This window comes from Bubalus bubalis, chromosome 8 (assembly GCF_019923935.1).
Source record: "Bubalus bubalis isolate 160015118507 breed Murrah chromosome 8, NDDB_SH_1, whole genome shotgun sequence".
Taxonomy (NCBI): Eukaryota; Metazoa; Chordata; class Mammalia; order Artiodactyla; family Bovidae; genus Bubalus; species Bubalus bubalis.
In genome coordinates, this window is record NC_059164.1 from 80,705,609 (window position 1) to 80,849,787 (window position 144,179).

Consider the following 144,179-nt stretch of genomic DNA (forward strand, 5'->3'; position numbering starts at 1 on the left):
AGCATTTATTATTTGTAGAATTTTAATGATACCAAGGCTTTTAAAAAACTCTGGCAACAGATAAATCATTCCATGGGAGAAAGTGTTCCAATTTTGGACAACTGTAATTCTATCTTAAGTTTTTATCCTGAAATAGTTATAGGCTTGTAGAAAACTGTAAAACTAATCCAACAAGCTTCCTATACCTCTCACCTATTTCCCCCAGGTAGTGACATCATATGGGTGTAGTACAGTGTCAAAGCCAGGAAATTGGTACATTACTGTTCTAGACTACAGGCCTTATTCAGTTTTAACCACTTGGAAAAAAAAAAAAGAAACACTGTATTCATTTGTGTGTATATATATCCACGCAGCTTGATCGCCTCTGGAAATTTCTGTCATCACCACCACAATCAAGATACAGAACTGCTCCATTGCTGAGAAAGAACTCCCTCCTGCTGCCTTTTTGTATTTATACCCACCCCTCCCCCTCCTCTTCCTGGAAACCACTAATCAGTTCTCCATCTCTAGATGGAGAATGTTATATAAATGGAATCATACAGTATGCAATCTTTATTTGAAAGATATCAGCTTTATTGACATATAATTCCCATACCATGCGTTTCATCCATTTAAAGTGTTCGGTTCGATAGTTTTTTTCACATATTAACATTTGCACAACCATCACCACAGTCAATTTAGAACCTTTTCATCACCCTCCAAAGAAACCTTATCAGTCACTCCCTGTTTTTCCCAAACCCCCAGTCCTAGGCATGCGCTCATCTACTTTCTACCTCTATAGATTCACTTATTTTGGACATTTCATATAAATAGAATCATATAATATGTGTTTTTTTGGTGACTGACTTCTTTTACTTAGCACAAAGTTTTCAAGTTTCATCCACGTTGTTGCAACTGTAGGAAGAGCTGAAACAAGTCGTACTCTGTCAATAATAAGATACTGAGCTGTTTTTCAAAGACAACAGAGCAAAACCATAAATTATGCACAGAAGAGAAAGTTTTGACCTTTAATAACACTCGGAACTAAAGTTCCCCCCAACCCCCTTGTGTTGGGTGAGGCCCTAGGCATGGGAAATTATAAAGACAGTGTGATGCCCCCCAAACCCCGGAACTAAACTATGGAGACATGACTGGAACTTGAATGCTAGAACCCTTTCAGAACCCAGAAGATCCACTGCCGAAGCCTCCTCCCATATCTTCCCATAAATGCCAAGTTCCAAAGCCCTCCTTTTGAAACCTGTCCCACCAGCATATCTGCATACTAATCCATTCTCCCCCAACTCATAAAAGTTTGCCTGAATCCCAGATTTGGGAAACAGATTTGAGCTAGGCCTCCTGTCTCCTTACAGGTTCATGTTGCAATAAAGCTTGTTCTTTCCTCAAAAGCCAGTGCCGCAGTATTGGTTTCTATGCACATGGGGCAGCAAGCCTTTGGCTCAGTATCACTATAGCATGTACTTCATTCCTTTTTATTGCCAGGAATATTCCCTGTGTGGATAAACCACTTTGTTTATCTAGCCATCAATTGATGAACATTGAGTCATTTCCACTTTTTGGCTGTGATGAATAATGCTGCTGTGAACATTTATGTACAAGTTTTTGCATGGACATATGTTTCCAATACTCTTAGGTATACCTGAATGAAATTATTGAATCATATGATCACTCTGTTTAATCTTCTCAAGAATAGCCAAACTGTTTTACAAAGCAGTTATACTATTTTACATTCTCACCAGCAGTGTATGAAGATTCTGATATCTCCACAACATCACCAATACTATCTTTTTGATTACAGCCATTCTTTTCTAGTGAAGGTGAAGTAGGATCTCATTGTGGTTTTGATTTGAATTTCCCTAATGTGTAAAGACATTGAACATCTTTTTGTTTCACTTTAAAAAAAAAATAGGCAAATTTATTGTAGGACACTTGGACAGTGAAGATAAATGGAATGGAAATACCTATGTATCATTTTGGAAATCAGCCATGATTTGAATTTTAAAATTGTTACAAGCAAAATTTAATCTCATCATGATGCTTTCTTTTGTTTCTTCTTTTCATTTTCTTCTTTTTTTTTTTCCCAATCTCAGCAATGTACTTCTCAATTTCTTCAGGATTTAAAATCTTGAGGGGTTGATCTCGCCTCACAACAGCAAGCTCTATGTTTTTGCCACCTGACTGAACCATTTCCAGAAGGACCCTGATAGCCAGCTTAATAGTCAGTTCGTTTCAATGGCTTCCTCAGTATAATTCTTCTCTAGGAATTCACGCACTGACTTGGCAACCCGGCCTATGGCATTGGCTTTCCAGGCATGGTATGTGCCAGGAGGTCAGTCTGATAGAGTCAGGGGGTGCCATGAAAGTCAAAACCCACAAGGAGGGCAGAGATGCGAAACCCCCGGCACCCCTTGCTCTGTGTGTAGCGCTGCTTCAGACTGGCGATATAACGGGTAATGTACTCCATGGTGACTAGGTCCTCCACAGTCAGCCGGGGGCTCTGGCATTCCACCCGGGCCCTGTTGGTGACTATCCTTGCGTTAGCAGTGAGCCGGCAAATGCCATGCAGACATTATCATCCGGAGCACAGACCTTCCGCACTGTCCTTTCATCCTGCAGTTTGGCCACTGACTTCTTCTCCACACCAGGAACAACAATGTCTTTTCCTCGAACACTGATCATGGTCCAGCCCTTCTTCATGGCCTCCTGCAAGTACTCCACTTGGAAGAGGTGGCCGTTGGGAGAGAAGACGGTGATGGAGTGGTTATAGCTCATGCCTGTGGAACGTCGCTGTTGGGCTGAGAAAAGCACCCACTCACTGCCACGGAGCCAGCGATTCACAACGTTGCTGCGCCAGCCCGCCCCCCCCGCCTTTGTTTTGCTTTTATCAAGACTTTATTTCCATCAGTAGTGTATCAGACTTCTAGTTTCCATATAACTTTGCCAAGCCTGCATAGTATATATGTGTATATATTATATATCCAGTATAGTTGATTTACAATGTGTTATTTTTTGGTGTACAGCAAAGTGATCCAGATATATATATATATATACACACACATATATATATATATACACACATATATATTCTCATATTTGCTTTCATTATGGTTTATTACAGGATACTGAATATAGTGCCCTGTGCTATATAATAGGACTTTGTTATTCATTCATACTATATAATCCTGAATGCCCAATCCTTCCTTTCCTTTGCCCTTGGCAACCACAAGTCTGTTCTCTAGGTCTGTGAGTCTGCTTCTGTTTCATAGATAAATTCATTTGTGTCATATTTTAGATTCCACATATAAGTGATATCATATGGTATTTGTCTTTCTCTTTCTGACTTCACTTAGTATGATAAGCTCTAGATCCAAACATGTTGCTGCAAATGACATTATTTCATTCTTTCTTATGGCCGAGTAGTATTCCATTTATATATTCATACCTACACACACACACACACATACACACACACACACATTACATATTCTTTATCCATCATCTATCAAGGGACATTTATGTTGTTTCCATGTCTTGACTATTGTAAATAGTACTGCAATGAACATTGGGGTACATTTTGTTATTTCAAGAGAATTCTCTTGATTTTTAAAAATTTATTTTTGACTGTGCTGGGTCTTTGTCGCTGCCCATGGGCTTTCTCTAGTTGCAGAGAGCTGGGGCTCCTCTCTAGTTGTGGTGCAAGGGCTTCTCATTGTGGTGGTTTCTCTCGTTGTGGAGCATGGGCTCTAGAGAGCACAGGCTTCAGTAACTGTGGCTCCCAGACACTAGGGCCACAGGCTCAATAGTTGTGGCACATGGGCTCAGTTGTTCTGCAGCATGTGGGATCTTCCTGGATCAGCCTGCATTGGCAGGTGGATTCTTTACCATCAGGAAGCCCTTCTTTTTATTTTTTTAAGGTTTTTTTTTTTTTTTTTTTTTTTTGGTGTGGATTATTTTAAAAGTCTTTATTGAATTTGTACAATATTACTTCTGTTTTATGTTTTAGTTTTTTGGCTGCAAAGCACATGGGATCTTATTTCCCTGACCAGGGATCAAACAAACCTATACCCCCTACATTGAAAGGTGAAGTCCTAACCTCTGGACCACCAGGCAAGTCCCAACAATGAGATTTCAGTGGCCGTGTCAAGCCCACTGTGAGCCAAGAGCAAGGCTCCAGCCCCTTCCAGCTGTCTCCGTGCAGCCCATCCCAGTCTTCTCCCCATGTTTGTCTGCTGAAGCCAGAGTTTCAGCATCCAGCATCCAGTGTCCACATGCACTAGCCGATGTGCGTCTCAGTCTGGAGAGTGCGGGGAGGTGGCACAGACCACCTATGCAGGTCTTGCTCTGTTCTGTGTGCTGCGAACTGCCTGTTTCACTGAGCCTCTGAAACTCCTTTTCTGTCCTGACTGATCACCCCACTGGTGAAAGGCCTTCCCTGGCTGCGGGAACCTTTCGCCTTTCACAGCCCCCTCCCAGGGGCATAGGTTCTGTCCTGATTCCTTTCTCTCCCCTCCTTTCATCCTACCTGGTTATATGGAGATCTTTTTTGCAGTGTTGGGTGTCTGAGTTAGGCCAGCATTGAGTAGGTATTAGATGTATTTTGATGCATTTGTGGGAGGAAGTGACTTCCACATCCTATTGCACCATCTTGATTCTACCTCTGAGCATCTTTTCATGTGCTTATTGGCGATTTGCGTATTTTCTTGGGGGAAAAAATGTTTACTTGGAACTTTTGTGCATTTTTAAATTGGGTTGTATTTTAATTGTTGAGTTGTAGGTTTATTAATAGTCTAGATGCAAATTCCTTATCAGATATAAGATTTGCAAATATTTTATTTTGGGGGTTGTCTTTATGCTTTCTTGATGGCATTCTGTGAAGCAAAAAAGTTTTAAATTTTGATGAAGTTCAATTAATTTTTTTGTTCTTTGTGTGTTATAGCTTAGTAGGCTTTGTTGAATCTAAGGTTAGAAAGATTTACTTCTCTTTTCTTCTAAGAGTTTTGTAGTTTTGTCCTCATATTTTAGGTCAGGGATCCATTTTGAGTTAATTTTGTATATGGTATGAAGAAAGAATACAATTTCATTCTTTTGTTTGTGGATATCCAGTCTCAGCACGATTTTGTTGAAAAACTACTCTTTTTCATTGAACTGTCTTGGCACCTTGGTCCAAAACAGATTGACTCTAAATGTGAAGATTTGTTTTGGGACTCTAAATTCTGTTCCATTGATCTATTTGTCTATTCTTATGCCAATACCACAGTTTTTTTTTTGTTTTTTTTTTTAACAGTTACTAAGACCTGCAGGAGGTCTTAGTTGCAGTCCGTGGGCTTACTTGCTTTGAACCACGTGAGATCTTAGTTCTCCCACCAGGGATGGAACCCATGTCCCCTGCATCGCAAGGAGGATTCTTAAACAATGGACCACAAGAGAAGTACCAAAACTTTATTTATAGTTTTGGAAGAAACCACCAAGCTGTCTTCCAAAGGGTCTATACCATTTTGCATTCCCACCAGCAATGAATGAGAATATGTACTGCTCCACTTCCTCACCAGCACGTGGCGTTGTGATTCCAATAGGTGTGTGGTACTATCTCCTTCTTGCTTTAGTTTGCATCTCCTTGATGACCCATGATGTGGAATGTTTTTTCATGTACTTGTTTGTTTTCTGAATATCTTCTTTGGTGCGGTGTCTCTTAGGGTCTTTGGCCTATTTAAAAAAAAATTGGGTTATTTTCTTAATGTTAAGATTGAAGAATTCATTGCATATTTTGTACCACAGTCCTTTAACAGATGTGTCTTTTGAAAATATTTTCTCTCAGTCTGTGACTTGTCATCTAACTCTTTTGACAGTGTCTTAAATTTGCATTTCCCTAATGGCTAATGATGACGAACATTTTTTCATGTTTATTTGCCACTTAGTGAAATGTTTCTTTTGTCCATTTTCTAATTGCTTTTTCTTTAATGTTGAGTTTTGAGCGTTCTCTATATATTCTAGGTATGAGGACTTTGGCTACATGTAATCATATATTTAAGAAAATTAATTTCAATTATGTGGGTAATGCATGAATGCATCCTTCATTTAAAAATGACAGGATAGGACTTCCCTGGTGGCTCAGTGGTAAAGAATCTACCTGCCAATGCAGGAAACACAGGTGTGATCCCTGATCTGAGAAGATCTCACATGCTGAGGAGCAACCAAGCCCGTGCACCACAGCTATTGAGCCTGTGCCCTGAGCCCGGGAACTGCAACTGCTGAAGCCTGCACGCTCTAGAGCCTGTGCTCCACAACAAGAGAAGCCTGTGCGCCACGACTAGAGAGTAGCCCCTGCTCACTGCAATTAGAGAAAAGTCCATGTAGCACAAAGACCCAGCACAGCCAAAAATAAATAATTTTTTTAAAAAAGCAGTCAACCTGACAATCCCCCAGGTTGACTTAAAATTTTTTTTTTTAAGGATAAAGTTTAAACCCTCAAATCTGTTCCCTTTTCATCATTCTCTCATGAGTAACCATAAATTATGTGTTTCAGGTATATTCCTCTAGATTAAAAAAAAATAGCTTTCTCAAGATAAACAAACTCGTACAATGTGTATGGTGTTGTTTGTATATGGGTTTTACAAAAAAGTTATAATGTTTGTACCATGGTCAAAGATGTATTTTTTAATTTAAAAATTAAGAAAGCTTTTGGCAGCATTGTGTGACATATGGGATCTTAGTTTCCTGACTAGGGATTGAACTCATGCCCCCTGCATTGGAAGCACAGAGTCTTAACCACTGGACTGCCAGGGAAGTCCCAAAGATGCATTTTTAACCCAAGAATATTGTAAAGACTTCTCTATACTGATAAATATCTCTAGTCTGTTCCTTCAAACTGTTGTATAGTATGGATTGTCTATGTTTCTTCAGCCATTCCTGAGTTTCTAGACATTTAGGTAGTTCTCAGTGTTCTTCTAGTAAGCAGTGCTACAGTGAACCACCGTGGGCATGACTCTGGGCACATGTGCAGTTATTTCTTTAGAGAGATATAGGAAAAGGGAATTTTATGAATGTTAAGGTATGTGGTTTTCATATTTGAAGACTCTGCCATACTGCCCCCTCCCCTACCTGGATGTGTTTACCCACATCTTGGACAACAATCACTTATCTTTTGACTACAAAGTCCACCCACTATTTTATATCCCAACTATCTACTAAGTGCTGCACTCAATATGCCAGCAAATTTGGAAAACTCAGCAGTGGCCACAGGACTGGAAATGGTCAGTTTTCATTCCAATCCCAAAGAAAGGCAATGCCAAAGAATGCTCAAACTACCGCACAATTGCACTCATCTCACACACTAGTAAAGTAATGCTCAAAATTCTCCAAGCCAGGCTTCAGCAATACGTGAACCGTGAACTTCCAGATGTTCAAGCTGGTTTTAGCAAAGGCAGAGGAACCAGAGATCAAATTGCCAACATCTGTTGGATCACTGAAAAAGCAAAAGAGTTCCAGAAAAACCTCTATTTCTGCTTTATTGACTAAGCCAAAGACTTTGACTGTGTGGATCACAATAAACTGTGGAAAATTCTGAAAGAGATGGGAATACCAGACCACCTGACCTGCCTCTTGAGAAACCTATATGCAAGTCAGGAAGCAACAGTTAGAACTGGACATGGAACAACAGACTGGTTCCAAATAGGAAAAGGAGTATGTCAAGGCTGCATACTGTCACCCTGCTTATTTAAATTATATGCAGAGTACATCATGAGAAACGCTGGGCTGGAAGAAGCACGAGCTGGAATCAAGATTGCTGGAGAAATATCAATAACCTCAGATATGCAGATGACACCACCCTTATGGCAGAAAGTGAAGAGGAACTAAAAAGCCTCTTGATGAAAGTGAAGGAGGAGTGAAAAAGTTGGCTTAAAGCTCAACATTCAGAAAACTAAGATCATGGCATCTGGTCCCATCACTTCATAGGAAATTGATGGGGAAACAGTGGAAAAGTGGAAACAGTGGAAAAGTGGAAACAGTGTCAGACTTTATTTTTCTGGGCTCCAAAATCACTGCAGATGGTGATTGCAGCCATGAAATTAAAAGATGCTTACTCCTTGGAAGGAAAGTTATGACCAACCTAGATAGTTATATTGAAAAGCAGAGAGAAATTACTTTGCCAACAAAGGTCCATCTAGTCAAGGCTATGGTTTTTCCTGTGGTCACGTATGGATGTGAAAGTTGGACTGTGAAGAAAGCTGAGTGCCGAATAATTGATGCTTTTGAACTATGGTGTTGGAGAAGACTCTTGAGAGTCCCTTGGACTGCAAGGAGATCCAACCAGTCCATCCTAAAGGAGATCCATCCTGGGTGTTCATTGGAAGGAATGATGCTGAAGCTGAAACTCCAATACTTTGGCCACCTCATGCGAAGAGTTGACTCATTGGAAAAGACCCTGATGCTGGGAGGGATTGGGGGCAGGAGGAGAAGGGGACGACAGAGGATGAGATGGCTGGATGGCATCACTGACTCGATGGACTTGAGTTTGGGTAAACTCTGGGAGTTGGTGATGGACAGGGAGGCCTGGTGTGCTGCGATTCATGGGGTTGCAGAGTCGGACATGACTGAGCAACTGAACTGAACTGAACCAGAGACTAAGGAGACCTGAAGACTAAGTTCAAAGTGAATTCCAAGCTCCTTCTAAGCCAACTTCCAGGTGTCCAGGAAAATCATCCAAATACCTTTTCACCAAATTGGCACCTTTTGCCAAGATCAGTCTGTAAACAAGAGTTGGTATCAGTTCAGTTCAGTCGCTCAGTTGTGTCCGACTCTGTGACCCCATGTACTGCAGCATGCCAGGCTTCCCTGTCCATCACCGGCTCCCAGAACTTAACCAAACTCATGTCCATTGAGTTGGTGATGCCATCCAACCATCTCCTCCTCTGTCATCCCCTTCTCCTACTGCCTTCAACTTTTCCAATGAGTCAGTTTTTTGCATCAGGTGGCCAAAGTATTGGAATTTCAGCTTCAGCATCAGTCCTTCCAATGAATATTCAGGACTGATTTTCTTTAGGGTGGACTGGTTGGATCTCCTTGCTGTCCAAGGGACTCTCAGGAGTCTTTTCCACCACCACAGTTCAAAAGCATCAATTTTTTGGCACTCAGCTTTCTTCACAATCCAACTCTCACATCCATACAGGACTACTGGAAAAACTATAGCTTTGACTAGATGGACCTTTGCTGGCAAAGTAATGCCTCTGCTTTTTAATATGCTGTCTAGGTTGGTCATAAACAATAGAGTGGCATGTAATGGTGCAATGCTGAGGGCGCCAGCATACAATTCCTCGGCAAAGGCCCAGAAGTTAGCTCTTATACCTGCTCCTTTCCCTTCTAATTCAGCAAGTCTTGACTCTTCCTTTTGGGTTGTTTCACTTTGCCCTTAGGAGAACTTTCTAGCTGCTAGGAGCTTGGAAGCAGCTGTTTTCGAGAAACTTCAGCTGTTCTCTTTCCTTAGGGCTTTTGATAAAAGTGATCTTGTTCTTCTATCAGATTAGCTGTGTAAGTTATCACAGTTCTCACGGCTTTTTTTTTTTTTTTTTCCCCTTGGCTGCACTGCATGGTTTGGAGGATCTTAGTTCCTTGACTGAGGACTGAACTTGGCCCCAGCAGTGAAAGCTCCGAGTCCTAACCACTGGACCGTCATGGCCTTTCTTAAACAGATGTTAAATGCTCTCTGGGCCCCTCACTCTCCCCAGAAATGGTGCTTCTGTAAGGACCGAGAGTACTCAGATGGCTGAACGTCCCTCCCCACCTACCTTCATGCGTCTCCAGGCAGCTGTCCACAACAGCTGCAGGCAGTGCTGCTGGAGCAAATGACTAGGAAATTTTTTGCAGTTAAAGAAATGTAGGATACAGGCTTCTTGCCTGCCAAAGAATGCTGCCTCTAGACTGATGTTATGGAAAAAGCACTGTAAGGCTGACTCCACAGCTGAGCTCTGCACAAGGTTTCCCCTCCACACTTGATTTCTCTCTTAGCAACCAGGCTGCATGCCCAGGAGGCCTCTTGGTTCACAGCAACCTCTGCAAGCTCTCTGAAGGAAATCAGCCTGGGGAAAATCCTGGCTGTTTCCCCCTGTAGTACAGGCCCCTGTATCATTAACTCTATCCTCTACTCCTTCACTGTGCAGGGATTCAGAGCACGGACTCGGGACCGGACTACTTTGTTTCCTATCTGCTAATAATTTTGCCATTTTTTTTGGCTCTGGGCAAGTTATTCAACTTAGTTTTTCCATCTGGAAGATAAGGGCTAATGATAGCAAGTACCTCAAAGAGTTAATATTAAAAAACTACAGTATCTTGCATATAGAATGCACTGTTTGCTATTACTGTATGAGTTTACAATCATAAGAAACAGGGTGTCTGGCCCAGGATAAGGAGACCTAGACTTAACCTCTATTTAAAACTTGCTTTCCGTGTAACACAGAGGTACTTTCCTGTGTGAATCTCTATACTTGTCCTGAACGCATCATGTCTGTCCTTCCACCTGTTATATTCGCAGCAGTGCCCACAGTAGAAGGTCCACAAAAACCTATCACAAACTAAGGGCATGAATGAAGGCCTCCATTGGTCTGTCCACTCTTGACTTTCAAAGCAATTTGCTAAAGGGGACTTCTAATGATGGATTTTTTTTTAAAAGGATTAGTTTGAAAACTGTTCAATTCTGGTAAATGCTTTGATAGTTTTAAATTTTACGTTCTGTTATAAAATTTTGAAAATGACATTCTGATTCACTTTGAGACAACTTAGTCTAACCTTTGTTTAGTATATAATGTTCAACATCATGCCCCCGATTGGTGTTAAGAATGGGTCCATACAGCGAGATTAAAATTATGCCAATTATAAATGTGCTCACTGCTTAGGAATTAAGAAATTAAAGTGAACTGGATCTTGAAGGGTTGTGTTCAATGTTGGGGCAAGATCATTTCCAGCCCAGGGGCTGTGTGACAGCTAGTAGCCCACTGCTTTCCAGACATCAAATGTGAGTGAATGCCTGAAGTATGATGAGACGGCAGGGGGTGGGGGGATTCCTCCTGCTACAGTTTGGAAATGGAATTGTCTCTGGGGATCAGTCTAATTTACAAAACGAAGATAAAGCTACCACCTGCCCACTCAGGAGTCGAGTAGTATTCGAAAAGTAACGTACAAGGGAGGACTCTCGTGACAGCAGAAGAGTGCCTTCCGTGCAACTGCGCATGTCGGGGCTCTGCCATTTCTGAGCCTTGTTTAAACCTGAGTAATGATGGCCCTGTGACCGAGGACATCTGGCTCAGGACTCTTCTCACACAGAAGTCCCTAAACTGATAGCTCAAAAGACTGAGGTGTTTTCAAGTCTCTGGTAAGGATACCCAGGTTGAATTTTACATGTTCTATTGTAAACATCAAGTAACACCACAAACATTTAAAAAAAGAAAGTTTATTGGTCTTTAAATGGCTCAAATTGCAAATAAACCAGTCGGGTAGTGGCATCAGCCTAAGACATGTGATGCATCTTTGTCATTTGGCTTCATAGCACCTCAGTACCCAGGAGAGGAAAGGTCTCAAAGCAAAGTCACGACATTAGTGGTCAGGACCCCTGGTTAAATGAGACTGCAACAAGTACACGTGGAGACTGCTGGGCCCGTGGGGCGGCGCTTATATGGGGAACTTTAATTCTGCACACAGCACAGCCTATGAAAAATAGGAAATGAAAGATGTACATCTCAAACCCTTTAGGGACAAATATTTAACATGACAAGCTGGATGTAGTATCTAAAGAGTTCAGTTCCTAAATAGCCTATTTGTGTTAACTTTACGTACACATCTGTTATCTGGAATGCCTGAACACATCTTTGACTTGCTGAGATTAAGACTGAGCATAAAGAAAGCAAAACTTTATTGAAACAACTGCCCTAGTCCCATTCCAAAGAAAAGAAAAATCTGATAGTGGTATTTTTCCCATTGAAATTATGTCCCTTCAGTGGGCACGCCGTACAACAGGGACAGAGCCTACTGTTTGGTGGCAAACATGTTTTCTGCACTATCCTCAGGTTTGGCTGTTCGATGTTAACTTTAGGAAAATGTAACTACAGTGTTCTTCATTATGAACACAGACTACAAACACTCCTAGTAACTCCCGCACAGCCAAACTGCAACCTCAGGAATACAAATTTAGAAGTTAACAGATGGCAAGCACAACTATTTTCCCGAAGTGGTCTAGTGCAAAATGCATTAGCACCGTGGACACTTTTCCTATGCCCTGCTCCAAAGAGATCAAAATCTTAACACATATTCACCACTTGCATAAAAGGATTTCTAGGGATCAGCATCTTAAAGAATAAGGGTTCACTGAGACATACTGAATCCTCATAGTCTAAAATTATCTTACAAGTATATGCTGGTCCTTCATTTTTAAACTACCTTACAGTTAATTAAAAGCAATCAAGGAGCTCTGGAACTTCATTTTCAAGAACCAGAGTATGGCACACATTTTACATTTGGACAGACTCTAGCAGTTATTTCTTGAACATCTTCTATACAAAAGTTGTCCCCCATCCTGACATATATTCTCTCACCAGGACACGTGGGCAGTGGGCCCACCGCACCATGAGGATGCCAGATACAACCCAGAATGATGTAACCAGGTATCTTTCAGTTTCTAAATTAAGGCATATTAAAAAATTTCCATGTACAAGTTTACACCACTTTTCTAAGTTAATCACCAGGTAATTAATGCAGGTTCACAGATGAATTACTCTCAATTGAACTATATGCAACAATCATGCCAGTCACTTTTTCTTCTATATTTTGCATAACAATGGTTAAAAAAAAGTGGTACAGTTTAACTATCATGTTCACAATTGTCATTTCTTTTTCAAGGCAGTAGAAGACCAAGACATTTTAAAATGATTATAAAATTTAAGCTTTATAATAAACCAGAGGAAGTAGCCTTTCCTCCCATTGTCCACCCCCATTCTCACCTCTCGAACAGTTCAAGAAAGACTGCCGGCAAAACACAAGCACCCACGCTACATTCAGGACCGTGATAAATGTAGGCAATTATGAAATAAGTTGAACTTTGCTTCTTGGTGAAGCCACATTAATTTCTTTTTAAGTGAATTTGACTTTCAGTGCAGTTCCAATTCATGCTTTTAGAGATACATAACAATTTCCAAAATGTTAAAGTAATTTCAGTCAATTGAGCCTTCAATGGCAAAGCTTATAAATTATATTTATTAGTATGGTCAAGATAAGAAAGGAGTTTGGGCTCTGATTATAAAATGCAGCATCTTTCTCTGATTCTCTTGGCTAAACTTTTCCTCTTCTTTTTTCCATTCTTTTCTTTGCTGTCTTCCATCTTTCTGGCCCGAATTTCCCTCATTAAATCAAAAAATACCTACAAAAAAAACAGAATAAAGCAAGTGGATAATTTGTGCCTGGTACATCTCTGAATCACAGCAGTAAACATTGGGAGTACTATATGAATATTAAAGAGCTCTTATTTGGGGAGTACAGGGACAGGAAAGTATAGAACTAAAGTCTGCTTCTTCCAAGTATGTTAAAAAAATGGGAAAACAGGAAGATTTTCTGAATTACACTTTCGGGTAAAATCTGCTTACATAATATAACCTAATCTTTCATCTGAATTTTCAAGATAAAAATAAACATGCACTGCAAGTGATAGCTCCAAAGATGTAACCCAATGGATTACATTTGAGTAATTAATAATTAGCAAATATATTTTATCAATTACAATTTTAAACTAATTTAATAAAATTTTCACTTATTAACCTTTCTTCAGCCCCACTTTTAAAAACAGCTGTGGAAAATGACTGCTTCCTTTATTATTTTGATACCAGACACTAGAAAACAATTGCTTGTTGCACAGTATTTTAGGATTTATCAATTTTTGTCTGTCTAGAAATTGGCAAGTAATGGGAGATATTAGCATAATAATTTAAAAGCTATTAGTGTAATAATTAAAAAGTTCAATATCACTAACAAGTGTCTGTGCATGCATGCATGCTAAGCTGCTTCAGTTGTGTCCGACTCTGTGCAACCCTATGGACTGTAGCCCACCAGGCTCCTCTGTCCATGGGATTCTCCAGGCAAGTGTCTGAGTGCACACTGAGTAGGGCCTGAAGGATGTGGACTCATGCTGTGGCTGAAGAGTTGCTGCACGTTACTTTTCTGCAGCCACTGAGGTGCTTGTGAAAAATGCATCTACCTGGTGGCAGTCACAGGCACTAGATTCTTGCATATCCCCGATACACACAGATGTGTGCTTGTGTGCATGATGTGTTTCAAACACAGATGGCAGCAAACTACAGTTACTGCTACTGTTCTGTATTTCATTTCCTAATGCTGAAGATCAGCACATTTAGCTCTACCTTCATTTTTAAAAAAATACTTATTTTTGGCCTCCTGGGTCTTCACTGCTGCTCGAAGTTTTCTCTAGTTGTGGTGAGTGGGGACTACTCTTGGTTGCGGTGCACAGGCTTTTCTCACTGCAGTGCGTTCTCTTGTTGGCGAGCACAGGCTCCAGGTGCACGGGCTTCAGTAGCTGCAGCTCCCAGGCTCAGCAGTGGCAGCACACGGGCTTACTTGCTCCGCGGCACTGTGAGACCTTCATGGACCAGGGTTGGCCTGTGTCCCCTGCACTGGGAGGCAGTTTCTTATCAACTGTGCCACCAGGGAAGTTCTCTTCATTTCTTTTTAATGGTTGTACAGTATTTCATTATATGGATGCACCAGCCTTTAAAATAGTCTCTTATTGGACACTTTGATATTTCCAGTCTTTTGTTTCTACAGATAATGCTTCAGTGACTACTGCTACATGGATGTATGACTTTATATAAATTTTAGAACTTGAACTGATGGGGTCATAATTTTGATAATTACCAAACTGCCCTTCTACGAACTATGAGAGTTCCTTTCCCCTCCTCCCCATACTCCTGTCAACAGTATTATTATCAGTCTTGTTGCTTTATTCCCCAATGTAACAGGTAAGAAAAAAGTCCTATTTTTAAATTGTGCTTCCTATTATAAGTTAGACTAAGCCGCTTTTAAACTTTAAAAGCAATTTGTACTTCTCTTCTATGACAAGGGTGTCTATATTTTTTGACTGTTTTCCCATTGGGTTGCTGGTCTTTTTCTCACTGTCCTGTGATAACTCTGACAATGTGCATGACCGTACTTCCCCCGGGCCTCTGATGCCAGCAGGTGACACCACAGGACTGCTGCAAGCCTCAGAGCCGGACAGTTACTGTTCACCTCTCCTCCCCACTCCCCTTAGTTCAAATAGGTTTTAGTGTGTGTTCTACCATCTGCTCCAGATATTAAACAGGAGGAAACAAAGTATATATATGCTATGATACTGTTCTGTGGTGCCTTTCAAAACCCCATACACACTGAATCTTAAACTATATTTCATTAGTATTTTGAAAAACATTTGCTGTAACTAGCGGAAACTGGTTTACTGAGTAGAACTCTTGTAGCATGTTGTAAAGATATCCTGGACTTAAAGGAATCTGACTGTGTGACTGGAAAAAAAAAAGTGAGCTTAAAATGACAATGTCTTTAAACCTACAGTAAACAGGCAGAAAGAACCTCTAAACTTTTAACATCATGATTTCTGGACCAGGGTTATGGATCTACAGACACAGCAGACTAGTTCACAAATGCCGGCAGACACCTAGGGCAGTGTTACTTCAAGTGCGGCCCACCACCCCACCTGCACACCCAGGAGCTAACGAGATCTATAAATTCTTAGGACTGACCCCAGAGCAAATGAATCCAAGTCTCTGGAGAAGACCCAGGAACCTGTGTTTATCAGGCTTTATAGGCAATTCCTCTGCATGTTAGTTTTTCTGAGGCACCTGTAGGGCCGAGATAGTCGGGGACTGAAAAGGTCTCCCTGGAAGGGCTCCCACCCAGAGCTGCTCCAGCCCTACCAGCGGGCTTCCTGAACGCTGACAGTGGTGTCTGCGGGGCAGATGAATGGCACCTGGGAAGGCTCCAAGGTGTTCCTCCCCTGGTCTCCAGGAAGGGCCAATCTGCACAAAGTGCAAAGATGAGGGAAGAGGGCAGAGGAGTTCTCTTCCCCCTGGGTGGAGAGCGGGGTGAGGGGGTGGAGAAGAGAAGTGGAGGGTGGGGAGTGCAGCTGTGGTGACCGAGATTTCAAAACCCTCTCCCTCCGGGCTCCTTCATCTTGGGAGCCACCTTCCCTTGGGAGAACTTGAGTGGGGATGGGCAGGTGTCAGCGCAGAGATCCTCCAGCCAATCAGGAAAAGAAAAGCAAAGAAAAAAGAAAAGAAAAGATTCTCCAGCCAATCAGGAAAAGAAAAGGAAAGAAAAAAAAAAAAATATTCTCCAGCCACAGGAAAAGGAAAGGAAAAAAAAAAAGAAAAAAGAGGAGGGATTCAAGTCAGGAATCTGGCCAGTGCTTTGCTGTGGCTGTCTCATGTTTTTGCACCCTTTGGGAACCTAAGGACAAGGTGAAGTCAAGAAAGTCCTAACAGCGTCCTTGAGCATTCAGGGCTGATAAACATCAACGTGTATTAAATTTCTCTCTGAAAGTCTCAACAGAATCTCTAGACACAGATGGAGCAGAGTTAAGCAAATCAACCTGTTTTAACATGATGTTGTGGTGAGAAGGGTCCCCTTTTACCTTGTCAACATTGGCCCGCGTCTTGGCAGATGTTTCCACATAGTTAACGTTCCACTGATCGGCTCTGGTTTTCGCCTCTTCTACGGAAACCTGCCTTTTATCTTCCAAATCTGATTTGTTTCCAACGAGCAAAAATGGAACATTCTCATCTTCTTTTACTCTTAAAATCTGCTCCCTGGATAAGAGGAAATGAGCAGGAAATATCTCTATGTGTTAAAATAACCAATAACGCATGCAGGCATTTATTTATGCTTCTTAGCAATGAACTCATTTATTACACGGGAGGAAACAAGCAGCACGTCTTCCTTTAGCTACCCTCAATCATTTGAGCTTCACATTCACTTCATTAATGGAGGAAAAATACACCAAGGAAGAGTACAAATATGGCAGTAGAGGCATGAAGTGAAAGTATCAAATGCAACTTCATTCTAAATGCCTTGTTTTTAAAACCTTTTTTACGTTTTGAGAATCTCAGTTGGGATCTTAGTTCCCCAATCAGGGGCTGAACCCGCACCCCCTGCAGTGGAAGTACTGAGTCTTAACCACTGGACTGTCAGGGAAGTCCCTCTAAAGGCTTTTTCAAAACAAACTCTTTACATTAGAATGATTTCAGATTTACAGAGAAGGTGTGAAGAGAGGACAGAGTTCCTGCATGTCCCCACGCCCAGTTTCTCCATTGTCAACACACTTTATCACCATTTATGAAGTACTACTGATACAAATATATCTTGTTATACTGCAGTTACTTTACTGTGCTTTGCAGATACTGCTTTCTCTCTCTTTTTTTTTTTAACAGACTGAAGGTCTGTAGTCGCCCTGTGTCAAGCTAGTCTATCGGTGCCACTTTCCCAACAGCATTTGTTCACTTTGGGTCTCTCTGTCACATTTTGGTAATTCTCACAATATTTTAAACTTTCCCATTATCATTAAATTTGTTAGGGTGATCAGTGACCTTTGTGATGACTGTAATCATTACCGGCATTTTTGCTTAAAGTGATGCTCCCTTTGGAGTTTGAGAGACAATTATAGAATTTTAGAATAGAAAAGCACCTTTACAAACTGGTCAAGCTTCATTTTTATCTTGAGGAAAGTGAGAACCACAAAAAGCAACAGGGTTTTCTAACATTTCTATCGAAACCTTATAAACACTGTAAGTTATATGCTAGCAACTGTGCCAAATGTGGGTATCAGGGATACTGAAATGGGTAAGAAATGGGTTCTGCTCTCAAGTGTTTTTACCTTGTCAGGAAAAACACACAGCATACAGAAATCAATCTCAGTGTCAGAGTGTGGTGAGTGTGCTACTGGGGCTGTGCAGAGTACATCACAAACACTGATGAGGAAACAGTGGATTCTGCCTTTGTGACAGGAGGCCCAGGAAGGCTATATTTAGGAGCTGACAATTATTAGAGAAATGCAAATCAAAACTATACTGATGTACCACCTCACACCAGTCAGAATGGCCATTATTAAAAAGTCTACAAATAGCAAATGCTGGAGAGGGCATGGAGAAACAGGAGTCCTCCTCCACTGCTGGTGGGAACGTAAATTTGTGCAGTCATTGTGGAAAACAGTATGGAAGGTCCTCAGAAAACTAAGAATTACCATATGATCCAGCAACCCCACTCCCAGACATATATCCAGACAAAACTCTAATTCAAAAAGATACATGTGCCCCAGTGTTCTTAGCAGCACTAGTCGCAATAGCAAAGACAAAGAAACGGCCTAAGTGTCCATCAACAGATGAGTGAATGCATAAAGAAGATATGGTGCCTATAAAATGGAATACTACTCAGCCATAAGAAAGGATGAAATGATGCCATTTGCAGCAACGTGGATGCAACTAGAGATGATCATACTACGTGAAGCAAGTCAGAAAGAGAAATCCCATATGAAAGCACTTATGTATGGAATCTAAAATATGACATAAATGAACTTATCTATGAAAAAAGACTCACAGACATAGAAGAGAGGCTTAGGGTTGCCAAGAAGGAATGGGTTGGGGGAGTTTGGGATAAGCAGATGTAAACTATTACATGTAAAATGGATACACAACAAGGTCCCACTGGATAGCACAGAGAACTACACTCAAAGCCTATGATAAACCATAATGGAAAAGAATATAAAAAAATAATTAGGTATGTAAAACTGAATCACTTTGCTATATAGCTGAAATTAACATGTCATTGTAAATCAACCATACGTCAATAAAAATTTTTTTAAAATCAACTACAATAAAAAAAATTAAAAAGAGGAGCTGACATTGTGCTACACTTTGCAGGTCAGATCATGTGGAGTGCCTACTATTCTATTACCATTCAAACCACCTTAAAAATGGCTTTCCTACTGCTGGTCAGTTACCAGGAACATTTTTTATTTATGGGAAGGGCAACACATTGGAGGTAGGACAGAATGAATGATTCACTTATTTTTCTGTAATAGCAACAGCCCAAGACTTTTTCTCTTGGCATAAAAATACCTCATTCCCTTGAGAAACCACTTTGGCTTTGGTGACTATGGTGACAAAATATATTCTATTACTTAGAACAGAATCTGCTACAGAATAAGCACTCAAATATTTTTTGAAAGAATGAATAAGCACTGACACGAAACTTTCAATATGTCTCCCAGGGTTACAAGTTACCAGAATCTGCCACTCTTTGCACTTTATCACGTACAAAAAAACTTTTCCTTACAGAAACCAACAAACTTAATTTTACAAATAAATTTACATTTCCTAGGTTTCTCAGTGACATGCTCTTTTGCAAAGAAGGTTCTCTTACAATCTTTTGAGTTCTTGGGACTTTCATGTATACATGAAGAGGAATGCTTTGTGTAAGCCCTGGTTCAGTTTCCTGCCCAAACGCTAGGGATGACGTCTTTCGTCATCTTTGGAAATCCTTGTTGTCCTTCAAGGTTATCTAGCTCTTGAAGGCCTCCACCTCTCCTCTCTTGGATCCCCTGTAACAATTGCTGTCCATATCTTCTTTATCACTAACTGACACTGGGTTTCATGCCTTATTCAACTTGGCTGTGTGAACGTTGAAAACAGAGGATATATTATATGCTTCTTTCGTGCCTGCCCCCCCACACCAAAGCAGACCACGTGTACGTGGTAATAATAATAAAAATTATTTTATCTTTATGTGGTAATAAAATAAAAATACATAAAGAATATTTGTTTTTATTCATGCTGTATTTATGACACTACTCAAGAACTTATTTATGCTATATTTGTCTTATGTATAGAGAGAACATCTCTCCCCTTTTTCACTTTCCCAATCCCCTGCCCCAAATCAAGTGGAGGACAGATTTCGATTAAACAAACAGTAAATAAGATATTAAAAAGATTGTATAACAAGACAGTGTGTCAATCTATGGTGGTATTATTTCCACTAAAAGTTCAGTGTGTGTTATCAAAGTGTCTACACTGTGAGGAGGATGGCGACGTGCCTGCTGGGCACGACACAGGTTCCGAGACACCCGTGACTAACACAGAAAGACTCAAAATCTGGGTCAGAGATCGTTATGTGATCCAGGCATCTGCTTTTACGGCAGCAGCAGTACTGTACTGCAAAGGGAAACGCTTCAGTACACATAAGGAGACTGCGGATGTAGGCTGTCACACACTCAGGCTGCGCTGCAGCTGGCACTGGCAGAGCTGGCTGTGAGGTTAGGTACGGTGCACTGAATATGTGAGTACAAGCGCACGGAGGACAGAGTCATACTGATGTCAGAGAGGGACTAAACACAGTTAGAGGGAAAGACAACCAGGTTAAGAGCCTCTAGCTGTCCACTCGTTGCTGAGGAGGCAGTTGTTCTGCAGTGTCATGACACGACTCCCTGACATACCTGAAGTCGGCTGTGGCTGCAAAGGATTCCATTTCTGTAATGGAGAAGACACAGAGGAAGCCCTCGCCGCTGCGGAAGTAGTTATCTCTAATGGCAGCATAGTCTTCTTGCCCAGCTGTATCCAGGATGTCAATCTGCACTTCCTCCCCGTCCAGCACCACCTTCTTCCGATAGCTGTCGGCTTTGGTCGGCTCGTAGTCCTCCACAAACTGGGAATGAGGAAAAGCACTTCCATTTCTAAATCATCTTTACTTTTCAAAGGTTCTTATTTTGAAATACAGATTCACATGAAGGTGCCAAAATAGTACTGAGAAGCCACATGTAACCTTCATTAAGTTTTCCCTAGTGGTAAATGCTACATTCATTTAAATTTCCTTTGTAGACAATTCAGAGGTCTTTTCTTTTACAAAAAGTGGAGGTTGAACAGCTCTAGGTCATTGACAGGTTGAAAACTGTGACTCTTCCTTAAAACGCTATACCTGCAAACACTATTACATAGGTATTTTATCAAATGTTTAAGAATCCTTTTTTGTGACTCCAAATATAAATTTTCATGTCAGAATTGTAGAAAATGACTTCAAAGTAAGTCAATATTTAGGTAAGGATTGAAAGTATGGCTAAATCTTTTCCTTCTCCAAAATGAACCAAGTCAAAAAAGTGCCTTATACCACTCTGTAGAATGTCAAATCTTGAACTTTGAGATTTTCCCCCAGTCTTCCCATTTTTAAAAATAGCACAATTAAACAACTTTACAATTGTACTTCTAACTTTTACTCTCTAAATCTCACCTTGATATTTTTCATCAGTGTATCACTGTTGGTGTGTGTGTATATAGATTACACACATACTTTTGTGGGCTTTTAATTAGTTCCTATAAATATTTATCTGATATCTTATTTATTTGCTCAATGTCTAAATCCCCATACTAGAATTTAAGCCCTGTGGGCAGGGACCTTGACCAGTCTATTCATCAATGTCTCCTCAAAGCCTAGAAGAGTGTCTGGTACATGGAGACACTCAACAAATATTTACTGAAAAATCAAACACAGTGTATTTGTAACTGTAAAAGATATAGAACATTCTACCATAATTACATGCTATTATTTCACAAATATAAAATATTTATAAACATTTATGAATATTTAATGGATACATTCAGTTATTGTATCTGATAATATTATGACTATTAAATGAAAGCTTTACCATTTATCAAACATTAGACATATGAACATTCTTACTTTTGACTGCCTTACTGTCAAGAAGGGTACTGACTTAAGGATTAATTTAAAGAAAAGCAGCTATTCAGGTGACTAGTATGAAGAACAGAACTGAACAGATATTAGCAATTCCATTTAAAATACCATTTCAATTTTCCCCCTCCAAATTGTTTAAGCAGGACAACTGGAGGATTTAAGTGTTCTGTGTGAGAAGAAATTAATACAATATTGTAAATCAACAATAAAATTTTTTTTAAATTTCTGTGTGTATGAAAGAAATGCTGATGAGCAGGCAATGAAAAGAGACATTGGGTGATAAAAAATCTGCAGGATATTTTTCTCAGAAGACTAGGTTTAACACTGAGTTACTCATCAGAGGTCACTCTACATGGGCAGGTTGGGTAACTTCTGTTTTCTCATCTGTAAAATGAGGATACCACTACCTACCACACAAGACTGTTGTGAGGACCAGGTAAGAAAGAGTAATCATAAATCCTTACTTCTATTTGGGAGGCAGAAGAATTGAGGATAAATGCTAAAACTTAATTAGCATCTCAAATCATTTAGCCTTAATAACAAGGCTCTATGGAAAAAATACATTGCTGTATATAGACTGAGACCTTAACTTTGGGGCCATAAAGTCTAATACAAATACATGCACACAAATCTATAACCTGTTAAGTAATTTTATTTCAGAGACACAGCCTTCACCTGCTGAGTGGTGAGTGTAGTACCAGGCCAAATATACAATAAATTACTGATTTTTTTTCATTGAGTTATTAAAGGATACCTTATATATGTTGACCTCAAGTCTCAACTAGGTACTATATCTACCAGTTTTATTAATTCAAGGTGGGTCTCACTATTAAGACACTAAAAATTAAAAAAAGTCACATATTGCTCAGAGAAAGGTACTGTTTTCACTTTTGTTCTGTTTTTTAAAAGCATACGTTTTTAAGGACCTTGAATTCTCAACTTGGTAAATCAAGCTGCATACAAATGTTGGCTCTGAATTTAAAACCAGGAAAAAAATGATCAGTAGCTTTCAAAGACTCAAACACAACCAAAGCTAAGCTAGAGAAACACTCTCTGAAAGCCCAAACTTTGACATCCATGATACAATCAGCACTTACCTCATCATACATGAACTGCAGAGTCAGAGCAGACTTGCCCACACCACCGCTGCCCACCATGATGACTTTGTGTAAGGCCAAAGAATTCTGACCCTTGGGCTTATTTGCAGCCATCTTGTGTCACAGAGTTTTCACCAAAGGATTAAGAAGAATCTAAAAAGAATGAAAGAACAAGTAATGCTCAATACATTCTTTGTCAGAATTCCAGTGTATGAAAGAGATATGAAGTCCTTAGGCTTCAAGTTACTAGTTTCCATTCTGCTAGGATTTTAAACAGATGGCAAATGAAGTATGCTCATTTGTGGGAAGAACCACTTATCAGAAAACACCATGGCAATAAGACAAGTATATGACTCAAGGGCATTTCTTATAATAGTTTTCAGTCATGAGTTTGCTGACAGAAAGCAAAAACTTCCCAGGACGACCACATGCTGACAGTAATGGAGTATTAGCTGTACAAGAATATGGTCACGCAGAGTACAAAGCAGGCTGAACGATCACTTTGTTTCCACATTAATCTCTGTTGGCAATAATTATAGAGACGTTTCTCCTAACTTCAGAAAAGAAACCTCATCCTGACAACTTGGAAGTTGAAGTATAAGTAGAATCTAACACTGTGCACCCAATTCCCAAGGATCGTGTTGCTGGAACACCTGCACATACTGTGATGGGATGGGTAACCTAACTTAAATACATGAATCAGCGTGCCCTCACTTTCCTTAGAACATGCATTTGTTTACCACATTTATGTGCTCAGTGCAGAAAGACCAGGTTCCCCCAGAAGCTGGAGTGGTGATGCACACCAATGGTACCCAGTTACCTTTGGTCATGGTTACCAGTCCTTAGAAAAAAGAGGCGGTGAGGTCAGAGCAAACACTGAGTCTGTGTGGAGGCCCATGCAAAGAGACTTTTTGTTTTTAGAGGTTGGAGGGGGGTTCCTTCTTTAGAGGTACCTTCTCAGCATCTCTGACTTGTTTCAGTCACAGCACACCTTTCACAAGCTGCAACTCACAGGACCACCCCTCACGCTGCCCACTTCTCCATCTCATGCTCATTCATCTCGCCCAGGCTGGCTGCATCAGACCCACACTGGTCTCCCTTGATTCTTCATGTGCTCTTCTCTGCCTCCTGACCTTTATCATGCCATTTCCTACATTTGGCATATTCTTGGCTAACTCCTCTCAGTTTTGAGGTTTCGGCTTACCTGAAACTCTCAACCTAAACTAGGCTCTCCCCTGCTCTGTGCTCACATGATACATGATACCTTTCCTTCATGACCATTATCACGAGCTGGAACTGCTCAAGTGTGCTCTTCCTAATAGAGGTCTTCTTCCAAAAATACTGGAAGCAACTTGAGTATGGGCGCTATGTCTGCTGGTTTACTTGGCAACATCAGTACATGTGTGTCAAATGAACAAACAAATGTCGGAGTCTGACTTAACCTGGGGAGTGCTTTGGATGGTACTGGTATAAAGCAGTTACTGCTACTAGAGATTCCATCACAAGTTCAGGCGAGGACAGTCTGCTCTGGGTTTGTGCTTCACACACTGGTTGTGCAGGGCACCCAAGAGCTGGGTGCTGCTCAGGCCGCCCCAGAAATCATGCCCATATTCCTATCTGCCCAATATAGAAAAGTCTTAAGGAAAAAAAAACAACAACCCAAATCTTGTTATCCATATAACAACAGGAATAAGTTGAGACATATTTGAGAGAGTCACAGCATACCTTTCACAAGCTGCAACCTGTAAGCATAACTGAGATCACACTATATATGCAATTTTTGATCCTATTATTCTTATGTCATAAACATTTTTTAGTAGAGGCAACCTGAACTGTGACAGGTATGATAAGGAATCCACATTTGGAGGCTAATAGTTCAATTTAACTCAATAAACAAGGATCGAGTCCCTCTTTTTCCTGGACATCAAGGACAAAATCATTGGATTCTAAATGATTACCACTGCTCAGAAACAGTGAAAATTAATAGTGTACTTCAGATAAGTAGAAGTCTAAAAGACACCTCATCTAAGAAAGCGTATGGAGCATGCTGTTGCTGGCATTCCTAATGAAGGCAGGAAATGACTTCTCACTCTTATGATCTTCACTTGCTGGCAGCTGTAATCACTTCATGGCTACGTAACTACCATTTTATTTTTAAAACAGTTATACCACAAGAGCTGAGGGTGTTACTGTATCAATTAATATTCTAAGAGTTGAGTATGTATGCTTTTAAAGCAAAAAATTAGTTAGCAGTTAGACCAACTGGGTTAAAACACTTTCCCTTTCAGAAAAATTTACAATTCAGTCTGTGACTTAAAAAATGCAGAGATTCCCAAAGACATTTTCTCAAAGTGCAAACATTCCTCAGTAACTATGAGGTGCAGATCCCTTACTTTTAAAAGGCTATCCAGGAAAAGATCCCACCAAGGAGACACTCCTCAGCCCCAATGAAAAACACCTGGCTTTCCACAACTCAGGTCCCAATCCCTGGTCTAGATGTTGGAACCTAAGACAACACACACAGAAACAGACTCTTCCACTGGTGGTAAGTGCAACGGAGAGCACAGGGGCACTGGGATAGACAGTGAGGACGGGCTACTTTAACCAGGATGCCCAAGGGTGACTCCTGTGATGAGGCAGCATTTGAGCTGAGATCTGAATTTTATAAAGACACCAGCCAGCTCTGAGGGAAGAGCACTCTAGACACAGGAAAAGAGGTCCAAGACAGGAGAGGGTGTGCCACATTCTCGGGGCCAGAAGAAGGCCAGAGTAGATGGAGTCCATGAGTATCAGGGAGCATAAACAGGAGGTGAGACAGAGAGGGAGCAGAGACTAAATCATAAAAAGCCTTGAAGGCCATGGAAAAGTGTTTGAGTTTGATTATAACTGTAATGGGAAGCCACTGGAGAGGGTGTAAGCAAGACTGTGACATAATTTCATCCATTTTTAAAAATTACCATGGCTGGTGTGTGGAGAATGAATGGAAGAGGTGCAAGGGCTGAAAGCACAGGAATCTCTCCCACAGGCCATGACTAAGTTTGGCAGATGGAGGCTGCCAGTGACCTTGGGAAAAGTCATTTCATCAATGAGATAGAAACCACAGCTGAATGGGTTGGGTTGAGGAGAAAACAGAAGGTGCAGAAACAAACTCTGAAGACAAATGGAGAAACTGGGCCATAGATGAACACAGATTTTAGTGTAGGTTGCTTCTTAAATATTCTTAAGGGATATGACAACCATTTAGAAGAGGCAGAAATTAATGATGAAGAAGAGACAGTGCCTCTAGGAGCAAAGTGACCATTAGTTGCAGACCAGAGGAGTAGGGGCCCAGGGCACACAAGAGCAGGGACACTGCTTCCTTCGTACCAGGTGTGGTGGTAAAGCAAGACGTACAGGCTGCAGGTAGATCTGGCTATTTATTTAACTGCATCTGTATTTCCTCAATTAAATAGGACTCACAGAGCAATTTAGTGAGGGAGTTGGAATTCAAAAGTAAGCCTGTCTAGATAAGATCAATGGAACATTGATCAGGATATACAGAAATAGATCCAAGTACAGACTATAGTTTAGTGTGTAATAAAGGTGGCGTTTCGAGTGGGGGAAGGAAGCATGAAGGATAATTCACATGGTAATGGGACAACTGGTGAGCTCTGGGAAAAAAAAAAAAAAACTGTTAAGTGTATCAGAGGTTTAAATGACACAATGAAATCACGAAAGCACCAGAAAAAAAAAAAATCCCACAAAATTTCCGTTTTATAATCTTAGAATGGGAAAGGCATAAAGTACTATCTAAAACCCAAGTCATAAAATAACTTTGATAAGTTTTACTACTTAGAACAATTTATATGTGGCAAAAACGTCTATAAGCAGAATAAAAAGATAAACGGAGGCAAATATTTTGTGATCCATTTCAAACAGGTAATTTCTCGACATTAAAAAGTTACTACAAATAAAATCAACAATAAGACACAAATGGCTCTAGTAGGTTCAACCTTGCTTATAAAAGAAATACAAATAATAATCTTAATAATAATCTAATCAATGGAGACTCAATTGTTTTACCCATCAGATTGCTATTAATATGTTTGCAAGGACCAGTAAACTATCGCCTCCTTGGTCTACTTTTTATATGGTCTGTGGCTAAGAATGGCTTTACATTTTTAAAGGGTTGTAAACAAAAGAAAACTAAGAAGAATATGCAACAGAGAACGTGGACAGCAAGTCTAAATAATCTTTTCTTTCCTCTCATCTACAGAAAAATTTTGTTCCTTCCTGGCAGACAAACAGGCACATTCCTTCTCTGCAGTGGAAGGATAAACCGGAAACACGAACTAATTAGTAACCACAGGAAAAGTTTGTGTTGCTGTTGTTTAGTTGCTAAGTCGTGTCCAACTCTTCTGCGACCCCGTGGACTGCAGCTTGCCAGCTCCTCTGTCCATGGGATTTCCCAGGCAAGAGTACTGCAGTGGGCTGCCATTTCTTCCTCCAGGGGAACTTTCTGACCCAGGGATTGAACCTGTGTCTCCTGCATTGGCAGGCAAGCTGTTTACCGCTGAGTCACCAGGGAAGCCCACACAGAAAAACAGATGCTCTTTACCCACTGATATGGAGGGAGCCAAAATATACTGGTAAAGGGAAAAAATATAAGATGCAGAACAATACACCTTGTAAGCTATGAACTGCATAAAAAGATGAGAAAAAGGGGATTTAGAAGTTCACTTGTTTATCTACCTGAAAGAATATAAAAAATGGTAACCCAGGGTTGCCTGTGAGAATGGAAACTAAGTCACTGGTGAACAGACCTGGGATAACGGCATTTGGCTAACCACCATTTTGATTTTTGTATAATGTGAATGTACAACTTGTTTTTAAAATCAAAATTAGTCATACAATAAACTAATAACGTAAATCTGCTTATTTCCCACGTCCACTTGGTAAAAATATTATTAACTACTTTCCTGGCACATTAAACAAACTAGGAATTAGAGAACTGAACCTGAATTTTAACTTCTTGGAGAAGTTAGACTTCTCATGGAGAAATACGACTTCTCCATGTATGTGTATGCATTTGTGCTTTCCCTCTGCAAGTAAAGAGTTAGGGATCCCTGAACTTCAAATTGCTTGATTTGGTTCCTCAATTACTTTCTACCTCTTACTGTTTAAAAAAAATTATTTTTTAATTACACAACTGCCTCCTCCCTGTCACCTTTGGGGTAACATTTCATCCCCATGACTTACTTTTTTCCTGCAAGTGTGTACCTGTTAATCCCTTCACTGTTTGTTCCCTCACCCCCATCCTGGCAACCACCAGTCTGTTCTCTGTATCTATAAGCTTCATTTTGTTTTTTTCTAGATTCCACATGTAAGTGAAATCCTATAGTATTTATCTTTCTCTGACTTATTAGCATAATGCCCTCAGGGTCCATCCATGTCACAAATGGCAAGATTTCACTTTTTTTTAATGGCTGAGTAATAGATTACATTGTACATATATGCCACATTTTCTTCAACCATTAATACACTGATAAACGCTAAGGTTGCTTCCACGTCTTGGCTACTGTCAGTAATGCTGCAATGAACGAGGGGGTGCATATATCTTTTAAGTATTTTCATTTCGTTTGGAGAAATACCCAGAAGTGGAATTGCTGGATCATATGGCAGTTTGAGTTGGTCAGATGGCATCACCAGCTTGATTGACATGAGTTTGAGCAAGCTCTGGGAGCTGGTGATGGACAGGGAAGCCTGGCGTGCTGCAGTCCATGGGGTCACAAAGAGTCAGACACTACTGAACAACTGAACTGACAGCAGTTCTATTTTTAAAAAGTGATGTCCCAGAACAATACTGTAAAATCTATGGTTATGGGTGGCCTTCAAGTTTTCAACCTTACTGCATATCTCTGCTTCACCCAGAAGCTAGATACCTACACCATGCTCACAATGTTGATTTAAATGATAAATTACATGATTTTTTTCCTCCCTGTCTTCCTCCCATCCTCCATTAACAAATACACTCAGTGCTTGCCTTATTAAAATACATAAGGCACAGTTCTAGGGTCTGAGGATGTGAAGCTGAATTCCACAGGCCTAGGTCCCTGCCCTCCTGTGTTTAGTTAACAGGTACCCATATTGTCTTAAGGGACTTCCCAGGTAGCGTGGTGGTGAAGAATCCACCTGCCATTGAAGGAGACACAAGAGATGTGGGTTTGATCCCTGGGCCGGGAAGATCCCCTGGAGTAGGAGATGGCTACTAACTCTAGTATTCTTGCCTGGGAAATTCCATGGACAGAGGAGCCTGGTGGGCTACAGTCCATGGGGTTGCAAAGAGTTGGAAAGGATTGAGCAACTGAGCGCACACACATTTACCAAATTAAGTTTCCTGTCACTGTAACAAATACCACAAATTTGTAGGGGTTTTTTGGGGGGCTCCAAAACCACTGCAGATGATGACTACAGCCATGAAATTAAGACGCTTGCTCCTTGGAAGACAAGTTATGACCAACCGAGACAGCATATTAAAAAGCAGAGACATTACTTTGCCAACAAAGGTCTGTCTAGTCAGGGCTATGGTTTTTCCAGTAGTCATATGGATGTGAGAGTTGGACTATAAAGAAAGCTGAGTGCTGAAGAATTGATGCTTTTGAACTGTGGTGCTGGAGAAGACTCTTGAGAATCCCTCGGAGAGCAAGGAGACCCAACCAATCCATTCTAAAGGAAACTGGTCCTGAATATTCCTTGGGAGGACTGATGCTGAAGCTGAAACTCCAATACTTTGGCCACCTGATGTGAAGAACCGACTCACTGGAAGACCCTGATGCTGGGAAAGATTGAAGGCAGGAGGTGAAGGGGATGACAGAGGAAGAGATAGTTGGATGGCATCACCGACTCAATGGACATGAGTTTGAGTAAGCCCCAGGAGTTGGTGATGGACAGGGAAGTCTGGCACACTGCAGTCCAAGGGACTGCAAAGAGTCAGACATGACTAAACAACTGAACTGAAAACAACACAAAATATATCGTCTTAAGAGCTCCTGTTGTCAGAAGTCCGAAATGAAATTTCAGAGGCTAAATTCAAGGTGTCAGTAGGGCAGGTTCCTTCTGGAGCCTCCAGAGGCAAATCTGTTCCCTACCGCTTCCACTTCTAGGGACTGGCTTTCCTTGGCTCCTGGCTGTACCACCACCTCTGCTTCTGTGGTCATGCAGCCTTCTCCTTCACTGCACTCAAACCTTCCTCTGCCTCCCTCTTACAGGCAGACTCATGATGAGGAGACTTGTGATTACATTTAAGGCCCACAAGGATAATCCAGAAAATCATCCCCAGATCCTTAACTTCATTACACCTGTACCCTTTGCCACAGGAGTTAATAGTCAAAGGTTATGGGAACCATGGATATCTTGTAGTTGGGTCATGATTCACCTTGCCACACCAGTAGGAAGTTGGTCACAGTGCTTTAGACCATAGATCTCCAACCGAAACTCGAAGGTCTCTATTTTAAACTTTATGAAAATTTCTAAGTGATCAACCTAGTTCTCCAATAAGGAATACTCTACCAAGTAAAGTCTCAAACAATACTCCTTGTCCACTAAAAACAATAAACTCAATGATCTTTTTATTTCCAGAGTTCATTACTACCTTTTTTAGACTTTCAAAATAGAGACACTTATCATTAGACTTTAGTTTAGTAAAACCATTAGCTGGTAGAAATTCTTACTGAGAGATTCCTTGTTAAAAAGAGATTAAATGAGAAAGAAGAATGGAACTGGAGGAATCAACCTACCTGACTTCAGGCTCTACTACAAAGCCACAGTTATCAAGACAGTATGGTACTGGCACAAAGACAGAAATATAGATCAATGGAACAAAATAGAAAGCCCAGAGATAAATCCACGCACATATGGACACCCTATCTTCGACAAAGGAGGCAAGAATATACAATGGATTAAAGACAATCTCTTTAACAAGTGGTGCTGGGAACTCTGGTCAACCACTTGTAAAAGAATGAAACTAGAACACTTTCTAACACCATACACAAAAATAAACTCAAAATGGATTAAAGATCTAAACGTAAGACCAGAAACTATAAAACTCCTAGAGGAGAACATAGGCAAAACACTCTCTGACATACATCACAGCAGGATCCTCTATGACCCACCTCCCAGAATATTGGAAATAAAAGCAAAAATAAACAAATGGGACCTAATTAACCTTAAAAGCTTCTGCACATCAAAGGAAACTATTAGCAAGGTGAAAAGACAGCCTTCAGAATGGGAGAAGATAATAGCAAATGAAGCAACTGACAAACAACTAATCTCGAGAATATACAAGCAACTCCTACAGCTCAACTCCAGAAAAATAAATGACCCAATCAAAAAATGGGCCAAAGAACTAAATAGACATTTCTCCAAAGAAGACATACAGATGGCTAACAAACACATGAAAAGATGCTCAACATCACTCATTATCAGAGAAATGCAAATCAAAACCACTATGAGGTACCATTTCACACCAGTCAGAATGGCTGCGATCCAAAAGTCTACAAGTAATAAATGCTGGAGAGGGTGTGGAGAAAAGGGAACCCTCTTACACTGTTGGTGGGAATGCAAACTAGTACAGCCACTATGGAGAACAGTGTGGAGATTCCTTAAAAAACTGGAAATAGACCTGCCTTATGATCCAGCAATCCCACTGCTGGGCATACACACTGAGAAAACCAGAAGGGAAAGAGACACGAGTACCCCAATGTTCATCGCAGCACTGTTTGTAATAGCCAGGACATGGAAGCAACCTAGATGTCCATCAGCAGATGAATGGATAAGAAAGCTGTGGTACATATACACAATGGAGTATTATTCAGCCATTAAAAAGAATACATTTGAATCAGTTCTAATGAGGTGGATGAAACTGGAGCCTATTATACAGAGTGAAGTAAGCCAGAAAGAAAAACACCAATACAGTATACTAACGCATATATATGGAATTTAGAAAGATGGTAACAATAATCCTGTGTACGAGACAGCAAAAGAGACACTGATGTATAGAACAGTCTTATGGACTCTGTGGGAGAGGGAGAGGGTGGGAAGATTTGGGAGAATGGCATTGAAACATGTAAAATATCATGTATGAAATGAGAAAAAAAAAAAAAAAAGAGATTAAATGAAACATCTCTTTCCCCTCCAATCTGAACAGCCCATGAAAGGCTACGATCATGGAAGTTCAGTTCCGAGCGAATCATTACAAACCATTACTAAGCACCAGTAGGTAGAGGCCAAATTAGTGACTCATTCTCCAAGTGAAAACTGGTTCATACAGACAACTCCCAAATGACAATCCCTATCTGCATTAAGAATACCTGCTCAATAAAGAAATTTAGTAGAAAATAAACAATTGAGTTAAAATATACTTGATCAAGAAAGCAAGATACACAATTCTAATTTGAAAGCGATTTGAATCTATTCAGGTTTATTACCAGGCTCAGATACAGACAGTATCACTGGTGTATTTTTCCAACCATTTAAAGAACATGTCTTATTAATACAATTTAATATTTCTCAGCATACAGAAAGCCTCCAAATTCTTTTTTGAGAGCTAGTTAAACATTGATGTAAAGTTCCTAATAAAGAGAGACTAAAAGAAAAGCAGACTGGTGATCTATAATGTAAATATGATGCAAAAGTTCTAAATAAAAAATGTTAGAATTCAGCACATTAAAAGAATAAAAGTAACCAGGTGGGATTCAACCGGATTCAACCAGATACACAGGATATCTTTACATTTTAGAAAATCAATCTAATTCTTTACATTAATAGAAAAGTCACAGATTATACGATCTGGAATGATATCTGATAAAATTCAAAGTCCACTGCTTATACCAATGATGCTTTCACAGTGAGGCCAAAAGAATCAACTGAAAAATTACTACAAATGAGAGATTTCAAAGGTAAATGGTTATATAATCAAAACATTATGTGAAAAATAAATTTCTTTTCAAATAAGCAGTTAGAATATAAATGGAAGGCTCAATTTACAACAAGACTCACAAAAGAACACATAACTAAGAATAAAATGGACAGTAAGATATTCATGAAGACAATTTAATAACAATACTTAGGTAACAGAAAGGGGGACTAAATGAAAGTAGATCCTGTTCTTGGGATAAGATTGTATATTGGTAAAGGGATAAAACTCTAATAGGAAAGATGATTAATTTCTAATATATAAAAATTACTTCACAATGAAAAAAAATTTTGACCATTGAGTCGAGACACAAAGGACCTGACTTAGGAGTCATCTGAACTATTTCCTAGCTTTCTTCACCCTTAAATTTGTGAAGATAATTTCTGATGTTAAAAGCCAACTTTAACATTTTCTTTTAAGGCAAGCTGATTACATACAATAATATTGCCCTTTTTCTGAGCTTTGATAAATGTATACAGTCATGTACCACCACCACAATCTAAGCCACACAACAGTTCTATCACCCCAGAAGGTTTTCTCTTGCCTCTTTGCAGTCAGTTTCCTACGACCACTCCATCCCATGGCAGCCACTGTGGCAGCTACTGACCTTAGTTCCTATTTTCCAGAATGTTATATATAAATGGACCATATTGTGCATAGCCTTTTGTGCCTGTTTCTTTCACCCAGCTAAGGCTTTTGAGATATTCATATTGTTACACGTATCAGTAGGATGTGCCCTATTTTTTTTTTTTTTAAACTGTTGGACAGTATTCCATTGTCTGGAAGTAGCATAATTTATCTATTCACATTTATTCAGGGCGTTTCCATTTTTAAAATTTTATGAATAAAGAAGCTATAAACAGAGGTGTACAGGTCTTTGTATACCTATCTGCTTTCATTTCTCTCGGAGTACCTTGGAGTGGGAATGCTGAACTGCATGGTACGTAAATGAATGAGACTTCCAGTTGCTCCCCGTCCTGGTACAGTCACAGCCTCAGGCTTTTCATGTTAAGTGGTCTATTGGATGTGTAGTCGTAATTATATTGTGGTTTTTAATTTGCATTTTCCTAATGACTAATCATGTTCGGCATCTTTTAATGTGGTTACTTGCCATTTTATGTTCTTGGAATTAAAATCTTTGGCCCATTTTTTAAAATTGGTCTTTTTTTTTTTTTAAGTGATTCATAAGAGTTCGTTGGATATTCTGGAATCGAATCTTTTACCAGAAACATTATCTTGAAAGTATTTCTCCCAGCCTGTGGCTTATCTTTACATTTTCTTAATATGTTTTCTGGAGAGTAAGAAGCTTTTAATTTTGATGAAGTCCAATTTATCAATTTTCTGTGTTTCATATTTTGGGAGTCCTAATCTTTGATAATTTTTAAATGGCAAAGAAGCTACTATAATTTGAATATTTATAAACAAAATCTTATTACTTAGTTATTATTAAAAAGAGAAAATGGAAGCACATCCAAGTGAAACATAATATAAGTAGTAACTGACACCCTGAACTCTTAGAAGGTCCTTCTTTATTTTAAGGTATTTGATCAGCTCAAAAGAAGCAACAAAGTCAGCAAGTCCCTGAGGTGTAATAACTTAATATTTTCCAATAATCCAAACTGCAATGAATAAGGAGAACACAAAATTATAACAAAGACTGAACTAAAAAAAAAATTACATTCTGTTTTAAGGGTTAAGATGACTTAACAATTTGCCTTGTCTGCACAATAAAACTTATTTATCTGACTTGCCAGACATGTTGTCAGACATCAAAGCACAGACTCAAATTCAGGGAAGGCTCAAAATTACTTTATTTCCTTCGATCTCAGTTTGTTTGTAAAACTAAGGTTAAGATGAATGGCACCTGTAAGATGTCTAAATACACATCATTTAAGTATGGGTAATGTAAACATTCAGGCATCTTTTTAGAAGGCCCTACCTTTATATGCCAGGTATATTCAGTCCCCATCAGTATTAAGTTACTACCAGCAGCACAAAGGCAAAGCCCTCACCACAGTTAAGACTAACAAAAAATGTCTAGAGCTCAGGAGAAAGTCACGACTAAGTTGACATTTGAAAGACAAAGCATCAGCAGATGAGGTGAACTTTGGGGATGGTGGTGAGAGATGAAGCTGTAAGTAAAACTGACTAAAAACAGAAGTTTACATGCCAGGAATTTCGGTTTTTTCCTCAGTGATAAAGAATCTGCCTGCAATCCAGGGTTTGATCCCTGGATCGGGAAGATCCCCTGGAGAAGGAAATGGCAACCCACTCCAGTATTCTTGCCTGGAGAATCCCACAGACAGAGAAGCCTGGTGGGCTACAGTCCATATGGTCACAAAGAGTCCGACACGACTGAAGTGACTGAGCACGAACGCACTCAAAGAGAACCACCAGGAGTTTTTAAGTCTAAGAGTACGACTCAGAAGGCAGGAAGAACAGCTGCAAGGCTACAGGGCAACGGTGACTTGAGTGTGGACTAGGGAGAAGATGGTGATGGATTTAAGATGTTAAGATAAAAAACATCAATCAAATCTGGGGACAGACTAAATGCGAGGGGTGAAGGGACAATTCAATTCAGAGTACCCAACTTCCCTTTTAAGGCTAGAGTTGATTGGGGTAAGGAAAGGAAGAGAAACAAGCGGCCTTTTTAGGGGAGTGGGGGTGTGTGAAAAGAGTTGGTGCTAGGAAATGATGGAAATCGATACTGATCTTTTACTAGATCAAAATATTTTAAAAGAAGAATATAAGTATAGTATAGTATAGTATAAGCAGTTTAGTCTTATACTAAGTATAGTCTAAGTATAAGCAGTTTTCTCACTCCAGTCCCAGAGGTTTCGCTACCACGCTATGACTTGATTTCAGCAACGCTGAGAAATAAATAACAGGGTGGAACCTGAAAGGTGGAAGAGAAACACTGACCAACTACTATTTACAGCTATTTTAACATTTGTCTTTGAACCCCTAAATGTGTTTTAAAAATAGGATTATGTAGAAACATTTAATAATTATTAATTATAAGAATATATGTTTTGCTTCTGCATTCCTATGCTAACTATGGCAAGATACATAACAATAATCTTGAGTTCTGAACCAGGTGAGTATTTTACCTATTTGAAAATTCAATACCGAGTTAGAGGAGCAAGGTCGTGAGGCAAGGAGCGGTAGGTTTGCAGCCACCATTTCTTCCGCCTCCGGTCTCTGGATCTTTTGTAGAGCGTCCAACAGCGCTATGTTGGGACAGAGCATCCAGAGGTTCACAACCTCAGTGGTTCGTCGGAGCCACTGTGAGGAGGGTCCAGGGAAGAACCTACCATTTTCAGTGGAAAACAAGTGGAGATTACTAGCTATGATGACTTTGTTCTTTGGGTCTGGATTTGCTGCACCTTTCTTTATAGTAAGACACCAACTGCTTAAAAAGTAATCCATGAGACAGATAGGAAGAGGAGCATATTAAGAGGTGTAGTCTCTTAAAAGGATCAATCCCTTGAATTCAGCATCCTAGATATATTTGTGAATAAACTTATAGCATAAATCCTTAAAAAAAAATTCAATACATATTATTTACTGAACTTAACAACTACAAAATTAGATGAATAGTCAAAGCCTAAATAGAATAAAAAACTATGATTTATGTAATTTATACCTGCTTTATATTCTATTGCATCTGAGCTATAAATTGGGTGTATAACTACTGCTATTTTGAATTTCTCTGATATATTTATAAACCTGATATTGGCTATGAAAACTGATTAAAAAAGTGGAACCAGATAAAAATAACAGAATTATCCATGTCTTAAGGATCCAACTTAAAAACAGGGCATTTGATTAACTGAATGACATTAAAGTGTAAGTTGCTCAGTCATGTCCGACTCTTTGCAACCCCATGGATGTAGTCTGCCAGGCTGTTGTGTCCATGGAATTCTTCAGACTCGAATGCTGGAGTGGGTAGACATTCCCTTCTCCAGGGGATCTTTCCAACCCAGGGATCGAACTGAGGTCTCCTACATTGCAGGCAGATTCTTTACTGTCTGAGCCCCATATCAAACTACATACTAGAAGAAATACTGACAAAAAGTTTTAAATGTAAACAGCTGTTAGCAAACGAAATACTTTAGAAGAATCTAAGCATGGCCTCTGGTTTACATGAAGACATCTGTCAGTGCCCACTTTGCAATTCATGTTTCATTAAGTTATTAGCTCTCTCTTTGTATAGTGGCTTCCCTGATCTTTTGGTTTGCTTTTGGATTTTCTTTCTGTTTCTTCTTCTTATGCCCATTTTCTGAGTCAACATATATTTATTAAGGACCAGATACTGTGCTAGGCATTGGGAGGGGCTGGTGGGTGCGTATACAGATGAGCAAGTCAGAATCCCTGACTTCAAGATCTTACAATAAGTGACAGATGTGGGGGGAGGATGTTATTAAGTTGCAACACATAAGTTTGCCCTCTGCATCCCTTTCCACCTGCTTTTTCTATGTTCTTTTGGTTAACTTCATAGCTGCCATTTTTATTTTTGAATTTAATTTAATCCCATCATCCTATAGATATAGAAAGTCTACTTAAAAACTCTTATATAAGACATTATGGCTGTTTGAGTTCTTCTAAATGGATAACCATCTATTTCTACATTTAAAATACTTTCCATGAGGCATATTTTAAGGAACTGTAATGAGTTAATGGATTGTTTAAGGTTTATTAGATATACTGGCCAATGCTTTTCAAAAGTGCTATACAGTCATTCACAACATTCCTATTAGGAATGAAGATTCTTTTAAAAAAATCTGCTAATTATATAATGGGGGAATGATCTCACTGTTTCTAATTACACCTTTGATTACATGATGAGGGTGATCATTTTTTCCATGTTCTTATGAATTCTGTGAATCATATCCTTTACTCATCAGGCAATAGTATCTCATATTACACTTCTTATTCTTTCACGTCTCCCCTAGCTAGGCTTTCTTTCCTCTTGTTTCCCAGTTCACTGTAGCAGGTTTCTTCTGTAGCTGGGTACATCTGCTACCATGACAGATCAGCAGAGGTAACAGACTCTATTACCACTGGCATTTTAGTGGAAATGCCTTACTTCAGGGTTCATGGGCAAGGAACAGGTTGACAGGTAGGATCATTTTCCAGATATCAAAATAAGGAGGGTATTATCTGGGGCACTAGCTCGTGCATCAGAACTCCTAGTCCTCCTTAGGCTGAGAGTTTAAAAATAAGGTTTTTTGAAAGCAGATTTCCAAAATCAGCGTGGTAACCAATGTTGCACAATCTTTGCATGGATTGGATGAGTGGGCAGCATATCCAATTAGCTCTTAATATATCCTCTTTTACTTACTACCATGTCCTAGCATCTCTTCCACTCTCTGCTGCTACAGACTCAAGCTGGAAGTCTCTTCAGGAGTCTGTGGGGAAAGAGAGACTGCATTGGCAGCTTCCCTCATGGCTATGCTTCACTGGGGCTTTCTCCACTCTGGTTCATCCACCAGTACCATCTGTCTTCTGGAACCTGGAAAGTGTCTGCTTTGCTGATGGTCACTCCATCTGTTCCCACTCTCAGTTATGGATTTACAAATTTCTGCCTGTAAATTTTTCCCCTCTGTCATTTCACAGGGAGTTGGGGCTACAGAGGAGTAGCACACATTAGTTTAGTCTGTTGGCCTTCCCTGTAAATGACTTAAAACTCAGAGTTGACTTGACTTGGAATCCTCAAATATTCCAAATTTTAAAACTATGAAAAGCTGTATTAAAGACATCTAATTATAAGAATTATAAGAATGTTCATACTACCTTACAATTACGCTCATTTCACATACTAGCAAGCTGATGCTCAAGGTACTTCAAGCTAGGCTTCAAAAGTACATGAACCAAGAACTTTTAGATGTACTAGCTGGGTTTAGGAAAGGCAGAGGAATCAGAGATAAAATCGTCAATATCTGTTGGATCATAGAAAAAGGGAATTCCAGAAAAATACCTACTTTTGCTTCACTGACTTTGCTACAGCCTTTGCCTGTGTGTAGTCGTCACTCAGTCATGTCCAACTCTTTGCGACACCACAGACTGCAGCCCACCAGGCTCCTCTGTCCATGGGGATTCTCCTGCAAGAGTAATGGAGTGGGTTGCCATGCCCTCCTCCAGGGGATCTTCCCAACCCAGGGATTGAACCTGCATCTCCAGCCCTGTAGGTGGATTCTTTACTGACTGAACCACCAGGGAAACCCCAAAGATACAGGCTGCAGATTGGTGGTGGTGGTTTAGTCACTAAGTTGTGTCTGCCTCTTTTACCCCATGGACTGTAGCCTGCCAGGCACCTCTGTGCATGGGATTCTACAGGCAAGACTACTGGAGTGGGTTGCCATTTCCTTCTGCAGGGGAATCTTCCTGACCCAGGAATCGAACCCAGGTCTCCTGCACTGGAGGCAGATTCTTGACTATGTAGATCACAACAAACTATGGAAAATTCTTAAAGAGATGGGAATACCATGCCACCTTATCTGTCTCCTGAGAAACCTGTATGTAGGACAAGAAGTAACAGTTAAATCAGACATGGAACAACAGACTGGTTCAAAATTGGAAATGGAGTACATCAAAGCTCCACTATATTGTCACCCTGCTTATTTAACTTATATGCAGAGTACATAATGAGAAATGCCAGGCTGGATGACTCACAAGCTGGAATCAAGATTTCTGGGAGAAACAACAACCTCAGATATGCAGATGATACCACTCTAATGGCAGAAAGAAAAACTAAGATCATGGCATCTGGTCCCATCACTTCATGGCAAACAGAAGGGGAAAAAGTTGAAAGCGGCAGACCTTATTTCCTTGAGCTCCGAAATCACCGTGGATGGTAACTGTAGCCAGGAAGTTAAAAGATGCTTGATTCTCAGAAGAAAAGCTATAACAAACCTAGGCAGTGTATAAAAAAGCAGAGACATCACTTTGCTAACAAAAGTCCATATAGTCAAAACTATGATTTTTCCACTAGTCATGTATGGATGTGAGAGTTGGACCATAAAGAGATTGAGTGCCAAAGAACAGATGCTTTTGAGCTGTGGTGCTAGAAAAGATTCCTGAGAGTCCCCTGGACAGCAAGGAGATCAAACCAGTCACTAAAATGTTCACTGGAACTGTTGCTGAAGCTGAAGCTCCAATACTCTGGCCACCTAATGCGAAGAACCCACTCACTGGAAAAAACCCTGATGCTTGGAAAGATTGAGGGCAGGAGAAAAAGGGGGTGACAGACGATGAGATGGCTGGATGGCATCAATGGACAGGAGTTTGAATAAACTCCAGGTGATAGTGAAGGACAGGGAAGTCTGGCGTGCTGCAGTTCAGGGGTTGCAAAGAGTTGGACATGACTTAGCTACTGAAAAACAACAACAGCTCTTTCAGAGACCACCTGCTGAGTTTCTGTTTTTGTGGAATTGGGGCATCAGTCGGACACAACTGAAGCGACTTAGCAGCAGCAGCAGCTAATTCTTTCAAAGGAATAACACGGAGCTGCTGAAAAAACAGAAAGAAAGAAAGAAAGTATAAACTACTAACCTTTGAAATTCTGACCTGCTACGCATGGTACCACCCACCACTCCAGACACGTTAACATCTTGGTATGTTCTGTAAGATGCTCACTGTTAAGTATGGCCTAACAAATATACAGGAAATATCACTTTTTCAAATAAAAACCTCCTTTGACAATGAATATATTATCTGAACTCATTTAATGACAACCTGAATATTAAACTTGTTTACCACAGGTTCACTTCCAAGGGCTATCTATCCTGAATGCTGTTGAATACTCATCTTACCCTTAGTGTTGATCACCTTGCCACGCATGTATGAAGTACACAGGCATGGACGAATAGACTTAAGCTGCCTCATCAAGTTTTCACGATCATAAAAATAACATGTGGTCATCATATATAATGTGGAGAGAAAAGAGAAGAGGGGAAAGGTCACTTGTGTGCTCCTGTCATCCAGAGTTAGTATTTCTCAATTTTTATCTTACAGGTCTATCTTACAAAAAGCATTCAACCAGTCAAGAAACTAGGAGGAATATTCTAAGAACAGAAAAGAAGAAAAAAAAGGAGATTAAAAGACTCATAATACCTGGAAATGGTACAATAAACACTGGAGGAGAATGAATAGTTTCACTTAGTGAGACACTTTTTCAATTACCTGATTATCTCATGGAACTCTCAAAAGGCTTTATGATCTTTATTTCTGTGAGAAAATTCACAGAGTTTCAAACTAACCACACACACAGAGTTTCAAATTAACAAACCCCAAATCTCATTGCTGATATGGAGCCAGGATTTTTTAAAAAATCCAGATCCTAAGTGTTTACCATCTAAAGTTCACTACCACTATGGAAGAAAATGTAAGAATGATCTTTGTACAAGGTTTGGGGCACAGACAGGTTAAGATGCAATTTCTTTTAAACATAAAAAGATAATTTTCATGGGTGGCACAGAAAAGGTAGCCAAATCATTTTATTTGGGTAATAATAGTGGTAACAAAAGAGCAGTAACTGTACCCAAAAAAGCCATATCACAATATCACAATTGCATTTATGAACACAGAAATTTTATAAAACATGAACACCTGAATTTTATCTCTTAATAAAAGAGTAATTCAGTTGAGTCAAATGTGTTTTATCCTAGGAATACAATAATAGCTTGATACTAAGAAAGCTATAAAATAACAGTCACATGATTAGGCCCAATGAGAAAAGCCATATAATTACCCCCCCAAAAAAAAAAAAGAAAAGAAAAGAAAAAGGCATCAGAAAAATTCAGCAGGACTTGTTGATAAAATATTTATGAGTTCAACACCAGAGGTTACCCACTGTTGGTGCACATATGTATTTCTAATGAAATGCTTCATACACAGCTTTAAGAGCCATTTTTATACAGAATTCATTTTTATACAATATACTTCTCTTTTTTTTTTTTTAATATATAAAGTGTATTTGCCACTAGAGCAAGCTCATTTCATGTGCAGAGAACATGATACGGGGAGGTAGAAAAATGACTCGCAATTCTCTTTTCTGGGTTTTAATATGCTTGTCTACAGCCACCAAGGAACAAAGTAAAAAATTTTGTTCATCATTTTGGACTTACCTAGAGCCCACTTACCCAGATTTCAAAACGCTGGTCAATCATAAGAGTATAACACACAAATTACCATCCGTGAACAAAGACAGATACTTTCAAATGAAGCTGCTTCCCTTTTTGCTTGGTTACATTAAAATTATGAATCATGTAGGTATGCTACACTGTGAGTCACGTGAGTCAGGATAAGTTACTACTCAATTGTAGCCTGCTTAGTGCTGTTCATGCTCTTTTTCATGAAAAGGCAAAAGTGCATTTGAAAAGTACAAAATTCTAAGTTATATGAAAGATAATGTGGTGCTACAAACTAGGAGGAAAAAAAGATTTTGGAATTCCCTGAAAATCATGAAAATGTCTTGTAGTGCTTAGATTTTTCTTCCCAAGATTAAGTATTGATAAATCTTAACCTGAGGTTTGATCATATCTCAAAGTAAAAAAATGACCATAATTTGTAGAGCCATAAAATTAAAGTTTCAGTTAATGATCAGACAACTGACTATATAAAAAACATACAGGTCTGTATTAAAAAGAAACTTCTACATTAAAAGAAAACTCACCTGAAGGAAACATTCTCTCATAGGTGGTTTTAAGATGGAATATGAATTAGAATCATCTGGGGAGCTTCATAAAAATGTTATTTACCCAGGACCCATGCATGAAGCTTCTCATTCACTGGTCTAAGACGGGGACAGTGTATACATATTTTATAAAAAGCTGCCTAGGTTAATTCCAGTTGCATCCTAGTGATGGCTAAGAATCATTGCTCTCTATGTCTATCCATAAAGTTGAACTGCATGACACTGCCAACATAAGGTTTCCCTTTTTACATACAAAAATAGCAATTTCATATGATTCATCTGATAGAAAGTGGTCAAGTGGCCAAGGATTAAAAACAGCCAACACTGTATGACTTTGTACCAGGCACTAAGTTCTTTATCCTTGTTGCTGAAAGGTTGGTAACACCAGGCAACAGATGAGCAAAAATAAACCCAAACTTCACATGACAAGGTAAGAGGGACAGAGGGGCAGCTGAGAAAGAAGATGAACTGAGTTAGAGATGAGGCCACAGGGCAAATTACTGTTATGATTGGGATAAACAACACTGGGGTGGGAGTTCCCTGGTGGTCCAGTGGTTAGGCTCCTCTGTCCATGGGATTCCCTAGGCAAGAAAAGGCTTCAACTAACACAGAGGACAATGATCCAAGAGATAACATTTGGAAGGTCCATGCTCCAGAGAAAGTGAGATTTTTCCTGGAGATCTCATTCAATACAATATCTTTTGGTATAGTAATCTACTTTTTCCAATTTTACATGTGATATGATTTTTTTTTTTAATTTTATTTTTAAACTTTACATAATTGTATTAGTTTTGCCAAATATCAAAATGAATCCGCCACAGGTATACCTGTGTTCCCCATCCTGAACCCTCCTCCCTCCTCCCTCCCCATTCCATCCCTCTGGGTCGTCCCAGTGCACCAGCCCCAAGCATCCAGTATCGTGCATCGAACCTGGACTGGCAACTCGTTTCATACATGATATTTTACATGTTTCAATGCCATTCTCCCAATTTTAACAAGTTACTTTCATTTTTACCTAAAAGTTTTACCACAAGATATTTTTTAAAGTCAGGTAAATAAAATGTAACTGAACCACAGATGAATTCTTAAAATAATCCCCTCCTTTTTTCATATGAGGAAACAGGGCTTGCGAAGAGTAAAGTCACTTGCAAGAAACTCAGCAGAAACTTGCGACAGAGTTAAAAATGGCACTCACCCAGGATGGCATGATCCAGCAGATTCTATGTATCTGTGCCAGTGTAGTTAGATCAGATGTGAAATCACTGTGTTCTCCCAAATGACATTTGAAGCAAATATCCCTTATCCACTCTGATTCTTTTACTCTATCCCCAAATCTGGGGTTCAGTTCAGGGTGTGAGTTGAGCATGTTTGTTCCACTGAGTAACTGGTACCCACTTACAGGTCTCCACGTTCACCAATCCACCATACTGGAGGGTTGAGTTAAAACTAATGGAGAAATTTAACTCACCTGAGGGACTGGCTTCAAAGTAATATAGTGGTTTTATGCTATGCCAGGTGTTCAAAAACATGGTCTTGGTTACACAGTGACAGGTGTTGAATGATGACAAAGAGACTTACTACAATAGACTCTGTAACAACAAAGCGTTCTGGTTGCCAAAGTGGCTGCTGCTCATAAATTACCTTTTTTCCTTTTTGGGTTCTTGCTGTAGTTAAGAATCAGTAGTGGCCTCACAGAGAACCATAACTAACCAAATTACTGAACCTAACTCTAAAGGTTTGAAAGGAGAAACATTTTAAGGCTCTTACATGTTATTTTATAAGATTTCATATTGGGAACCAGCCAGCATGAACAGATGAGACCTGCATTTGTTCCAGTTCTAGCAGACTAAATTCTTAGGCCTAAATATAGTTGTCATTCTCATAAAATCAAGAAGTAGTCAGAAGCGAGAAAATTCAAATAGTTCTGAACTTTGAATTGCTAGTTATATTTCAGTTGACGGGCTACGACTGTAACGTACAAAGCACGGGAACAATTCATTTAAGATGTAAGAATAGGGTGATCCTGTCACCCCCAAAAGCTATATACATACTAAAATACCAAATGGACTGACACAAATACTCTTATTATTAATACTGTCTGCCTTTTATGTAAGCACCACCTACCACAATAAAAAGTAAAATTAGTTTGACATGGCTTACTTAAAATTTTCCAGATCCATGCTGCTTCTGGGTTAAAATTTAAATTTCTTAATACTGTTTTACCTATATTATCTGTCCCTTTTATACTCTTCTCCACTAAACCTCATATACCTGAATCCGGATGCATTTTTCAATTTCTACGAATGAAATATGTATGGACAATTTGGGGAAGTTTGAATTAAGTGATAACGAGTGAAGTGGATTTGTAGGTAGTTGAACAACATGGTACCGAGGAAGGTTAACAGATCCTACGGGGACTGGCATGACATGTTACTGTCTTGAATAAAGAAATACAACGCATGGTTGAAGTGAGTTTACAATCATCACAACATTTTCTGGATGTTATGTTCAGACTCACACATCTGTTTTTTAAACAGCAGTAATAATCTGGAGTTCCAGTATGAAGAAACGATTGAGGAATGGGGGTAGAAAAATTGTGGCTATCAAAACTTTATCCAACTACTGTGTTAGCCTGTATCATTTTAAGAAGTTTATTTTTAACAGCTTTGAGGTATAACATAATAAACTGTACATATTCAAAAATTTGCCTTATTATAATTCCCTCCTTCCCACTCCCCCACCAATACATCAATCTGCTTTCTGTAACTATAAATAAGTTAGCATTTTCTAGAATTTCTAGAATTATGTAATATGTACTTAATCTGGCTTCTTTCGCTCAGCGTAATTTTGAGACGCATCCCTGTTGTTGCTGTATCAATAACTCATTTATGCACAGTATGCCACCAGTATGGGTACACCACAATTTATTTATCCACTCACCTGTTGATTTACATATGAATTTAGTTTTTGACACCCCCTGACAAAGGTGAAAAAGGAAGTGTGGTTTAAAAAAAAATAAAAAGCATCAACAATGATAACCACAGAACAAATTAGATATCCATATACCAAAACAAGGACTTAGATCCATATCTTCCACCACACACAGAAATCAAGTCAAAATGTACCCATTCCCATATATAAAACCTAAAACTAACTACAACACTTCAAGAAGAAAGCATAGGGTTAAATAGGTACGTGGTCTTGAGTTAGGCAAATTTCTTACATATAATACCAAAAGTAAAACCCACAGAAGAACTAGTACTAACTATATCAAGTATGAGGTTCTGGTTTTTTCTCTGACTGGGTCATCTGTATCACTACTAGCTTTTGCTCTGTTATTTAAATTATTTTTCTTGTGTTTAGAAGCAAGGCATGCTTGTAATGACTGTAACAGACTAATTTGGATTCCTGAAGCTGATTCCGCTCTTGAGAATAGTGGTGTTTTTTCTCCTTTTCTTTTACTTTTGAGAGGAGGGAGGATTTCTGTTATCAGTCCTTTTATTAAAAAATAAAACAAAATACTGAACAATCTTTAACAGGAAGGCAGATTGATACTGTATTCCAATTCCTGGATCTAGTTTAGAAAATGCGTTCCCCACCTGGTGCTCCTGGGAAGGAGTGCAGGAGACACGGTATGTAACTCTGTCCTTTGTGAAGCTGCCTCTTTCCCCCACCCCCGAGTGTGTCCAGTATTTGATGAATTTCATGAAAGTAGGTGAAACTTGACTTGCCTCTTTTCTAGGATGCGCTATATATGTGACTTTCAAGGAAATTTGTTTGCCACTGGACAATCTTTTTAAAATTTCTAACTTCTTTCATTGATAAGTGAAGGACAGTACTGCACCTTCTGAAATATATTAAATGGATTAAGCTAATAAAAAAAATTTTTCCTGTCCAACAACAACAACAAAAAAGGGAAGGTAAGCCACAGACCAGGAGAAAATTTTTAGAATTTAAAACTAAAATTACTGGGTAAAGAGAAAGGCAGACTTTGGCTTACTGGCAGGAACTCAAAAATGAACTGAATTGTATGTAAGCTACCATCAAAGAATTCAAGCAGAGAAAGAAAGGGAAATAGAGGAGACTGAGCTGATTAAATTTAAATTCTTTCTTACTCTATAAATATACATTTTAGCTATTTATAAGATGACCAACTTAATGCATATTTGATATCATATTAAATCAATGATAAAAGAAGTTCTTGATCCATAAAACCTGATAAAAATGTTTTCAGTTAGAACATTTTTTGCCTAATAGGGTGATGTAAATAAATGTGTAAGTAAAGATTCTTTACCATCTGAGCCACCAGGGAATCCCTTAGAGGTTCTATCTACACAGAACCTCTTAGTGAAGCATTCCTGGCCTTCTCTCCAGGCCTAGGTGGGTAACTCCTCACTGCTCAGTAGTCCAGAGCATTTTGGACAAAACTTCTTCCAGTGCTTCCCACCACATTAATTATTGGGAGTTTTTTGATAGCAAAGAGCTCCCCACCTCCAATTGTGTAATCTCAAATTTAGCACAGTATCTAGCAAATAACTAGTATATACATACACAGTTGAAAAAAAAATTAAACTCTTGAAAATGACCTTGGAGAATAGGTAATCAGTACTGGTAAAATTCTGAGACATTCATTCCCCTTGGAAGGCTGGCGCTAGTTAAGAACTGACTGAGGTGATGGAGAAACCAGCCACAGAGAAAGGCAGACTGCTCCCATATCTGATAACGCCTTGTTGTATTACCTGGAATTACAATGCATTATGCAGTATGGACAAACTGAACACTGGTCTCAGAGGCTAAGTTAGCTTTTATGAGACTAATGTTGAAAAAGAAACCCTGAAAAAAAGAAAATGGAACTGTCAGATAATTCTGCTGAGATGAGCTGATCTGTCATGCAGTTTTCTTAATAAATACAACCATGTCAATGTTATATAACATTTAATTACAAAGAAATTCAGTCTTCTGATGACAGTCATTTACTAAAATCACTATAGCAAATTGCAAATCTCTACAAAACTTTTGCGCTTCTTACCTTATATACATATTACAAGGTTAGATGGATTAGACCCATGTTCTGTTCCTAAATCCAATCCAATAGTTTTACTTATGTAAGCTATGTTTACAGTAACTGAATTATTTTCACAAGTTAACTTGACATGTGAATATCCTATTCCCCTTTGAGAACTCAATAAAGTTCATGGAACCTCAACACAGAAGACCCACCATGGTTCTAGTTAAAAATTAATCTAAATGCTATAAAGCTTATACCTAGTTACTGCTTTTGCTGAATTTTTAGTGGATTATCAGCAATAACTGCTTTAAAGAAATATGGCTGGCATAGAGAATTGATAATGAGGATATTTACTGTAACATTATGTGTAACAAAAAATGAAGAATAGCTGTAAAATAGAATTATAAAACAATTATTAAAAAGTGACACTGAAAAATGTTCACAAAATATGTGAAAGTAGCTTACAAATAGGATCTATGTATAAACTTTTAAAACAGGTATGTACTAGTACAGACAGGAAAAACATTAGATAGCAAAATGAAAATCTGGTATGAGTAATCTGAGGGCTTCCCCAGTGGATCAGCAGCTAAGAATCCGCCTGCAATGCAATCAAGATGAGGGTTCGATCCCTGAGTTGGGAACATCCCTTGCAGGAGGAAATGGCAACTCGCTCCAGTTTTCTTGCCAGGAAAATTCCATGGACAGAGGAGCCTGGCGGATTACAGTCCAAGGGATTGCAAAGAGTCAGACATGACTGAGTGACTGAACAAGCATGCAAGAATAATCTAAACAGGGGAACATGAAAATTGTTTAATTTCCAGAGCTTTTCATTTATTTCTCTGCTAGTTTTTTTTTTTTTAATACCATGAATACTGCTTTTACAACCAGGAATAAAAAAGCTTATTAAAAAAACAGAAAAAATATTTAAAACAGTGTCTGTGATTGGGCTTTAAGAGACTCAAACCATCACAGGCTGCTTTGGGCAACTGTGAGGAGAGGGACACACACAGCAAAGCTGCAAGTACACAACACACTGAACTCTGTAGACAGTCAAGCCCATCTGCGGTAGGCAGCCTCCAGGAGGAGTCCCAACAACTCCCGCTTCCCGGCATTCACACCCTCATGTAGTCTCTTCCTATACCATACCAGCCTTGATCTGTGTGATCAATGTAGTACAGCAGAAATGAAGGCACGTCACTTTCTAGAACTGGTAATAAAAGACTGGAAGCCTCCATCCTGGACTCTCTTGTAATTCTCTGCATGGGAAACTATGCTGTGAGCAGTCATATGTGAGAAGCCCAAGTGGCAAGGAACGGAGGTCTCCTGCCACCAACCCTGTGAGCAGGATAGGAAGCCGACCCTCTGGACTTAGACAAGCCTAGGTGCTCGCAGTCCTGGCTGCCACTTTGATTACAGCCTCCTACGAGCCTGAGTCAGAACTATACAGCTAAAGCTACTTCCGATTCTTCCCCCACAGAAACTGTGAGATAGTTAAGAGTTTGTTGTTTTAAGCTGATAAGATTGCAGTCATTTGTAATGCAGGAAGAGCTGACTATATACAGTTAGCTTACAGCTTTGGAGACTATAAAGTCCTAAGAACTCATCTCAGGAAAAAAGCACCTAGGCTATAGCTCATTTTGCTCAAATTCATGGTTCTGATTTTTCTCTTGGTCTGACCCAAATCAGAAAAGATATTTGAATACCTTTGCAAAAGGTTCAGCTCCTTCGATTTGACTTCTACTGCCTTCCTTCCCCCACTCCTATTTCATCCCATCTTCTCCTTTAGTTACTATAAATCTAGGGTCACCAGACTCCTGTAAAGAGCCAGATAGCAAATATTTTAGGCTTCTCTGGAGCAACAACTCAAGCCTGCTGCTGTAGTTGGAAAGTAACCATGGACAATATCTAAATAATTGGGCATGGCCTTGTTCCAATAAAACTTAAAAGCAGGCAGTAGATGGAATTTGGCTGCAGAATTGTGGCTTGCCAACCCTTGCTATAAATGAAACTGATCAAGATCCTATGAGACGAATGCTTCTGCTCATGCAGCACATCCCATTTCCTCTGTTGATTCAACAGACACTGTTCCAGAAATCCCCCACCCTCCCAATTTGCCCCTCTGTACTGGATGCAAACATGTTATTCTCCTATCTTAAAAAATTCTCAACCCTACTTCCATTTCTTAAACTCACTGTATCAAATTCTGCTACTTTCCTCTCCCTAAGCCTGCTTTTACCCAAGCTTTTGTTAAGATCATCAATGATCTTCAAATCACCAAGTGAAAAGGTCAAAGTGTTACTCAGTCATGTCTTGACTCTGTGACCACATGGACTATAGCCCACCAGGCTTCTCCTGTCCACGAATTGTTCAGGCAAGAACATTAGAGTGGATACCATTCCCTTCTCCAGGGGTTCTTCCCAACCCAGGGACTGAACCCAGGTATCCCACATTGCAGGCAGATTCTTCACTGTCTGAGACACCAGGGAAGCCCAAACCCAGCCAGAAATTCTCAGTCTTCAACACACGTTGCTTAGCAGCAGGGACCGAGATAATCACTCTCTTTCTTAAAATACTTTTTTTCTTTGCCTTACAAGATACCTTAATCACATTGTTTTTTTTTCCCCCTTGAATCTCTTCGGCTATTGCTCTTCCATTACCATCATTTTAAATTCTGGTGTTATCTTAGGGTTCATTTTGGATCCCTTTTGGCTAGCTATAGTCTTTCCTTTCATGCTCTCACTCAGAGTACTTTTTTACATGGAAAGACACACAAATTTATATCTTCAGATTTCATTTCTCCCCTGAACACCTGGCTCATATTCAACTACCAATTCAACATCTTCAACTGGTTGTCTTAACAGGTAGTCCAAACTCAACTGCCCGAACTCCAAACTGTCCAGACTCTGCTGCTGCTGCTGCTAAGTCACTTCAGTCGTGTCTGACTCTGTGTGACCCCATAGACGTCAGCCCACGAGGCTCCCCCGTCCCTGGGATTCTCCTATCTAATTTACTTACCCCAAACTGCCTCTCTTAGTTTTCTCTTTATCAGTAAATGGCAATTCATTCTTTGAGTTTCTCAGACCAAAACTACTGGAATCATTTTTGACTCCTCTTTCATAGGCCATACCTGATCTGCTGGCAAATTTAATTCCATCCTGAGAATATATCCACTCCTCAGAAGACCTCCCATGATACTCAGAATAAAATTCTTACTATGGTTCTAACTTTTCTTGCCATTCCTTCTACTAGAAGATAAACATACGGCCCACTTCCTCATATCCTTCAGGATTCTGGTCTGTAGAATGTAAGATCCATGAGCGCAGGGAGTTTTTGTTTATTGTTGCATCTCCATTACCTCAGCAGTACCTGACACATACTAAGTCCTTAAGAAATATTTGTTGAATGAGTTAACTGTGAAGAGACTCCCTCCCTACCAAAAAAAATCCCCCAAACCAAAACCCAGATCACTTACAAAGTTGATGGAAAACTTATTAGCAAAATAAACTGTGTATATTAACTTTGTCCTCAATTTACATTCTCACAGTGTTTGTAAAACATAACCAGAGCCCCTGATAACTTATAGCAAAAAGGATGGAATATGAGTCAACACACTGAGATTTTGCCACACACTAGCCTGCAAAGACTAGTTTTTCTGACACTTACCTAACTTCTGACGACCATGGTTTTCAGATCTGTAAAATGAAGACTAACCCAGGAGCCTTAGACTCCTTTAAAATCTACAAACTTCCAAAAGTTGACATATAACTTCAGGGTTGTGTGATGACAGATGCTTCCAAACCCACAGGGAGCAGACCACAGCTTCTATAAAGGTGTATTGATAGGGAAGTACAATTCTGACTTCCTGGAAAAAATGACATGCTATGTAGAAGAAGTATCATACCAGCTGATATAACCTGGTGACACAGAAGTGAAACAAGTTTCACTTTTACAAGATGAAAAGAGCAGTGGGGATGTATGGTGGTGATGGTTGTACAACAATGAGAATATACTTAATACTTACTTAAGGGCTTAAAATGTCCAAGGTGTTAGGTTAGATATGGAAAAAACTGTCTTCTGGTTTCCAACAATAACAATGGCAAGTTGGTAGAAATTTTCATTTTTACAAATTTCAAATTGTAAATGAGTCCCTAAAGTTATGTAAGATGTGCGAGGTCACACAGCTAATAAATGGCTGTGCAAGAATTCAAATATAGGCCTATGAAACCCCAAATCTACACTATTTCCAATGTACTATATACCATAAGATTAAGTTCAAGGACACAGTATATCTGAGATAGTTGCACACACTGATGGAATTCTGATTAGACACACAATTAGTTGGATTCTACCTCTAGTATATTTACAAAAATCATTTTTATAGCTGAGTTATAGGTTATTATGAAGATATTTCCAAAATTCATGGGTAAGTCCCATAAGAGCAGAGGCTATGCAGATTTAGTACCAAAAACAACCTGCTTATAAGCTAATAGGAATATACTCAGTTATATTTCTGAATATAAACTAATAGCTTATATTAGTTTAAATAATAGAACCTTAAATAAGTTCCTGCTTATTTTTAAAGGAAAAGATGCTAAAATTTGTGGATGAATGCTTACAATATTCTAACATTTTATGATATTTATCAAAATGATTCTATAAGGTACGCATCAAACAGATGAATAAAAAACAAGACAAGACTGTACAAGGGATTATGCATCTTCAATATTAATTAATGGAGAACTGAAGAGAGTCCGTCTGATGCTTCCAACTGCTACTGCTTATAATGACATGGATATTCAGAGAACTCAAGCTGAAAATGATTAAAATAGCCTGTTCTTTCTCCTCTGTTCCTCATTTCAGTGAATGACATCATCACCCACTTGGGCTCAAGAATAACTAACTTCATGGCTATTAGGATGCTGCTACTACAAACAAAACAAAACAAACACAAAACAGAAAATAACAAGTGCTGGTGAGGATGTGGAAAGGCTGGAACCCTTCTGCACTCTTATTGGGAACACAAAATGGTACAGCTACTGTGGAAAACCGTATGGTGGTTCCTCAAAAAGTTAAAAACAGAATTACCATATGATACAGCAATTCTACTTCTTAAGTATATATACCCAAAAGAATTGAAACCTCCATAAGAAAAGAGAAGAAAGAAAGAAAAACAAGGTAGGGTCTCAAAAAGATATCTGTACACTCATTCGCACAGCATTTGTCATAACAGCTAAAGTATGGAAGAAACTCAAGTTCAATGGATGAAGAGATAAGCAAAATGTGGTATAAACATACAATGGAATAATACTCAACATGAAAAGCAAAGAAATTCTGCAGTCTGCTACAACATGGATGAATCTTGGGACACTGGGCTAAGTGAAATGAGCTAATCACAAAAAAGACAAATAGTGTATGATGACATTTAGCATAGTCAAAATCATAGACAAAAGGTAGAATAGTGGCTACCATGGGCTATAGGGAGGGAAGACTGGAGAGTTATTGTTTAATGAATACAGAGTTTCAGTTTTACAATGAAAAGAGTTATGGGGATAAATGGTGGTGATGGCTGTAGAACAATGTGACTGTATTAATACCATGAAACTGTACACTTAAAAATAGTTAAGATGCTAAATGTTATGTTACTGTATTTTACTACAAAAAAGGTAGAAACAAAAAAATAATTACACAGAATTTAAAAATTAAAAAACAAGTACATTACTAGTTATTGCTCCATAATAAATTAATCTAAAACTTAGTGGCTTAAAATAACAAACACCTATTATCTTAGAGTTTGAGCAGCTTAGGTAGGTGGTGTTTGTAGTTCAGGGAGTCTCATGAGGTTGCAGTCAGGATGCTGGCAGACTGCAGTCATCCGAAGGCTTAAACAGAGCTGGACATGCTGCTTCCAAGACGGCTCACTCACATGGCTGTTGGCGAGAGACCTCAGAGTTCCTCACCATCTGGGCCTCTTCACTGGGCTGCTTGAATGTCCTCATAACATAATAGCTGGCTTCCTTCAGGTAAGTGATCCAAGACAGCAAGGCTGAAGCTGAAATGTCTTTTTTTTCCTTTTTCTTTTTTTTTAGTTTTATTTATTCATTTTTTTACTTTACAATATTGTATTGGTTTTGCCATATATTGACATGAATCTGCCATGGTGAAATGTCTTTTATGATCTAGTCTTGGAAGTCATACAATATCATTCAGTCAATCTTACTCCCTTATTCAATGTTAAAGAGAATCACTTACAAAAGGGTATGTATGAATACCAAGAGGCAAAAATCTCTGGTGGGCATATTTAGATGGTCTTTACATTTTCTTAGCAGTGTTTTATAGTTTTCTGTATAAAGTTTTTTGTAATTTAGAGGATAGCAACAACAAAAAACTATACAGAAAACTATAAAACACTGCTAAGAAAATGTAAAGACCATCTAAATACTGCTCTAAGTCATGTTTATGGACTGGAACTCAAATTATTGCAAAAGTATCAATCCTCCCCAAATTTATCTACAGACTCAACTCGATCTCAATAAAAATCCTGCCAGAATTTTTCTTTTTGGTGGAAACCAACAAACTGATTTTAAAATTTGTATGGAAACAGAAACATCAAGAATATCCAAAACAGCATCAAAGTATGTAGAAGGTTGTCAAACTAGACTGTCCTGCCAATAAATCTATTTTACTTTTAATGATATATACATTTAAGATGTCAAAATAATCTCAAATTTATAGAAAATTGCAAGTATAACCGAAAACGACTTTTTCCCTGTGCTATTTGATAGTAAGTTGCTCACTCTGTATCACTTGAACACCTCTGCATTTATTTCCAACAAATGAGGACAAGCATCTACAAATCATAATGCAGCCACCATCACTGGGAAATCAGCATGAACACATTTCTACCAGAGACTCCTCAGACCTTATCCAAGATTCTGCACTGGATTAGAATCATGCACTGCATTTAACAGTCATATCTCTTTGGTCACCTTCAGTTTAGAAGAATTCCTAATATTTTCTCTGACTTCCATGAAGTTGGGAATTTTAAAGATTACTGACCAATTTTTTCACAGAATGTCCCTTAAGTGAATTATATGATGATCAGATTCAGGTTATGCATCTCTGGCAGGAAGAACAAAAAAGTGAGGCTGTTTTTTTTCTGCCTTCATTTCTTTTTAATAGGTTTCATTTTTTTAGAACAGTTCAGGTTCACAGCAAAATGCTTCTTTGTATATAAACATGTACTGGGACACAGTAGTTCCAAATTATTTATGTATTATCTAGGGCTGCCTTCTATTTACAGTGGCTAAGGTGTGTACTATAACGGACCATTTGGCCTGCAAAGCCTACAACATTTAACACTTGGCCCCTTATGAAAATATTGCTGACTCTTATTATATTGACTAAGAAGACTTATTAGAAAGCTATAAAGACAGTGTGGTATTAGTGAATGGATACAGGAAGAATTGATAAGCTTGTACCCTTATAAATGTAATATGCCCACTTTACATCTCACCTGAATACCAATTTGAAAATTCCTAACCTGTTTAAATCTACAGTTTCACTGGATTTTGAATACACTGATTAAACACACACACACACACACACACACAAAGGGAAGACATTCTGATGAGTTTGTAAGAACTGACTGACATCAGGGGAAAAGAAAATGAGCAAGACAAACTTCATTAAAAATCTGTCATTAACTGCTGGATGAAACTGAAAACTGAGGCCCATTACCAAGGAAACCCATCCAATAACACAGTTCTCCCATTCTAATCTATATACTTTATAAAGCATTGATTTCAACTATGACAGCCATTACAACAAATACAAAACAAACTCAACCCTAAAACCAGGCCTTTGAATCACGAAGTGTTAATAACCTCCACTAGAAAGAAGACCCCATGTGTGTAGGGGTTCTTGTATATATTATGGTCTGGCATCATCTGGAAGAGAGCTGAGACAATTTATTTCTTACATAATTTTTCCAGCTTTATTGAAATATAATTGACAGTAGAATTATATACAAAGTATACAATATGATCATTTAATACACTGATTACTTTTATGAATGAACCAAGTCTTTTAAAAGCTGTAATGAAGTATTCAATTATACTGCTCTCACTAAACAATATTTTAGTGCAAAGTATTTTTTTTAACTACAAAGAATAAAACATTTTCATTTAAAAGTTAATAAAATCTGTTATTTTTTAATTTGTATTTACAGTTTATGGCACACATCATATAACTGCACAGTAGCACATGTACATGATTTGAAAGTAAATATACACATGAGAGTTTCCAGAACTCTGTACCGATGGAGGTACATGATCAAAAAGAGATTACTCCTCTGTAGGAGAGGTACTCAAAGCATAACTAGTTCAAGAATAGGAAAGAACCAATTTTAGAGTATACATTTAGAAACTCAAAGAGGAACTTGACAGTAATTTTATGTTTGTTCAACTTAATTTTTAAAATGGGCTTGTTTTCTGTCTTCTTAAATTTTCATTTTTCTAGTATTTTATTTTTTACTATATTTTACAAAAGTATCAGTCTGCTGTATACAGAAAACTTAAAAAATAGACCTTTATCAGAGATCATTTCAGAAGCGCTGCTGCAGAGAACACTCAAAAGGCAAACTTGATCATGATGCTTCCTAAATTTTTCCAATGGCTCCCCAGAGGCCTGAAATGAGGGGCTTTAAGATCTGCCTGCAACTCTCCCAGTCCTCTCTCCCCTGGGCCCTTTCTGGAATACCCCTCAGGAATACACCACATTCCCTCTAAAGTGCACAGCATGAATTTTATTCCCTAGTTCTGAACACTCAATGTCCAACTCAATGTGATTCATCTCCTTTATCAAAGCCCTGTTCATCCTCCTGTGGTCACTTCTGGGGGTGCTCCCTGCCGCTTCAGTGCAGGTTAAGTGCCTTCCCTCATGTGTGTCTAGCACAGTGCCTGGCACACAACAGTGCTTTTCACTCAATAAATATTTTACTAAACAAAACTTATATTCAATATTCAATATACCTGTCTCCCCCAAAATGTTCTATACTTCTATTCAAAACTTTACACTGTAGTGAGAATAAATGGATGTCTATGAGCTTAAATATTAAAAAAAAAAAACAAAACTATAATTTCTAAAGAAAAAAACCTCTCAATTACTGTCTTTCTTCTCTTTTTCACTTCATTTATGAGACCGTTTTTGCCATCATGTCCCAGTTTTGGAATGAAGAAAACACACATTAGAAACAAATTTCATCTCAAAATTACTTTCATATGACTGCCTTAAAAGGGAATGTTTCTTTTTGAACCCATCTGCTCAATTGTGACACTGTGACACAGATTTCAAACAGAGGTTTATTGACTAATATAACAAAAATAACCTACAAAAAGGAAATTTGCTTCTATTTATCCTTGGCCCAACAAAAATAACCTACAAAAAGGAAATTTGCTTCTATTTATCCTTGGCCCAAGAGCTTTATTGTAATTGATAATCCTTTATACTGACATTAAGTTGAAAACAAATTCTGACCCAAATGATGTTACAATTATAATCAAAAAAGCACTTCATCTTTTTAAGATTTAAGGAAACCTGGTCATATCATACTTCTTGATTTATCAATAAAGAAACAGCAAAAGGCAATCCATAAGCAGAAACAGTTTCCTACATTTTGCACAAATCTGTCAGATAATGACATACATTCTACACTGCACAACAACACTGGTCTTAAGAAGTTACTAAATTTCACTAAGAACACAGATAAGCTTACTATCTTACAGTTCTCTACGGCAGTAATGCTCTGATAAGGATTACTCCTGAGTTTTAAACAACCAAAAAAGGACCCTATAAATATTCTGGACTGTACATTTTAACTAGTCTTTTTTGATTGAAGAACACATTGTCAATATTTGTATCAAAGCTTTAAAGATGCAATAAAATTAGACACAGTTTAAACTCATAAGAATAACAAAGAGTAGTTATTTCACTACTTACATTGAAAGGACAACCAAATGGACAGCTGGGATTTGGAGGAAAATGAGATGAAGGCTGAAACTAAAGTATTTCTGGAGTAATACAATCTTCTTCCTTTACTTCCTAATTTAAGAAAAAAGCAAGCAACTGTTAACTAGATAATCTTAAAAGTATTCACATATATTTTTATTTAAAACTTTAAATTATGTTTCACTTAGTCTAGTAACAGCATTCTCTAAATACTTAGTAACTGACAGCACAAGACGTGGACCAGTCAACTTGTGATAAACCTAAACACATCCACAATGGGAAAACCCTGGGAATTCAATCAAAGCTATAAACGGTAAAGTTCAGCTCCCCAAATCACCAAAGAGCGATATCTCCTGTTTATCAAGTATACTTAACACTCAATATACACACACCTGGTGCAGTGGTAAAGAACCTGTCTGCCAATGCAGGCGATGCGAGAGACATGGGTTTAGTCCCTGGGCTGGCAAGATCCCCTGGAGTAGGAAAAATGGCAACCCACTGCAGTATTCTTGCCTGGAAAATCCCATGGAGAGAGGAGCCTGGTGGGCTACAGTCCACAGGGTTGCAAAGAGTCGGACACACATATGTATACGCACATCAAAAAAAATAGTAATAACCATGAGAATTTCTCAACAAGCCAGTAATAAAAATAAGCAACTTAGGCATCAGAAGCAGTATTTAGATAGGATGATATTTTAATTTCTGAGTTGTATTTGACAAAAATTGAGTTCAGAATTTCATGTCAAACAAATTCTTCCACTTAACTGAACAGTTAAAAATTTTTTTCTTGATAACCCAGAATCATAATGATCAACTATTACCCTGTTCTCAGAGGTGACTATGAATTTAGGGCAGTTTTCCCTAGATTCAATAGCTCTAGAAGATGGAAATCTAAATTCTAATGTTACGCTATAGTCTTTCTGCCTCATCCTTACACAGTTGTCCCTCACTGATCACTAACTGCCTACGTGCCTTCAGAGCACCCCTCCATCCCCCAACACTGTCTGGAAGCAAATTACCAGGCCTATTGCATTAGATATAAAATAAGAGTAAGTAGGTTCTGAAAGACTTATTACTATTCTCTTGAGCACCGGACACATAATGCCTTTAGCGTTAGGAGCTTACCTTTCTACTTTGGATGTTCAAAGGTATCTCCACCCCCGACCCCACATGTTTTGAAACCTTACTTTCTAATTCTCAGTGGGGAGCATCTTCTACCTCATAGGGTTGTGTTTGGAAGATTAAATGGAAATAATGAATCTGAAGTGTTTGGGTGAGGGCCTGGCCATGGAAGGAAAACTACAAATTCCAGTCATTTCCTTCTCCCTCTCTAAGTACATTTCATATTTCAAGTTGTAAAGTTTGACCCCAGATAAGTGAATGTTGCTGTATTATTTTTAGAAGCGTGTGACCAAGATGGTTAGGGAACTAACTAAATACATGAAGGATGTGTCTGAACAGGCAGACGCTTGGGAAGCTGGCAAGGGAGTTGCATGGCTGCCATCTTCAATTATTTGAAGACAAGTACATGTGAAAATGACTATTCTTGATTCTGTCAACAGATGCACTGTTTAACAGGGGCTCAAAAACTTATTTGTGCGCTAAGTGCTTCTCCAGAGAAAACAGGAATAAAGAGAAGCCACAAGGTAATAGACTACAGTTCAAAACAAGGATGGATTTTTAAATTAAGACATCCAGAAATAACACATATTTCCACAATACCACTACAAGTGGTTAAGCAATGGCTAGTGGCCGAATTTTTGAGGAGATTTTTGTAAACAGTGGAAGAATGTATTAGCTGCCCTTTGAAGACCTGTTCTAACTCTGTAAGAGATGATACATTTTATACACAGTCCAAAATCAGAAGCTCTTGTTTCTGCATTTATTTTCACACTAAAAATAACTCCTAAAGAATACTGGAAAAGTATAGACGCAACACAAGAGCCACAGTATCCAAAATTATTTATTTGACTTCATGATAGTACTTACATATCAGTTGTATGACTACTCAAGAATTTAGATTAGAAATGCTCCGAGTGATGAAAAGTATTTTCTTTTTTGAGCAGGGAAATCACAACTGCATCAACAGCATCGTCACCATCACCATACACTCAATGTCATGAAAAGGAACTGGGAACAAGCCTTACTTTAGGGAAAAAAAACCGCTTTGAAGATGAATCATGTAACATATGGACACAGACAGAGCTTGAGAATCCAAGTAAATGAAAGAAGAGAGGAAGGCAACTAATTATAAAAATGCGTTTCAGCAATCTGTAGGAATGCAGGAACTCCAAGAGAGTTGGCTATAACCCCCACTCAGAGAGCTAAAGAAAACTACATAAAAAAACACGCAAGAGAAGTACAGAAAAATAAGCCACAATTATCAAGTTATCACTGTTAATGTAGGTCCTCCCCTCACTTCCATGCGAGAGATACCTGGAATGTTTTAGCTTAAACCAAATATCACCTGTGTTTGGTTAGGTAAGAAAAGGTGCTACTAGTAAAGGCTACTTTAATCAGCTAACTAATGTGATTTCCCCCTTAAACTTCAGATATTAATATCCTATTCATTACTTTTGGTTTCATTTCATAAAAGTGAGCAAAAAATGACCCTTTGCCCCTAAAGAGGCATTAAACACGGTTTGTCTGCCAGCACGCCCTCTTCTTGTGGGAACCATTCTCTCCTATTACAATTACAATGGGACTATATATACGGGCAGGACTACAAAGCAGGACAAGAGACACAGGCCGGCCAGAGTACTCTACTCCTTAAACGAGTGAGAGAGACAGGCTCTTTGATGAATCTGGAGATGAATGTGGCCACCACACAGTCTGCCAGTACAAAAAAAGAAAGAAGCAGAGCGGGGGAAGGAGACAAAGCCTGCACACTTCTGTTGTGCTTAAGGTAGCCTAAACCGGATTTCTGACTCTGACAACTGAAAGAATGCTAACGGTTTATAGGGTCTCTAATTGCTTCTTACAGCTTAGAAGAGTTTCTCACTGCTTAATGGCAGAATGAAGATAAAGGGGTCTACGCTGTCTTTGATTAGTCTTTAATTAATCTAGTACTTCAGTACTAGACATGTGGAAGGATTATAAACAGAAGATTTAGCTTTTATTCCAACTCTCCAAAAAGCCCCATGACAAATTAGAAAAATTAAGCAAGGCTTGTGGTTAACTTCATTACACTCTAGGAGAAAATCTTTGAAAATCACAGATCTTAAGGACCTGTATCCAGGACTCACAAAGAACTCTTAAGACACAAGGAGAAAAATAATCCAATTTTTAAAAACTGGGCAAAAGATTTCAGTAGACACTTCACTAAAGAAAACAGGTGGAAGACTAATAATAAGCACATGCAAAGATACACTATCATTCACTAAAGAAATGCAAATCAAATTCTCAACAAGATACTTATTTATACCCAACAGAATGGCAATACATTTTTTAAAACATGATTAACAATTGTTCATGAAGATGCAGAGAAACAAGAATTCTCAAATATTGCTGGTGGGAATGCAAAATGATGTATTAAACATCAGGCTACCACACAACCTAGAGATTTCACTCTACATTACCAATGAGAAATGAAAACGTATGTCCATTAAAGACTTCTACATGAATGTTCATAGCAGGATTATTCACAATAACCAAAAAGGGTAAACAATCCAAATGTCCATCAACCAGTAAAAGGATAAGCAAAATGTAGTATATTCATAGAATGGGAATTAACTACAAAGGGGTATAAGAGATTTTACACTAAAGAGATGAAAATGTTTTAAAACTGGATATGGTGATGATTTATACAACTCAGTAAAGTTACTAAAAATCACTGTAAATCTAAAATGGGTGAATTTATGGTATGTAAACTATGTCTCAAAAGTTACTTAGAAAAAGTGAAAAGAGGCTAGAGAAGTCAAAATAAGCAAGCAGAAATTATGAACCTTGACTGGGTCCTGGTTCAGAAGGAGAAAAACAGCCATTTAAGATGATAGGAGACAATTAATGAAATCTGAACTTGGACTAGATATTAGATGATGTAATGAAATTATTGCTAATTTTCTTAAATATTACAACAGTAGTATGGTAATACAGGAGAATGTCGTCATCTTCAGAAGATGTAAACTCAAGTACACAGAGGTGAAATTTCATGTCTCCAACCTTCTTTCAAACAACTCAGAAAAATAAAACCATCTACACTTAAAAAGGTAAAGCAAATGTAGCAAAACAATAACTGGTGAAAATAAAGTGATTAGTAACTACTGGCTTTCAACATTGTACTCTTATTAACTTTTTTGTAAACTTTTCAAGGCAGCAAAGACCTACCGTATAGCCCAGGGAGCTATAGTCATTGTCCTGGGATAAACCATAATGGAAAGAATATAAAAAAAGAATGTGTCTGTGTGTATATATATATATGAATTATTTTACTGTACAGCAGAAATTAACACAACATTGTAAATCAACTACACTTCAATTAAAAAAAAAAATCTTTCAAAGCACAAAGTTGGGGGAAAAGATTACTCATTTTATATTCTCTCTTTAAACATGGTTTTTATTGAGGTAATATTGGCTTACAACATTATATAAATTTCATCTGTACAACATATGTTTCTACTTCTATATCCTACAATGTGCTCACCAAGAATTTACTTTTCATCTGTCACCATACAGCTTATCCCCTTTATCTATTTTGCCCTCACCCCTGCCCCTTCCCTTCTGATAACTAGTACTCTGTTTTCTGAATTTGCTTTAGTTTGGTTTCTTCACTTTTTTTTTCTTTTTATATTCTACAAGAGTAAAATGAAAAGGTGTTTATCTTTCTCTGACTTTAATGTTGTTACAGATGGCAAGATTTCATCTTTTTCATGGGTGAGTAGTATCCTGTGGTGTGTGTGTGTGTGACTGCATGTGTGTGTGTCTGTGTACACCATATCTTCTTTACCCATTCATCTGCTGATGGGCACTGAAGCTGTTTCTAAATCTTGATGATCATAAATAAGGCTGTGATGAACCTAGCAGTGCATACATGTTTTTGAATTCGTGTTTTCACATTCTTTGGATAAATACCCAGAAGTGGAACACCTAGATTATATGGTAGCTCTCTTCTAGACTTTTTGAGGACTGTCCATACTATTTTTGATAGTGGCTGCACCAAAAGACTGGAGAAGGCAATGGCACCCCACTCCAGTGCTCTTTTTTTTTTTTTTTAAATTTTATTTTATTTTTAAACTTTACAATATTGTATTAGTTTTGCCAAATATCGAAATGAATCCGCCACAGGTATACCTGTGTTCCCCATCCTGAACCCTCCTCCCTCCTCCCTCCCCATACCCTCCCTCTGGGTCGTCCCAGTGCACCAGCCCCAAGCATCCAGTATCGTGTATTGAACCTGGACTGGCGACTCGTTTCATACATGATATTTTACATGTTTCAATGCCATTCTCCCAAATCTCCCCACCCTCTCTCTCTCCCACAGAGTCCATAAGACTGATCTATACATCAGTGTCTCTTTTGCTGTCTCGTACACAGGGTTATTGTTACCATCTTTCTAAATTCCATATATATGCGTTAGTATACTGTATTGGTGTTTTTCTTTCTGGCTTACTTCACTCTGTATAATAGGTTCTAGTTTCATCCATCTCATTAGAACTGATTCAAATGTATTCTTTTTAATGGCTGAGTAATACTCCATTGTGTATATGTACCACAGCTTTCTTATCCATTCATCTGCTGATGGGCATCTAGGTTGCTTCCATGTCCTGGCTATTATAAACAGTGCTGTGATGAACATTGGGGTACACGTGTCTCTTTCCCTTCTGGTTTCCTCAGTGTGTATGCCCAGCAGTGGGATTGCTGGATCATAAGGTAATTCTATTTCCAGTTTTTTAAGGAATCTCCAGTACTCTTACCTGGAAAATCCCATGGACGGAGGAGCCTGGTAGGCTGCGGTCCATGAGGTTGCTAAGAGTCGGATACGACTGAGCGACTTCACTTTGACTTCTCACTTTCATGCACTGGAGAAGGAAATGGCAACCCACTCCAGTATTCTTGCCTGGAGAATCCCAGGGACAGAGGAGCCTAGTGGGCTGCTGTCTATAGGGTCGCAAAGAGTTGGACCTGACTGAAGCGACTTAGCAGCAGCAGTAGCAGCACCAAAAGACACTTGTTCTTTGGAAGAAAAGCTATGACAAACCTAGAGAGCATATTAAAAAACAGAGAAATCTGTTGCCAACAAACCTTTGCTAACAAAGGTCCATATAGTCAAAGCTATGGTTTTTCCAGTAGTCAAGTATGGATGTAAGAGTTGGATCATAAAGAAGGCTGAGAGCCAAAGAACTGATGCTTTCGAGCTGTGGTGCTGGAAAAGACTCTTGAGGGTCCCTTGGACAGCAAGGAGGTCAAACCAGTCAATCCTAAAGGAAATCAACCTTGAATACTCATTGGAAAGACTGATACTACAGCTCCAATACTTTGGCCACCTCATACAAAGGGTCAACTCATTGGAAAAGACCTTGATGCTGGTGAAGATTGAAAGCGAGAAGGGGATGAAAGAGGATGAGATGGTTGGATGGCCTTACTGACTTGATGAACATGAAGTTTGGCAAACTCTGGGAGATGCTGAAGGACAGAGAAGCCTGGAGTGCTGCAGTCCACAGGTTGCAAAGAGTCAGACTCGACTTAGTGACTAAACAACAACCAACAATGTGTAAGGATCCCCTTTTTTCCCCGCATCCTTGCCAACACTTGTGGTTTCTTGCCTTTTTGATAAAAGTCATTCTAGCAGGTGTGATGGAGAAGGCAATGGCACCCCACTCCAGTACTCCTGCCTGGAGAATCCCATGGACGGAGGAGCCTGGTAGGCTGCAGTCCATGGGGTCGCGAAGAGTCGGACACGACTGAGTGACTTAACTTTCACGCATTGGAGAAGGCAATGGCAACCCACTCCAGTGTTCTTGCCTGGACAATCCCAGGGATGGCGGAGCCTGGTGGGCTGCCGTCTCTGGGGTTGCACAGAGTTGGACACGACTGAAGCGACTTAGCAGCAGGTGTGAGGTGATATCTCACTGCGTTTTGATCTGCATGTCCCTAGTAACTGGTGACACTGAACATCTTTTCATGGGGCACTCGCATTTTAAAATGCAAATGTAATAGGACTCACCGATATAGTTCACTGTGCATTTCAGAAAGAGGCAGAGATGAGGTATACTGTCATCTCTTTGGCTGATACAAAGATCAAATGAAATCACATACACAAAAGTGCTAAGTGTCAATTAAAAAAAATTTAGTCACTTACACTTTGTACCTTCCTAGAACAGAAACACAGAATTAAATCTAGCATCGTATTTGATCACTCCTGTCTACAACTGGAGTTCCTCAATTTTGTAGTCAACACTGTACAAACAATTCTACAAAGCACTGTCAGTGTTCAATATGAATAGTTCCCTTTCACCACTCTAATTTGGGTATTTTGTCTTTCTACTTACTATACCACAATCTGTTAACAGTGTACTTTTAAACAATTTAGAGTTTTAATGGCTTAAATTCAGACACAGTAATGTAAGACAGGAATCCTGTTATGAATCAAAAGGACTGTTCACCTGGGAAGTTCAAACAAAAAGCACTGAATTAAACACTTTAAAAGTAAATTTATTGGTATGTGAATTATACCACATAAAATTGACAAATTCATAATTAAAAAAAAAACAAAACAGCCTCCCCATCCCCACCCCAATAAGCAAAGGACATAAAAAGACAGTTGACAGGATTAAAAAAAAAAAAACAAAACAATGACTAATGAATGTGCAAAAAGTTCAAACAGTCGTAACCAAATATATGTATATATTTAAATTTTAACAAAACATAAAAACAAGGGTGGGTTTAATGATCTGGGCCAAAGCAAAGGACAAGAAAAGATAGAGCAAATGGTCAAGTTTTATTTTATTCTGAGGGATCAAGAAAGCTCAGTAAATAAGAATAAATGAAGTAAGAGACATAGAGAATTATTTTAGTTGCAGTGTAGACACATGAAATAGGGAGAGCTTAGAGACTGACAGGGTAGTAGTAAAGTTACCACTAGTCCAAGCACTAAGAGACTAGGGCTGGTGTCCCAGAAACTTAGGATCTCAGAGGACAGGCTGTTTCTGTCACAGGGAAGTGTTTTAGGCAGAAAGATGAAGGAAGACAAAATGTCCTCAGACTAAAAAGATGGGGGCAGGGGAAATAAGGCAAAAACAGAGAACAGAAAAGATCAGCCAATTGTAAGCCCAGATATCGGGGTAGCAGCATGTAGCAGAGGATGAGACCTGAGGATCTTCGGGACAGGAGAGCCCCCAACCACCACCTGCCCGAGGTAGAACTGTGGACTAGGAGGCAACAAGACCCACAGAGAAAAAGGCAACATAGATCCCAGGAAAAAGTGGAGACAGACGACTGGCCACAGACCAAGAGTATTCAGCTGGGGGGTGAGAGCTCCTCAACCTAAAGACCTACCAGCATTTCTGGGACAATGAAGATGGACTTACAGGCCACAGACTTGGATTTGAGGGGACTTCTAGGGAAGCACAAGGGACAAGAAATTAATAAATATCCCATCACCCTGCACTCCTGGGAAAGGAAATGGAATGACTGAAACAGAAAATGAGATGTGGACTGCAAGTTCACAAAATGGACCTAGACAATCTTGAGATTATAAGAATCTACAGAAAATATGCTTCTTGAACTTTCTGGGTGAAGTAGATAGCAGTGAAATGAACATGTTCTCCAGAACATGGGAGACTGAGCATTGGTGTGTGTCCATAACTGCCATGTGAATGGAATGTGCCCAGGATGCCAGCATCTGATTTCACACCAACATACACCTCCAGCCAGAGGCCTAGATCATTTACAAATGAATTCTGGAGGCCGAATGGACCCAGGCCCTACAAACTTGCCTACAATTACCCCATGTCTGTGTACCATGGGTCACCCCATGGATAAACTCATCTAATTACAAGTCTGACTTGCCTTATTGACTAAGGACTTAAGCCATAATCACATCAATACAAGGTGAGCCTAATTCATCTGCTAGGCACAGAAACCACTTAAAGACCATGAAAGCCTAGAAGGAAATTCTTCGATTTTCATAGACCTATGGCTGCTTTTAACCTGTGGCACCCATGACTCGCTGAGTGAAGATTACAATGAGGTTCAGAAGAATTATATGGAGGGGCAGGAACAGAACTCAGGAATGGTTGTATGAACTGGGAAACCAAGGATCAGTACCTCACCTCGACTATCATTACACTTTGCTGCTGCCCACTAGGTAAGTCAAGATTCCTGCCTCTTATATCTATCAACATTAGTATCGCAGAAATAGTGAAAGACTGTAGTCATAGCAAGGAATTTCCATAGTTAAATTAATATCTAGTGTAATGTTTATCTTTGTACATGCACAGAAAGATAATACAATAAACAATCAGCATCTCTATCAAAGACACTCTTAACACCACTATTTAACATTGTTCTGGAGATAGTAATCAATGCAATTAGATATGACAAACAGAAATATAAACACTGGAAAAGAAAAGGATAAAACCTTTATTTACAGGTGATATAACTATATATCGCAAAGAGTTGGACACAACTGAGTTACTGAACAACAAGTAACTGTATATCTGGGCCAAAGAGAAGCAATGATAAAATACAATGGATAAGAAAATTCTGTTTATAATAGTAACAAAAGACAAAATACAAAATACATAGGAATAAACATGAAATGTTCAAAACTTATGCAAAGTAAATATAAATCATTCTGCAGAGACAAAATAGTGGATTTAAGAAAGTGAAAAGATTTCACTTATTTAAGATTAAGGTGTTCCAACATCATCAACAGATCAGTTCTAAGTTAAATAGTAAGTTTAATGAAATCTCAATAAAAATAGTGAGCTTTTCAATGGACTTAGACAAACTGATGCTCTAGAGTTCAAATAAAAAAAATATGACATGCAAGACTAGTAAAGAACACTGAAGGAGGAGCAATAATGGGGAACTAGCCCTACCAGATACTGAATCATATACAAAGCCTTTATGATTAAAACAGTGTAGTACTTACTGGTACAGGAATAGTCAGACATACAAAAGAATGAAACACACCCAATTACATATGGAAATCTAGAACATGATAAAGGGGGCAATGTTTTTTCTTAAAAGTAGTATTAGAACAACTAGAAAGTCATGTGGAAAAGATAAAATTAGATCCATTCCTTACATCAAAACAGAAATATACTCCAAATGGATCACAGAACTGAATGTTCTCTATATTATAAATAAAACTGTATTAGTACTGAAAAAAACATGGCTAAATTCCTCTCTAACCTGTGGGTAGCAAAAGGCTCTCTATGACTAAAAATCCAGATGCAATAAATTTAATATATTTTATTACACAGAAACAAATTTTTGCAAGTCAAAAGGAAAAAAACAAACAAACACACGTACCACTAGCAATACCAAAAGATAACTGGGTAAAGTATCTGCAATATGTGGCAAAGCTAAATGACTAAGATTCTTAAATATAAAGAAGTTTTAAACTCTGAGGAGAAAAGACCAAAATTTATTTAGAAAGTGAGCAAATAACGTGTACAATTTTAAACATACAAAAAAAAGGCCCTTTAAACATATGAAAAAATGTTCAATTCACTTGTAATACGAGAAATACAAATTAAAACTACACTGAGATACCATTTCTCATCTTTCAGATTAGCAGAAGCTGCAGTACTCATATACCACAGGTAGGAATTCAAAATACTACAATCCTACAGAAGAAAAATTTGGCAAATCTAACAAATCTTACATATGTATTTACCCTGAAGATATGCTTTCAACAATACAAAGAAACAAAGATTAGCATTATAACATCATCTGTAATTGAAAGATACTAGATATTACTTGGGGCTTCCCTGGTGGCTCAGAGGTTAAAGCATCTGCCTCCATTGCAGGAGACTTGGGTTCGATCCCTGGGTTGGGAAGATCCCCTGGAGAAGGAAATGGCACTCCACTCCAGTATTCTTGCCTAGAGAATCCCATGGACAGAGGAGCCTGGTAGGCCACAGTCCACAGGGTTGCAGAGCTGGACACGACTGAGCGACTTGACTTCACTTCAAATATTACTTATAGTGTAGTGTGTTAGTCACTCAGTCCTGTCCACATCTTTGCAACCCAATGGACTGTAGCCCCTCAGGCTCCTCTGTCCTCGGAATTCTCCAGGCAAGAATACTGGAGTGGGTTGCCATTCCCTTCTCTGGGGGATCTTCCCAACCCCAGGATCAAGCCCTGGTCTCCTGCATTGCAGGTAGATTCTTTACCACCTGAGCCACCAGGAATAAAGATGTCATTAAGAACTGAGAGTTTGGGAACTTCTGACGAAGTCCTGTGTAGGCTTTTAAGAATGCATGGGTACCTGTAGTTATGAGGTTACCATAGACTGCGGTCAACAAAATTTATACTAGGCCAATGAAGGTACTGTCCATAGTAGTATAAGGTATATTTTATGGCAGATCACAAGGGGAGTAACTAGCCCAGTCTTGAAAGTTGTTTTTTTGTGTGTTGTTGTTTTGAGGGATGGAGTTGAGAGAAAAAAAATCGAATCAAGATACAATTTTTGGAGAGGTATAAGTTAAACTTATATATGAAATTAAGGATAAAAGGAATTTGGATTTTTTTAATTAGCAAGAAGGAGGTGTGAAAGGGTTTTAAGCATGGGAATATCAAGAATGCTCTAACCCCCAAGCTGTGGAGAAAAGACTGGGCGGGGAGACCCCAATCAGAGGCTGAAAAGCTGCTACAAGAATCCAGAATAGATCCAGATGGGGCAGCAGAACTAAAGCATCTGCAACCACTCAGTAGTGGGGCAGCCTCATTTTCAATGGATTACTATGCTAGCTTCTCAACTGCACAAGAAAGCAGAGAGCCTGTGGTTTTAAGACTACAATCATGATCTATTTAGAAACTGGCGATCTTTGCCCCACCTTCACAGTGTATTTGGGGGTAGAAGTCATTTCATAATCTTGCTGTGTTTTATTCTCCAAGATGACACTGACAAACCCTGATATTTAGTTTCAATAAGTGAATTCTGCAATGAAACTGGATCCCAGACTTCAAAGAGATTATGTGTCAAGCATTATGTCCGTCTACTCAATCTGATACAGGACCCTAGCTGTGGTGTATTTAAGAATACTCATGTATTTTATAGAAGCCTGCTTTTTGGGTCAGAGAGAATACCCTCTGATGTTGAGAAATTAAGTTTTCACCTGCAGATGTAATAAGTCAAAGATGCAAATTCTTTTCTATAATTTATTCAAACATCTTTAAGAACTCAGAGCTTTAATTTTGTTTTTTCTATATTGTAACCAAAGCCTTATGAGTGCAATAAAGTAGTAAGAAAGATGTTTTAGAGCTAAAGAAAACAAAACGAATAACTGTCACTAATGGGGGCTGGAGGATAAGTTCCCGTATCTCCTTCGGTCCAAGAAAGAGCTAAAAAACAAGATTTCAGGAAAGGTCACCACAAACAAGCCTCCAATAGTCTTCTCAAATAGGGACTATTCAGCTACTTGAAAGGTAAAAAGTAATCATCAAACACCAAAGTTGAGTTCCTAATAGTTTACTCTCCCAGGACACTTACATGAACAACGTCCAACCATTTTTTCATCATGGCACATGCAGAAGGGGATGACATATGAAAGGTCATAAACAGAAGACTGGCTGCTGTCTGAAGCCACCTGGCCAGGGTCAGTGGTTACCCCAGGCCCCATCTGATGGGCAAGAATACTGAGGAGATCAGTATCTTTGCTTTCTTAAAGCTCAGCTAAATCAAAAATTTAATTTTTTTTTCTCAGTCTTTTAGGATTAATTGCAATAGCCAATGCTCTCAGCAATCATTACTTCAAAATCCAGATGATGTTATTCACTAGTGGCCCAGCTTCCAGCAATTAACTTCACTTAGCCTTAGTAAACTATGGAAAAGTTATCTCCTGTAGTGTGGAGATTAAAAATAATACAAGTAAAGTTCTTATCGCAGTGCTTGGCAGGCAATCAATGTAGGAGGACTGCTAGGGTTGTTAAAATAAGGGAAATCTGACCTCTGTATAGTGGTTATGTCACTGAGATAAGAAACTGCAGGCTTCGGTCTCCTTAGTGTCTAAAATGAAAAATTTCATAAAACAATGAAAACCATGAACCGTCTCCCTACTTCTTCAAAATCACAATCTTTTCCCCATGAATACTCACAGCCTCTTAATCCAATATTTTAAAAGTAACTGTCTTTGCAATCCATGTACATGTGCATATTACACTGGTACACACAGATACAAGAAGTGATACTGATATATTTATTTCTGTTCTGCAGAAGCTAAGCTTGGAAAACCAGTGCAGGACCAGACATGGAGAGAAAAGAAGGTATCAGCGCTTTTTTATCTGAACCTCACTACAGTGAAAATAATCCAACCATCCACAGGCAAAAATTATCTCCCTGCACAAATGGTAGACAATATTCTTTCCTATAATTAGCCCCTTTTCCCTGAAAGCCCCGCAAAGAAAGTGTTGTATGAAGAATTACTTCAAAATAACTGATACAGATGACTGCACACTCAGCAGACACACTGGAGAACAGCATCTGGATCGCTGAAAAATCGTGAAAGTGGTTAATTGGTAAGTCATGTCAAGGTCATAACAAGAGAACTTGTTATGTCAGACTTCATGCACCCATGGGGGAAGAAAAATGAGCCATTATAAGCAATTTTGCAATGTACCACACTATCCCACAGTGGTAACTCCCAATTCTCTCTGTTTGATTAAGATAGGGTATGGTTACAAACTCCAAACACAATTTACTATCACCAGGAAATCCTGATAATTCTGGGCAAAAAAAGCTCAAGTGTAAACATTTCCCACTGAATACAAGTTATTATAATGCTCAATCACAGCACCCCAAATATAATTTTAATCTTTCATGGTAGGATAGTTTTGGAAGGATGGCAAAGGATTCTTCTTGATTTGTCCTTTGACCATGTTAAAGAACGGAAAGACAAAGCAAAATCTGCATGTGCCCCAAAACTGAAAAAAAAAAAACACACAAAAAACACCTTAGCCCCCAAAAATAAATGACTACTAGAAGGCAACTGTGAGATCACCTATACATTCATTCACTCGGTGAAGAATTGTGTGAATAACTTCTATATTCTGGGCACATGCCATGTAAGCACAGGGATGAGAAAGATATGACTCTGACCCTGAAGAGATTCAAAAACTAAAAATAATGTTTTAAGAATCACAAGTCATTTTATAATATTGCATTAATAGAGACAAAAACGTAAGCTAATAAGACACACTGAAATACACTAATAAACATAAGCTAAGAGGAATACCTTTCCTTTAGTGGAAATGAGTTTACTAATGAAATGTGTTATTCAATATGTGGAGCATGATTAAAGTCGGAATTTATTTCCAGGACAAGAATTAACTCATGACACATATTTTATAACGATCCTCCCCCCCGCCTCCCCGCTCCCGACACAATTCGTAAATTAGGTGCTTTTTAGCTCGACAGGTAGGGCGTGGTCCTGGAGTTCTCAAACAACGTCAATGACACTTGGATGAGCTCTCACAAGTCTGGACATTCAGGTTCCCAAGAAAAGGCCAGTCAACTCCCTGATTCTCCCTAAACCTTGAAACAACACTGCCACCTCTCTGCGCCCTCACCTCCGCCCACTTACACACAGATCCCAGCCTGGAGCACACACATCACATCTTTCACTTTTGAAAAACCTTTAGAACGAACCACGGAGGAAACAACCCCTTGCTCAAAACACCCTTATCGCGTCCTCGTTTCAGAGGCTTGATTCCTGACTATTGGCTAAACCTGTGCAAGAGCCCTGGACCGGCTATTTAGTTCAGTGCGGACCATCTAATGACTTCAACCTGTAAAACCCGTTCCTTTAACTGGCACAAAACCCTAACAGAGATGTTTAAAAAGCAACTGCCCGCAAACAGACAAGGAGTGGAAGAAAGGGGAGGGGAGAGGGGCGGAGTGAGGCGCGGGGACTGCGGCGACGGGTCCCCCAGGTCGCGGGCACCGCCCAGGCGGGGACCTCGGCGCGGCGGGCCAGAGATGCAGGGTGACCTTCCGACGAGGCCAACTCAACGGGGCGCCGGGCTCGGGGGACCCCGCCGTAACCGCCCGCTCTCGGGAGGTGCACTAGTCCGCACAGCGGCGAACACGGCGCCCCGGATTCCAGCTCAGGCTTGTCCCGCAGCTGGTTCCCGGGCAGAACGCGGGAGGTGCAATCTCGGCGTCCGGGCCCTGCGCCTGGGCCTCGGATCGCCGCCGCCCAGACACACCCCCGCCGCCCGGGCGGGCGGCCCCAACCCCTCCCAGGTCGGCCCGGGTGGGCACCGCTCACCTGCACCGCAAGCCGGTCAGCCGCCCCGTGGGCTCCGGAAGCCGCGGCTGAGCTGGCTCCAGCCGGACAGTGCTCCGCTCTTGTACTCTAGGAGGCTCCGCGCCGGGAGCGGCAAAAGGAATAGTCCGACAGGCGGCTGTGGAGCCTGGGCGGCAGGAGGAGGTGGAGGAGGACTCCGGGCGCTTCGCTCTCGGGAGATCCACCCTCCTCCTGGCCGCTCTGCAGCAGCTGCCGCCGATCACTTCCGGGGCGCTGGGGAGTGGGGCGGAGCCGGCTGAGAAGCAACTTCCTGTCTGAGAGTTGAGAGGAGGGTGGGGGGCCGGGGCTGGAGAACAATGGCCGGAGGGCGCGGGCTCTCCTGTGTCCACTCTGAATGTTGAGGGCGGGCTTCACGGCCTTTAGGGCGGCTCCACCCCCGGCTCTCTGCGCCGGCGAGGTGAAGTCACCTCCCGGGGGCCCGGGAGTGGCCGCGGGCCTCGCTGAGTTTCCCGGATCTCGACGCCACGACGTCCTTGTCTCTCTTCTGGGGACCAGGAGGGGGTTTTTGGAAGGAGGGGGAGAGCGGAGGCCGCCATCTTGCTTCTAGAGGGCAGCCCCTTCTCCCGGGGCGTCCTAGGGTGTAGGCAACTCTAATGTGATCGGGGTTTCCCGAATGGAGCCGGCGACGTGGCTCGTCGCGGGCCGAATCCCGGGAGATGAGTCAGTCGCCTGCTCTGCCTGGAAGGTCTGGTGGCCGCCCTGGACCTTCTATTCTCCTGCTGATCCCTAGAGAACTCGCATCGGCGGATAGTCAGGGATCCTTTCCTGAGGATTCCTGAGCCTCCTACGACACTGCGGCTCTGATGTCTGGTGTGGCATTGAGATCAACCTGTAGCCTCGTCGTGTAATTTGGGAACCTAAATTGGAAGTAGTTCCACTAAATCGTTTATTTAATCCATCCACAGGTTCGAAATAAGATCGTTAGACTAACATCCGTTAGCAGCTACAGTCCTGTCTCTTAATACTTAACTCCCTTCTCCTCCAGCCTCCCCACCCTCCAACTGAGTATCAACTCTGCGCTTGACACAGTCCATTCAAAGGATGCCCAGTCTAATGAAAACTAATTATGGTTGGAAGTGTAGTATATCAAGATATAGAGAGAAAAGAATGGGTGAGTTTACTGAAACTGCTTTAAGCTTTTAATGTGGGGATTTTACAGCACCAAAAGGGGTGGAGTGGCAAATCCAGATCCTGACAAGGACGTGCAGCAAAGGAACAAATAGTATTGAAAAGTCTAAGAAGTAATTACATTTCAAGCCTGGGCTGCTGAAAAAGATGAATCTGAAGTAGTAGACAGGAGCCAAACATGAACCGTCTTATGCTGTGCTGAGGCAATGCATAGAGGAATGACCTTGGACAGATTGATAATACAATTTAAGTTGGTGGATAGATTAGCTGAGGGGAGGAGCAGGGCAAGCAGAGAGCTTGTAGACCAGGGACCATTACAGAAATCAAGAGAAAAGAACCATAATGTGAGTGGCAGTGAACATCCAAAGATGAATTCCTAAAGTACAGGATGCCAAGTGAACTGGTTATGATAATTGATTCATGGGGGGCAGGTGCTTGCTGGGTAAAAGAATAGAAATGACTAGAAGTATGCCTTGTCCTGCTTTTGGGGGGAGGATAAAGGTGTATTTTACAAATAGGGAAGGATTGGGATGGGGTAGGGTGCAGAAAATAAGTGCCATTTTGGACCTGGTGGATTTTAAGCATGGATGGTGCTGTCTAATGGCAGTTGCTATATATATCTAGAGCTCTGGGTAGGATGTGGTATGAAGTAACAAACACCACAGGCTTGTATTACCACATTCAAGCCAACTATGCAGTCTCACTTCATTGAGCACAGATTTAAAACCACTTCTCCTTTCTCCCTACTTTTTCTTGGGAAAAATGGTGAAATATTATATTTAAAAAATCCCCATGTGGTGATATATGCTTAATGGCCTTCTAAGGACAATAAAAGTTAGGCTTGTGCCAGTTGCTAAGTTGCTTCAGTCATGTCTGACTCTGTGATCCCACGGACTGTAGTCCACCAGGCTCCTCTGTCCATGGGAGTCTCCAGGCAAGACTACTGAAGTGGGTTGACATTTCCTTCTCCAGGGGATCTTTCTGACCCGGGATCGAACCCACATCTCCTGTGTCACTGCATTGCAGGCAGATTCTTTACCACTGAGCTATCTGGGAAGCCTATAAAAGTTAGGTTTGCAAAAGCTGAATATGACAATTATAACTAGGATAGCATAGTATTTTTAAGAGTCTTTGATTTTTATTAAAAGCAGATGAGTATTTATTTATTTGGCCCCATGGTACACCATGGGGGATCATAGTGCCCTGACCAGGGATCAAACCTATGTCCTCTGCTTTAGGAGTGCAGAGTCTTAACCACTGAACTGCCAGGGAAATCCCTATCTTACTTTAATTAAAATTTAAAAATTTAATAATTGACAAGGCATTAGTTAAACTGGCCATAGATGGAGGATTGAGGGTGGTAGACTGCACAGATACCTGTTGAATGGAGAACTAGAAGGAGGATGACTTTCAGAAGAGTGAGCAATGGAAGCACAATGAAAGACAACTTCAAGTTAGTCAGCCTGTCTCAGCTGCTGCTTGGTTGTTTACAGCTATGCTAACTTAGCTCAAAACAGTCAGAAATAGAATGGATCATTTTTGAGCAGAGGCTTCAGAAAGCCACAAATAGCAAAAGCCCTATAAATAATAGCTACAGCAACAAACCAAAGACTAATTATTAGTTATTCCATATTCCTGTATAACAGCATTTTTTAAATACACAAAAAAATAAACTCTCACCTTTAGTTCTTAGATTATTCAAATACATTATTCTCAATTTTCCTGGAATAGAATTACATTTAGGTGTAGTAAACAACCATGTAATGGATAATATACTGAACTCTAAATGAGAACAATGATCTTGAGGTCCAAAGTTCTTTTCACCATATGACCCCAGCAAAGTCATTTAACCTCTCAGTGCCCTAGCTTCTTTGACTATAAAATAGAGTTAATAATAACTTTCTACCAGTCTGCCTCTCAGAGCTATTACAAGAAATAACATATATATTGCTTTAAAAGCTCTTTGAGGTACTTGGATGAAAGGTCATAATGGTAAGTATATGTTATTAATAATAAGCACTAATATCCAGTAGAATGCATGAGCATTTCAAAATTTGCTGCCTGAACAACTCAAAGAACATGAAGGATTCTGTTTTAAAATATACTTGGATTTCTTCTTGACTTGTTCATTTAATTTTTATTGTTTATAAACCTACCTTATTTATGAGGAAAAAAGGTAAGTTTTAGTAACTATAATTCTTACATTTGCGTGTAGCTAATTATGCTTTTGGGAGAAGTATAAGGTATGTATGCTTTTGTCAGAATCACATTTTAGAATTAATGATCAGTTTACTGCAGTCATTTAACTGGAATTTTCTATTAAAGCATTACTCACATCCCCATAGAATAGTAATTTACATGTAGTTACATGTTTGAAGTATGAAGGTAAGTGCATAAATCTGTCATTTTCATCATTGTTTAATCAGAAGGTCTTGTCCAGCATCTATTTCCAAAGTAGATGAAATTTTGCCTCTTAGATTGCTGCCCTCAGTATTTCTCTTTTGAAAGGTGTATGTGTATATAAACATGCATTTAAATATATTCATGGCTATATAATGTGCATATTTCTTTTTATATACCTGCTTATATATCAATTTATAAAAAATATATTAATGTACAATAGATATACATATAGTAAATGACAAAAGCCACCTAGATGTATTGGGAGTAAGGTGAGAAAGTAGTTCGTTACTAGCAGTTTATCCCTATTGGTAGAAAAAGAACTCAAAATACATGTTTTATTATTAGTAGAGTTGTAAATATTATCTGTAATACCCGTGGTATATTAACATTTGTATTTCATTTTGTTTTCATAACAACTTTGTAAGACATGCATTGTTAAAAAAAAACAGGCTCAAAGGGTTTGAAGATTTGCCTAAGAGCTGAAAGACTCGCTACAAATTGTCATGTAGCCAAGTCAAACTCAATCTCTTATCCCGAGACTCTCAAATTAGCCTTCTTTCTAGGACTTCATAGATTGCTACCAGCTTGATATGGCAGTTATTTGCATTTCTGGCTTATGATTGATTGCTTGTTAGAATCTCAGAAATCCAGCCAAACTTAAATTTTTAAAACTTAAACTTCTATTCTTATGTTTATAGAGATGCCTTTACCACCTTGAAGACAGACATTTTGTTTTATTCATCTTCATGGTGTCAGGCATAAGTAATAAAAATATTTTAGGGATAAAAATAAAAAGTATATTGTGATGATTAGTTGAATATGAAAAATATGTGATCACCTTAGAAACTTTTAGGTGTGTGTGTCCATTTTTAGCACATTTAGGTAAAATTTTGTTTTGATTTGTTTTTTGGCTTATGTTTATGAGACTCATAAGTTTATGAGACTCTGTTTCCTGCTTCACTTTTGCTGACATTAGGCCTAAAGGGGTAGGTTTACATAGGTACCATGACAGTCACTTGTGTAATGTTTCTGCCCTAATGTTGTGGCCACTCTAGTGAGAATGCATGAAGAATGGAGGTCTGACATTTAGACTTTATAATCCTGCCCTTCATTTCCACTTTTGTGGACCACATATTTCCATACTTGTTCTGTTGGGATTAAAGGCTAAGACCACTAGATCAACGGTCCCCAAGTGTGACTGCTAACCTTCAGAACCACCTGTACAGACAGTCCCTGATTTTATGATGGTGTGGAAGCAATACATGTTCAGTGGAAACCATATTTGGGGTTTCGAAGTTTGAGCTTTTCCTGGGCTAGCCATATGGGTACAATACTCTGTCATGAAGCAGCTTCCAGTCAGCTGCATGAACACAAGGGTAAATAACTGCTTTATCTCCAACCATCCTGTGCCCAGACAACCATTCAGTTTTTCATCTTAACTACAGTGGTCAATAAATTACATGAAATTTATAAAATAGATTTATTATAAAATAGGTATTCATGTTAGCTGATTTTTCCCAACTGTAGGCTAATGTAAGTGTTCTGAGCATATTTAAAGTGGACTAAGCTCAGTTATGATGTTCAATAGGTTAGATTTTTGACTTATGTTATTTTCAATTTATGATGGATTTATTGAGATATAACCCCATCATAAGTTGAGGAAGATATGTTTAGCTTTAAAGCAAATTCAGATTCTTGAGTCCCATTCTAAACAAAGTAAGTCTTGGGTAAAACCTTATATGTATATTTATATAAATTTAAATATATAACAAATATAAATAGTTCTGTTTATAGCTATAACACCCTCCTTCAAATTCTAATCAGTTAGGGTTGGGAAGTTCTGGTTTACTAACTTACCCAGTGTCACCCAGAACCCTAAATAGAGCTAGAAATGGACTCAAATTTTATGAATCTGAGTTAAGCATTTTTCACTGGACTTTTTCTGTCCTTTCACTGACTATGTATGATGGGGTGGAATGGAGAAGTGAAGGAAAAAATAGCAATTTCAGTTTAAAATTTTTTTCTACGATATTCTGTTCCATGGTTTTTGGATTAAATGAGTTAATATCTGTAGAGTACTTAGAACAGTATCTGGCACATGTCTAGTACATGTAGGTGAAATGTTAAATGAGTAGGTGAAATGTTAAATGAGTAGGTTAAATGTTAAATGAATGCTGTTGTCTAATTAGAGCATTTACTTTGCTCAGGGTTAATAAGGTAAAATTGAATTAGATATAAATACTTTCTATGTAGAAAAAAAATGTGTATAAATAACAGTGGCATCCTCCACTTTTGTGTATGTATGTTTTGGAAACCCTGAATTTGTATAGCTGAAAATATCTCTATGCTGCTTCTTTTCATCTTTTCTGACACATTAAGAGAAATGTTAGTAATTATTAAATGAACTTAGGGATTTGCAGCTGTGTAGTATTTTTATATTCTTTTATTTAAGATGTAATTACAGTTAAAGTGCATTGGATGATGTATTTTGGGCTTCCCTGGTGGCTCAGATGGTAAAGATTCTACCTGCAATGCGGGAGACCTGGGTTGGAAAGATCCCCTGGAGCAGGGCATGGCAACCCACTTTAGTATTCTTGCCTGGAGAATCCTCAAGGCCAGAGGAGCCTGGTGGGATACAGTCCATGGGGTTACAAAGACTCAGACACAACTAAGTGACTAAGCACAACACAGCAGAGCATGATGTATTTTATACTGTCCTTCTATCACTGAATTAGCTCTAAAATTGATTTTTACTATTGTGAAATCAAGTATTCATTTTTTACAAGCCATTGTCTGCTTGGATTGATCTTGCAAATGAAATATTTCCCTTGAATTAGGGAATAGATTTGCTTGGTTCTATTTAATGTCTGTCCTTCTCTTCAGGTTTCTTTCATAATCTTTCAACCTTGAATAAGTTTTTATACTTTTTAACTATAAATAAAATTGTGCATTTTTCTCACCAGTAAATGAAGAATCTATTTTGATATTTTAAAGAGCTCTTGATTACATTTTGACAAAGTCTGTGAAAATATACCTCTGGTCAGAATCTATCATTGTGAAAATAAATACCCACTTTAGTTTTGTTCAGTTTTATAAGTTGTATTATTTTTCAGAAGAATCACTGCATACCTAGCATCAATATCTAGTGAAAGTGAAAGTGTGAGTTGCTCAGTTGTGTCCAACTCTGTGACCCCATGAACTGTAGCCCGCCAGGCTCCTCTGTCCATGGAATTCTCCAGGCAAGAATACTGGGATGGGTTGCCATTCCCTTGTCTAGGGGGTCTTCCTGACCTAGGGATCAAACCCGGGTCTCCTGCATTGTAGGCAGATTCTTCATCATCTGAGCCACAATTCTTGGGCTTCAATGGCTTCTATTAATATATTCTTGTGTGTCTGTGTGTGTTTGGGTGTGCGGGTGAGTGTGTGGGTATACAAATACACAGAATACTTTCATATCTTCCTGTAGAACACAAATCTAGTCTTTAATATACTTCATTAAAATGAATTATTGTATCATAAACAAATTGATTTGTCCTGGAAAAGGGTAAAGGTGGGGATAGACTAGAACAAAAAGGTATTTATAAAATCAGGAGGAATCTGGTAGGTAGCAGGGATTACACCAGAAGATACAGATCTAAGAAACCAAAAGAAAGAATTAGATGCCATCCATTGGGAAGCAATTGACTATCTGAGTCCAGAGTCAGCCAAGGAAAGGGAATTAGATTACCATTTATTGAATATTTACCATATTTGAAACACTGTACCAGGCACCTTACAAAAGAAGGGATGTCTGGCTAGGTCCCATGAATCTGGATGGTTTGAGTCTTGGGGAATCAGAGAAAGAGGCATAAATCTCTTTCCTGGTTTTCCACTGAGAAAGAATTACACTATACAAGTCAGTCCTCCTGTAAAGGTTAGTGGGGTACATATTATGGTCAAGACACAAATCGCCTGAGTGTTCTTATTTTTGCCACATTCTCCTTTCTTTGTTTTCTCTCTCTTTTTCTCCATTTAAAAAATCACCCATTAAACTTCCTCTACTTCCCATTCCATCTATTCTTCACTTCCTGTCTCTCCATCTTTACCTCTTCTCTCAAGTCATTTGCTCAAGAACTTTGCTACATGTATCAGCCCAATTTTTAACTTACCTAGACTACTGTGCTGGATATTTTATAGACATTCAAGAGATTATTGGCTATGGAAATATTTTATAAGTATAAGCAAATGGCATTTCACTTATATCCTGGGATCTTACTCAAGTGAAAAACTGCATATCTTTATACTCTTAAAACAATAGGCATTTTTGTTGACTTCAGGATTATTCCATAGTTTCATTAATTTTCTGACAGACAAAGAAATCAAGGGAGGATGAATAGATACTATGATCTTTGGGTTTGGCATGAAGGTTATTAAGGATTTCAATGAAAATGGAATCCATGCAGAGGAAAGGCCTAAAACAAAACAGATGAATTAGTTTTCTAATGCTGCTGTGACAAGTTATCATAAACTTAGTGGCTTAAAACAAAACGCACTTATAATCTTACAGTTCTGCAGATCAGAAATCCTACCCAGTGTTCAGTTCAGCTCAGTCGCTCAGTCGTATCCGACTCTTTGCGACCCCATGAAACGCAGCACGCCAAGCCTCCCTGTCCATCACCAGCTCCCAGAGTTCACTCAGACTCACGTCCATTGAGTCGGTGATGCCATCCAGCCATCTCATCCTCTGTCTTCCCCTTCTCCTCCTGCCTCCAATCCCTTCCAGCATCAGAGTCTTTTCCAATGAGTCAACTCTTCACATGAGGTGGCCAAAGTATTGGAGTTTCAGCTTTAGCATCATTCCTTTCAAAGAAATCCCAGGGCTGATCTCCTTCAGAATGGACTGGTTGGATCTCCTTGCAGTCCAAGGGACTCTCAAGAGTCTTCTCCAACACCACAGATCAAAAGCATCAATTCTTTGGCGCTCAGCCTTCTTCACAGTCCAACTCTCACATCCATACATGACCACAGGAAAAACCATAGCCTTGACTAGATGGACCTTTGTTGGCAAAGTAATGTCTCTGCTTTTGAATATGCTGTCTATATTAGTCATACCTTTCCTTCCAAGGAGTAAGCGTCTTTTAATTTCATGGCTGCAGTCACCCTCTGCAGTCATTTTGGAGCCCCCCAAAATAAAGTCTGACACTGTTTCCACTGTTTCCCTATCTATTTCCCATGAAGTGATGGGACCGGATGCCATGATCTTCGTTTTCTGAATGTTGAGTTTTAAGCCAACTTTTTCACTCTCCACTTTCACTTTCATCAAGAGGCTTTTTAGTTCCTCTTCACTTTCTGCCATAAGGATGGTGTCATCTGCATATCTGAGGTTATTGATATTTCTCCCGGCAGTCTTGATTCCAGCTTGTGTTTCTTCCAGCCCAGCGTTTCTCATGATGTACTCTGCATAGAAGTTAAATAAGCAGGGTGACAATATACAGCCTTGACATACTCCTTTTCCTATTTGGAACCAGTCTGTTGTTCCATGTCCAGTTCTAACTGTTGCTTCCTGACCTGCAAACAGATTTCTCAAGAGGCAGGTCAGGTGATTTGGTATTCCCATCTCTTTCAGAATTTTCCACAGTTTATTGTGATCCACACAGTAAAATGCTTTGTCATAGTCAATAAAGCAGAAATAGATGTTTTTCTGGAACTCTCTTGCTTTTTCGATGATCCAGTGGATGTTGGCAATTTGATCTCTGGTTCCTCTGCCTTTTCTAAAACCAGCTTGAACATCTGGAAGTTCACGGTTCACGTATTTCTGAAGCCTGGCTTGGAGAATTTTGAGCATTACTTTACTAGCGTGTGAGATGAGTACAATTGTGCAGTAGTTTGAGCATTCTTTGGCATTGCCTTTCTTTGGGATTGGAATGAAAAGTGACCTTTTCCAGTCCTGTGGCCACTGCTGAGTTTTCCAAATTTGCTGGCATATTGAGTGCAGCACTTTCACAGCATCATCTTTCAGGATTTGAAATAGCTCCACTGGAATTCCATCACCTCCACTAGCTTTGTTCGTAGTGATGCTTTCTAAGGCCCACTTGACTTCACATTCCAGGATGTCTGGCTCTAGGTGAGTGATCACACCATCATGATTATCTGGGTCGTGAAGATCTTTTTTGTACAGTTCTTCTGTGTATTCTTGCCACCTCTTAATATATTCTGCTTCTGTTAGGTCCATACCATTTGTGTCCTTTATTGAGCCCATCTTTGCATGAAATGTTCCCTTGGTATCTCTAATTTTCTTGAAAAGATCTCTAGTCTTTCCCATTCTGTTGTTTTCCTCTATTTCTTTGCATTGATCTCTGAGGAAGGCTTTCTTATCTCTTCTTGCTGTTCTTTGGAATTCTGCATTCAGATGCTTATATCTTTCCTTTTCTCCTTTGCTTTTCGCTTCTCTTCTTTTCACAGCTATTTGTAAGGCCTCCCCAGACAGCCAATTTGCTTTTATCCCTGTCTCCTGTACAATGTCACGAACCTCCGTCAATAGTTCATCAGGCACTCTGTCTATCAGATCTAGGCCCTTAAATCTATTTCTCACTTCCACTTCCACCCAGTGTTCACTGGACTACAATCCAGCTGTTGGCCAGGTACATTCTAGAGTCTGCTTGTTTCCTTGTCTCATGGCTTCCTTCACCCTCAAGGCCAGGAGCATCATGGGCCTGCCATCTCTCTGCTTCTCACAATTCTTTTTTCTGCTTCTAAGGACTCTGGTGATTACATTGAGCCCATCTGGATAATCAAGGATAGCTTCCTTACCTTAAAATCAGCTGATTAATTCCATCTGGGACCTTAATGTCCCTTTGCTATGGAACCTAACCTAATCAGAGATTCCAGGGATTAGAATATAGACATCTTTGGGGAAATGGGTATTATTGTTTTTTATGTATTTACTTATTTTGGTGCCTCGGGCAATAAAGAATCTGCCTACAATGCAGGAAACCCAGGTTTGATCCTTGGGAAGGGAAGATGCCCTAGAGAAGGAAATGGTGACCCACTCCAGTATTCTTGCCTGGAGAAATCCATGGACAGAACCTGGCAGGCTACCTTCCATGGGGGTCCCAAAGAGTCAGACAAGACTGAGCAACTAACACTTTCACAGTTGAGTTAGAGAGAGGGGTGTTATTCCACCTACAACAAAGGAGAGGATCCAGGCAGTCCTTAAAAAAGGGACAAATTATGGCTTTAAGTAAACATCATACTTTGGAGGAATAGATGGCAACAAAGAAGTGCTAAAGACAGGACAGTTCATGGCACTGGAAATAACATTTTCATAGATTGGAGGAAAGAACTTGGATATGTCATGTAATCGTTACAGAAAATAACACCAAAGTCAATTTGTACTGGCATAAAATATTAAAATTTCAGGAAAGAATTCAAAGTGTACCACTTATCTCTTGAAAGACTCAAAAATAATGACCTTGGGCAACTATATGCAAGTCACTCAAACAAGAAAGCCTGTTTCTCTGAAGTTTAATAAAAATTACAAAAAGGATTTTACTCCACAATTACACAATTTGATGAATTTTGTATTGTAAATTGCTAAACAATTTTATACTCTTCTTGTAACTCCTAGATAATGTACTCTTGGAGCTTAATATTTTAGTTCTATTTTGATATTATGTCTGGGATCTTCTAGTTTGCTTCTAAACCTAGAGAGAAAATCCTGGGCATGTCTTTGTGTATGCACAAACACAGCAACTGGGGTGTTCTTGTTCCCACCGTTTACCCCATTCTACCTCCATGCTCAGAAAAAGCCGTGAGGGTGGAGTAGATTTATGTAGCACAGAATAACAGTTTCACTTTTTCCTCTCATTCTTGCTGGGCCACAAAATTATCATTATCAGACAGAGTGAGATGAAAAGTATCTGTTCCTTTAGAATTTGCCTGAGGTTTTCTAATGCGAAAAACCTAACTACAGGTGGAATGTAATACACTAGCCTTCTTTTAGTTGCTGCCGCTGCTGCTGCTAAGTCGAGTCAGTCGTGTCCGACTCTGTGCTACCCCATAGACGGCAGCCCAATAGGCTCCTCTGTCCCTGGGATTCTCCAGGCAAGAATACTGGAGTGGGTTGCCATTTCCTTCTCCAATGCATGAAAGTGAAAAGTGAAAGTGAAGTCAGTCGTGCCTGACTCTTCACGACCCCATGGATTGCTGCCTACCAGGCTCCTCTGTCCATGGGAGTTTCCAGGCAAGAGTACTGGAGTGGGTTGCCATTGCCTTCTCTGAGGGTTTTTTTGTTACTTGCAGCCAAAGTCATCTTAATTTACAAATTCTGTCCCTGAACACTTCAAAAACTGAGTTAACTGTTGACTCATAGTTGGTGGGAAATCCAATATCCTCCCAGTTTCTCTTTGAATTTCTTCAGGCTGACATTCTCCAAGTCCAATGTTTTGATTCTATTGAATGCTTGCTGTCTCATCTCATCTCTTTTTATGTCCTTTGGTAAAGTGTTTTCTTATGCAGCCATGAAACATGACTTTTCTTCAATATTAAAATAAAATCCACTTGCATAAGACACATAAAGTTGTGTGTATGTGTGTGTGCGTGCGTGTTCCAAACATTACTGAAGGTTCAGGGTAATGGAATAGGGTTTACATTATTCCAGTAAAACATCTTAACGTGGATTATTAGACATGCTTGTTTTAAACATTCTCAGCAATTCTATCGGAATATTTCACTGGTTGCCTTCCATAGTCACTGGTCTCTGGTTTCATTCTTCAGGCTAATCTCTTCAGGAGGAAACACTTCATCAAAATTCTCAGAGCTTGTTTTCCGATCAGTTTAGTTTTCCACCTACTTAGGGACTCCAGTTTACTTTTGCATATCAAAACTCAGCACAGTTCAGTACAGTTCAGTCGCTCAGTCGTGTCTGACTCTTTGCGACCCCATGAATCGCAGCACACCAGGCCTCCTGTCCATCACCAACTCCCGGAGTTCACTCAGACTCATGTCCATCGAGTCAATGATGCCATCCAGCGATCTCATCCTCTGTCGTCCCCTTCTCCTCTTGCCCCCAATCCCTCCCAGGATCAGAGTCTTTTCCAATGAGTCAACTCTTCGCATGAGGTGGCCAAAGTACTGGAGTTTCAGCTTTAGCATCATTCCTTTCAAAGAAATCCCAGGGCTGATCTCCTTCAGAATGGACTGGTTGGATCTCCTTGCAGTCCAAGGGACTCTCAAGAGTCTTCTCCAACACCACAGTTCAAAAGCGTCAATTCTTTTGTGCTCAGCTTTCTTCACAGTCCAACTCTCACATCCATACATGACCACAGGAAAAACCATAGCCTTGACTAGATGGACCTTTGTTGGCAAAGTAATGTCTCTGCTTTTGAATATGCTATCTAGGTTGGTCATCACTTTTCTTCCAAGGAGTAAGCGTCTTTTAATTTCATGGCTGCAGTCACCCTCTGCAGTCATTTTGGAGCCCCCCAAAATAAAGTCTGACACTGTTTCCACTGTTTCCCCATCTATTTCCCATCAAGTGATGGGACCAGATGCCATGATCTTCGTTTTCTGAATGTTGAGCTTTAAGCCAACTTTTTCACTCTCCTCTTTCACCTTCATCAAGAGGCTTTTAGTTCTTCACTTTCTGCCATAACGATGGTGTCATCTGCATATCTGAGGTTATTGATATTTCTCCCAGCAATCTTGATTCCAGCTTGTGCCTCCTCCAGCCCAGCATTTCTCATGATGTACTCTGCATATGTTAAATAAGCAGGGTGACAATATACAGCCTTGACGTACTCCTTTTCCTATTTGGAACCAGTCTGTTGTTCCATGTCCAGTTCTAACTGTTGCTTCCTGACCTGCATAGAAATTTCTCAAGAGGCAGGTCAGGTGGTCTGGTATTCCCATGTCTTTCAGAATTTTCCACAGCTTATTGTGATCCACACAGTCAAAGGCTTTGGCATAGTCAATAAAGCAGAAATAGATATTTTTCTGGAACTCTCTTGCTTTTTTGATGATCCAGCGGATGTTGACAATTTGGTCTCTGGTTCCTCTGCCTTTTCTTAAACCAGCTTAAACAACTGGAAGTTCACGGTTCACGTATTTCTGAAGCCTGGCTTGGAGAATTTTGAGCATTACTTTACTAGCGTGTGAAATGAATGCAATTTTGCAGTAGTTTGAGCATTCTTTGGCATTGCCTTTCTTTGGGATTGGAATGAAAACTGACCATTTCCAGTCCTGTGGCCACTGCTGAGTTTTCCAAATTTGCTGACATAGTGAGTGTGGCACTTTCACAGCATCATCTTTTAGGATTTGAAATAGCTCTACTGGAATTCCATCACCTCCACTAGCTTTGTTTGTAGTGATGCTTCCTAAGGCCCACTTGATTTCACATTCCAGAATGTCTAGCTCTAGGTGAGTGATCACACCATTGTGATTATTTGGGTCATGAAGATCCTTTTTGTACAGTTCTTCTGTGTATTCTTGCCACCTCTTCTTAATATCTTCTACTTCTGTTAGGTCAATACCATTTCTGCGGCGAGCAGTGGCTGTGGCAAGTGGCGGCTGCATGCCCGGTGCTGGAGCAGCTTAGAGGTGATACCCCACATCCAAGGTCACTAGTGGTGGCTGTGAGGAGATACTCCACATCCAAGGTAAGAGAAACCCCAGTAAGACAGTAGGCACTGAGAGAGGGCATCAGAGGGCATACAGAGTGAAACCACAATCACAGAAAACTAACCAATCTAATCACATGGACCACAGCCTTGTCTAACTCAATGAAACTAAGCCATGACGTGTAGGGCCACCCAAGATGGAGGGGCATGGGTGGAGAGTTCTGACAAAATGTGGTCTACTGGAGAAGGGAATGGCAAACCACTTCAGTATTCTTGCTCTGAGAACCCCATGAACAGTATGAAAAGGCAAAAAGATAGGACAATGAAAGATGAACTCCCCAGGTCGGTAGGTCCCCAATATGCTACTGGAGATCAGTGGAGAAATAACTCCAGATAGAATGAAGAGATGGAGCCAAAGCAAAAACAACAGTTGTGGATGTGACTGGTGATAGAAGCAAGGTCTGATGCTGTAAACAGCAATATTGCATAGGAACCTGGAATGTTAGGTCCATGAATCAAGGCAAATTGGAAGTGGTCAAACAGGAGACAGCAAGAGTGAATGTTGACATTTTAGGAATCAGTGAACTAAAAATGGACTGGAATGGATGAATTTAACTCAGATGACCATTATATCTACTACTGTGGGCAAGAATCCCTTAGAAGAAATGGAGTATCCATCATAGTCAACAAAAGAGTCCAAAATGCAGTACTTGGATGCAATCTCAAAAATGACCCAATGATCTCTGTTCATTTCCAAGGCAAACCATTCAATATCATGGTAATCCAAGTCTATGCCCCGACTAGAAGCTGAAGTTGAATGGTTCTATGAAGACCTACAAGACCTTTTATAACTAACACCCAAGAAAGATGTCCTTTTTATCATAGGGGACTGGAATGCAAAAGTAGGAAGTCAAGAAACACCTGGAGTAACAGGCAAATTTGGCTTTGGAGTACAGAATGAAGCAGGGTAAAGGCTAATAGAGTTTTGCCAAGAGAACACACTGGTCATAGCAAACAGCCTCTTCCAACAACACAAGAGAAGACTCTACACATGGACATCACCAGATGGTCAACACCAAAATCAGATTGATTATATTCTTTGCAGCCAAAGATGGAGAAGCTCTATACAGTCAGCAAAAACAAGACCAGAAGCTGACTGTGGCTCAGATCATCAAATTCAGACTTAAATTGAAGAAAGTAGGGAAAACCACTAGACCATTCAGGTATGACCTAAATGATTATACAGTGGAAGTGAGAAATAGATTTAAGGGACTAGATCTGATAGACAGAGTGCCTGATGAACTATGTCCGGAGGTTCATGACATTGTACAGGAGACAGGGCATCAAGACCATCAAGGGATCAAGACCATCCCCAAGAAAAAGAAATGCAAAAAAGCAAAATGGCTGTCTGAGGAGGCCTTACAAATAGCTGTGAAAAGAAGGGAAGCGAAAAACAAAGGAGAAAAGGAAAGATATACCCATTTGAATGCAGAGTTCCAAAGAATAGCAAGGAGAGATAAGAGCCTTCCTCAGTGATCAGTGCAAAGAAACAGGAAAACAATAGAATGGGAAAGACTAAAGATCTCTTCAAGAAAATATATTAGTAGTTACTGTAATATTATACCAGTTATTTGGGAACTAGTTATTTATTCAGATATTATTCATTCTTAAAATTTTATAGTTTGGTATATAAATTGTATCTTAATAAAGCTGTTAAAGAAAAGACATTTATAGTGTATTCCAATGTCTTTTCCCCCCAGAGACCAGCAGAGTTTGGCACATAAATGTTTCTTGCATTGAGTTCAGCGTGTGGCCTGACTCTGCCCCTTTGCAGTGTCCTTCGTCTCCTCTGAAACATGTCCCAGGGTGACATGTTCCTCCTTTCCTGGTTATACCATTAGATGTGAACTTAAATCTCCTTTATTCAGAAATTTCCTGTGCAACCCTCCAGAAACATTCCATATAAATATCCTTGTCAATAAAAAGAGAACAGTTGAATGGAATGCTTGGAAATGTTCCAAGGTACTTCCTCAACCTCAGGAAAAAAATCCCCAGTCTATAATGTTTCTACTCACGAACCCAAAGAAACAGAATTGGAAGGGTAAGTCAAGACAAATATAAAAGTCCTACTGGTAGGGAGGTCTGGAGAAAAGTAGTGTGGCAGCTTCTTTTCAACAGAGAATTGAGACAGGAACACCAGAAGAGGATAAAGGAGGCAGTCCTTTTTCTAAAAAGGTTTATCTCTAAAAGGTAAAAAAAAATTTAAAGCATGTTTTGATAGGGAATAATAGGGTTGGTATAAATAAATACAATACAGATGTCTAGATATGGAGCAGATTTTTCTTGAGTAAAGAAAAATGAGGTTCTACTTCTGTTAATGGTGAGTAGCTTGTATCACATCAACCATTCCATAGGTAACATTTAATAAAGTCTGGACAAAATAGAAGAAAGCAACTACATGAAGGCACTGAAAAGTGACCAAAGCAGGCAGAAATTGGAGGGGAGTCAACAATTGGAAGAAAGGAAGGACATTGGGTGAATTCTCCCCTTTTCATAACTCTTTACCTCAGGGCAGGCTCCAGGCAGCATCATACAGAAAGCTAAGGCTCAGAAACTTGTAATCTGGAGTATTCAAAGTTAATGCTTGGAGCAACCACAGCTGAAATGTTATGGAGAATATTCCAGAAAGGAGAGAGCCACAGCAAGGTCCCCACTTAGGAGTACAAACTCTGGCTGAAAACCTGGCTCAACTCTGAGCAGGACAGAATCCAAGCAGCTTATACAAGGCTAAAAGAACTGACAGTTTTCAGCTGCTGCCCAACATGGAGAGGTAAAGTTTAGAGTTTGAGTTCTGTGAAGCGGTCAGCTAAAACAAAAATCAATATTCTTGAGAAGAACATAACAGTTTACAGTCTCTGCAATGTATTATTCACCATGTCTTGGATACAATCCAAAATTACTACACAAAAGAAGAAATAGGAAAATATGACCAGTGCTCAAAGGAAAAGACAATCAAGAGATCAATCCCAGGATGCTTCACATGTTGTAGTTAGCTAACAAGGATTTTAAGAAAATTATTATGACTGCACTTAAGGATGTAAAAGAAAATTTAATTTTAATGGGCAAATATATAGGAAATCTCAGCAGAAATAGAAAGTAAAAAGAAATAACCAAATGAAAATTCTGGAATTACATGTTAAAATATCTGATATAAAAAATTGTCTGAATGGGTTTAACTGCAGATGGTGATAGCAGAAGAAAGAATTAGTACCCTTAAATACAGATCAATAGAGATTATCCAATCTGAAAAAAACAGTAGAAAGCTTGGGAAAAAAATGTGTAGAGCCCCAGTGAGTTTTTGAACAACATCAAGCAGACTCTGTATAACTGGAGTGTTGTAAGGCAAGAGAGAGAGAGAAAGAATAATTGATCAAAAATTTGAATAATCAATGGCCAAAGTAAAATTTTGAAATTTCAAAATTTCAAAAAAGTGAATTTCCAAATTTGGTGAAATATCCAAGATTCTTGGCAAACACCAACCAGGGGAATGAGGGCACATCATACTGAAACTACTGAAATTAAAAATGAGACAACATATTTAAAGCAACCAGAGAGTCAGTACATTGTGAACAAGGCAACAATGATATGTAATGCTGCTGCTAAGTCGCTTCAATCGTGTCCAACTCTGTGCGACCCCATAGACCGCAGCCCACGAGGCTTCCCTGTCCTTGGGATTCTCCAGGCAAGAACACTGGAGTGGGTTGCCATTTCCTTCTCCAATGCATGAAAGTGAAAAGTGAAAGGGAAGACGCTCAGTCGTATCCGACTCTTAGCGACTCCGTGGACTGCAGCCTACCAGGCTCCTCTGTCCATGGGATTTTCCAGGCAAGAGTACTGGAGTGGGGTGCCATTGCCTTCTCCAATCACAGCTGACTTTTAATCAGAAGTCAGAAGGTAACTGAATGGTATATTTAAAGTGCCAAAAGAAAGAAAACACTAGAACTCTATACCTATTTTATACCTAGTAGAAGTATCTAGAATTTTACACCTAGAAAAAATACTCTTTAAGAATGAAAGTGAAATAAAGACATTTTAATATGAATGAAAACTAAGAGAATTAATGGCCAGTAAGCTAGCACTACCAAGAATGCTAAAGAAATATTTAATACTACATACCAAACAGAAACCTTCATATTTTAAGTAGTAGTTTGTGTTTGCCAAGAAGTCAAACCTGGAACAAAGTTTCAATTGAAGTAGTTTATTGGGTAATATTATGTGCTGAATTATGTGCCATATCTCCCGCCCCCTGCCAGATTTATATGTTGAAGTCCTAATTCCCAACACCTCAGAATGTAACCTATTTAGAGGTAAGGGCTTTATAGTGTTGATTAAGTAAAAATTAGGTCTTCAGGGTAGGCTCTAATCCAAAATGATGGATGTCCTTATAAAATGAGGACATCTGGGCATGTGGAAAGACAGCAGGAATGTGTGTGCACAGGAGTGACCGCATGAGGACACATAAAGAAGCAGGCCATCTACAAGCCAAGGAGAGAGGCCTTAGAAGGAACTAAACCTGCTGACACTTTCATCTCAGGTTTCTAGTCTCCAGAACCATGAAAAATACATTTATGTGGTTTAAGCCATCCAGATGGTTGTATTATATTTTATTATGGCAACTTTAGCAAACTAACATATTAGGGGATACTAGGAAACATGGTAGAGAAGTGGGGATGGAAGAGAAAGGCAGCCAGTAAAAGGTATATTATTAAGCTCTGTGGGTACTCCTTTGTTAAGGTCTGAGGGAATGGTGCTAAAGATCAAAGTAATTAAGGGGACAAGCTTTTGGAGTCTGGCAGATATAGATTCAATCTCACTTCTTTATTTATCTGTAAAATAAGGATATCACCACTTAATGAGAATAACACAGTCCACTTAAAACCCTTAGCCAGTATTTGACATATTTTATGTGCTCAATTAGTATCATTATTTTATCATTTGATTCCATGACAACACTGTGAGATTAGTATATGTGATGACTTATTTACAGTAATTAAAAATCATTAAAATTTATGTTGGGAATCTGAACAGTATTGTGAGTGATTTATAGTGTTTGGTACAGTGTCTTAGTAAATATTCAGCATATTAAATACTTTATTACATTCAATAATAATTCATTTATATATGCATGATTGTCATGTCAGTGTAACTGAGCCATACTGAAATTATATTTCTCTGTGTTCTGAGTTTCCTGCTGCTACAATCATATTCTGTAAAGTATAATAGATACATATTGTATTAGTGATGCTTGTCAGGTCTTTCTTCCTCTAAGTGCCAAGGTTTGGAAGGGGACTTTTGGTGAGTCATCATCTTGGTGTCTTGTGGTGACAGGTGACCTTATTGTCTGCCTACTGCCTCCAAGCATGGCTTCCTAAAATAAGGCTACAGTTCCCTAAATGCTGACTGGTTGCAGTGGTTTTGTTATTGCTGTAGACGCTGCCACATTCCTGGAATTACCCTTGATAGACCTCCTGGCAAACAGGAAAATATTTTATAACAGATGTCAGGTACTCAAGTAAATTACCTTTAATTATGAAAAACACATAGACTCAGAATTAGTGATCAAAATAGGTTAATTTTTTATTAGCAGTAAAGAGGTATACAATTTTAAGTACAGAAATTTTATCTTCACATTAAAAATATTCAGATCATATAACTGAGACTGAAAAACCCAATTTACTTCAAAATTTTATTAGGGCCTGTTGAGAGCACATTTTTTAATAGTTTTATTTTTATTAAAGATGATTTTATTGATTTCAACAAAAGATAAAATCAATTTATGTATCTAACTTGTAGTAGGAATAGGAAGATTAAAAAAGGAAGGATTGGAGGGACTTCCCTGGCAGTCCAATGGTTAAGACTCTGAGCTTCCACTGTAGGAGGCACAGGTTCAATGGGGAACTAAGATCACATGCCATGGCACGGCCGAAAAAAAAGAAAAGAATTTGATTTTATGTTCATTCATTCACTGAACAGATATTTATTAAACAGTAAATACTACCAAGCACTACTCTAAGTATTATAATCACAACTAAAAAACACTAAAACAGAAAGAAAAAATTACCACCCTTACATTTGAAAGAAATGTCAATAAACAACACATTCAGAAAAAATTATGAAAGAGTAATGACCAAGAAACAATTCCTTATGTTAGCAAATGTCAAAGAAACAATCAGTTAAACCCTCAATGATGAGTCAGTGATAGCTTAATTATTTTCAACTTGGAAAATGATTTACCAAAAAACAAAAAAAATAAAAAGAGAAACAACCACATTACAAATCCTAAGAAAACCACTAAGGCACTATTCACAGAATAGTGAAAGAATGGTGTCTATTTAAAAACTTTTAAACCACATGCCAACAAGCAATCCCAATTTATTATCTATCTGTTCCAATAAGATAAGATTCCAGGAATAGAACCAAATAAAAGTTAAGAGAAAAATGTAACTGTTACTGAATATTCTCATATGTCCGGTGGGTTCCCTTGGATACTTGTTATACCCCTACTGTGTGTTCAGGAATTCTATTTCTTCATTCAGTCAGAGGAATCAGGCTCTGGCAAATCGAGTCATATAAATTCAAGAGATATAAACAAGCCAGACTGATTGCGTCACTTTATTTGTTAATATCTTTACAGAGGACAAAATCCCCCTAGACATTCAAGACACCCTTCCCAGAAAAAAAGGTACTTCAATGAATTTAAGGAAGTCTCCTTAAGACTGTGGGAAAATGAAAAGAATTATCCTGTGGAATGTTGTTACATGTCTATTGAGATTGGAGGGCATCATGGACTTAATGGACATGAGTTTGAGTAAACTCTGGGAGTTGGTGATGGACAGGGAGGCCTGGCGTACTGCAGTCCATGTGGTTGCAAACAGTCCGACATGACTGAGCGACTGAACTGAACTGATTGAGCATTTACTCAATGTGTGTCCAGCACTTTACTAAATGCTGAGGAGCCAGATTTTGGTAATATCTATTCAGCCCTTCAAAGAGCTCACAAGCTAATGAGGCAACACTGAGGTGTACCTGTAACAAGCTCTGTGGTGGGTAAGAGGTACCAGGGAAACACCAAGTTATTATCTCAGCCTTGGGAGAATGAGTAATGGTTTTGCTAGTGATGATACTTTAGTTGAATTTAAAGGAGGAGACAGTAGAAAACATTCATTCCATCAACAGCAACAAATTTACAAGCACATGGAGCTTTAGGGAACAGCATTTGTTATTATCACTGATGTGTGAGGTCACCTGACAGATGATGACATTGGAAATGAAGGCTGGGACCAGTTGTTTCAGTCATGAGGAGACATGCAAGAGAACAGTAAGATCAAACTTGTGTTTTAGAAAGATCTTTCTGGCAATGCTGAGTGTTCAGCTGAAGGAAACTTCCCTGCCCTCCCCAGGACAGTGTTGGCTACACACCAACAAATACATCTGCACTGATTCTTTTTCTCAAAGCCATCCAAACAATAAGCAGACAATTAACTCCACATGTTTGTCTCTTATTAGACACTAGATCTCTGTCTCTTCATGGAGTTCAGGAGAAAATCTAAATAAACCAATGACAAGATTTTAAGAGAGTACACAGTAATAATACTAATACTACCTATTATGTATTTAGGTCTAACAATCGCCTTACTAGATAAGTATGAAACCGACCTTTCGTGACAACAGGATTCCTCAGGAGTTTGGGGGTCATGAGGATTATTCTGGAGGTGGGGGTGGAGTAGGGGGTATGAGATGGGTGGGGGATTTGAACCAACGTGGTTAAACAGAGAAGAAAATAGGATTTCTTATACAGCTAAAAACTGGGTTTGAGCTGTATATGCTGAAGAATGTGAGGGATTTTTTTTTTTTTTTACTAACACCCAATAGGATTTGGGGTCCCCAATTATGTAAAAGAAGATCATTTATCTTTAAGTATTTTTAAAGGTTAGGACACTGCGTATTCTAATTAAGCAACCCAGGTACTGCAAAACTGACACCCCAGCTGAAGAACACATTTTAGATTTGGAACACCAACAGTTCTCTATAAACCATTAAATCAACAACTGAGTTTCAATTTTGGATTTCAGATTCTAAACTACATGTGCTCTTGAGGTCATTAAACTAGCTATACAGAAAACTATGTAGAAAATTTTTGGTGAAAAATAGATTTTATGTTGTCAAATATAGTCATACACTTCTTTTCTCAGCAAAGCTTTTGACTTACATGGGAACTTTTATCTATAGCTATCACTTTTCAACATTCATCAGTTTATAAGGTAAATTAGTTTCCATTTCTTCTAAGATTACAAGTGGCTTATTTTTTATTATAAAATTCCTTTATTTTTGGCCACACCTCGTGGCATGTGGAATCCCAGTTTCCTGACCAGGGATTGAACCCATGCCCCCTGTATTGGAAGGGCAGTCTTAACTACTGGACAACCAGGGAAATCCTTGTTGTGTTGTTGTTCAGTCACCATGTCATGTCCTAATCTTTTCGACCCCATGGACTGCAGTACGCCAGGCCTTCCTGTCTCTCACTATCTCCCAGAGTTTGCTCAAATTCATGTTCATTGCATGGGTGATGCCATCCAGCCATCTCATCCTCTGATACCCTTTTCTCCTTCAGCCCTCAATCTTTCCCAGCATCAGGGACTTTTCCAATGAGTCATCTTTTCTCATCAGATGACCAAAATACTGGAGCTTCAGCTTCAGCATCAGTCCCTTCCTATGAATATTCAGAGTTGATCTCCCTTAAGATTGACTGGTTTGATCTCCTTGCTGTCCAAGGGACTTTCAAATCCTTAAAAAGCCTTTTATTTTAAACTAAAACTAAAATTGTATAATGTTTAAATTTCTAAAGTAAATTCTAAAAAAGGAATGTGCCAGCAAGGGAATAAATAGGAAGCTTTGTTTAATCTGTTAATAACACCAAGTAAGTGGATATAATCAGTGAACAAATTCTACCCAAATAGCCACATACTTAATAAAAGTGGGAAAGCCTTCTCCTTTGAGAGGAGACTATTATTATTAGAAAAGAAACACTGTGGAGATTTCTGCCGCTGCTGTGCAATAGGTGGGGTAGCTATAATTTTTCCTACTTCCAAGCTTTGTCAAGCTTACAGGCTCCTTACATGTACAAAGGACTAATAACACTAACTTTTCAAAACCAAGCAGTCCAAAGTAACATAGTAATTAAATCTAGGCTGGAATAAAAGAAAGATTGGAGAAATTTTAACACCTCTAAAAGACAAGTATAGTGATTTGGAGCATTTAAAAAGTCCTGGAAATCAGCAGTGAAGTGTTAGTCGCTGAGTCGTGTCTAACTCTCTGCTACCCCATGAACTGCAGCTCCTCTGTCCATGGGATTCTCCAGGCAGAAACCAAGATAAATTGGAACCACTTAGCCAAGAAAACAAACAAACAAAAAAAACCCTGAAAGTAAATAGTGATTTTAAAAAGTGAGTAAGATACAGACAGAAGTTTGTGCTTTTAGAATATTTTATTCTAAGTTGTTATCCTTAAAGTAGTGGTTTTTAGACACAACAGCCTTTTCCTATTCATCTATTTAAAAAATTATGATAGGGCCCTAATTATAACCTAAAGGAGAAATGAAAGGAAGAATATCATCATCAAAAGAATCTGTACTTCTACACGTAATGCTTGGGCACAACTCCATTACGGCATAACAGAGGAGTCTGATGGAGACAAGGGGGCAGTCTGGCAGGTGAGTTGCACTGGTGACTTGATAACCAGGAGCAGTGTAGTTATCAGTTCCAAACACAACATAGTACAACATTCTCTATTAATGCAGTAGTCACAGCCCCCGAAAATTCAGTGTGTATTAAACTACTCCCACTCAAATAAAAATATCTCATGATTTTAAAGAAACCATGTACAAGGAAGGTTAAAAAAAAAAGGATTGTAGAAAAAAGATAGAACAAAAAGTTAGGACACCTGACTTCAAGTCCTGAATTTTCCCCTCCATAGTGGACATCAGGACTTTTGGGTACCCAGCATCTGAGTGTCCTTTCTTGATTTGGGGGTCCTCTGCAGGGTGAGGCTTGTTGGGAGACAGGACTTTTCCTCCTAGTGTGACGTACCAGATATCCCCTCTCTGGCAGAACAAGTAATTGGACAATCTTGCCTGGGATTTAGAATTGGAAGAGGTTCAACAAAATCTTGGAGTCACAGTGGCAGTGGTGTTGCTCAGAGTCCAAGTGGCTAGAAGTGTCTGGGGGAACCACTGCCCCCTCCTTTAACTTTCTGGGCTTGGTTCTCCCTTGGTTCCCGAAATCCTGCAAGAAGTTACTCTTTTGGCTTCTGCTGTCGAGAGCCAATTTGATGATCCCATCTAAGGGTCACAACAGGTTCTGTTTTCTCGGGGTCTCAGTTTCCTGACATACACAGTAATTAGAAGCCCTGGCTTATTAAGGTTCCTTCTAGGCTTGATGTTTATCAGTCAGTAAATCTCTGAGGGCTGCAGTCAGGGGTACATCCTTTATATGTAGCTTAAGCTTCAGAGTTTCCAAAGGCTTTCAAGCCTATCATCTCATTTGGCTTGGAGAGATGGGGGCACTTTAACACACTGTAAGCAAAGTATTTGCCCTCAGTGCCTGGAGATTATAAAGCCTTTAATAAATTATGGTTATCATTACTGACAGATACATTTTTAAGTGAAAAAATAAAGCTGCTTTTTGTATATTTGGTATGATCTCATTTCAGTAGGGATTTGTTTTGCATGCCAATGAAACCTCTCTGAATATAGTAGGTACTCAATAAAGATCTGATGAAAACAATGAATTTCTAGAAAATAAAACGGTGCCATTTGCTAACATGTGTACAGAAAGATTCTGGAAGAATCTGGAAGGGTGTTTTATTAGTTTGCTATGCTATGCTATGCTAAGTCACTTCAGTCGTGTCCGACTCTGTGTGACCCCACAGACGGCAGCCCACCGGGTTCCCCTGTCCCTGGGATTCTCCAGGCAAAAACACTGGAGTGGGTTGCCATTTCCTTCTCCAACGCATGAAAGTGAAAAGAGAAAATGAAGTCGCTCAGCTGTGTCCGACTCTTAGCGACCCCATGGACTGCAGCCCACCAGGCTCCTCCGTCCATGGGATTTTCCAGGCAAGAGTACTGAAGTGGGGTGCCATTGCTTTCTCCATTATTAGTTTGCCAGGGCTGCCATAATAAGACACCACAGACTGGACGATGAACAGCAGAAATTTATTTTCTCGTAATTATGGAGACTAGGTATCTGATGGCAACAGGTGTGGTTCCTTCTGAGGCCTCACCCCTCAGTGAGGGATGGAGTGCAGATGGCTGCCTTTTTGCTGTGTATTCACATGGTCTTTCCTCTGTGCACTCATATGTCTGATGTCTTTTTGTGTGTCAAAATTTCTTCTTCTTAGAAGGGTACAGGTCAGATTGGATTAGGGCCCATCCTCATAGACTCATTTTAACTTCATCATCTCTTTTTTTAATTTAAATTAATTTATTTTTAATTGGAGGATAATTGGTTTATAATACTGTGTTTGTTTCTGGCACATATCAACATAACTTCATCATCTCTTCAAAGGCCCTCTCTCCACATATAATCACATTCTGAGGTTCTTGGGGCTAAGGTTTTGACATGAATTTTGGGGGAACACGATTCAGTCCGTAACTGGTAGCAATATGGAAGATTTACTTTTCCCAATATATTTTTTTACAATGTTTCTGTACAAGGAACCTAATTATTTTATAACTTCAAAAAGCAATGTTAGAATAAAGCAAAAATACTTTGTGTTCATAATTAAAATATAGCTGTATTCTAGGCTTAGATAATTACAAACTGCATCTTCATTTACATGAATGTCTCCAGGGCTGTGTGAAATTCGAGGGCTGTTGGACAATTCTTTGTTGCAGGACCAACCTGGCAGGGCACGATGCACAGCATCCCCTTCCCACAAGTACTGCCAAAGAGCATCCTTCCACCATCACTTTGGCAACCAAAAACTTCACTGATCATCATCACTTTAAGTAATTTTATACTAACATTTGCAAATGTTTGGAAGTGTTTTCTTCTTTCTCTCCATCTCCCCCTTTCTTTTAAGATAACATAGGGAGAAATCACACTAATTACCTTTAGCTATGTCAGTGGGAAGCTTGGCTGTGTCCCAGTCATGGCAGAGTACCATGATAGCTAAAGTTATCCAAAGACAGTTAAATCTCTTGCTGCATTTTATCCAAATTATAGGCATGATGCTCAGGAGCAAATATAATAATAGCTAATGTGTCGTGCTGAAGCTGCTGCTGCGAAGAGCCAATTCACTGGAAAGGACCCCGATGCTGGGAAAGATTAAGGAGAAGGGGGCAACAGAGGATGAGATGGTTGGATGGTATCACTGACTCAATGGACGTAAGTTTGAACAAACTCAGGGAGATACTGAAGGACAGGGAAGCTTGGCATGATGCAGTTCACGGGGTCACAGAGAGTCGGACACAACTTGGCAACTAAACAACAACGTGTTGTGAGCACTGAATATGTGCCAGACACGGTCTTTAATGCTTTATATATAAAATTCATTTTTTAACAATAAAACTATGATAGGCACTAATATTTGAAAGATGAAGGAAGAGGCACAATAAGGTGCTGCTGCTGCTGCTGCTAAGTTGCTTCAGTCGTGTCCGACTCTGTGCGACCCCATAGATGGCAGCCCACCAGGCTCCCCTGCCCTGGGATTCTCCAGGCAAGAACACTGGAGTGGGCTGCCATTTCCTTCTCCAGTGCATGAAAGTGAAAAGTGACAGTGAAGTCGCTCAGTTGTGTCCAACTCTTAGCGACCCCATGGACTGCAGCCCACCAGGCTCCTCCGTCCATGGGATTTTCCAGGCAAGAGTACTGGAGTGGGCTGCAGTAAGGTGCAGTGCCTTGCAAATGATGGTGCTGTGCTTTGAAACAGACAATCTGGCTTCAGGGCTGCCACGCTGAGCCACCACAGGGTACGTGCCCTCCCTTACTGAGTGCTCACTGGGTGCCTGACACCTAGTAAGCACTGTTCTTACGTATTTCATAGCATGTGATCTTCACAGAAACAATGAGATTGCTATCATCATCTCCATTTTAAAGGCTTGGAAACTAAGAGGCTCAAACCTCTTTGGTGAAGTAGACAGCTTATACACAAACAATTCATTAACATATACAAAATAATGGCAAACTTAACCAAAATTATTACCGCAAGCAAATCAATATCGAGAACCAAATAAATTATGTAAATATGTATTCTCTTTCAAATCTATTTAAGTTAGCAGTCAGTCACTTCTCATTGAGCTTTCTGAGGTTTGAAGTGTCTTATTATTGGATATTATATATTGTGTAGAATTGATTTACATGTGTGATATCAGTTTCCCCCAAGAATGAGTGCAAAATAACTCAGCTGGCTAATAGTAGTCTCAATTTTATGAACTGATTGATCTTTCTCTTTTAACACAGAAGCAATATAGTAACAGATTCAATAAAGACTTCATTTTATCTGTTTTATTTTGTTAAGAGAGTAGCAGCCCCACAGATTTTTAAGAAAGCTTGTTTGCTCATGCTACCAAGAATGTACCCACATTCTCGGGGTACCACCTCAGTTACAGTTTGGTGTAATTGTTAGCATCAGCTGAAGTAAAACCTTACAGTGACTCTCAAAAAATGTACTAAGGGCAAATAGGAATGGTTTTTCTTTTTTACATAGTTGGAAAAAAATATAATCAAAATCTTCTGATTTCTTGTATTCCCCCTCCGTACCAGGTAGTTGTCTGGGGATCTTCTTCTGATCTACTGTTTTGAATTAAGTGTATCTACCTTTTTCCCAGATTTTGATTTTCATGATAAAGTACATATTGTTCTTTTTCTTAAAAACCAATGCCTCTACAAATATTTTTCTTTTCTTATTGTAAAACAGCACAGTGACATTAAAGTAAGTTCTGAAAAAGAAAAAAAAAGCCCTCTAATCCTACCATATTAGTACCTTAGTATATTTGAGACTCATATTCTAGTTTTTATCTGCAAAAACATTTTTTACATAATTTGTACACATACATAAGAAACATTTTACAGTGACTTTTACTTTTAAAATACCATAATTATTTTCCGTTTCTATAGATGTCAGTGATCATCTGTAATGAGTGCATTCACATTTCTGAGTGGATATATCAAAATACCCTTAGCAATTCTTTTACTGTTGGTCATTTAGGTTGTTTTTAATCATTATCTACTTTGCATAGGCAATAAATATCTTTTTGCTGAAGTTTCTTCTACGTGTTTAATTACTTTCTTAGATCAAATTCCTAGATACGGGTGTTTCTGATTTGATTCATACTCTGCTTATATCAAACCAGAAGCTATACTGATCTTCAGCACCCATGTCTGTCTCTCTGCTCATTCTTCCCACTAATTGAACAGGATCTGTCAGGAGTCACTCAGTTGGTTAGCGGCCTGACTTTCTCAAGTTGTCCCTTGGTTACTTCCTTGGTGACAGCAGTATCCTGTGATGAGGTCAGGAGCCTCATGTTTACTAAAGAGGTGGGGCCTGTGAGCAGCTGAGTGAACCTGGCCCACACCCCTGACCCAGCTCTGCTGCTGCCTTCATGAAGGCAGTCCTTTGTTCTAACACACAGACAGAAAGAAAAACAGTCTCTGAGCTGGGGTCACAATACTATGCCATATTCTAGACATCCAATGAACCTCATACAGGCCTATAAGGTTAAAATACAGACTAATCATATGTTATGTGGCATCTTGAATAGCAAAACAAAGTGACTTCAAAAGAAAGTAGTTTAACTGGCTCCCACCTTGGATTTAAATGTCTAAATGCATTAAATGAGTTTTGGATCATAATCAACTCTATGGCAATGATTTCTAGGATGTGTGTGTTCAGTCACTCAGTTACATCCGACTCTGCGAACCCATGGGCTGAGGCCCGCCAGGCTCCTCTGTCCATGAGTTTTCCCCAGCAAGAATATAGGAGTAGGTTGCCATTTCCTCCTCCAGGGGATCTTCCCCAGCCAGGGACTGAACCCATGTCTTCTGTGTCTCCTGCATTGGCAGGTGGATTCTTTACCACTGTGCCATCTGGGAAGGCCCTGATTTTTAATATAGCAGATAGATTAAAAATTTGTGGTTAGTTTATACAAAGTAAAGACTTCATCATTGAAGGTTCTCAAGTATGATTTGATGTTTCACTATAGTTTATCATCATAAATTAGAATCTCTGAATATTGTAGGATCTGATATTTGAAGGAAGGTGTTTTATAGTATAGTTTCCAAATAAGAAAAAGAAAGATTTTATTCTCAGGTTATTTATGTTATATCCTCATTCCAGTCCAGCTTTACTTTATTGGCAAGGGCTGTCAGTATGATTACTGTCAAATCATTCATATTATTATTACAAGGGACTTGACAAATCACTTTAGCTTTGTTAAAAATCCTTTGTAAAACCTTACACTTATTTTATAAATAACAAAGCGTATGATATTATGGTGACTCTGCAATCCATAAGGAAACAGACTTAAATATTAGCTGGAATGAGTTGTATTTAATGTGAGGAAAATGTACCTAGTTGTGTATTTGTTGACTTAAAAAAGGAGGGTTGTGACCTATTTGATAGGCTAAAAAAGTAAGTTGCTGTCTCTACCTTCCTATCCCTAAATCCTGAGTTGTTTGTATCTGTGTATGTAAGAGAGATTAATGTTTGAAACAGTTTAGGCACAGTCCTGACAAAGTAGAAATGCTTCATGCATGTAAAATTGTAATCTTACATCACTTCTGATTGAAGGTTATATGCTTTGAGTTCTAGGCATTTATTTTTAGGTCTCAGGGATTTGGAGAATAAATGGTGCTTTTTTCCTGCCACCAGGTTTTCTTATGATTGGTTATTTTGATTGAGAAAAATTCTCAGCCTGAAGTGTGAGTTGCTTAGTCGTGTCTGACTCTTTGTAACCCCATGGACTGTAGCCCACCAGGCTCCTCTCTGTCCATTGGATTCTCCAGGAAAGAATACTGGAGTGGAGTATCCAGAACTAGGGTCTCCCTTTTTTAAAAAAAGCGGGGGGAGTGCACCTTACCTTTCTGAGTTTTTTTTTAACATACTCCAGAAACCTCTCCCTATCCTTCCAGTCTTACAAAAGACTTAATTTGTTTGGCACAGATAGCTTCAGGAATAATCACTGGCTTCCTGTCTTGTGAGCACAATAGGTAACAGGATGCACCAGCACCACCCAGTGGCCTTGAACTAATTCAACAGCTCTTGGAAATAAACCAGATCCAGAAGTTCAGGGTCAGCCTCTCAATTGTGAACTGTCTACAAAACAAACAGGATTCAACTTCTGCAGATCTGAATTCGTTGTGCGTAGTTCTAATTATACTTTAATCTTCATGAAAGAGCAGAATATAGGGCAAGAAAACGGAGTTCGGTGTATGGTAAGGACTCTAGGCTCTTTTTGGCAGATCTGTAGCAATACATATTCTTGCCAGTGGTGAACTCACACTCTGTATTTGAAAGTTAAGTAGGAAATTTATGAAAGCGAAAGAAACATTATGGCAACAAGTGACACAAATTATCCTCTCCACGAGGACTCTAGAAAGTCTCAATCCATGGAGACTTTAGTTTCTGTATATGCAGAACACACCTTTCATTAACACTTTCTAGATTATATTCTCCCAATAGCAAATGGCATTTAATTTCTTGTTTTAGATGCATAGCAAACAAATTTTTCTCTTCTTGTAAATGCTGATTACTATACATGTTATAGAAATACTTGCTGACTAGGTAAGACTGGAAAAATGCAGAAACATAGAAATTAACAGCAAGGGGGAAATACAGTTCATAGTCCCTTCACTAAACACAGTCACTGCTGCCGTGTTATTATTTCATACACATTTACCCAGAGCACCAACTCTGCAGGTACAACTGCTTTGCTTTCAATCTCAACTGGCCTGTTTAATATCTGTGATTGGATAAGCCAGTCTTCTTGGGCTCTGGTTTCTTCATCTTTAGGATGAGGATAATGAATAGTCTTGATGCTTAGGGATATTATGAGGATTAAACAATACAGGTGAAATTTTCAGGACACTGCCTGTATATCCTGTATACCATGTTAGCTCTTAACTTTCCACTCCTCTATTTCCTCCAACTCCTTATTGTTGTTAGACACCATGTACCAGGCAGTCTGCCAGAAACTATTTATATATCCTTCTAGTTTTTTCTTTTGTAGTATCTTTCTGTCCTTAATAACTAAAACTGCTCAAATAAAATTTTTATCACTAAAAATTATACTGTAGTATTCATTTAGCAATTGGTAAATAATATTGTCTTAGTGCCACTATTTAGCTTAGTACAAGATAAAGACAGAATTTGTGTATGTGGATTCTTATTAACATGCAAAATGAAAAGGAAAAAAAAATTTAAAAGGCAAACATAAAGGTTTGTTTTCTCGTCTAAAAATAAAATATGTGACGCATTTTGGAATTCTAAATTTCTGATTACATTTTCATTGTGGCTAGTAGATATAGTTATTTTTTCCTCTCATCAAGCAGCACATATGCATCTATATACAGGGTGCGATGGTTAAGTGCTGGGGATATAATGATGAATAAGGTACTTCCCTGTAAATTTGAAGTCAGAGGTACTCAAATTGATACAGAGGGAACACTGGGAAGGGCAACAACCTCTGCCTAAGATAGGTAAAATTTGAGTTAGGATTGACAGATAAATAGGAATTTGTTGGGAGAGAATGATGTGGAAGGAATGTTGGGAAGGAATGATGGTCTTCTACTCTTCCAGGTAGAAGAGTCAAGAGTGAGTAAATTTAGAAGTTGGGAATGTCCACATAGAACTGCAGTATATAAAGAAGTGCAGAGTGTCTGTGTGCATAGTGGAGCAGGATGCAGGATGAGAAAGACAGTGCTGCTTGGGTCTGGAAATGAAATTCAAGTTTATAATTTACCCAGTAGAAGCTAGTAGTAATGAGCAGGACAAAGAGGAAAAGTGCTGCTGCAGAAGGCAGGTAGGGGGAATGTAAAGGTAGATGCCAGTGATGGAGGAGACCAGTGAGAAGACTAGAAACCAGTCAGTCAGGGCAGCTGTATGATTTAGCAGCCACCAGAGACCTCGGCAAAAAGATGAGGAATGGATGAGGAAAAAATAATTTGAGACAGTGACAGCAGACTCTTCTTCCAGGTTTGTTGAGAAAAGGCAGTAAATGAAGGCAAAAGAAAGAAAAGTAATTATGGCGGTGAAGTACTGATATATTAATGACAGAGACTTGAGAATTTCTATAGAGCAAGAAATCTGAATGGTAGTTTATTAACATGACATATGATATTTGCTTCATCTACTGGTCGGAAATTAAGAATCTCTCTCTAAAATACAAGTGAAAACTCATAGTGGTCAGAAGGACCATCATTAAAAAGTCTACAGATAACAAATGCGGGAGAGAGTATGGAGAAAAGGGAGTCCTCCCAAACTGTTGGTGGGAATGTAAATTAGTGCAGCCACTATGGAGAACAGTATGGAGGTTCCTAAAAATGGAGCTATCGTATGATCCAGCAATCCAGTAAATGCCCTACTCCCGGGCATATATGTACACAGAACTATAATTAAAAAAGATACATGCACCCCTACGTTCATAGCAGCACTGTTCACAATAGACAAAACATGGAAACAACTAAATGTCCCTGGACAGATGAATGGATAAAGAAGATGTGGTACAAATATACAATGGAATACTACTCAGCCATTTAAAAAATGAAATAATGCCACTTGCAGCAACATAGATGGAACTAGAGGTTATCAGACTAAGTGAAGTCACAAGGAGAAAGAGAAACATCATATGACATTACTTACATGTGGCATCTAAAATATGACAAAAGGAACTTATCTACAAAATAGAAACAGACTCACAGACATAAGAGAACGGACCTGTGGTTGCCGAGGGAGGGGATGCCAGGGAGGGATGGATACAAAGTTTGGGATTAGCAGATGCAAACTATTACATACAGAATGGATAAATAACAAGGTCCTTCTATAGCACAGGGAGCTATACTCAATATCCTGAAATAAACCATAATGGAAAAGAATTTGAAAAAAGAATCTCTCTCTATATTTATTTCTCTTTATCTTAGACTGGAACACAAAGCTTTAATTAATTTGAAGACAGGTGAAAATCACAGCTTGGACTTGGTTCAAGGCTTTTATTTTGGTGTACCACAAAAGCAGTTAATGAGCAGTGCTAAGGATATAAATGAGGTAAGGATGAGGTAGGTGAATTCAGCTGCCCACTGTCCACTTGTCTGTGTAGCACAAAGATTTTGGTGGATTCAACAGCTCTGTCAGAGAAGAATAGTATTATGGGCTTTAAAAAACCCAACAACAAAAAAACTCCAGGTATGTCAGTATCTAGAAATTACTTATTTAAGGTGAAAATTCTGTTTTTAAGGAACCCACATCACCCAAGCCTAATGTCTGGATCCTGGGTCTTGAAACTCTTGGCTGTTATCTGCTCTGGGGCAATCTTGCTTTACATTTATGTTTATCTAGGGTCTTTTCATGGCGAGAATTGGTAAGCCTACAATATACAAGGCAGGGTAAAAGACACAAGGCAAGGTTTCTTGCTGGTTTTAGTACAGAGGCTCAGGAAACACAGGTATAAAATGAGCATTCCATTACTTTTTCTCTGCATTTCAGGAACTTCTGTTTTTCAAAAGGCAATGTAAACTTAAATAGATGTTTTCAATCAAACAGCCTCATTTAACTCACCTAATTCTCTTGCTCCCTTTTCTGTGAACATCTACACAAAACACCCTATTTTCAATGGCGCCAAAGGTTGTTATTCTCAGGGAATGTCAGAGTGAACCCAGATAAAATCTCTAAATTTGCTGCACTCATGAAATTTTTATTCAGGGTGACTTTCTTGAGATATATTATTAGAGATGGGTATATTTCATATCTAAGAGGCTGCTTATAGTATTCCAGGTGGATTTGAGATTTTTGCTGCATTCATACATATGGTAGTAGTATCTGTATAACAAGGCAAATTACTAAATCTCTGAAATAATAATATTTACATCTAGAGAGATGTGATCAAAACCAGATGTGATCTGGTTTTTAAAAACCAGCTATCAAATGTCACTTATCTTCAGTATGTTTTAGTAAATTCTAAACACTTTATGGTTTTCTAATTTCAAATTTGTTGCCTCAATTTCATAATGTTTGGTGAACTTTAAGGAAGTTCAAGATTGTAGTAGTACATTTTCTTGATCTCCTGAAATACCTCTTTTATCAGATAAGACTGTCTTTTAGAGTAGATGATAGATATAAGTTAAGGCTATCAATGAGGGGCAATTATTCAGGTGTCTCTGAAGTTGGATTTGTTACATAAATTTGTGTTTCCGGCAAAAAAGTGATGGAAAACTTTTTCCTGATCTTATATGCTTAGGTCCTAGAGCAAAAATTTGAATCTAATTTTGTCTATGCTAGACTAAGAATATTGCTACAAGGTAATAAAGAAGTCAGTGGCTTCAATGTTTTATTACTAAATAAATAAAAGGAAAACTGCAGTTTAGGAGTAATCTGGCACACTGTCAAGCAATACTACTAACTGGTTAAAACTTGGAAAAGCTAGGTAAGTACTTGAGCATGAAATGTAGTTTCTGTATTTTCTTGGAATTGTGTCCTTACTTCTAATCATCACAAAACTGAAACAAACTTTAACGAATATCATGATATCACTTATATGTGGAATCTAAAAAAATTATACAAATAGATACAGACTCACAGACATAGAAAACAAACTTAGTTACTAAAAAGAGAAAGGAGGTGGGGATAAATTGGGAGTTTCGAATTAACATGTACACACTACTATATATAAAATAGATAAAAAGAATCTACTGTATAGCACACAAAACTATATTCAATATTTTGTAATACCCTATAATGGAAAAAAATATATAACTGAATCACTTTGCTGTGCACCTGAAACATTATAAAAAAATTACACTTCAACAAAAAATCAGTAATACTTAAATAAAAAAGCTAAAGCAAACTTTAGAATTGTTTTTAATTATCAGTATAAACATGTCTTCAGTTTTATACTTATTAGCCTCTTAATTTCAAATATACTACATCTATATATATATATATATATATATATATATATATATATATATATCTGTATGTGTCTATTTACAACTTTAGCCATTAGGTTATTTTTTGTAACTTTGGTCTGATTAGTTGATGAGGTCCTAATCACAAGACAATGTGACAGGAGCAGAAAGTAGGGCTAAGTCCTTACAAAATAACAGCTGATGCTTGAACACATGGGTTTGAACCCTGAGGGTCCACTTCCACTTGGACCTTTTTCAACAGTACATATTATAGTAGTATATGATCTGAGGCTGGTTGAATCTGAGACTCATAACTGCAGATATGGAGGGCCAGCTATAAGTAGTATGCAGATTTTTTTACTGCATGGTGGATGGGTACCTTTAAAACCTGTGTTGTTCAAGGGTCAACTGTAGTCTGATTCTTGTTAATTTCTGATAGTAATGAGTCCCTAGAAATTTGAAAATGAAGACAACTGGAATTTTTGAGCATATCTTAAACCACATAAAAATTACCAGTGACAAAGAAAGAAGGATTATATTAGCTTTAATAGTATTAATTTTGAAGATGTTTCAACATTACATGAAGGGATACCCTTACAAGTGAAGTGTAGAAACCAGTGCAAATTTTGGTTAGCTTGTTCAGAAACAAAATGTTCTAAGAATGTTCTGAACATTGCTTCCATTATTAAAGTAAAGGTAATTTTTACAGTTGTTTGAGGTGTTGTAATATGTCTACTGATACTCCCAGCTGTTTTACCAAACTGGCTGTCTGTTCTAAAATCCAAGTGAGGCTTGGGTTTTCAGGGCATGCATGCTCCTGGGCTCTACAACATTCTAAAGATGAACAATCTACCTGACTAAGATTCTTACTACAGTTTTTGTTAAACTCAGCATCATTTTCACAGAATCTTTCATCTTTAGCTTCATCAATCTTTTCCTCAGCTGGAGCTACATGACAAAGGTCCATATCCTGAAGGGAGTCCAATAAATCTACAACATGTGGCTGTGAAGTGATTGATTTCAGATGTCTGAGCACATACTCTTCACACTGGCCAACTGCATCCAGAAGATTATTTATTTTACTGATCAAAGCCGAACTATTATCATGAAGGTGACACCAGGAGAGCAAAGCACTGAACGAAAATATAAATAAGAGTTAAAGAAGAAAAAATTAAACAATCAAAGGCTTTTAGAATTTTTGAAGCTAAGGCTTACATGTTTCTCTTCTAGATAAAATCATGCAAAAACTATTAATAATAGCAATGTGAGTCATGATGTGAAAATGTGAAAGTAATGATGGTAAAATAAGATTATAAATATAAGGACATTATCTTTCAACAGAAATTAAACAACTGGAGTTAATCATATAAACTGTTTATAATTCATAACCCCTCCTTCACAGGTCCTCATCTATTTTTCCTGATTTTATTTTCCCCTTATAGCTTCTGTTGAAGATGGATACAACTCAAGAGAAAGAAAAAACCTGAAAAATTAGTTTTTCTTTTAAAGGCAGCAGCCAGCTTCTAAACTAGTGATTCTCAATCTTGGATGCACATCAGAATTACCTGCAAAACTTTTAAACTTTATTAAGGTCCAGGTCACACCCAAGACCAATTAAATCAGAATCTCTGAGGGTGTTATTTTTTAAAAGCTTCCCAGCTGATAACAAGGTGTAACCAAGGTTAAAAATCACTGTTATAAGCGTATAGCTGCTTGACATCAAAACTGAAGATGAGGGGAAAAAAGTTTTGAGACAACTCACTTTTCCAACTTTGTTAGAGTAGATACTTTACTAACAATTTTATTGAAGAAGGTTAGAATTCTTCCAGTCCTAATAATTATTTTTCTTTACTTTTTTTTTTAGTATAGATAGTACTTTTACTTTCCTACATTCATATTATTCATGTCACGAAATAATGGTTGTTGTGAAAAGTAATAATGTTAGCAAGAATTTTTTTTTTTTTTTTGGCCATGTCACACAGCTTGTGGTAACTTAGTTCCCAGGCCAGGGACTGAACGCAGACCGTGAAAATGAAAACATGAGGTCCAAATCCACTGCATTGCCAGCAGATACCCTGCAATAAGCTTTCTAAGCTTATAAAAAATTAATTTAACTTGATGTGAAGATGAACACATGATCATTTTCTTACTATAGTATACTATAAATGCTGATTCCTGACAGCTGAATTTTATAAAACCTCAAATGTAACTTTTGTGTTGATAACTTTTTTCTAATTTTATTTTTAATTTTTATTTTTTTCTTGGCTGTGCCACCTTATGGCATGTGGGATCTTCATCTCCTGACAAGAGATCAAACTTGCATCCCCTGCATTGGAAGTGCAGACAGAGTCTTAACTACTAGACTGCCAGAGAAGTCTCTGTCCTGTTTTGATAACTTTTATTTCATACCTTGTAAAAATCAGTGATTCTTTGAAGTGTTTATGTTTTTCTCTATAGAGGACTATTTAAAAGGTACAAAGCATCAAAGAGGACAAGCCTGCCGTACTCCTAGCTCCATGTGCCTTTGGACCACTTGGTTCTAATACATGCCATTATTCCTATGAAATCCTGACAGGTGTTCAAAGTTCAGGAATAAAGTAAATGGAATAATTTTTCTGTTACTGGCTATACTCTTCATCAGGTACTTCTAGTCTACACATCTGTTTTATTGTGTTCTGTCACATGTGCAAGAATAAAAACGTTACCCCAAACCTGAAGATTTTTTCAATTACTTTGAGATATAGATTGGTGGTAGTTCAGGTAGCAAAAAAGAAGACACCTTTGTATCATTTCTTTGCAATAAAAGACAACATCTGGCTTACATATTAAAGTGGATAACTGCTGACTTTTTGAAGGCAATTTTAGTCTATGTTCTGCAGTACCCTTTTGTGGATTTAACATTACGGGAAACACTTCAGCTTACACTTTACTTTTACATATTACTTTCATCAAAACCCTCCACTAGTACAAAGGTTAAAATAATTCAGCATTTAAGTTTTAAAAATTACCTCAATGTTCCTCTAAGTTGTCCATAGTTTATGATGACTTCTGCACCTTCCTTATAACCTTGATTGAAGCCTTGTTGAAGAGTAACTGCTTTGCCAGCATCTATTCCATCTCTGTAGCCTTCCTAAAAATAAGTAATGAAGAATTACAGCTATAACTTAACACCAAGTAAACCAGTGTAGGTTTTTCTAGAAAGTCACAGAATTTAGAAAGTGATGAAACAGGCCTCTATTGTGTTATTTAACACCATGGAGAACCATGATGGCATATTAAACATATGGCATAATCACACAACCAAAGTAGACTATGCTTCTCATAAAAGTTTATTGTTGGTTTATCCCATTTTTGTAGTCTAGATTTATTGGACACATTTTAAAATACTGATTCTACATATTAAAAAAATAAAATCCATGGTAGCAATAGCTCCACAGAAAGGAAACATGGAGAATTAGGTGTCTGGTCCTTTAGAAACTGGTTTGGTGTGGGTGGGTAAGGCAGGGCAGGGTTACCAAGGTCTTGGAACTGGAGTTGGGAAAGAGGAAATTGGTATAGTAAAAGGAAGATGAGAGGTCTGGTTTTAGAAATTTTGCTTGATTTAGAAATTTACCTTAATTTAAGTAAACTGAAAATCCTCTGTGCGCAAGGATTTTGTCCTGCCACAACACTCAAAAGGTGCTCAATATTTACTGGTTTAGCCTCAGCTTCACGTAAGGCATTTCTGAAGTTGACAACATTGTTGTTGTGCTAAGCAAATATTATTTTACTGAGACATTAAACAAGGGCAGATTTAATGGCAATTTAATGGTTGGCAAGGACACTAGCAGGCACAGATCTCACCATTTGGTCCTCACCCTGAACTAAGCTCTGAAAGCTCCACCTGGAGACTGGGTGTGTGGTATTAAGCTGAGACTCAATGAATAGTAAGACAAATTAGAGATGGATAATCCACACCCAACAAATTAAAAAAACACATTAATACTCCCTTACCTAGCCACCACCATTCCTTATTTTGTTCAGTCGCTCAGCCTTGTCTCACTCTGTGACTCCATTCCTTATTAGCTTTCTCTTACTGCCCTCTGACAACATTCTTAAGTTCATTTTTTCCATCTGTCCTGATTAACACTACTCCTAACTTTAGGCTCCCCACTCATTCAAGCAACCCATGTCAACCGCCTACATGTCCTTGGACAGACATAATTAGAACAGTGTAAATGTTTCTCGTCCGCCCCTTTCCCTCTGATGCCCATCAAACTGAAATCTCTTCAAAGTCTTTGACAAAGGTTATTTTGTTCGGTCCCCGGTGTCCATCCAACACACTCCACGGGCGCTCGAGGAAAGCATCCTGTGGTGTCGCACGGTTTCAAGTAACCCACTGGGAAACCCTAGCAGGACATGGGCCAGACTGAATGGTAAGGGAGAGGGAGGGCAGCGCCAGACCAGGCCGCGACCACTCCAGCCTTCATCCGGGGACCCCACCTTCTCACAACTCCCAGCTCCAGTGCTAACAATCCGGTACAGCAATGGACCCCCGCCCCTCCACGCAGATTTACTTTGACTCGTCTCTGCATGTGGCTCCGCCATTCCCGCTGCACCAGGAGCGACTCATCAGCTTCCTCGTCAAACACTTCCCTCTCCTCTTCAGGACCTTGGACCAAAGCAGCAGCTTGAACCCACGACATCACTGAGGCAACCGCAGGGCCGCCGGACGCCGGAAGGGCCGGCAACTCCTTCCGGTCCGAGGGGCGGGACGAAGACAGACAGCCGGGCTCGCGGCACTGCTGCGCGTGCGCGTAGATGTGCGCGGAGTCTGAATATCGTGACGGGTTCACAGGGTGGTCGCGGGTCCCAGGAAGGTCCTGGTTTCCCCCTGAGGCTTTTGCTCCCTGATATTTGGAAGTACCCATTACTAAGTTGGAAATGTCACCGTGCACTTGTGGGCGAGGCGTATTCCTCCCACGTGGAACCACTCTGACCTTGACTGCGGAAGGCAGCGCCAGCGTTCAGTGAAACACTGCACTTCTACCGTGGTGTCTGCTGGGGTCCGGGTTTTGAAGACGCGTGCATTGGCAAAACCCTTCGAGGTAGTTCTTTTGAGGCACTCCGTCATTTTAGAATCCCTTTCAGTGCATTTAAAGGTTTGGACTGCCCGGCTGTTTCAATTGTTAAGAGCGTGGAACAAAGGACATTAAAGAAGTTAAGATATTACAGCCCTTTTGATATCAGTAAATATAGAGAGCGTTTATAAAACGAAATGTATTTCTCATTGATTCACAGCATCCTTCTCTGACTCCTGTTCCTTCTGAAATGCCAGAAAAGACTGGTGAGGATGGAGACTTGTCTTTATATAAGAACTCAGCACCAGCACTGTTCCAAACTGTAGTAGGTGTTGAAACAAAAGTTAATGAATGAATGGATACCGTAGTATTCCTGTTTGGCCGTTTGCGTGCTCATGTGGTAGTGTGTGTTCATAGCTCAGTCCTGTGTGACTCTGCAACCCCACAGACTGTAGCTCTACAGGCTCCTTCCTCTGTGCATCGAATTCTCCAGGGAAGAATTCTGGAGTGGGTAGCCATTCCCTCTCCCAAGGGATCTCCCCTACCTAGGGATGGAACCAGGGTCTCCTGCATTGCAGGCGGATTCTTTACAGTTTGAGCCACCAGGGAAGGCCATGTGGTAATGATGATTTACTTAGCTAACAAATTTTCTTGAACATTTGCATCGTCCCAGGCACCGTTATATGCGTTTGAGATACATCAGCGAACAACACACGGAAGTCCCAGCTCTGACATTCATGAGGAAATATAAGTAAATTATACCGTTTGTTACAAGATTATGATACATGCTATGAAAAAATGTTTAAAAACAAGCAAAGTAAAGAGAGCTATGGGTATGTGTGTGAGGGCAGTTGGGTAGTATATGTTATCATTTTAAATGTTCAGAGAAAATTTTTTGTATATATTTAATATATGAAAAATATATGCAATACTTGGTAGGTCCATGGAATATGTATACAATCATTGTATACTTTGTAACAAAAAACCTTAGTAAACTAATCATAATCCAATATAATTGATAATTAATAAGTTACTCCAATAATTTTAATTATAATTTAAATATAATATTGGACATAAGCATCTTCCTAAATAACATTTGAATCAAAAAGTAAATAAAAATTAAAACAGTAAACAATAAAAATCAGAATAATTCGTACCAAAAAAACTTGAGAACAAATGAAAGCTGTCTTATTAGGCAATTCTGGAGGCTTTAATATTTTTATTATTAAAAAAGAAAGAAAAACAAGACAGAATTACTATGTATCTTAGTTAGAAACAAACTGATAGTAAGGGAAGCAGTAAAGAAAACAATTGAAATTAATAAAATACGAACACCCAAACTTGCATAAGTAATTCCAAAAACTGGTTGTTTGAAACACCAATAAAACAGACAATCCTTTTCTGACCCTGATTAAAAAAAAATTATACAAGATAAAAATAAGAAGGAAGGTAATGATATGGAAAAAAATCAAATATTATAAATTACTAACTAAAACTTGTGACACATTTGAAAACAGGTGATATGAATGACTTCCAAATAAAATTTATCAAGCAAGTGAAGAAACTAATTATCATAGAAAAATTGGAGATTAACTATCTACTATAAAAATAGCATAGAGATGAGAATTTTACAGTTAAATGCTTTAAATCCTTTTTAATCTTTAAAGAATGATGGATAAATAAATATCATTTTTTCACTCTTGTAGGGCACAGAAAAAGAAACTCCCTAAATCATTTCACGAAACCAGCTTTACTCTCATCTGCTAAAGTTAATATGAAAGAACTCCAAAGTTCAAGTTGGCTTATGAATATGTATTTAAAAGAGAATCCAGTATCTTATCAAAATAATAATTCAAGAGGTTTTATTTCATGAAAGCAAATTGTTGCAATATTAGGAAACCTATATTTCACTGCATCAACAATTTAAAAGAGAAACCATGTATTGTACTAATAAAAGCAAAAAAGTCAGTTGGGCTTCCCAGGTGGCTCAGTAGTAAAAAATTCTCCTGCCAATGCAGGAGACTCAAGAGACAACTGGTTCAGTCCCTGGGTTGGGGAGATCCCCTGAAGTAGGAAATGGCAACCCACCCCAGTATTCTTGCCTGGAAAATTCCATGGACAGAGGAGCCTGTTGGGCTACAGTCCATGGGGCCGAAAAGAGTCGGACATGACTGAGTGCGCACACACACACACACACACACACAAACACACACACACACTTAAAATTTTAAAAAAAGAATCATTCTTAACAAAATAATATAGAAAACACAAACTGATAAAGATTTTATAAGAAAGTCCAACAGCAAGTACTATCCTAAACATTCAGATGTTAAGCTATTTCCCTTAAAGTAGGGAAAAGAGAGAACATTTGGTGACCACCATGATTATTCAGCATTCATTTGGAGATTAGTGAATGCAAAAGAGAAATAAACAAAGTAATCTGTATAAATGTTGGATAATAAATGAAGTTATTTTTATTTTTTGCTGTTTATGTGATAGCATGGCTAAGTGAAGTGAGTGAAAGTTGCTCAGTCATGTCTGACTCTTTGAGATCCTGTGGACTCTACAGTCCATGGGATTCTCTAGGCCAGAATACTGGAGTGGGCACTTGTTCCCTTTTCCAGGGGATCTTCCCAACCCAAGGATCAACCCAAGGTATCCCGCATTGCAGGAATGCAGGTCTCCTGGATTCTTCTCCATCTGAGCCACAAGGGAAGCCCAAGAATACTGGAGTGGGGAGCCTATCCCTTCTCCAGTGGATCTTCCTTGACCCAGGAATCAAACCAGGATCTCATGCATTTCAGGCAGATTCTTTACCAACTGAGCTATTAAGGAAGCCCAAGACTAAGACTTCAGTTAAAAACAAAATGAATAAAGGAATTTGAGAAGTTCTCTGGATATAGGAAAAACAAATTGATCAATAATAGCCTCTTTACTTTTTAGCAATAACCATCTAAAAGCATAGATTAGATAAATATTCCAGTTGCAATACCAATGAATATTATTAGATATAGTGTTTATATATTCAGTATTTGGTGTTTATTAGTATAGTATTTATAAACACTGGGAATACATTTTAAAAAGTCAATTTTATTAAAGTATAATTTACATGCAGTACTATGCATAGGGTCATGGAGGAGAGTTCTGACAGAATGTGGTCCACTGGAGAAGGGAATGGCAAACCAGTATTCTTGCCTTGAGAACACCATGAACAGTATGAAAAGGCAAAAAGATAGGACACTGAAAGATGAACTCCCCAGGTCGGTAGGTGCCCAATATGCTACTGGAGATCAGTGGAGAAATAACTCCAGAAAGAATAAAGAGACAGAGCCAAAGCAAAAGCAACACCCAGTTGTGGATGTGAGTGGTGATGGAAGCAAGGTCCAATGCTGTAAAGAGCAATATTGCATAGGAACCTGGAATGTTAGGTCCATGAATCAAGGCAAATTGGAAGTGGTCAAACAGGAGACAGCAAGAGTGAACATCAACATTTTAGGAATCAGTGAATTAAAATGGACTGGAATGGGTGAATTTAACTCAGATGACCATTATATCTATTACTATGGGCAAGAACGCCTTAGAAGAAATAAAGTAGCCATCATAGTAAACAAAAGAGTCCAAAATACAGTACTTGGATGCAATCTCAAAAACAATAGAATGATCTCTGTTCATTTCCAAGGGAAACCATTCAATGTCACTGTAATCCAAGTCTGTGCCCAGATCAGTAATGCTGAAGAAGCTGAAGTTGAATGGTTCTATGAAGACCTACAAGAGCTTATAGAACTAACACCCCAAAAAGATGTCCTTTTCATTGTAGGGGACTGGAATGCAAAAGTAGGAAGTCAAGAAACATCTGGAGTAACAGGCAAATTTGGCCTTGGAGTACAGAATGAAGCAGGGCAAAGGCTAATGCCAAGAGAATACACTTGTCATAGCAAACACCCTCTTCCAACAACACAAGAGAAGACTCTACAAATGGACATCACCAGATGGTCAACACTGAAATCAGTTTGATTACACTCTTTGCAGCCAAAGGTGGAGAAGCTCTATATAGTCCGTGAAAACAAGACTAGGAGCTCACTTTGGCTCAGATCATGAACTCCTTATTGCCAAATTCAGACTTAACTTGAAGAAAGTAGGGAAAACTACTAAACCATTCAGTTCAATTCAGTTGCTCAGTCATGTTTGACTTTCTGTGACCCAATGATCCTCAGCATGCCAGGCCTCCCTATCCATCACCAACTTCTGGAGTCTACCCAAACCCACGTCCATTGAGTCTGTGATGCCATTGAATCATCTCATCATCTGTTGTCCCCTTCTCCTTCTGCCCTCAATCTTTCCTAGCATCAGGGTCTTTTCAAATGAGCCAACTCTTCACATCAGGTGGCCAAAGTATTGAAGTTTCAGCTTCAACAACAGTCCTTCCAATGAATATTCAGGACTGATTTCCTTTAGGATGGACTGGTTGGACTGCTTGCCAGCCAAGGGACTCTCAAGAGTCTTCTCCAACACCACAGTTCAAAAGCATGAATTCTACAGCTCTCAGCTTTCTTTATAGTCTAACTCTCACATCCATACATGACCACTGGAAAAACAATAGCCTTGACTAGATGGACCTTTGTTGACAAAGTAATGTCTCTGCTTTTCAAAATGCTGTCTAGGTTGGTCATAATTTTCCTTCAAAGGAGTAAGCGTCTTTTAATTTCATGGCTGCAATCACCATCTGCAGTGAGTTTGGAGCCCAGAAAAATAAAGTCAGCCACTGTTTCCACTGTTTCACCATCTATCTGCCATGAAATAATGGAACTGGATGCCATGATCTTCGTTTTCTGAATGTTGAGCTTTAAGCCAACTTTTTCACTCTCCTCTTTCACTTTCATCAAGAGGCTCTTTAGTTCTTCTTCACTTTCTGCCATAAGGGTGGTGTCATCTGCATATCCGAGGTTATTGATATTTCTTCCGACCATTCAGGTATGACCTAAATCCCTTATGATTATACAGTGGAAGTGAGAAAGAGATTTAAGGACTAGATCTGATAGACAGACTACCTGAAGAACTATGGACGAAGGTTTGTGACTTTGTACAGATGACAGGGATCAAGACCATCCCCAAGAAAAAGAAATGCAAAAAAGCAAAATGGCTGTATGAGGAGGCCTTACAAATAGCTGTGAAAAGAAGAGAAGCAAAAGAGAAAAAGAAAGACATAACCATTTGAATGCAGAGTTCCAAAGAATAGCAAGGAGAGATAAGAAAACCTTCCTCAGTGATCAGTGCAAAGAAATAGAGGAAAACAATAGAATGTGAAAGACTAGAGATCTCTTCAAGAAAATTAGCAATACCAAGGGAGCATTTCATGCAAAGATGGGCACAATAAAGGACAGAAATGGTATGGACCTAACAGAAGCAGAAGATACTAAGAAGAGGTGGCAAGAATACACAGGAGTACTGTACAAAAAAGATCTTCACGACACAGATAATCATGATGGTGTGATCACTCACCTAGAGCCAGACATCCTGGAATGTGAAGTCAAGTGGGCCTTAGGGAGCATCACTATGAACAAAGCTAGTGGAGATGATGGAATTCCAGTGGAGCTATTTCAAATCCTAAAAAGAGATGCTGTGAAAGTGCTGCACTCAATATGCCAGCAAATTTGGAAAACTCAACAGTGGCCACAGGACTGGAAAAGATCAGTTTTCATTCCAATCCCAAAGAAAGGCAATATCAAACAATGCTCAAACTACCGCACAGTTGCACTCATGTCATATGCTAGTAAGGTAATGCTCAAAATTCTCCAAGCCAGGCTTCAGCAATACATGAACCGTGAACTTCCAGGTGTTCAAGCTGGATTTAGAAAAAGCAGAGGAACCAGAGGTCAAATTGCCATCATTTGGCAAATTGCCAAATTGCTGTTGGATCATTGAAAAAGCAAGAGATCAAATTGCCAAACTGCCGTTGGATCATTGAAAAAGCAAGAGAGTTCTGGGAAAACATCTATTTCTGCTTTATTGACTATGCCAAAGCCTTTGACAGTGTGGATCACCACAAACTCGAAAATTCTGAAAGAAATGGGAATACCAGACCACCTGGCCTGCCTCTTGAGAAATCTGTATGCAGGTCAGGAAGCAACAGTTAGAACTGGACATGGAACAACAAACTGGTTCCAAATAGGAAAAGGAGTATGTCAAGGCTGTATATTGTCACCCTGCTTATTTAACATACGAAGAGTACATCATGAGAAATTCTGGGCTGGATGAAGCACAAGCTGGAATCAAGATTGCCAGGAGAAGCATCAGTAACCTCAGGTATTCAGATGAAACCACCCTTATGGCAGAAAGTGAAGAAGAACTAAAGAGCTTCTTGATGGAAGTGAAAGCGGAGAGTGAAAAAGTTGGCTTAAAGCTCAACATTCAGAAAACTAAGATAATGGCATCCAGTTCCATCACTTCATGGCCAATAAATAGGGAAACAATGGAAACAGTGTCAGACTATTTTTGGGGGCTCCAAAATCACTGCAGATGTGACTGCAGCCATGAAATTAAAAGACGCTTACTCCTTGGAAGGAAAGTCATGACCAACCTAGACAGCATATTGAAAAGCAGAGACATTACTTTGCCAACAAAGGTCTGTCTAGTCAAAGCTATGGTTTTTTCCAATAGTCATGTATGGATGTGAGAGTTGGACTATAAAGAAAGCTGAGCACCAAAGAAATGATGCTTTTGAACTGTGGTGTTGGAGAAGACTCTTGAGAGTCCCTTGGACTGCAAGGAGATCCAACCAGTCTATCCTAAAGGAAATCAGTCCTGAATATTCATTGGAAGGAGTGATGTTGAACCTGAGACTCTAATACTTTGGCCACCTGATGTGAAGAACTGACTAATTTGAAAGGCCCCTGATGTTAGGAAAGATTGAGGGCAGGAGAAGGGGACGACAGATGATGAGATGGTTGGATCATCACATCATCACCATCATCACCAACTCAATGGACTTGAGTTTGAGTAAACTCCAGGAGTTGGGGATGGACAGGGAGGCCTGGCGTGCTGTAGTTCATGGGGTTGCAGAGAGTCAAACACGACTGAGTGACTGAACTGAGTTTAATTAACTATGCATACATTTTGAGGGTGCAGTTTGATGAGTTTTGACAAATATATATATATCTGTGTAACCATCACTGAGTCAAGATATAGAAATTTCCAGGCTTCCTCGGTGGCTCAATGGTAAAGTATCAGACTGCCAATGCAGGTTCAATCCTTGATCTGAGAAGATCCCACACTTCGTGGAGCAGCTAAGTCTGTGTGCCACAAGTACTGAGCCTGCGCTCTAGAGTCCTGGAGCCGCAGCTACTGAAGCCCACGTGCCCTAGAGCTGGTGCTCAGAAACAAGGGAAGCCACTGCAATGCGAAGACCAAGTACGGCAACTAGAGAGTAGCCCCTGCTCTCTGAAACTAGGGAGAAGCCTGCTAAGCAGCAAAGACCCAGCACAGCCAAAAACAAAAATAAAATTATGATATAGAAATTTCCATCATCCTAGAAAATTCCCTCATACTTCTTTGCAGTCAATCACTAATGCCTCACAGAGGCAACTCCAATCTAATTTATATTACTCAAGAATAGTTTTGCCAGTTTTAAAACTTCACAAAAATGGAATCACATATGACATTTTATGTATTTTGATTTTTTGACTCAATATAATGTTTTTGAGATTCCTTTATTTGGTTGTACGTACCAGTGTGCACACTAAGTCGCTTCAGTCATGTCTGACTCTGTGTGACCCCATGGACTGTAGCCCGCCAGGCTCTTCTGTCAATGGGATTCTCCAGGCAAGAATACTGAAGTGGGTTGCCATTCCCTTCTCCACCTACCCAGGGATCGAACCCAGGTCTCATGTCTTCTGCATTGGCAGGCAAGTTCTTTATCACTGGCCCCACTGGGGAGCCCTGCACGCACCAGTAGGTTGTTCTTTGTTATTGCCAAGTACTCTCTTCATTGTATGGATATAGCATGGTTTGTCCATTTGTTGGACATTTGGATTGTTTGCAGGTTTTGGCTATTGTGAATAAAACTGCTATGGACATTCTTGTAGAGGTTTTTCTTTTATATACATGTTTTCTATGGGGTAAATATCCAGAAGTGGAATTGTTGAGTCATATGGAAAGTATACGTTTAACTTTATAAGAAACTGCCAAACTGTTTTCCAAAGTGATTGTACCACTTTATGTTCCCACCAGCATTGTATGCGAGTGTCAGTTGCTCCACATCCTGTTCCTCACATGGAATTGTCAGACTTTTAAAAACATCTTTTAAAAATTAACTTTAAAAACCTTAAAATTATTTTTAATTGAAGAATTGTTGATTTACAATGTTGTATTACTGCTAGGTGTAAAGCAAATAATTCAGTTATACATATGTATATAATCTATTCATTTTTAGATTCTTTTCCATTATAGTTTACTATAAAATACTGAGTAGAGTTCCTAGTGCTATACAGCAGGTACTTGTTGTTCACCTATATTATATATTTGCTGTGGTTGTTTAGTTTGAGTCATGTCTGAGTCTTTGCGACCCCATTGGCTGTAGCCTGCTAGGTTCCTCTGTCCATGGGATTTCCCAGGCAAGAACACTGGAGTGAGTTGCCCTTTCCTTCTCCAGGGGACCTTCCTGACCCAAGGATTGAAGCCACATCTCCTGCTTGGCAGGCAGGTTCTTTACCATTAAACCACCTAGGAAGCCCATTTTATATATAGTAGAGTGTATACATATATGTTTTAATCCCAAACTCCCAACTTTTCCCTTTCCCTGCTTTCCCTTTTGGTAACCATAGGCTTGTTTTCTATGTCTGTGGGTCTATTCTGTTTTGTATATAAATTTTTTCGTATCATTTTTAAAATTTCACTTATAAGTGATGTTGTATGATGCTTGTCTTTCCTTGTCTGACTTACTTCATTTAGTATAATAATCTCTAGTCCATCATGTTGCTGCAGATCACATTATTTCATTCTTTTTTATGCCTGAGTAATATTCCATTATTAAAAAGACCACTTCAGTCTTTTTAATATTGACTCTTCTGATACGTGTGTAGTGATCTTACTGTGGTTTTAATGTTCATTTTCCAGATGATTTATGATGTTGAAAATCTTTTCATGTGCCTATATGTCATTCACATATTGTAAAAATGAAGTCTTTGGCTATTTAAAAAAAATTGGTTGTCTTATTATTGTATTTTAAAGTTTTTTTATATATCCTGGGTGTAGGTCTTTTGTTAGATACATGAATTGTAAATATGTTCTTTGCATTAGTTGTATCGATCAGATGGTTATAAAGATAGAGTTAGGAGTTCATGAAGTTCAGGAGTTCATGGGGAGAGGAAGCGTAATGCCTGTGAAAGATAAGAAAAGGAGGAAGTCTGATTAGGCAGGAAAAGCCTATGTAAAGGAGTACCTACCTGTTCCCTATGATGGGATAGGAAGGGGGGAGGAAGAGGGATTGGGCAGAAAGAACTTCGGATTGTATGTAGATCTGGCAAAGTCTTAGCCAACATGATGGGGCGCTAGAGCAAAGGGCACAGAGGAGTCCTGCACTAGGCACACACAGCCAGGCCTTGGTACTCCTGCCATGCTTGGAATTGGCTGGGGAGTGCCCTGGAAGAGTATGACCTTGGCTTGAAATCTGAGGGGCATCCTGTAGGTGCTAAGAGCTGAAGGCTGACAGCTGTACTTTATGTCAAGAAACTGATGATCTTTCGGGTCCTTTTAAGTGTGTGCTTCTATTTTTTTCCAAAAGAGTGCTCCCCCCTTTTTAAATGAGCTTGTAAATAACAGTGACATCTCCTGCATAAATTTTGGTGTCACAGTATGAACTTACTGAAAGTATTTAGTAAACTTATCTTGCAGCTCAATATCTCTTCCATAAATACTCTATGATGAGGTCAGCCTTTGGGATTCACTCAGTTCTTTTTCTGTTCTTCTGCTTATCGTTCATCCTTGTCTTTTCTTTCAGAGCTTTCAACAATTCTTTTTTATGTCATATTTCCTATCTCCCGCTAAGTTTCATTCTTTATCTCAGTCTTCCACACTTTAGTCTCACCTTTTGCAAACTGCTATTTTGTAGTTGCTATAATAAACTCTAAGAGGGCACAGACCTTTTCTCAATTCCACTTCAAAATTTCTAACATACTGGCTTTAATCATTAAGTCTCTGGAAACCAGCCAGGAAAACTCCAGATTTCTGTATGCCAAGGGAGATAGTTGTCCATTTTTCCTTGTCCCTTCAAAACTTTCATATGGTCTATGAACCTCTATGGTATCCAGTGACTAAGTCTTTGAGTGCTATCTTTTAATTGCTTATACCAGGCCGTAAAATGTGTCTTTGAATAATAAAATTGTTGCTTGTGGTGATAATGACAGGAAAGCTTTGAAAATATGGCTTCTAAAGAAAGGAGCTTAGAATAAAGACTGTTTATAATAACAAGATCCTGGACAGTGTTGCCTCTTTTATTTTTAAGTGTTGTGTCTGTTGAAGACCCTAGTTATAATATAGCTGTCAAAGCTAAGAGAAAGATTGTTAGTCTGATATAGAATATTGTTGACTATTAGAAAGGATGAGGTAGACAGTTCAGACAGGAAGTCGGATTGATCTTTCTAATGGCCTGCCAATGGATGGCTATGTCTAATAGCATTTCAGCATGTTCAAATCTGTCGAATGTTTAAAAAAAAAAAAAAGTCCTACCTCAATCCCAACCTGTCCTCTAGCTATTGCTCTCTGCTTCTCTTTTCCTTTATAACTGAAATTCTGGAAAAAGTCAGTGTCTCCACTTCTGCACCTCTCACTTTTCAATCCACTGCAATCTGGCTTCCAACCCCACTATTCCATTTGAAATGAGACTGAAGGAGGAGGGGCAAGTACTACAGTATTTTTGCTGATGGCTCCCAAATCTCCTTCCAGCCCAAGTCTTCTCTGCACATCAGACTCATGTATCTTACTGTCTATAGGGTGTCTCCTAATAAACTGTCTGTAAATCCAGATTAAATTAAGTAAGAATTGATTAACATTAGGATGTAACAGGGGAAGGTAAGGTAGGTGAGGCAAGACACAGAAAGCTATAATAAAAAATCACATTTCATGGATTTAAAAAAACTTTTCAACTTTGTAACTGTGTTTCAATAGTAATTTATCCTAAGGTATAAATATTTAATTGATCTCAGCCTGCACCAGGGTCCCTGGTGGCTCAGGCAGTAAAGAGCCTGCCTGCCATGTGGGAGACCTGGGTTTGATCCCTGGTTTGCGAAGATCCCCTGGAGAAGGAAATGGAAACCCACTCCAGTATTCTTGCCTGGAAAATCCCATGGACAGAGGAGCCTGGAGGGTTACAGTCCATGGGGTTGCAAAGAGGCAGGCACAACTGAGCCACGGACACAAACAGTAGGCATAGTGAATCTTATGCTTCTTAGTCTTTCCCATTTTCCATCCTCTTTGATATTAGTGGAAATGAGAATAGGAATGAGAGTTGAAGACTACTGCCCATTGGAAGTGTGGTAGACATTGCTGGCACTCACCATTACCTGGTTTCTCCCATTTCTAGTTACCTACAATACTATGTTTCCAAACCTGTTAGCACTTAGGTCCAAACATGACTTATTTTGGCTAGGGGGTAGTAAACAGCAATGATACTCTTCATTTCCCAGCTTAGGCTCTTACGGCTCCTGCCTTTGCTCCAGCTCTCTCTTAGCACTCCCCAGCAATCATAGTGGTCATGAATTAGGATGGTGAGGTCACAAGACGGAGCCAGCCTGGATCTCTGAGTTATCACTCAGAGGGAATGTCTCTGGAGAACCAAAGTGTAAGGTAGAAATGAACTCCTAAGGACTTCCCTGGTGGTCCAGTGTTTAAGACTTCATCTTTCAATGCAGGAGTTGTGGGTTTGAACCCTGGTTGGGGAGCTAAGATCTCAAAACACCAAAACATAAAGCAGAGTTAATGTTATAACAGATTCAATAAAGACTTTAAAAACGGTACACAGCAAAAAATTAAAAAAATTTTTTTGTTAAACTAGTAGGAATAAATAATTTACCTAGCTGCTGCTGCTGCTAAGTCGCTTCAGTCGTGTCCGACTTTGTGCGACCCCATAGATGGCAGCCCACTAGGCTACCCCGTCCCTGGGATTCTCCAGGAAAGAACACTGGAGTGGGTTGCCATTTCCTTCTCCAATGCATGAAAGTGAAAAGTGAAAGTGAAGTTGCTCAGTCGTGTCCGACTCTTCGCGACCCCATGGACTGCAGCCTACCAGGCTCCTCCGTCCATGGGATTTTCCAGGCAAGAGTACTGGAGTGGGGTGCCGTTGCCTTCTCCGAAATTGCCTAGCAGAGCCCTACAAATGTAAGTACTAAATGTGCTCTCTCTGATCTTTCTGGGTGTTTTCTTACACTCCCATGGTTTCAAATAGCACTCAGTTAATTCAATGCTCTCTCTCCGCATGGATATCTTCACACCAGAAATTGCCTCCGCTTTAGACTTGCATGCTGCTGCTGCTGCTAAGTCGCTTCAGTCATGTTCGACTCTGTGCGACCCCACAGACGGAAGCCCACCAGGCTCCCCTGTCCCTGGGATTCTCCAGGCAAGAACACTGGAGTGGGTTGCCATTTCCTTCTCCAATGCATGAAAGTGAAAAGTGAAAGTGAAGTTGCTCAGTTGTGTCCGACTCTTCGCGACCCCATGGACTGCAGCCTACCAGGCTCCTCCATCCGTGGGATTTTCCAGGCTAGAGTACTGGAGTGGGGTGCCATTGCCTTCTCCGCATATTTAACTATAAACTGGACATCTGCAGAGAGGTACCTCATACTTAATGTGTCTAAAACTGAACTCATTGTCTTTCTGTCCCAAACCTGGTCTTCTTCCTGTATTCTCAATTTCAGATGGTAGAACGACTGTGCCCTCCGTGTTTTGACAGGAACTGTAGCAGAGAAGTTGAGTATGGGCGATGAATTGATAAACAAAATAGATTATATACATCTATATGATGGAATATCTTTCAGCCATAAAAAGAATGAAGTACTTGTACATGCTATTACATGGGTAAACCTTGAAAACATCATGCTAAATAAAAGAGGCCAGTCACAAAAGGCTACATACTGTGATACTATTATGTGAAAAGTCCAGAATAAGCAAATCCACGGAGTAGAAAATCAATTGTTTGTAAAGGGTCAGGAGGAGGGTGAAGGGAAGAGTGACTACTATTGGGTATGAGGTTTTATTTTGTGGGATAATGAAAATATTCTGGAATTAGATAATGTTGATAGTCATGCAACTTTGTGAATATAATAAAAACTATTGAATCATATACTTTAAAATATGGATTTTTATGGCATGAGAATTATAGCTCAACTTTTAAGAATTGCCAGCAGAGAAAAATGAAATTTTAAAAAATTAATAGCTTATACTTTTAGAAAACTGAAGGCTAGTTTTGAAGATAGTCTGTTATTTTATTGCACAGACTTCAAGGAAAGACCACAATGCACAATGCACAATGCATCAGTGTTTGAAAACCATGGTGTCTCTAATAATGATATAACATCCATTTTACAGTTTTTTTTTTTTTGCATTTGAACATTGATTTTAACAAATATTTTTTGAATGTCACTGTTCTAGGCGTCAGTGATACAGCTCTTCAGAAAGCCAAGGTCCAAGCCTCCTGGAGTTTATATTCTAGTGAGACAGACAGAAAATTCAAATAAGTGTTAATAGATAGATGTATACCTCCAAGGCGTAATGAATGCTCACAAGCACTCACTCATGTAAAGCCAACTCAATGGTACAGTTTATACCAGACAATATTACTTCAACATGGTGAGAGAGTCAATTCCTAGATAGGTTGATAAGAAGTTCAGGGTTCCCGAGGGGGGAAAGGGGTCTGGAGCCCTTGAGAAGGAGAAAGTGGTCTGGGGCTCTCAAGGAGAAAAGGACAAATGTTCTTTTCTACATTGCTTTGTCTTAGTCAATATAACAATGTATCTTGCTCGAGGACATGTTTCTCCTTAACAAGAACTTTCTGACTAATCCTGTCATCTTAAAATGTATACTGTGGGAATGGGTCTGGTAAGATCTTTCTATTGTTCATTTTAATCTTGTTAATTTAAGATGTATGTTGTGGGAGTGGGTCTGGAAAAAGTATATAAGGCCTTGATAAGGCTAGCTAGGGGGGCACTCTCCGTCCCCCTTCTGATGTCTATGTCAGAAGCTTTCTCTGTCTCTTTTTCACTTTAATAAAATTCTGCTACACAAAAGCTCTTGAGTGATCAAGCCTGGTCCCTGGTCCCGAAGCTGAATCTTCAGAGATCAGGAATCCGACATCGTTCACCATAAGCTATCAATGGCTAGCAGAATGGGGAACACATGTATACCTGTGGCGGATTCATTTTGATATTTGGCAAAACTAATACAGTTATGTAAAGTTTAAAAATAAAATTAAAAAAAAAAAAAAGGAGCACATATGTGCTTCTTTTTCCTTCCCTTTGGTTTCAAAAAAAAAAAAAAAGAAAGAAAATGGAGAAAGAGGAAACAGTGTTAAAAATGTGTTAAGTTGAAACATATGCAAGTGTAAGGTTAAAAACTATGTGATACACATTGGGAAATAAAAAATATTTTGTAGAATGTCAAAGTTATACTCATTTGTATAGTTATTATAGTTGTAAAGTTATCTTGGGCTTCCCTGGTGGCTCAGATGGTAAAGAATCTGTCTGCAATGTATAAGAAGACCCTGGGTTCGATCCCTGGGTTGGTATGATTCCCTGGAGAAGGAAATGGCAACCCACTCCAGTATTCTTGCCTGGAAAATTCCATGGACAGAGGATCCTGGCCAACTACCATCCATGAAGCCATAAAGAGTCAGACATGACTGAGCCATGAATATGCACATAGTTATCTAGTTGGTCAAAAGCAAAACATAAAAAGTATGAGCTCTAGTGTTAGACTGCCTGGGTTCACTCAAAATTTAGCCCTCCTGGGATTTCCTTGTCGGTCCAGTGGTTAAGACTATGTGCAGGGGGTTCAGGTTTCATCCCTGGTCAGGGAACTAAGATCCTGCATGCTGTGTGACCCCCAAAAATTCAATATAGAAAAGTAAATAAAATTGCCCTCCCACTTTCTAGCTATGTGGGGCATAACTTCCCTATACTTCAGTTTTCTCATCTATAAAATGAAGATCACACCATAAATTGTAAGATGTACCATTATATTCTGTAATCTGTGTGTGTGTGTGCTCAGTCGTGTCTGATTCTTTGCAACCCTATGGAAGGTAGCCCACAAAGCTCCTCTGTCTATGGAATTTTCCAGGCAAGAACACTGGAGTGGGTTGCCATTTTCTATGCCAGGGGATCTTCTCAACTCAGGGATCAAACCTGCATCTCTTGCACTTCCTGCATTGGCAGGCAGTTTCTTTACCACGGCGCTATCTGGGAAGCATTACATCATTAATATGTACCACTAAAAGCAAATGCTGCAATCAGTAGGTATACCTACTAGATGGCTTTAATTGAAAAATAACTGAGAGACTGATTTTTGGACTGGCACATAGGAATTCAGAAGTTGCCACCCTATCCTAATAAGAATTAAAACACTGAACGAATGGAAAAATCAACAATTCTTCCCAAATCCATTAGAAAAGTGAGGTTACAGGGCAAACTGCTATCTCCCAATTGGGAGAGACAGAAAATGGTTGCAGAGAATAACAACTTACTAGAGCACAAACCCCAAAGCAGAAGCCTCCGTGGACACCAGTGCCAGGGTAGGAAAACCTGAACTGCAACCAACAAATTCCTGGAGGCGCACGGGGACCCAGTAATAAGAGGACCCTCACTTGGAAACAACCAAGATGTCCTGAAGTAGGTGAAATGTTCAACTGTAGTTCATCCAAACAATGAAATATTTCTTAGCAATAAAAAGAAATGGATTATCAGTCCTTGAAAGGCCATGGAGGGAATTTAAATGCATATTAAGTGAAGAAGTCAGTCTGAAAATGCTACATTACTCTAGTTATATGACATTCTAGGAAAGGCAAAATGATAGAGACAGTAAGGATGAATAATTGAAGCACAGAGGCAGTGAAACCACCCTGTATGATATTTTCGATATCATGGTGGATACACACCATGATAAATTTGTCCAAACCACAGAATGGCTCAGTGGTAAAGAATCTACCTGCAATGCAGGAGATGCAGGTTAGATCCCTGGGTTGGGAAGATCCCCTGGAGAAAGAAATGGCAACCCACTCCAGTATTCTTGCCTGTGAAATATCATGAACAGAGGAGCCTGGTGGGTTACAGTCCATGGGGTCACAGGAATCAGACACAACTAAGGGACTAAAACCTCTACCACCAAACCACAGAATGCACAATGCCAAGAGTGAACCCTAAAGTAAACTATGGACTCTGATAATGATGTATCCATGTAGGTTCATCAGTAGTAAGAAACGTGCTACTGTAGTTCATGGAGGCCAGGGGAGGGGCAGGAGTTACATAGTAAATATCTACCTTCTATTCAACTTTGGTGTGAATCTAAGTCTGCTCTAAAAAGTAAACTATTATTTAAAAAATACTGAAAAACTTCTTGCAGAAAGTTCGAATTTTGTAAGAATGGGAAGAGAGGTTGTAGGGAGAAAAAAGAGGTAAAAAGTTTTTCTCCTGATATGACCCTGTACCTCAACTTTTGAGGCTCTTATAAAAACATGCAGTGCAGAAGGTTAGAACAGACATTTCATCAAAGAAGATATACAGGTGAAAAGAAATTCAACATCATTAGTCCTTAGGGAAATGCAAATCAAAACCACAAGAAAGCAACACTACACACCTATTAGGAAGTAGGAAATGGCAATCCACTCCAGTATTCATGCCTGGAAAATCCCACAGACAGAGGACCCTGGCGGACTACAGGGGTTGCAAAGAGCCAGACATGATTGAGTGATTGAGCATGCACTCACACACCTATTAGAATGGCCTGTATTAAAAACACTGACCATACTAATTTCTGGTGAGGATATGAAGGAACTGGAACTCTCAAGTACTCTCCTCATGATATTACATGCTAAAAAGGTTACATGTCATATTATTTTAGGACATGATACTACTAGTAAAACGGTCTGGCAGTTTCTTTCTTTCTTCTTTTTGGGTGTGCTGTGTGGCATGTGGGATCTTAGTTCCCCAACCAGGGATTGAACCTGTGCACCTTGCATTACTGGCATGAAGTCTTAACCACTGGACCACTAGGGAAGTCCTGAGAAGTACCCTTTTAATCACATCCTACTGGGGATAAATGACATCCACCTGACATACTGCAAATGTTAACCATCATCACTTGGTTAACTTCCAGGTTTCACAATAGTAAAGGTATTATTTATTACCTGTCTTCACTATTGGAATAGAAGATCTCTGACACTAGAGATGCTATATATTTTGTTTAATCCTATGTTCTCAGTGTCTAGAACAGTGCATGACCTATAGGCACTCAATTTGTCCGACTTTTTGTGATCCCATGGACTATACAGTCCATGGAATTTCCAGGCTGGAATACTGGAGTGGGCATCCATTGCCTTTTCCAGGGGATCTTCTCAACCCAAGGATCAAACCCAAGTCTCCCACATTGCAGGCAGGTTCTTTACTGTCTGAGCCACCAGGGAAGCCCAAGAATACTGGAGTGAGTAGCCTATCCCTTCTCCAGCAGATTTTCCCGAACCAGGAATCGAACTGGGGTCTCCTGCTTTGCAGGCAGATATTTTTACCAAGTGAGTGACCAGGGAAGATCCAATAAATATTTGTTGAATGAATAAATGAACAAATGGAAGGATGAATTAGATAACCCTTAGCTTCCCACTCAACTCTTTAAAAAAATTCTTCTAACCATACCTGTGATTATGAACAGCAGTTATATGAGAGCATATAGTCTATATGCATGAATACATGTGGGCATTGGTACAAAAGCCAGGGCAAGATTATCTAGGCCACTTTGACCCAAGTTGGCAGTTAGCATACAGCATTTGAAGAAGGTAGGTTTTCTTAAGACCTAGATTTTCAATTCTCATTTCTGCCACTTCTGAGCATTGTGTTCCTGGGCAAGTGTTTTAGCCTGTTTGACTGCTTCCTCTCTGATATGGCGGTAGTTGTTCTTTCCTTGTAGATTGATATTAGGATTTAGTGAAATCGCATAGCGAGTGCCTACTCAGTGTCTGGCATTTCACTCAATAAATTCTGGTTTTTACTTCACTTTCCACAATCTTCAGAAGCATGTGGTTGAATTAATTCTTCTATTCTGTGACAATCATTTTCTAAAAAACAGCATCTTTTATCTGGAAGATCAGTGTAGACAATTCCATTTCACTAAAAAGCTGGTGATTTAATAATTTACTTAGAAACGGGTCATGGCTTCCATTATAAAACTTATCTGGCATAAGTGCAAAGAACCGCTATTATTTTTCCGACAGGCAAGAAAGCTGGTGGAATAGAAATACTTTACAAATGTGCACAGAACCGCTTACCCTCCTGCAGTGTCGGCGCCTGAAGAAATATCATATGGTGCCCTGCAGTGGATACGGCTCAACATAAAATTTGTCACTTCCCAAGCACTTGAAATATTGCCCCATTTCTTATACCCCTGCACTGCGCGTGCTTATTCGGTAATGCTGACTTGCCTCCTTATTTCAATAGCTGAAGTGACATAGCAATGTTTTATAATTTGCCAAGTGATTGAAGGAGTCAGGCGGATCTGTATTGCCCCAGTAATGTCACTGATTCCTACTTCTTAAGGAAGAAGAAAAGACAGCGAGCATTTAGCTTGAGGGCGATGTGTTCTGTGGGAATGTATATCCTCTGCAAGTGGTTTATGATTTTTTTTCTTCTGTACAGCCAGAGGAGTGGAGGGACATATTTCAAATCCCCATTGGCAAGGCTCCTGGTTCTTTTATAAAGATTTGTAAAATCCCATCCCTTTGAATCTTGTCAGCGGTCTGTGGACATCCTCCAGGCTTTCGTTTCATAAAGCTTTCAACACGTAGCGCCGGGTGGGCTGGCCAAGGGACGTGTACGTGAGAGTGTGTGCTTGCACACTGTGTGTGTGTGTCTGTATGAAGCTACCTTGATTGAAATGCTAATATGCTGTCACGTTTTGGTCAGAATTTATGATAGCAATAAAACGGAAGTGTCCCCCTGCATTGTGAAGTGTAGCAGTTGAGTCTCACTGTTTATTTAGTTGAGTCAGCTTAATGTAGATCAGTATTCTAGTCTTCCTTTTGCTTCTTTTCTTGTTTCTCTTCTCTAGGGTTTCTCACCAGCCATTGAGTTCAGGGGAAAATAATTTTCCCAGAGTTGTTCAGCAGTTCTTCATGTGGAGAGAGGCAGGGATTGTGTTCAATCTTTGGGGATGACAGGTGTGAGTGGAATTTGCCAAGTTTCATGGTTTGAAAATGTCTACATTTTCTGTTTTCAACCCCTCTTAGAAAGTATAAATCACCAAATATTGGCAAAGTTTTCACGTCTTCCCAAATCATTGGATAATGGATAATGGAGATTGCCTAGCCATAGAAGTTGGTTTGTGGTCTACGGGTTTGAGAAAGCACTTTAAAACTGCTCTCAAAAGCTTTGCAGGTTTGGGAGCAAAAGGCTAAAGCAATAATCATCTTATTAGGAGGAAAACTTGAGCTGTTTCTTTTATTCTTTGTGGGTTGATTCTGATTCAAAAGTTTCTAAACCAGGATTCTAGGCAAAAAATAAACTGAGTGGTCAGTTCAGTTCAGTCGCTCAGTCATGGCCAACTCTTTGTGACCCCATGAATTGCAGCATGCCAGGCCTCCCTGTCCATCACCAACTCCCAGAGTTCACTCAGACTCATGTCCATCGAGTCGGTGATGCCATCCAGCCATCTCATCCTCTGTCGTCCCCTTCTCCTCCTGCCCCCAATCCCTCCCAGCATCAGAGTCTTTTCCAATGAGTCAACTCTTGGCATGAGGTGGCCAAAGTACTGGAGTTTCAGCTTTAGCATCATTCCTTCCAAAGAAATACCAGGGCTGATCTTCAGGATGGACTGGTTGGATCTCCTTGCAGTCCAAGGAACTCTCAAGAGTCTTCTCCAACACCACAGTTCAAAAGCATCAATTCTTTGGCGCTCAGTCTTCTTCACAGTCCAGCTCTCACATCCATACATGACCCCAGGAAAAACCATAGCCTTGACTAGATGGACATTTGTTGGCAAAGTAATGTCTCTGTTTTTGAATATGCTATCTAGCTTGGTCATAACTTTCCTTCCAAGGTATCTTAACACTGCCAAATAGATTTGATATCCCCACGAACCCTGTGATGGTTAACTTTTTGTGTCAACTTGATTAGGCTTAAGGGATGTCCAGATAATTGGTGAAACATTATTTTGGGTGTGTCTGTGAGGGTATCTCAGGAGAAGACCAGCATTTCAATCAAGGGACTGAGTAAAGAAGTTTACCTTCCTCAATGCAGGTGGGCATCCTTCAATCTGTTGAGGGCCAGAATAGAACAAATTGGTAGAGGAATTTGCTCTCTCTGCCTAAGCTGGGCCCTTCATCTTCTCCTGTCCCTGGACATTGGTGCTCCTGGTTCTTGGTCTTTCTGATGTAGATTGGAACTTATCCCATCAGCCTCCTGGTTCTCAGGCCTTCTGACTGGGGCTGAATTACCCCTGCAACTTTCCTAATTTTCTAGCTTCCAGACAGCAGACTGTGGGACTTGTTAACCTCCATAATCACATAAACCAGGTCCTAGAACAAATCTCCTCATACCTCTCTCTATGTATGTATCCTTCTGGTTCTGTTTCTCTGGAGATCCCTGACTAATGCAAGCCCCATGTGTAGAAAGGAATACACCTTCTACTCCACTTAGCAATCTTCACATGTTCACTTCAGGTATTAATTGCTCTCTTTAGTCTGGTGGGTTTCACTATAGTGAGATTGACTGATTTTCATTCATGTCTTCATTCTGTGAATACTAAGCTCCAAACACCATACCAGGTTGTGAATACAAAGATAATTCAAAGATGGATCGCAATATATCTCTGACTTGAGTGTGAGCTTACCCTTTCATAAAAGGGGTAAGCTCCTTGCCAGCAAAGAGCTTATTATCTAGCCAGGAAAATAAGTTATGGACTTCAGAAAACCATAATATAAGATAGAAAGTGAGATGCCATTAAAGCATACAGATAAAGAGAGGGAAAGAGTCCCCCAGTTGTATCCAACTCTTTGGGACCCCGTGGACTTCAGCGTGCCAGGCTTTCCTGTCCATCACCAACTCCCGGAGCTTACTCAAATTCAACATCCATTGAGTCGGTGATGCCATCCAACCATCTCATCCTCTGTCACCCCCTTCTCCTCCTGCCTTCAATCTTTCCCAGCATCAGGGTCTTTTCAAATGAGTCAGTTGTTTGCATCAGGTGGCCAAAGTATTGGAGTTTCAGCTTCAACATCAGTCCTTCCAGTGAATATTCAGGACTGATTTCCTTTAGGATGGACTGGTTGGATCTCCTTGCCGTCCAAGGGACTCCCAAGAGTCTCCTCCAACACCACAGTTCAAAAGCATCAATTCTTTGGTGCTCAGATTTCTTTATAGTCCAACTCTCACATCCATACATGACCACTGGAAAAACAATAGCCTTGACTAGATGGATCTTTGCTGGCAAAGTAATGTCTCTGCTTTTTAATATGCTGTCTAGGTTGGTCAAAACTTTTCTTCCAAGGAGCAAGCGTCTTTTTAATTTCATGGCTGCAGTCACCATCTGCAGTGATTTTGGAGCCCCCCCAAATAAAGTCTTTCACTGTTTCCCCATCTATTTGCCATGAAGTGATGGGACCGGATGCCATGATCTTAGTCTTCTGAATGTTGAGTCTTAAGCTAACTTTTTCACTCTCCTCTTTCACTTTCATCAAGAGGCTCTTTAGTTCCTCTTCACTTTCTGCCATAAAGGTGGTGTCATCTGCATATCTGAGGTTATTGATATTTCTCCTGGCAATCTTGATTCCAGCTTGTGCTTCATCCAGCCCAGCATTTCTCATGATGTACTCTGCATAGAAGTTAAATAAGCAGGGTGACAATATACAGCCTTGATGTACTCCTTTCCTAATTTGGAACCAGTGTGTTATTCCATGTCTGGTTCTTTTTTTTTTTAATTTTATTTTTAAACTTTACATAATTGTATTAGTTTTGCCAAATATCAAAATGAATCCACCACAGGTATACATGTGTTCCCCATCCTGAACCCTCCTCCCTCCTCCCTTCCCATTCCATCCCTCTGGGTCGTCCCAGTGCACCAGCCCCATGTCTGATTCTAACTGTTGCTTCTTGACTTGCATACAGATTTCTCAGGAGTCAGGTAAGGTGTTCTGATATTCCCAAATCTTTCAGAATTTTCCACAGTTTGTTGTGATGCACACAAGCAACATTCTTAAAGAGATGGAAATACCAGACCACCTTACTGCTCAACTCTCAAAACTTAGTACAGTGAGAGTTTATGCACCAGGCAACTGTTTCCACATGTAGCACAGTAAGATAAAAGGTATAACAAGTGGGATGAATGCAATTAAAGACACATATGGTAAGATAGATTAGGTGTTTCATAAAATCATTTTGGGGGAAGTTGAGTTCATGAGGTTGTGAAAATGAATCACAGTGAGAACAGGGTCCCTCTGGCAGAGGATCACTCCCTGCAGAGTTATTCCACTGTTGTTGTGGGGCTCTGTGACAATAGAATGTGGATTGATGATGATCCCTTCTTTATTGAGATTTTAGGCTCCCATCTCATTTCTGCTTATGCCAGCCAGATGGGAAGAGCCTTTATTTGTCATTTCATTTCTCAGTCGTTTCTTGATCTCTGAGGCTCTAGTGCATAGATGCTGAAGTAAGTACGCCTGGGAACTGCATCAGTAAACACTAAGAGAGAAGACAGTGAGCAGGAGCTTATGCCACAGGATAATGGAGATGATGTTAAGAAAAGGCAAGATGGATGTTCAATGTCAGGAAAAACACCCTGGCTGTTCAACTTTAAGAATAACTTCCCAAGGGAAGCTCTGAAAATCCCACCACCTGAGGCTTTTGAGAATAGATTGGGTGATATACGGGAGATTATCCTATAGGGAGTCAAATGGACTCTGGTCCAGGGAGTGAACTAAAATAGCTACAAAACCCACAAAATGGTCTTTTGTGGTTAAGAGTTGGGAGTCCAGTCAGGTCTTGCTTTATTGAATCCTTTGCTACAACTAGTATGAGTTTCCTCAGGCTGAATTGAAGAACTGAAGCATTTTAGAATTTGAGCCTTGGTGGGCACGCATGTCCATGGCTTGTCCAGTTAAGACTGTTCTGTGTGGCATTTGTCTTATGTGTTGCACTGATTGGTTGTGCAGTCCCTACCTCCTTTCCTCCCTTCCTTTCCTTCTCAGTTGATTAGAATGTGCAGCAATTTTCCCCACATAGTAGACTCTGGCCATTTATGATTGTAACACTGAAGTTTAAGTCACTTGAGTGTGATCTGGAAGTCCATTCTATATGGCTAAGTGCAAAATATTGCTGAGGCATGAATCTGAGTTACCAAACTGCAGGGTAGTGTGGCTCAGAGCCAGTTACTTCAACAGCCAGTCAACAAGCTGACAGCCAGTCAACAAGCTGACTGGACTCAGCTTGTTGCCCAGTCTCTACTTCTTATAGCAGCCCTTCCTGTCCTTTCTATGTTGTTGTGTGTGAGAAAGCTTGGAGACACATCCTTGATGAATGCTGTGATCTTTAAATGCCTTGTGACTATAAGCCATCACCCAATCTGGCCCAGCCCAACCTTCCTAAACTTTCACCAGCACAAGAAGACCCAAGGAGCTGTCAGTTGAACAAATTTGAACCTATTAAACTCTATTCATTAATCTTTTATTGTGGGCCAGGCCCTGTGTTAGGTATCATAAGGATTATAATGATAAATATGACCCAGGTTTTACCCTCAAAAAAAATACAACCAATAGGAGGGAAAAACCAGCACAAATGACTATAATCCAGGGCAGTGCCAAATAACCACTCCGGGGTGTTTTTCACACCAACTGTCAATTCTCTGATTCTTCAGACACTAGCTTGGTGTTCAATGATTCAATTCAATTCTGATACTACTTGGAGTGAGTGCAGACCCCCTAATTCAAGGACTCTGTCCCATAAGTCTGTGCCCTGCTTTAGATGCCAGTCACAAATCCTGGGCCTCCCATACTCCTGACCTACTAGCTCTAAACTGGGAGTTCCTACAGCCTCCTCCTTAGGTTTGGTAATTTGCTAAGATGGCTCACAGAACTCAGGAACACACTTATATTTACCAGTTTATTATAAAGGATATTATGAAGGATACAAATGAATACCAGGTGAAGAGGTACGCATGATGAGGGTTGGAAGGGTCTTGAGCATGGGAGCTTCTGTTCTGTGGGGTTGGGGTATATCACCCTCCCAGCACGTGGATATATTCACCAACCCGGAAGAGCTCTGAACCCCATTGTTCAGGGATTTCATCACACATGAATGGTTAATCATTGGCCTTTGGTGACTGGACTCAGTCTCCAGCCCCTATTCTCTCTCTGGAGGTTGAAAGGTGGGGCTGATAGTTCCAAGCTTCTAATCCAGGCCTGGTTTTTCTAGAGTCCAGCCCCCATCCAGAAGCTAGCTAGAACCCCTTCTTTCATTGCAACAGCCTACAAAAGATATTCTTATCACTCTGAGGATTTCAAAGGTTTTAGGAGCACAGAAACTGGGGACAAAGACCAAATATTTATTTTTTATTACATCAAAACTGCCATAAGGAAATTACAAGTAAAGTGTTACATGGCTTCAAAGAAAAGAAAGATATGATCTATTTTTTTAAGACCGCATATTGTGATATCAGGATATCATGAAATGTGAAAGCACTTTGATTCTGGAGTCTGCCAACCCTGGTTTTGACTTCGGGGGCAGATCTTATAGCCTCTCTTTTACCCTTTCATCACAAAGCTGAACAATGCCAATTCCCCTGGAAAGAGTGTGAGTTACCTCAGATCTCTTACAGAACAGGGACTTCTTGCCTGCAGTGTTATCTTGTTTGCTTGTCTGTTCAGCTCTCTATAGAACTGTGTTGCCTTTTTTTCCCTTCTTCACAATCAGATGAGGGAGATTACTGCTTGAAACTTGCAATCCCATTATCTGTCAGCCTATGAAAGATAAAAAGTGCCACTAGTATATCCAGAAAGTCATTTTTCAGTAGCCATGGGTGACAAGAATTACATTTCTTTACCAGGACATCTTGATGTGGCATATCATAAATATTCAGTTTTTGTATACTTCTAAAAAAGATATTCTCTTTTTTGTGTGTGTAACATAACTTCAAGGTCAGAATCAGGATGACTCAAAAATAGGAACTAGGAATTCTTATATAGGAGAAAAAGGGAGTAGTAGGGGAGTAGGCTGAAGGAGATTGAGGAAGTAGAAACTGAAAAGTGAAGTAGAACCTGAAAAGTGAAGTAGAGCTTGGTGTGTGGGTTTAGAAATTATAGGGACAAGTGTATTATTCTTAGGCCTAGGGAGATGGGCCTCTGATCTGGTCCCATGCTTACAAGGGCCAGGTCTGGCCCTCTTTGAGCTGTACCTTCGCCCTAGGATGAGAAGTCCTGGAAGCCAAGGGAGGTGCCCACATGGAGCCCATGCCACCCTGTTTCTACCAGGGACACTGAATTCCTTGCCTAAGAACCAAGAGTTGCATGAGTTTCTTCTGCAGGCCTGTCCTTTTGAGGGTGAATGGTACTTGCTACCTAAGTACCCAAAGAGTGGCCAAGGAGTGGCTGTTTGGCAGGGGTGGTGGGATATAGAGATTGACTGAGTGAGCTGGGATATCCATATGCACATGGAAAAGGTCTTTCATGATCTGGGCAGAATCAAAGGAGGAACCAGAGAAAGGAGTGAGCTGTGGGCCAGGTGCTTCCATTCGTATTGTTACCCTAGGTCTGCAAATGTTAGGGGCAGACCTGCACTGGAGTCCAGTTATGTTATAAACAACTTTCCAAGCAAAAACACTGAACTCACAAATAGTTCCTGGTAGAATTAAACTGGCTGACCCCTCTGTCCTAGATTCAGCCCTAACTGTTTTTATCTCTGTCTGCCATGTCACTAATTGGGCAAATAGTTCATGGTAATAGCATTAGGAGGGAGAGTCCTGTGGACAGAGGAGCCTGGAGGACTGCAGCCCATGGCGTTGCAAAGAGTTGGACATCATTTAGCAACTAAACAACAACAACAGCAACCCATAGTTTTGGTCCTTGAGATATTGGATAACTTAAAAAGGAAAAGAATGTATGGCCTAGAATTTAAGAGAATGTCATGATGTTCATTCTCTATGAGAGGAGGGAGACAGTGTTCTTTCTGGGCTTGACACAAAGAGGGAAATTTCCATACAGAGTTTGGAATCAAATGCAGACCTGTCCTGAGACCTGGGCAAACAGGGTCCCTGGACAGCGCTGCCCCTCGGGGGTGTCTGGTCTTTGAAGTTCCTACCTTGAACTTTTCTCATTTCTCACTTGATACTGGAGAGTCAGAGTTGGCAGTGCCATCCAAATGGGACTCCTTGACCCTGTACCAGGCAGGACCCATGGTGCTCATTCCTCCCTTTAGGGCATCTTCCCATCCTCTGTTCTTTGGGGTTGACCAGATGCCCCAGGAGACCTGAGCCTCATGTTTGTGATGTCCTCCTGGAACCAGGGACCTTTTGGGGGTGGGCTGCTTGGAGAGAGGATAGCTCTTGTTGATCGGTGTTTCTTTCACTGGATCACAAGGAACTGAGCCACCAGCTGTGCTAATATACAAGTTTTGGTGACTCAAATTGTTTATACAGACAGAGGCCCTGTAAAAAAATATTTGCCTGGACCCCACAAACCTTAGGAACAATCTGACTTAAGTGCTTATGTAAATGTCAATCTAGTCCTCTAGTTTTTCTCCTAATTCTGCTGTCTCCTAAATCCCATAAAAAGATTCAAATTCTATAAAGAGCAGAAACAAAGAGGAGGAGGGGAGGGGAGTCCTGAGTGTTTAATGCCTCTATCTTCCTTGACTTGGACGGCAAGACTTCTTGCCTTCCTAGCTGCATGTAACCTTGCCTTCAGTTTCCATGTGGATGCTGGCCTGGGTGAATCCTATAGATGGGGGCGGATGGAGGGGGGAGGCAGCAATGGCATTAGATGGCAGCTGGTAAGGGCTTTAAGGGATTGTGTCAGAACCCTGGCAGTGGGTAGGGGAGGAATGACTTGGAAAGGTTTCTGTCAATAAAATGGAGTTCCTAGTACCTCCTGCAAGGTCCATAATGAGTCCCGTCACCACCCAAAACCTCTGTTGTGTCAGCCCTAAGAAAGGACACATGGGAAAAAGAGGATAAACACCCATCTGAAGGATGGGGCCACGGCTGCTGCTAATGATGTTGAGAGTAGCAACTCATGTTCACAGATCACATTATATCCAGTATCTGGTTTAATTGTCATAACAAAGTTTGAGATGGGTACTGTTATTATTTGCATCTCATAAACAAGGAGTTAGAGGCCAGAGCAGTGAAATAATTTGCTAGAGATCATAGAGCTAGTTCGAGGTGAAGGTAGGATTGGAACTCAGGTCTGTCTGACTGCTTGGGGCCTGTTTGTGACCTGAAGGCCTTGCTGCTATTGTGGAGTGAGGAAGAGCTATCTTGTACAAGAAAATCTGGGGCATCACTGGGCTCCTTTCAGTGTTTTGAAAAAAGCCCTCATTTACTTTCAGTGACCAATTCCTCATTCAGAGTCAGCAGTTTTGGAGCACAACAAATTTCAGCTGCTCTTAAAAGGTAACTGAAAAGTAGGTGTGAGGTATTGGCATTCAAGGGAAAAAGAGAGAGAGAGAGAGATGTATTATGGTTCTTTTCACCCAAGCACTTCCAAACCTTTCTAAAACACCTCGTGGGAAACCCTGTTATCACGTGTTGTACAGTAACAACTGACCAGACTCATTCAGGAAACCTGTGGCAGGTCAAGTCTGATTTGGAGAATGCAGCCAGGCTTAGGCCCCTCTCACAGCCCAAACCTAGATCAATCCTGCATCAATGTCATCACCATTGAGCCACCATGGTCCTAGGGGATTTGGAATTTATACTGTCTGCATATTTAAAAATTAGTTGGTTTATGTATTTTTTTAAGGAGTGTTTTTAAAAAGCAGATTCACAGAGACTTCAAAGGATACTTAAAATATGGATAGCATAGGGGTATAGGAAGGAAGTGAAACCAGAGCAGGGAACAAAAGGAGTCTGCAGTGAGGCAAACACGACACTGCCTTCCTTCACGGAGCTCTGCGCTCAGGCAATCTCTATGTGTAGCACCCCTGTCCCGCCTCCTCCCACACAGATTTCTCAGTTCCATACTCACAACCAGGCAGATTGGGTTCCCGTCTGGTTCGGAGCTAACTGGGTGCCTTCGGACAAATGATCTAACATTCCTGAGCCTCTATTTCCTTATCTTCAAAAGAGGATAATAAATCTACTTCCTTAAATTGTTTTTAGAAATAAATGAGAGGACGAATGTAGAACTCAGTGCAGCGGACCGGATGTTCATGCTCCCCCGCATTTCAGAGGTTGAATCCCCAAGCCCGAAGGTGACGGCATTGGGGTTAGGTCTCCAGGGTGGAGGCTGGAGCTCTTACTAATGGGATTAGTTCTCTTATGAAAGGGACCCCCAGAGAGATCCCTCACCCCTTCCCAGCTTCCAGAACTGGGAGAAATAAATTTTTGTTATTTAGAAGCCACCCAGTTTGGGATATTTCTGTTATAGCAGCTTGAATGAATTTAGACCCTTAGCATAGCATGGGCACCTTGCAGCCTCTTAGTGAGGGTTATGTATTTCCCTCCCTCCCTCCCTTCTTCTGTTTCTCCTCCCATCTTTCTTTCCTCAAGTTTTGTTTTAAAAAGTGAGGTAATCAATTAGAATTGGTCAAATCTTAAACTGCTTTCTTGGAATATATAGGATTAAAAAACAAAACAAAACTTACCTGTGGCGGATTCATTTTGATGTTTGGCAAAACTAATACAATTATGTAAAGTTTTAAAAATAAAATAAAATTAAAACAAAACAAAACAAAACTTTTTTTGTACTTTTATTAGGATTTCAAGGCACAGGGCTCAGTTCCCAAGGAAGAGAAAGCCCCAGGAGGACCACTACAGGGCAAAGCACAGGCCACAGATACTAAAAGAGATGAGCTGGGGGGTGCCTAATGGAGAGGTATGAGTGTATGTGTGTGTGTGTGAGTGTGTGTGTATTTGTGTAAATGGACACTGGTTGTGGGTATATGTGTGTGAGTGTGCAGGTGTGGCTGTGCATACATGATGTTTATGCCTGAGTGCGTGAGAGTGTTTGTGTATATGTATGTGCATATGACCGTGTGTGTGTGTGTGTGTGTGTGTGTGCCATCAGAGAAAGAGGTCTGTCTATAGCACAAAACTTGCTATTCACTCTGGAGGTTAAGAAACTAATTAAAAAGAGTCCTTAAACTTTTGGAGTTCATTGAAGACTGCAGGCTTTTCCCCTCTCAGAAATCCCTTTTGGGAAATGAGACTATAAAAGAAAAAATGTAAAGGCTTCTTTGAGAAAGGCCCTCTTTCTTCCTTGTGAAGGGGCTCCTGGGGAGTCCCGGCAGGAACTCGAGGATGCTTCTCACCCCTCCTTCCCTTGGTCCTTCTCCTCTCTTTACTTCAGTCGCTTAATCTCGGTTCTCCAGCCTCTCTCTCTCCCCTGCCCCCATTCAAATTCCTTCCCAGCATATCCCTTCTCTGGTTTCTTTTTCCTTTCAGCAGCCTTCTCCTTTCTCTCCTTCCCTCTCAGTTTTCTTCTTTGCTTTTGATCCAGAATAAGGGATGCTTGGGAGAATGCACCTTTATTTTTCTTTTACTCATATTCCTGCTCAATACCCCTGTGAGCTCTGAGAAACGTCTGTTTCTTGGTCTCCTTTTTCCGGAAACCATTATTTACTTATTTTCTAGGGCTTAATGAAGTTCCTATTCTTCTGTGAATATTCCCACTGACATAGTTCAGAGCCTGCTGTTTAAAAGCACTGCTGTTTCCTTTTCTTCCATCACCAAACAATTGACAGCTTCCTTCACGTTAGCAAAAATGAAGTAAAGTGAAAGTTGCTCAGTCGTGTCTGACTCTTTATGACCCCATGGTCTGTAGCAAAGCTCCTCTGTCCATGGAAATCTCCAGGCTGGAATACTGGAGTGGGTTGCTGTTCCCTTCTCCAGGGATCTTCCCAACCCAGGGATCAAACCCAAGTCTCTTCCATTGCAGGTGAATTCTTTACAGTCTGAGCCAATGGAGAAGAAAGAAACACCAACACAGCAAAACCAACACCAAACCCACAGCCCCATTGTGCTACCAGCAACTCAGTTCTTTCCCAGGAAGCATGCTGGGTCAGCTGTACACAGGCTGCTAGAGGGTTATTCTGTTTCTTTTGATGGAAGTGAGTTCATATCCAGCTTTGCAATTAACTAGCAAAGTCATGTAACCTCTCTCAACAGGGAGTTTCCTCTTCTCTAAATCACTGAAAGAATACACTGCTGTTGCTAAGTCACTTCAGTTGTGTCCGACTCACTTACAGGAAAAGTTCTGAGGAAAAATTGAGACATCATACATAAGAAATGATACAAAAGAACTTGTTTACAAAACAGAAACAGACTCACAGACACAGAAAACAGTTTTATGGTCACCAAAGGGCAAAGTGGGGGTGGTTAAATTGGGAGTTTGGGATTAATGGATACACACTACTGCATATAA

General features: G+C 39.5%; 3 protein-coding genes, 1 long non-coding RNA gene and 1 pseudogene across 8 annotated transcripts; 2 read left to right on the forward strand and 3 right to left on the reverse strand.

Annotated features, from left to right (window-relative positions):
• Positions 1–594: 594 nt before the first annotated feature.
• Positions 595–3,290, reverse strand: LOC112586527 (annotated as a pseudogene).
• Positions 3,291–11,421: 8,131 nt separating this feature from the next.
• RALA (RAS like proto-oncogene A) lies at positions 11,422–73,227 on the reverse strand. Of its 3 annotated transcripts, XM_044946815.2 has the most exons (6): positions 72,971–73,227; positions 57,525–57,626; positions 22,872–23,024; positions 20,522–20,730; positions 16,670–16,844; positions 11,422–13,396 (listed from the first exon to the last, which is right to left on the reverse strand). In XM_044946815.2, the coding sequence occupies exons 3-6, from the start codon at positions 22,983–22,985 to the stop codon at positions 13,274–13,276; spliced, it is 621 nt and encodes a 206-aa protein (XP_044802750.1). In that variant the 5' UTR covers positions 22,986–23,024; positions 57,525–57,626; positions 72,971–73,227; the 3' UTR covers positions 11,422–13,273. The 3 variants fall into 3 exon arrangements, with proteins under 3 accessions (XP_044802750.1, XP_044802751.1, XP_044802752.1); XM_044946816.2 differs by lacking the exon at positions 57,525–57,626; XM_044946817.2 differs by lacking the exons at positions 57,525–57,626; positions 72,971–73,227 and adding an exon at positions 38,808–38,927.
• LOC102399788 (cytochrome c oxidase subunit 7C, mitochondrial-like) lies at positions 36,056–36,354 on the forward strand. Its single transcript, XM_044946818.2, has one exon. The coding sequence runs from the start codon at positions 36,056–36,058 to the stop codon at positions 36,245–36,247; it is 192 nt and encodes a 63-aa protein (XP_044802753.1). The 3' UTR covers positions 36,248–36,354.
• Positions 73,228–73,254: 27 nt separating the features above from the next.
• LOC123334775 lies at positions 73,255–108,045 on the forward strand. Of its 3 annotated transcripts, XR_006552901.2 has the most exons (4): positions 73,255–74,120; positions 87,041–87,174; positions 99,417–99,578; positions 106,329–108,045. It is a non-coding gene; the product is annotated as an uncharacterized LOC123334775 (long non-coding RNA). The 3 variants fall into 3 exon arrangements; XR_006552899.2 differs by lacking the exon at positions 99,417–99,578; XR_006552902.1 differs by lacking the exons at positions 99,417–99,578; positions 106,329–108,045 and adding an exon at positions 87,894–87,952.
• A 791-nt stretch (positions 108,046–108,836) lies between these two features.
• Positions 108,837–113,054, reverse strand: YAE1 (YAE1 maturation factor of ABCE1). Its single transcript, XM_006058828.4, has 3 exons — positions 112,865–113,054; positions 111,317–111,438; positions 108,837–109,441 (listed from the first exon to the last, which is right to left on the reverse strand). Exons 1-3 carry the CDS (start codon positions 112,991–112,993, stop codon positions 109,012–109,014), a joined length of 681 nt encoding a protein of 226 aa, XP_006058890.3. The 5' UTR covers positions 112,994–113,054; the 3' UTR covers positions 108,837–109,011.
• Positions 113,055–144,179: the final 31,125 nt, after the last annotated feature.

Coding starts and splice junctions, on each gene's coding strand:
- RALA (XM_044946816.2), bottom strand. CDS start 22,985: ATGGCTGCAAATAAGCCCAAGGGTCAGAATTCTTTGGCCTTACACAAA. Junction 20,731..22,871: donor TGCAGTTCATGTATGATGAG/GTAAGTGCTGAT, acceptor CCTCATTCCCAG/TTTGTGGAGGACTACGAGCC. Junction 13,397..16,669: donor CGCGGGCCAATGTTGACAAG/GTAAAAGGGGAC, acceptor TTTTTTTTGTAG/GTATTTTTTGATTTAATGAG.
- YAE1 (XM_006058828.4), bottom strand. CDS start 112,993: ATGTCGTGGGTTCAAGCTGCTGCTTTGGTCCAAGGTCCTGAAGAGGAG. Junction 111,439..112,864: donor ACATGCAGAGACGAGTCAAA/GTAAATCTGCGT, acceptor ACTTATTTTTAG/GAAGGCTACAGAGATGGAAT. Junction 109,442..111,316: donor CAACTTAGAGGAACATTGAG/GTAATTTTTAAA, acceptor ATTTTCGTTCAG/TGCTTTGCTCTCCTGGTGTC.
- LOC102399788 (XM_044946818.2), top strand. CDS start 36,056: ATGTTGGGACAGAGCATCCAGAGGTTCACAACCTCAGTGGTTCGTCGG.